Source organism: Anolis carolinensis, chromosome 2, assembly GCF_035594765.1.
Source record: "Anolis carolinensis isolate JA03-04 chromosome 2, rAnoCar3.1.pri, whole genome shotgun sequence".
Lineage (NCBI taxonomy): Eukaryota > Metazoa > Chordata > Lepidosauria > Squamata > Dactyloidae > Anolis > Anolis carolinensis.
Genome location: NC_085842.1, coordinates 290481740 through 290593946, shown reverse-complemented (window position 1 = coordinate 290593946; position 112207 = coordinate 290481740). Strand labels below are relative to the sequence as shown.

Below are 112207 nucleotides of genomic sequence, written 5' to 3'. Positions count from 1 at the left end.
GCTTGCTAACCAAAAGGTCGGCGGTTTGAATCCGGGGAGTGGGATGAGTTGCCACTATTAGCCCTAGCTTTTGCCAACCTAGCAGTTCAAAAACATGCAAATGTGTTAATAGGTAATGCTCTGGCGGAAAGGTAATGGCACTCCATGCAATCATACTAACCACATGACCTTGGAGGTGTCTACGGGCAATGCCGGCTCTTCAGCTTAGAAATTGAGATGAGCACCAACCCCACAACTAGACTTAATGTCAGGAAAAAAACATTTACCTTTACCTTACCCAGTTTTCTGTCATCTAAAGGTGCATTTAAACTGTAGAATGAATGCACTTTGACACCACTTTAACTGCCATGGTTCAATGCTATGGAATCCTGGGTGCTGTAATGTGGCAAGACACCAGCACTCTGGGAGTGAAGGCAAAAGACCTTACAAAACTACATATCCCATGGTCTGGTCCTATGGTACTGAGCCATGGCAGTTAAAGTGGTGTTAAACTGCATTAACTCAACAGTACAGATACACCCATAGTCATTTATGAAAATGTTCAAGGGCAAAGGCCCCAGGATCAAGCCCTGAAGCACTCCACTTTTGACCTTCCAGTTTTGAGCACAGTTCGCCAATCAGTTATGGATCCATCAGACAGTGTTCCCATCTAATTAATTTGTTAATCAATGCATAGGAGACCTTTGCTAAAATCCAGATACGGAGTATCCAAGTCATTCCCATAATGTACTAAACTTGTGACGTGATTGAAAAAAGATGTAAGATCAGTTTGTCAGGATTTGTTCCTGACAAATGGAACTGGTTCCTACTGATCCCTGCATTGTCACCAAGATACTTGCAGAACAGTCTCACGTATTATTCGTTCAAATATATTTTCCTGGTATTGAGGTTACGCTGACTTACTTTCCTGGTTATTTCTTTTTTGAAGAAAGGGATAATTTTCTTTAAACTTTCTCCCACAGCAGCTTTATCATTCTCATGAAGCTTAGTAGCATTGATTCAGTTGGTCCAGGGCTGCTTCCAGGTGAGGCCGAGCTCACAGCTATAATTAAGTCATCCCATAAATGGATTTGTAACCACGTCCACCAGATATATTGTGCTTCTGAGGGCAGTGGGCTCTCACCAGAAAAATCACAAACTGGAGGCAAGCACATCTTGGCAAATAAAGGACAGATAGCTTTTACACAGCATTTATATATTATAAATGTTTTATGTAACATTTAAAAGCACTCCATGTACATTATCTTGATGTTATCTATACAATAATTCCATGAGGTTTGTTTATAAAGCTGTATCCACAACAGTTGTCAAAGCAGCAAGAGATTTGATCAACTTATCGGGTGCATCTACAGTGTAGAATTAATGCAGTTTGTCAACAACTTAACTGCCATGGTTCAACATTACGGAACCGCAGGAGATGTAGTTTTAGAAGGCCTTTCACCTTCTCTGCCAAAGAGTGTTGGCATATGTAGGATAGACCAAAAGTCACAAAAAGATTTCAATATTTAATTTTGTATTTGTTTTTATTTTACAGTATCATAGCATCATATACGTGGCTATACCCCGTACACCTGAAGAAGTAGATTGTAGCCAATGTACTTAACAATCAATTAAAGTTACAACAGGACTCTTCATTGATTAAACGGAGAAAGCTGAGTTTGGACTCAAGCTTAACAAAAGTTTGGGGTGTGGGATATATCCCTATGATACCTAATTCAGGGACATGACATATTTTAAACTTTCCGTACACTGTGTGTATATACATATAAAGAAATAAATTTATGTAAATTGTGTTCAATGCCATAGCATCATATACAGTATACTCTCTGTGTGTGTATGTGTGTGTGTGTATAGTATGTAGGGAAATTTTAAAATATTCCATATCTCTAAATTAGGTATTCTAGGGATATATCATATACCCCAAACTTTAGTTAAGCTTGAGTGCAAACTCAGCTTTCTCCGTTTAATCAATGAAGAGTCCTGTTGTAATTTTAAGGTTAATTGATTATTAAGCACATTGTCTACAATCTACTTCAGGTGTATGGAGTATAATCATGGAAGTGGGCCATAGACCAACAGGTCATGCCAAAAGTAATTTACTCTTAAAGATGCCACAAAGCTCTTTAGCTGTAACAGATTATTTTGGCAAACCTCAGCTGGCTGAGTGAACACCCCAAAACTTAGCATTTATAATTACAATCTAACCCTTATTGGAAATACTTATTTTTGGAGCACACATTGCAGAATCCCCAATTGCAGTCCCCAAGGCCACTGAAACCCTGGGCAATTATTAGTCCCACACAACATAAAGCAAAGCAAAAAAAAAAACCATCTTGAGAAATATGATAAAAATTGCCTAATTTTTATAACTCGCATAAAACATTAACTTTTCCCCGTTTCCCTTCTAACATCTGTATAACAAGAAACAAATCAACAAATAACTGTTTTGAAAGAATAAATTTAACCTATTGAACTTCTGCCTGTCATACAGCCCTTAAAATTATAGGGCCAGAAGATACCTTTCTTGTGAGAAAGCTGATTTCTCCCTTTTTATTTTTGGGGGAGACAAAGATAACATTTATGTGTGAAAAGGAAACAAAGGATTTATTATAGCCTTCCCCTTTATAGTTCTTGCATACAAGCTGAAAAATCTGATTACATTCTGGACCTTTTCAGGTGTATCTACACTGTAGAATTAATCCAGTTTCACATTGCTTTAACTAAATACTATAGAATGTGTAGTTTGGCAAGTCTTCAGCCCTCTTCAGCAGCAGAGGAGAATGAAAGATGTGTTGTCCAAGGCTTTCATAGCCAGAATCACTGGGTTGCTGTGAGTTTTCTGTGCTGTATGGCCATGTTCCAGAAGCATTCTCTCCCGACATTTCGCCCACAACTATGGCAGGCATCCTCAGAGGTTATGAGGTCTGTTGGACACTAGTCAAGTGGGCTTTATATATCTGTGGAATGTCCAGAGTGGGAGAAAAAACTCTTGTCTCTTGGAGGCAAGTGTGAATGTTGCAATGGATCGCCTTGATTAGCATTGCAGCTTCAAGACCTGGCTGCTTCCTGCTTCAGAACCTCTGAGGATGTCTGCAATAGATGTTGGTGAAACGTCAGAAGGAAATGCTTCTGGAACATAATAATAATAATAATAATAATAATAATAATAATAATAATAATAATAATAATAATAAATAATAAAACTTTATTTATAACCCGCCTCCATCTCCCCAAGGGGACTTGGAGCGATTCACATGGGGACCAAGCCCAAGAATCAACAAATTAAATCAAAACATAATAACAGCATATATAGTTAAAACAATAAAAACATTCATAAAATACATCAGCGGGTGTCAGGACAAAAGATGGAACTATTAATAATTGCAAGGAATGGCAGGCAAGGTAATGAAATAAGGAATAGAATTAAAGTGCTGGAGATTAGGGCAGTAAACAATTAAGACTGGATGGTTATAAAAACTGACCTAAAAACATGTCCATACAGCCCAGAAAACTCACAGCAACCAAGGCAAATAGGGTTTATATATCTGTGAAATGTCCAGGGTGGGAGAAAAAACTCTTGTCTGTTGAAGGCAAGTGTGAATGCTGCAGTTGAGCACCTTGATTAGCATTGAATAGCCTCGCAACTTCAAGGCTTGGCTGCTTCCTGCCTGGGAACCTCTGAGGATGCCTGCCATAGATGTGGGTGAAACGTCAGAAGAGAATGCTTCTGGGACATGGCCATACAGCCTGGAAAACTCACAGCAACCCAAGGATGAAATACCTTGTAAAACTACAACTGCCGTGATTTTGACTGTAAAAGGAGTCACAATGGATTAACTCTACACTCTTGCTCCAAACAGACGGCCACGCCCACTTTCCCCTTATTATTTTAACAGCCTTCTCTGCTCCAGCTGAGTTCCTAATCTGGGAGGAAAAAAGGAGCCGTGAGATGTCACGTGACGCGGCGACAGCCAATCGCCTCCCTTTTTTTGAACGCTAGCAAGGAGGAAAAAAAGAGAAGGCCTACCGTAGCCGTAGAAACGCATTCAAGGGTAGCCAATCGGGAGCGATCGAACCCAGCCAGGCGGCCAATGAGAGCGGCGGGTGCGAATTTTAAACTGGCGGCGAGAGCCATCGGACACGCGTGCATCAAACGGAGGCAGGAAGGCCGGCGGGCGGTTGTGAAAAACTAGTGCTGCAGGAAGCCAAAGCCGGAGCCATGGCGTTGCGGGTGACTCGGGTAGGAAGAGCTACATTCAGAGTTAATTGGAGGGAGGGTTGCCTCTTCATCTCGCCTTGGTTAGGCTGCAAATGCATTATTATCATATTTATATTCCGCTTTTATCTTGAACGACACAACAATAGAATGAAACGAACCACTGCTTCCCCATGGTAGAATTAGTGCAGTTTGAACCGCTTTAATTAGCTCCAAGGTATGACATCATGGAGATAGTTTAAGGCGCTAGTCCTCTCCGGTAAAGATGGCTAGAGAGCTTGCAAAACTGCAACTCTAAAGGATTCTATAGCAGTTAAAGCAGTATCAAACTGCAATCATTCCACAGTGTGGACGCAACAGGAGTGCCATCTTTCGGATATGTTTATTATCACCTAACAGTCTCTCTTAAGCCATAAAGGAAGGGAAAAGAGCTTTATTTCTCAGCTGCACAAAGAGGAAGTCACATGGTGCTAAACACAAGCTTAGAATACCTATGGTGGGATTTTTAAGTACAGTACTTACATCTTCAAATTTCCATATCTTACCTGCTTCTAATTGGCCATCGTCCTGCATCCTGCTCCCCACCAGGTGTTTGCAATGTCCTTGGCTTGTGTACATTTTCTTAAAGGGCTAGTGTTTCACCAGATAGGAACCCTACTTGGCATGGACTAGAACAGGCATGGGCAAAGTTGGCTCCTCCAAGTGTTTTGGACTTCAACTCCCACCATTCCTAACAGCTTCAGGCCCCTTCCTTTTCCCCCTCAGCCGCTTAAGCGGCTGAGGGGGGAAAGGAAAGGGCCTGAGGCTGTTAGGAATGCTGGGAGTTGAAGTCCAGAACACCTGGAGGGCCCAATCTTGTCTACGCCTGGACTAGAGGGTATGTAAAAAATATATTTGTTCACCCAGTGTGACTAACTTCTTACTCTCCTACTTATTTATACAAATTACAAAGAAGTATTAATAATAAATGATATTCGTTATCAATGTGGGGCACAACACAGAAAGCATTGGCATAAAATACAAACAATGCATTGCATATATTCAAGCCCATTACTAAAAAAATGTATATTAAATAATAATGCTCTGGGTTGTTGTGAGTTTTCCGGGCTGTATGGCCATGGTCCAGAAGCATTCTCTCCTAATGTTTCGCCCACATCTATGGCAGGCATCCTCAGAGGTTGTTGAGGTCTGTTGGAGACTAGGCAAGTGGGGTTTATATATCTGGAAGGTCCAGGGTGGGAGAAAGAATGCTTGTCTGTAGGATGCAAGTGTGAATCACCTCAATTAGTATTGAAAAGCCTTGCAGTTTCAAAGCCTGGCTGTTTCCTGCCTGGGGGAATCCTTTGTTGGGAGTTGTTAGCTGGCCCTAATTGTTTCATGTCTAGAATTCCCAAGAACAACACTCTGAAAACAAGGGAATTCCAGACATGAAACAATCAGGGCCAGCTAACACGTCCCAACAAAGGATTCCCCCAGGCAGGAAGCAGCCAGGCTTTGAAACCACAAGGCTTTTCAATGCTAATCAAGGTGGCCAATTGCAACATTCACACTTGCCTCCAACAAACAAGAGTTCCTTCTCCCACCCTGGACCTTCCAGAGATATATAATCCCCGCTTGCCTAGTTTCCAACAGACCTCACAACCTCTGATGATGCCTGCCATAGATGTGGATGAAAGGTCAGGAGAGAATACTTCTGGAACATGGCCAGACAGCGCGGAAAGCTCACAGCAACCCAGTGATTCTGGCCATGAAAGCCTTCGACAGCACAATAATGTTCTGCCTTCTGCCAAAAAAAATCTTGTGTCCTACTCATCACTTATAACTGGGTATGTTGTTTGTGAACTCCCAATTCTTTCAACCTACCCAGTTTCCCAGACTGGTCTCCAGAAAACATTGTGGTATTGTGTTTTGAAGGTTTTGAAGTATTCTAGAGAACAGAGTTGCACCCTCACCTAGGTGACCTTGAGCAGATCACAGTCTCTCAGCCTCAGAAGAATAAAGACAACCACCCCTTTCAGAGAGCTCCATGATAACTCAGAAAGGACTTGGAGACACACAACAGCAACAACTCTGTAGAAGAGAGAAAGGACTAATGAGTGAGGGGGAGGTAGTGAGAAGAGCGTTGGCTGTAGCTTTACAAACACTACAGAATTAATTCAGTTTGACCCCACTTTAGCTGCTGTAGGTCAATGCTTTGGAATCCTGGGAACTGTCATTTGGAGAGGCACTAGTCCTCTTCGATAAAGATGGCTAAAGACCTTGTAAAATTCAACTCGCATGTTTCCATAGAATTGAGAAATCAAAGTGGTGTCAAACTGCAGTGTGGATGCACCCTCCCATTTTTCAGAATAATTCAAATCCTTAACCTTTACTTACCCAAAACTGAGTTACATAGCAGGAGTTTTAAAGCTCACTCCTTTCCTCCTCTGTCTCTGCTGTTATCCTTGTGTTCTGCAAACCCATCTCGAAAAGTGTGTTATCTATATGACCTGAATGGCCATCTCTTTCTTACAGAACACAAAAGTCAACATGGAGAACAAAACCAAGCCTGCATTGGCAGCCACCAAGTCAGTGGTCGGAGTTGCCAAGCCCATCTTGAGGTCTAGGACTGCCTTGGGAGACATTGGCAACAAGGCCTGCGAAGCAAAGCCCAAGGACGCTGCCAAAAAGGTAAAATGCCTCTCTTCTTTCCCTTCATCCATCAAAAGCTTCAAAGGGACAGGGTTGTTACATTCACTTCTTTCCTTTTCTCCATCACTAAAATAGGAAACACTAAATCCTGCAGTTGTGGAGAAAGTTACCATTCGAAAAACTACAAGACCAGTTGAAAAGACTATTGTGCCTGTAAAGGAAGAAAAGCCAGTCCCAGAACCTGTTCAGGTATAAATTGATTTTCATAGCAGTATGTGGCAGGGGATGGAAAATAGGTACAATGTGTGTGTGTAAATTGGCTTAGCTTCACAGACTGATCCAGTGAGTCTCCTGCATTGATGAGGATTAAAGTTTGGATTTACATCTCCCAAATCCCAATACAGGTTGAGCATCTGAAACTCCAAAATTCCTCAAAATCTGAAAATGTCCCTGTGGTTGGCTGAGATAGTGATAGCAAAATAATTCTAAACACTTACATCAAATTACCCAGCTTTGGGTAAATTATATCAAATGACCTTGTATTTGAAACATAATTGATTTTAAGGTTTAGTCTTGAGTCCTGTCTCCCATTGATTGATACGTGCATATATGCAGATACAAGTATTCCAAAATTTGAAAAACAAAACACTTCTGATCCCAAGCATTTTGGGATATTCAACCTGTACAATTTTTTAAATCATCTAATATCATTCCCTTTGAGGATAACTCTGCTACTTCTGGTGGTTAAAGGCAGGTTATATAATTGTAGTTTAGTTAATAGTTACTTCAATCCTTAAAAATTCTAAGTACTAAAGGCATTTGAGCAGTTCTAGGATAACCCAGAGATTTTTATGGAAAGCATAAAATTTATTTTTAATAGGTCTTTTTCTTAAGACATGATCAGGTAGATCCAACTGTTAAGGTCATGTTAGATTATGTATTTGGGTCTGTATTGCTTTCACTAGGAATCCTGAAAACTTGCATCTCAGAAAAAGAACTGTATGGAGGAAGTGGAAGCCAGCATCCTCTGGGAGCATAGCACACATATTTCAACCTTTTTTTTCTTTGTCATCTTTAGACCATTTTAGGTCCAAAATCCTTCTGCTTGCTTTCTGAATGACATTATTTTTCAACAGAATGTTATTCAGAAAACAACTGGGGGGGGGGGGGGGGGCTTTTCCTGCCTTGAAACATGCTAAAATTGCCTCCTGTACCCCCAAGGCATGTTGTAGGGAATATGGCAAGGGGAAGCTGCTGATTGCATTTGACGACAACTTTTAATTTTTATCGCAATAAGCATCTTCAGAATTGAGGTGCGTATTACAATCGATAGCGCATTATACTCGAATAAATTCGAACACTCCTTGGTGTATGTTTTCAGAGGGAAATGAGCAACTTGGGTGACAGTATCACATACTCATTGCTTGAAGAACATGAAAGTTTGGTGTGATAATCCTGAATGAAAGAATTACATATCTTGAGGCTTGCTTCTTCTGGTTGGGTTGTTAAGCACCGGTTTGCCCTTTAAGTGAGTGCTTGATGATAGCTGCATCCAATATTGCTGCCATTTTGAGAATATGCGCATCTCTCTCTGGCTGCCATTTTGAGATGGTGCTCACAAATTAAAATGGCAAAATTTGCCTTTGTGAGCACAAAATAGTGGAGATGCCTCTCCTGAATTTAAACTGGGTCCTTAACAAAGACCTGTGGTTTTAAATAACATTTAACACCTGTGTGGCGACAGATGCTGTGGCTTCTGGTGCAGCACTTTACTGGGATTGCAGGTAGCTTCTGCTTGCCACTTATGGCTGTTGTAGCTTGAGCAAGGAGCCCCGGTGGCACAGTGGATTAAGCCGCTGAGCTGCTGAACTTGGTGACTAAAAGGCTGGAAGTTCGAATCTGAGGAGCGGGGGGAGCTCCTGCTGTTAGTCCCAGCTTCTGCCAACCTAGCAGTTTGAAAATATGCAAATGTGAGTAGATCAAGAGGTACTGCTTCTGGGGGAAGGTAATGGTTCTCCATTCTCTCACGCCGGCCACATGATCTTGGAGGTGTCTATGGACAACACCAGCTCTTTGACTTAGACTTAATGTCAAGGGAAACCCTTTACCTTTACTTTAGCTTGAACAAAACGGAATATATTTCACACAGTACCTGGAAATCTTACATGTGCCATAGGATGGAAGAAAAGCATATACAATTTCCTAAGAGCAAGGTTTGCCTATAATAAACAAGTACTAAAGAAAGAGTATTTTACCCCCTACAGGTGAGGCCTCCCTCCCCTAGCCCCATGGAGACTTCTGTTTCTGAACCAGGGGAGGAGATCCTGTGCCAGGCTTTCTCCGATGTTCTTCTGGAAGTGAATGATGTTGATACGGAAGACGGTTGCGACCCATACCTCTGCAGTGAATATGTGAAGGATATCTACAACTATCTCAAAGATCTTGAGGTTGGTTCAAGGAGCTCTTGAGGCAGGAATGACATGTGCCCTTGAGTGAAAAGAAACCTAGCAAGCAGACCTGGAGTCAACATAGCAAACTGAAATTGCACTTAAGGCAATGGATACAATCGGCACTCCATACCTATATATTCTTTATTCACAGATTTAACTCTCCACTTCTTGAAAATACATTTTTAAATATCCTTGTTTTTCCCATTTTATATAAGTGGCACCATTTTACTATGCCAATATATATATAAAGGGACTTGAGCATCCAGAGGTTTTGGTATCCGCAGGGTTCGTAAACCAAATCCCAGTGGATATCAAGGATCCACAATATGGGCAGTTGACTATGGCACCATAAAATGCCTCTTTTGCATACCTGACTAGGCATCTGTAGCTTAGATGGCCAAATTGGCTGGACAGTAGCTTAGAAGTAGGTGGTTAAAAGTAGCACATGTCTGTGAGCTGGAAGGGGGCACGCTACGTTGTGAAGTTAAATATGCCACGCTATGTAGGACTGCCATTCAAGGCTGCTGGGTAGGAAAATCTTTTTCTCTTGTCCTGCCAGCAAGCAAAAACATTTTTATTTAGGCAGATGGAGGGGGGGGGTGGCTTTTAATGAGGCAGGGCTATACTTCCCTCTTTTATATGTTTTCGATAGTGAATTGAAGTACTTTTGAAAATAATCAGTTTGGCCACCAGTTTTTAAATAGGTTTTTTTTTTTTGCCATACTTGTTTTTCAAATCTACAAATAGTCTGGTTCTCATTTCTGGTAAATAGTAAAACAAGTTATATGTAATCATTTAGGGATTTCTTCTTTTTTATTTTATATAGAGTCAGCAGGCAGTGAGACCAAGCTACTTGGTAGGCCAGGAGGTCACTGGAAACATGAGGGCAATCCTAATTGACTGGCTTGTGCAAGTCCAAATGAAGTTCAAGCTCTTGCAAGAGACTTTGTACATGACTGTTGGAATAATTGATCGTTTTCTGCAGGTAAGTGATGCGGGCTAATAAAGAAGATTCTACCTTGTACAGGAAACAACTGGAGTAGAGTTCCTTGTAAAACTTTTCTTATGCTTAAGGTCAAGGCTGCTACTAAAATAAAAGCTTGAAAGCTTAACCAGGAGGTCACGGGGGAAAGGGGATGCTAGGGTTGGTTCATTTGCAGCCTTTTTTTTTCTCTTTTCCTGCCATCATTTTCCCACTCAGAGATCAATATGTCTTTTAGGTTGAGCTCTTGCATTTTGCCAGTCTACTCAGAGAAGATCGTGATTCCTTTTTTAAAAACAGTTTGTTGTAGTATTCATATAGACTCGGGTGTTTTGGGTTGCTTGTTGGACTAAAATTTCTAGACTTATACATGGGTATATAGGGTAATTGAGGTGTTCAAAAATGCAAATGTGAGTAGATCAACAGGTACTGCTCCGGCGGGGAAAAAGTGGCGCTCCATTCAGTCATGCTGGCCACAGGATCTTGAAGGTGTCCACTGACAACACCGGCTCTTTGGCTTAGAAATTGAGATGAGCACCACCCTCCAGAGTCAGACACAACTAGACTTAGTGTCAGGAGAAAACCTTTACTTTTTATAGGGTAAATGACTTGGCTAAGGTGTAATTAAACATGCTTATGGACTGTTTCATCTTGCAAAAAGTTAGAATGGAAGTGTTTTCTATTACAGGACAACAAAGTAGCTAAGAGGATGCTGCAGCTGGTTGGTGTAACAGCCATGTTTGTTGCCAGCAAATATGAAGAAATGTATCCTCCAGAGATTGGTGACTTTGCCTTTGTGACTGATCAGACTTACACCAAACTCCAGATCAGACAGATGGAGATGAAGATCCTACAATCTCTTGATTTCAACCTGGGTCGCCCTCTTCCCCTGCACTTTCTACGGAGGATCTCAAAAATTGCAGAGGTAATGCTACATTGAAGCTTCCCCACCTGTGGCTTGCACAGTGTTGCAGAAGGACACTCCTTAGTTGAATGTGCCCACAATGCCCTGCCTCATGCACGGAGGAGGAGTTGTTTAAAGCTACAGACAATGCGATTGCTGTTGCCCGCTTTTGGTCCAAAACTATTTAGCTGTTTGTGATTCCTTTATTTTATCACTTTTAAACTTATTTATTATGCAATGCTTTTGACACAAAATAAAAAGTTGAATGTGTGCTGGAAAATCAAATTAGAAATCTTAATGTTACTCCAGAACATCCCTTCTCTTGGGATGAAAGACAAAGCTGGAAAAATAGCCTTGTCTTGATTTGTCCTGCTACACACAGGTGTCAAAATACAGTCTGAAATACACTGATGTTTTCATAGTCAGAAGTGCCTATGAAGTAATCTGTATAGATTTGTGATGTGTGACCCAACTTTCTCTTCATTATTTTAGGCAGATATACAACAACACGTACTGGCAAAATATCTGATGGAACTCTCACTGGTGGATTATGAAATGGTACACTACCCTCCTTCTCAGATTGCTGCTGCAGCCTTTTGTTTATCCTCTAGAGTTCTTGAAGAAGGGGAGTGGGTAAGTAACACCCCGCTGGATGTTTTGCTTTTTTCAAAGGCTAAGTAAAAATGAAAAAGCTCAGCATTTCCCATGGTGTTTATCCTTATATTTGGGTTAAGGGTTACTGTCATAGTGTAGCTTCCAGAATCTACAGGGATCTAGTTGGATTATTCAGCTGATGGAAGTGAAATGGTGCCGTTTTCTCTGAAGCATCCCAGGAAGTCTTCTGGAGTGAAGGGCCAAAGAAGGGAAGATCATGAAGTCCCAATCTGCTATGAGTTAGCTGCTAGTGCAGTCTTTGATTTAATTCCATAATATGTGTTTGTAAGATCTTTCCTTTGCTATATAATCTCCTAGGAGCCAGAGATCCTAAAACTGTCTGTACCTGGTCCCTTATCTGATTTAGAGTCTATGTTAAGTTCTAAAGTTGAGCTGGTTTTTTGTTTCTAAAACTTTGAAAAGTTAATTGAAGATAGCAATATCTTTCCAAAACATGATAGAAGTTTCTCTGTAATACTTCTAACCCAAACCTTACTTCTTGATCTTAGACATCAACTCTGCAACACTACATGAATTATGCTGAGATTGATCTTGTTCCTGTTATGCAGCACATGGCCAGGAATGTAGTGCTGGTAAACAAAGGCCTTGCAAAGCACATGGTAAGCTAACTCCATATTAGTGTCTATCTGCCTCTTTAACGTATATAGTTGAGTATAAGCTGGTCCAAATATAAGCCGGCCAGGACCCTCACTCAAGTATATGCTTTGGGGGGGGGGCTTTTTCAGCCCTTAAAAAAGGGCTGAAAAAGTCAGCTTATACTCAAGTATATATGGTAGTTTAGAAATTAGGGTTAATAAAATAAGAAATAGGAAGATCTGTTTGATAATACACAGAAACAGTTCATCAGGAACTGTTTATCAGCATAGCCAAACACTTGCATTGAATTTCTGCTGCTGTTGCATGCTTCGCTACAGTATTATTTCAGCAGAATGACAGGTACGAATGGGGCTTCTTTTGTTAAAGCAAGAAATGATAGTGTTTAATTCAAAATGGTGTCTGATACTGAGATATCCTATAACCTTTCTTTCTCCAGACTGTCAAGAACAAGTACTCAAGCAGCAAGCATGCGAAGATTAGCGCCCTTCCTGCACTCAATTCTGGAGTCATACAGGATCTGGCTAAACCATTACTGAAATGAATCTGATTGAACTGTTGGGCAGAGTTGACACCATGTGTCGCTAATGTGTGTGTATATGTAAATGCTTTCGTTTAAAGCTTTTAATAAACCTTCCCTTTTACTTTTACAACTTTATAATGACTAAATGGGAGGGGGGGACTGTATAAATGAATATTTTGTGTATTAGGTTGCTATCTTAATAAATGAGTTAAAATAAATCCTGCATGAGAGTGAAGTACTGCTTGCCCAACAGTTATAAAAACATGCTGTGGGATTGTATTGTCTTAAATGTTTACTGTGCTAGCTGGGTAGATTTTAAGTTGTTTCTTTAACTACAAGGAAAGTTTCAAGAATGGTCATTCATCTTCCAATAGATCACTCAAGCTTTCCCTCTTTGCTTAAAATTTATTGCACTAACGTTTTGTGCTCCCTGTTTTAAAGTATAGTTGCATTTAGGTTGAGACAAAATATAAGTAACATGTAACATCAGATCAGATGTACTTAAATTTGCTTATTTAGATCTGTTGCTAGTGCCCAGAATATCAAAACTACTGTGTCCTTTTTCAGTTGTAAAACACTGTCCTTGAGCTAAACAAAAGAACTGAAATGGACAACTTTTGTGTCTGTCTGGGCCTTTCCACCATTGACTTGTTTAATAAATGTTCCCAATGTTCTGCAAATTGCCTTCTTTATGGAATTATAGGGTCATATATAGATATCAATGCTGCCATTTGAACAGAGTACAGGAATCTCCCCAAAACGGCAGAATGTATGTGAGCATGTATAGCAGTAACGTAATTTCAGGGTATCCTTGAAGTGACTGGCTTGACTCTGAAGGAGCTGGGGGTGGCCACGGCTGACAGAGAGCATGGGCTGGCCCATGAGGTCACGAAGAGTCAAAAACAACTGAACGAATAAACAACAATTTCAGAGCAAGGATCAGTGAGTGTGCAAACTTCCGAGTTGTTACTACAACCTGTTAAGGAATAATATTTTGAGTACATAGTTTAAAATGGAAAGTCAACAGTTTTAATATGGATCAGTATGCAAAGGCATCTTTTGGCACCTTTAAGGATGAAAGAATAATAATAAAAATATTATTTATACTCCGCCCCCTTCTCCCAGGGGGACTCACAGAGCACTCAAGGGTGCAACATGCAAAATACAAAAAGTGCAAAAACAAAACCATGAACAGTCAACATCACAATTTCACAATACTGCTGACTAAAAGCAGCAAAATACAGCAATTGCTGCAAGTAAAAACAATAATCTCAGTCTTGCAAAGTGCTTGATAAAGAATCTGAAGGTCCTTATATATATTCATAACTAATCTAAATACGGTCGAAGTCTTGTCTGAAAAGCCATGTCTTCATTGGTGTGTGGAAAGCTTGGAGGGTGGGGGCTAGCCTGATCTGATATTATTTTGCTATTACTATAGCTCCCTGATGCTATCTCTCTTATGGTAGCATAAGCTTTTGAGGATTTGAGTCTACTTCATCAGATGCATCCAATGAAGTAGACTTCATTCTAGAGAAGTTTATGCTACCAACTTCTTTCTCTCAGTCTCAAAAGTGTTACAACACACCCTTGCAAAGCTTAAAGTAATCTATGTTCAGAACTATAGACTTTGCAAAATTACCTAAGCTGGTTCTTGTTTCTGATGAGTAGTGACCTGATCACAAGGTTTTTATTTGGAACCTATTTTCTCTAGTAGAAACTGGCTGAAGGAAACCTAACATTTCACAAAAAATGTATTTACTATTTATTTACTATATTCTACATTGCTCTTCTCACCCTGAAGGGGACTCAGAGCTTGCATGTATGGAAAGATTCAATGCCGGATTACTAATATAAGTAACAATAAACACATAGTTATAAAACAGTTAAAATATATCAATACAATTAAAAGATTAATGTATGTGTAAACTGGAAATTACAGCACGTGGATGAGGTAAGTTGTATATGTATAAAATCGAAGTATGTGTGTTGTTGAAGGCTTTCATGGCTGGAATCAGGGTTGTGAGTTTTCCAGGCTGTATGGCCATGTTCCAGAAGCATTATCTCCTGACATTTCGGAGAAAGAACAAGCGTTCTTTCTCCCACACTGGACCTTTCCACAGATATATAAACCTTCCTTGTTTAGTTTTTCCAATAGACCTCACAACCTCTGAGGACGGAACATGGCCATACAGCCCGGAAAGCTCCTAACAAGTATGTGTGTGCCTGCCTGTTTGTACCAGAAAGATACAAACAGACGACACGAAAAGAAATCACACTGGAACATCAGTCCAAACCCATCACACCGTTTAGGAGCCTTTGTGGTACACATAGACAAAGCAACCCACAGATATACATAAAGACGTTGACCTTTTATGTATATAGGCAGATAAATGCATTTAATACCAGAATGCAAAGTACAGTAGAGTCTCACTTATCCAACATAAACGGGCCGGCAGAACCTTGGATAAGCGAATATCTTGGATAATAAGGAGGGATTAAGGAGAAGCCTATTAAACATCAAATTAGGTTATGATTTTACAAATTAAGCACCAAAACATGTTAAACAACAAATTTGACAGAAAAAGTAGTTCAATATGCAGTAATGCTATCATGATATATTGAAAACATTGACTCCAAAAATGCCTTGGATAATCCAGAACCTTGGATAAGCGAGTCTTGCATAAGCGAGACTATACTGCCAACTAATTTTAAGTGCTCCTCCTTAACCTCTTTCCATCCCTGTCAACGTTTCCCAATATTTGCCCTTCCAGGATCTAAAAGACTTCAGCTCCCAGAAGGCCCAGACAGCCTTTCGAGCGCGCAGGAATGCTGGGAGTTGAAGTCCACGACCCCTGGAGGATGAACGGCATTACGTTTTGGACGCCCTGACCAATGAGTGGCGTCTCCTTGTGTTGTGGGGCGTGGCTACGGCTACACGCATAACGAATCACGGAAGGCCCCGCCTCTCGCGGGCTACACGCAAGGCCTGAGCGTAGAGCGCTTCCTCTGTAGAGTTCAGGCAGGAGCAATCCATTGCAGTTGTGTTGGCGGGATTTTTGAAACGGCGACGGTTCCGCCACAAGGAGGCTTCGCAATAACCGGGGGACAGGAATGGCTGCCGCCTCCGAAGGAGAAGAAGACGATGTGGGCGAAGGAGCCCTCAAGCTGCTCGGCGAGGAAGGCGAGAGTACGCCGGACCTGCTCACTCTATTTCGGTGAGTCTCCTGAGAGAGTGCCGCGCCAAACTAAAACCCCCAGCATTCCAAATCTCAGCCGTGGCAGTAGAAGAGGTGTCAAACCGCGCTAATTTCACAGTGCAGGCCTTGTCAAATTACAACTCCCAGCATCCCATGGCATTCAGGCGGGCCTGTTAAAAGTGGTGTCCAACTGTATTATATTGACTATTGATTTATTTATTACAAAGGCAACAATTCATTGCTGCATGTGTACATACATCAATGAATAACCAAAACATTAAAACCAACCATTCAGTAACATCTGGGGACTCAAACTGGGTAAAAACTAAAGAGCAAACAATTACAGTTTGCTGTGGCGCAGGCTGGTTAGCAGCCAGCTGCAACAAATTACTCTGACCAAGAGGTCATGAGTTCGAGGCCAGCCCATGCCTGCGTCTGTTTATGTCTCTGTTCTATGTTATGGCATTTAATGTTTGCCTTATATGTGTGCAATGTGATCCGCCCTGAGTCCCCTTCAGGGTGAGAACGGCGGAATATAAATACTGTAAATAAATAATACAGTTGGCCCTCTGTTTCCACAATTCGCCTTCCGTGGATTCAATGGCCCTTTGAAGGCAGCCATAATTAAGGCTGATATGGCCCTCGATGAAAATGGGTTTGACACTCCTGATTTAAAACCTATCAACTGGACAACCCAGGGGAACAACAACACATAAGCACCTAGGGAAGCAGACAGGAACAGTGGAAAACAGGAAGGAGGCAGATGCGGCTATATCCTAATTCTGTCTTGGGTGGTGGATTTTCTTCCAGGTAGGGGTACGAGAATGGGCGATATCGGGCAAAGTGTCTCAGGGGACAAAAGTTGAAACCACTTGCTATAACTAAAAATAATGTCATGAGCATGAAATATATTTTTATATGGTGGTCATCATGAGTTAAACCCTTGTGCTAGCTGAACTGATGACCTGAAGGTTGGCATTTTGAATCCGCAAGACAGAGTGAGCTCCCATCTGTCAACGCTAGCTTCCCATGCGGGGACATGAGAGAACCCTCCCAGCAGAATGGTAACACATCTGGCGTCCCCTGGGCAACGTCTCTGTAAACAACTGATTCTTTCACACCAGAAGAACTTGCAGTGTGTTCATTTCTGACACGATAAAAAATGGTGGTCATCAACATATACCAATCTGTGATGTTGTGGTTAGAGTATAGGATAAGATTTGGGAGTTAAACTAACACTTGCAATCACCACAGATAGTGGTTTGGGTGGTCCACTAGATTAGGGCTTCTTAAACATTTCCACTTTCCACCAAATAAATTTTTATGTGACCCTGGGTATATAGGTATAAACCAAACAATTACTGACATAAAATCACCATTTACAAGGCTTGCTAAACAAGCTGATACTCCTTTTAATGAAGTACAGCCGAAGCATCTTTTGCAGAGTCTACTGTGAACATTGCACAACAGATTCGTGTAAATGTCTAAAACAGCCGCTGGGTGACGTTCAGAAAACTGTTGCCAATTTTTTCAGGACCCAACATTGAGCAAAAGGTCATTTGGGGTCAGGATCCACAATTTAAGAAACAGTGGATTAGAACAATGGGAGACAAGGGTTTGAATCCATGCTTAGCCATGGAAACCCACTGGAAGTTACACTTTAAATAAAGTAGCATATACATAATAAACTCTTAAGGGAAGAATATGTATTTATTGTAAACTGCTTTGCAGTCCTATCTTCTATGCTCATTAATGACTCTGTTTTGTTTTAAATTGTAGCATAAAGGAACAAATAAGCCAACAGCTTATGGAATATAATACGACAGTTAATGCAGGTAAGTGAACATTTGACTACCCTTATAAAACGAAAGCAAATGTGCAAATTTCAACATTTCTCATGTAAAAAAAAAGTAAAAACTTCAAATAGATGAACTTATGTCCTATTAGTGTCCTTGTTCCATTAGTAAGACATCACACTGAAATCTTTTGACAAGTTTCAACTACCAACATGCAAACTGTGGAAATTGTGTTCTGTAATGCAAGAGCTTCTTTTCTGTATGGCAGGCATTTTTTTGGTATTGAGGATTTTTTCAGCCTTCTACACTTTGTGTAACTTCTGCTTCGCAGGTGAAGAAGGCATTCCAGATCAAGCTATAGATGAAAAGATAATGGAGAGGTATGTTTTTGAAACTTGATAAAATATGTAGGACTATTCCTCTGTATTTGTTTTCCTGTCCTTCTACAAAGGAGGTGAATTAATTGATCTTAGCGTTCTGTTATACAGTTAAGAGGTACTAGAATGTGTTGGTAGTTTGCTTGTTGCGTATGTTGGTAGTTTGCTTGTTGCGCGTGCAAATATCAAGCTGCATTCATTCTTTCTTTCTTTCAATCTACACATACTGAAAGTAGGGCCCCATTTAAACTGCCATATTATACAGATTGAAACTGCAATATATGGTCAGTGTCAACTCACATAATGCAGTTCAGTGCAGATATGCTGCATTATCTGAGTCTATACTGACCATATGTTATTTTAAAATGCATATGGCAATGTTGATCCAGCCTTAGTTGCACTTCTTTCCAAGCAACTGTCATATACAAATTTGTACTGCCTATCTTGTTCCATTTTTGCGGGGGGTTTTGGCAGATGTACATCTACATATTATTTTTTTAAAGTATGTCTTCAGAGTATATTTGAAAAATGAACATCTGCATAAATCCAATGCTGGTCCTACCAAACGTACATCTGTTGAGAGGTTTGGTACATATTAGCTACAGTTAACTTAGGGTTCATCTGTAAAATTAAAGTAGTTGGACAACACTTTAACTCCCATGGCTCAATGCTATGGAGTCATGTGGTTTGTATTTTATAAGCTCTTTAGCCTGCTCTGCCAAAAAGTTCTTCACCAAACTACAACTCCCTATGATTCCATAACATTGAACCATGGCAACTAAGTGGTGTCAAACTGCATTAATTCTACAGTGTAGATGCACCCAAAGTCCGTCAGAGTTCTATTGGTCTTTTCTATATAGGGCTGTCTTTTTAGGGCTACAAATGTTGCTTTTGTTGTACTTTTCTGGAAAGTAATGTTTTAAATTAATGCTGGTTTCGAGACAATTGTTAGCTTAAAAATGAAAGTATGTTTTTATCAACTTCCAATTTTTAGGCCATATTTTCTTTTAGTCTAGGTTCTGAACTGTTTTTCGTCCGATTTTGGGGTGTAAAATCTGCTAATGGTTAGGAACCCAAAAGACTGACAAAAAAAACCTTGTCTATCTCATTAATATGCCATCTCGTTCATTTTTTTTATTTTGTGTCAAAAGCATTGCTTAACAAATACATTTTAAAATGATGATGAAGAAAAAGGAAACCACAAGCAACTAAATAGTTTTAGACCAAAAGCGGGCAACAGCAACCGCATTGTCTGTAGCATTAAACAACAATTCCTCTGTACATGAGGCAGGACATTGTGGGCAATCATACATATGCAGAGTTGTTTGTTCTGCTCCACAGTCACACAAGGTGGAGGATTCCTCCAGATAGTGCCACCTTGCCAAGTTGTCTTTTGATCTGCCCACTCCGCTTCTGAGTCTGTTCAGGGACTTCCAAGTTGCCCATTCTTGGTTTGCCCCTGGAGGAGGACCTTCATGGGGGGCCATCCAGTTAGAATTGCCAGGTTTAGGTGCCCAGAGGGACACCCTTGCTGCTGCTGGAGGAACATCAAGAGGAGTGATGATTCTCATGAAGCCCTTCTTTGATTGTAGTCTGGTGGGAGCAGGCTGATTGTCATGCAGTGGATGGCTTTTACAATGTTCGACCTTATTTCTCTCACAGTTAGCAGCAACTTCTCGTCGCACGTCAGGAGGGGCAATGCCAGCTAACTTGTAGAGTTTATCAACAGGTGTAGGTTTAAGGCATCCTGTGATTATTCTGCATGTTTCGTTTAGTGCTATGTCCACCTGCTTCGCATGTGCAGACATGTGCCAGACAGGACAGGGAGGACATCTCGTTTATATAGCCTTGCGATCTTAAAAATTGTTTCATTTTTAAAATAAGTTTGGAATAATAAATTTGCCATTACTAGTACCAAATTATGTATTTTCACAGTGTGGCCTAAACTGCCTACATTACTGTTAGATAGAGTGGGCTGAAAAGAGGGAGTTGATATCTGTGTAGATGTGCGGGTATGAAAAAGAATGTAATTCTTCCATAGTAATTTGGGGGGGGGGGGGGGCACAAAATAACCAAAGCTAATTACCAAGGTGAGCAATGTGTTTTCTCTAGAAATTCACAACTTAAAGAAACGTATTTATGTTTTATAGAAATAAACTAAAAAGTTTTGTGGTTTGGTTTGATGTAACTGATTTCTTTCTATGTTGTCCTTAGTTCCATTGAAGTCTTGGAAAGAGAAATGGACGAGATGGAGATATCTTACCGAAACAAAACTTTAGCATTACAAAGGTAAAGAACGTCTGGTTTGCTTTCATATGCAAGACTGAACTGTCCTTAGAAGCCAAGATGACTACACTGAGGCTGTTATACTGTGGACATATCATCAGATGACATGATCCACTGGAAACAACCTTGAACCACAGGGAGAGGCGGTAATAAATTTGTTGTTGTTATTATTGTTGTTATTATTATTATTTGATACGCAAAAAGATTAGTACACAGCAAAAAAGATCACTATGCTGGCTGTTGTATTGGATCTCATGTTGGACACTTCCCAAGTGTCTAGGACTATGTGATGTATTGGCAAATAATGCATGCAGATACGATTAGGGTGGCTTTTTGCAGCTGACCAATGGTAATTTTGTCAGCACCGGTTGTTTTTAAGTGCTAGCCAAGGTCTTTAAGCACTGTTCCCAGTATGCCAATCACCAATGGAACCACCTTTATTGGCTTGTGCCAGAGTCTTTGCAGTTCGATCTTTAAATCCTCGTATCGTCAGCTTTTCCAGTTGCTTCTCATCAATCCTGTCGCCTGGAGTTGCAATATTGACGATCCGTACTTTGTTTTTTCCACAATCGTGAGGTCAGGAGTATTGTGCTCCAAAACTCTGTTGTTGTTGTTGTTATTTATTAAAGTGGAATGCAATAAGAGTATGTATACATTACAGATAGATTGGATCCATGAAGAAAGCCACCTGAACTTGTGAGACCTTCGCAAGTGCTCTCAATGACTAGAACATTTATTATTATTAATTTTTTACTAAGACAGATTATAACAAAACCTACATACACATGTACAAAGACAGAAAATAAAACATCAGTGACAACCAAATATTTAAAATACCTTTTCTAGAATAATACTACTACATCCTAAACATCAAAGAAACAATAACTGCAAATAATCTACGTTATCTAATCCAAGATAATGGGGACTATATAACGGTGGTTATATTCTCCCAATTTTCTGCACCCATTTAGTGAAAAAGAACCATTGGTTCACCCTTTCCTGACATAATAACACTTCTTGTCCAAAAAACCAGTGATGGAGGTTTGGCCCCATCTTTACTGGAGCAACACAATAAATGGGCCCCAGTTTTTCTTAAGGTTAGTTAAAGATTTCTCCTTAATCAACATAGTAAATTGTCCATTTCCTCAAGCCACTTATTTTCATTAGTCAATCATCTGGGGACAGAATAATTGAGTCTCCATCTTTGAGGTGTTATCATGAATATCAGTAACCTTTCACATTTTCTATCATATTGTTTGTCTAATATCCCAAACAGATAGAGTTCGGATTTCATTTCAAATTTGACTTTAACCATTTATTTTAGAATCGTATGTATTTGTGCCCCGTATTTGTGAGCCTTCTTACATGGCAGCCACAATTGGACTTTTGAAGGCCTTTCATTCATAGCAACAACAAATTCAACGTAAACACATGTACCCAGGGCAGTATTTTCAAAGTAGTATTTTCAAAAAGGAATATTGAGCCCAAATACATTGAAGCATAATATGTGACCTATGTGGAAGGGGAATTAGATTTTAGCCTAAAATACTACCACAAACCTGTAATGGTGTTCAGCTACTAGCTTATGATGAGTTGTGTATGTGTGTGAAATATGAATTGTTCGTACCCAGTTTTTATATAGTTCAGTTCTTTCCTGTCACTTTTCTTTGTTGTATAGGATCCAAGTAGCTGATGCCCTCAGAAACAAACTGATGGATGAGGATGAAGATTCTAAGTAAGGAGGTTTGAAACTCCAAAGCAAAGTGTTCTTTAAAAGTTATTTATATATAATTACCAAGAGATTTTGTTTACTTTGGAGTTTACAATTACCTATGTAATCAGAACGATACATGAACCAGACTGTTGAGAATCATTGGGCTGCTTTTTTTAGCCTTTGTAAGATTAGAAAATCAGAAATAATTGAAATGAAAGTCCTGAAAACAGAACTATGCCACATGCCCTAAACTTTTCCCCAGTACAACTTTAATGTGATATAGCAGAGTCTCCTTCTTGGGGGCGGGGGGTAAACAAAGGCTAGATGTCCATCTGTTGGGAGTACTTTGATTGTGTATTCCTGCATGGCAGAAGGGTTGAACTGAATGGCTCTTGGGGTTTCTTCCAACCATGGGATTTTATGATTTTCTACTGGAGCTCCTGCAGCACAGGCTAGAACTGTCTGCTGTCAGACATACTTAAGACAGACAGGGTGACTAGACAGAAAGAGGGTCAGATCCAGAATGGGGAAGAGGAGAAGCATATGCTAGGTCTAGATTGTACAATTTTCTGGAATCTGTTCACTTAATCAAAGGTGTCAAACTTGTGCCCCTCCAGATGTCTGGTTCTCCAACTCCCAAAACCCCTTCCCAGTTTGTCCAATGACCAGGAATTCTGGGAGCTGAAGTCCAAAACACCCGGAGAGCCACAAGTTTGATACCACTTACTTACAGCAACTAGATATGTTTGTTGAAATAAACTTGAAATTTCCTGTTTCAATCTGTTCCCAGACTCATGCTGTAATCCCATTGTGTAACTACAAATTCTCTTATGTTCTCAATAGGTTTATCCGGGATACTACAAAACACATCATTATGCTTAGCACGGCAATACTTCAATCAGAGCAGGTAAGTCTCATTTGTTTTAAAATGTTGCATTTTTAGAGGGATGGATATTTGAAACCAAAATTGGCTGTGATGCAGCTTTCAATTTTATAAAGCTAATATATACAACAAGTATATATTTCTATAAAATATCTTGATTTACTACTTGTTTATATAGCAATCGCGTGAACTGGAAGAAAAACTGAATGAGGTGAAGCGGAGCAGAATAGGTAAGTTCACATAGTGAAATTGTAGTTACATAGCGCTGTTATTTTCTGTACTTTTGATCATGGTAACATCCCAAGTGAACTACATCTTGAAAATGACTATGCTGAAAATACTGCTATGTTTGTATGTGCCATGACTGTCCCTCTGTTATTCAGCTGGACATCTGCTCATTTGGTTGGGCTTCCTCATCTCTCTATAGTGCCCTAAGTTATTCTGTTTTGTGTCTCGATCTTCCGAAGCAGATTTGTAGGGTGAGTGGGAAACCATAGAGGGTAATGAAAATTGTCCCCTCTGTTATGACATTTCCTGCATACTCAGGGGTGTGGAACAAATTTTAATAATGAACGTTTGGTTTTAAAAGCTGAAGCTATTGTTTGATTTATTAAATGGGTGTGCCAGTGTATCATGGCATGCTCCTGCAATACATTTTTAGGAATCATAGCATTTATAGTTATATATTTCTCTTCTTTTCTCTCCTCCCCCTCATTAAATAGCACTAAAACGAGCTGGAGAATGCAAATTGGCACAAATACGTGATATAAAGAGAAAAAGAAAGGCAGAATTGGAAAATATGAAAGTAGGTGAAATATTGGAGAAAGTTCATGGAGATTTACAAAAGAAAATTAAAATTACCACGATTGTTCAAAACGTCTTTCAGGTACGGTGAATTTAAGAAAGTAGATAAACCTATCACAGCAATCACGATGAGCTCTGAAGGAAAATTTGATACTGTATTGTTAAAAAGAATCTTGCTGGGCGGGGGGGGGGGGGGGAGGCTTGCATTTGATTGCTGTGTGATTTCATGTGATTTTCCTTGAGAGATAGAACTATTGTACTTGGAAATTCTTCATAAGCCGAAAATGTATTTATTTATTTATTTACAGCATTTTTGCCCCACCTTTCTCACTCAAGGGGACTCCAGGCGGCTTACAATAAATAGGCAAAAATTCAATGTCCAAAAACAGTACAGTAAAACAACAGTTCATATAAAAGCAAATAACATTACATTAATAAAAACACATTGTACAAAATTTTAAAACATATGAGTTAAAATCCAAAAGTATGAAATATATAACTTCAATATATCCAGTATAATTCCAATAGTGTCAGTCTTTACATTTGAATCACAATTAAGTTCCTTTTGTATTTTTGAAGCTGCAAAATGAGTTTTCCAGAAATATATTAGTGTTGCTATTACTGACAAATCCTATTTGGATAGCTGCACAGTATCACTATAAAAATATTATGGACTTTCTTTTCCTTACTTTGAGATTTCTGCTGGAATTTATGTTTATCTGTGTTAAAACAAAAACCTCACTGGTAGAGGTGGGCTTTCTTGACCCATTTTGAAAATTAATCACATATTTCATTTCAGAATATTATTTTTGCAAGTAAAGTGAATTGGGAAGAAGATTCAGATTTGAAAGCGATTGTTCTGCAACTTGAGAAAAATGTGGCTGCGATCTGAAGAAGCAGCACTACTTTATTGTATTTTCCGTTTTCTAGTCTAGAGGACAAGCAGCAGCTTCAAATAGTGTTTCTATAAATGGGGATTTCTGTTACAGTAGAACCTTTATAAAGATGCATGAAACTGATGTAGATATGGACCTGGAAAGGAATCTCCTGTAATAAAATATGTTGGGCAATTCAATATGTAATTCCTAATTTCCTGTAGGCTGGGAATAAAAAATATATACCATTTACTTGGGTTTTTTCTCATTTCCTATAGAAAATATAGCAATGAATACAAGGGGAAATTATCTCATCACATATATCTATATACATATATACATGCCTGTAGAAAGCATATTTGCTTAAATGCTTACTTATAGTTATTTGTGGCTAATTTCACTTTCTGTCTGAAGTTATCAGTTCACAGGTTGGATAAGCGAGTGTTGGATATGTGAGACTCTACTGTAATTACAACATAGCATTACTGCGCATGGAACTACTTTTTCTGTCAAATTTGTTGTATAATATGATGTTTTGGTGCTTAATTTGTATAACGATTACCTAATTTGATGTTTAATTGGCTTTTCCTGAATCCCTTCTTATTATCCAACATATTCACTTATCCTGCCGGCCTGTTTACGTTGGATAAGTGAGACTCTACTGTATATTGATAATCTTATATTATCTGCTCAGAACTGGATTATATGAGGCTCCTTCTTCACAGCTGTATAAAATGCACACTGAAGTGGATTATATGGCAGTGTGGAGTCAAGATAACCCAGTGCAAAGCAGATAATATAAGATTATAAATGGGTTATATAGCTGTGTGGAAGGGCCTTGAGTCTACACTGCCATATATAATCCAGTGCAAATTAGATAATCTGTGGAAGAAGCCTAAGTGAGGCCTAAGGCTGCCTGTCCCCTAACTGAAGCCTGGCTGTCCCTTGGTTGCTAGGCAACCAAGTGGGCAGAGATTAGCCCTCTAAACTGGCAGCAATTGGATAAAAAAAATTATTGCTCTCCCTCTAATTAGGACTTTATTTTTCTTTTCTTTTTGTTGTATCAACCTTGAGGCGTGGATGATGGGTTGTGTTGTCAAATTTTGAGGTTGGGGGGCCTGTACTTTTGTTGTTTTGTGAATTGCCGTGATGCCATCACTCTTTTATATATATAGATGTTTTCTTGGGGCTCCACGAGAAACTTTTGCTTCAAAAAGGGCTCCGGGACTGAAAAAAGTTTGAGAACCCCAGACATAAATAACACAGGTCAACATAGATTTTGTTGCCTCAGATCTTAACCCTGTTACTGGTTATATTTGACCTGCTGATTCAAAAAATGGCACCAGTTTTCCCCTGTCAGCTCTAGTTTTTGAGGTACAGAACACATTCTGTATACCAGTCTTCAGCTGCTCCCCCATAGAAAACTGCAATAACCATATCTACAAAACAAGAGCTGATGCAGTCTATCCAATGCAATGTTCTGAATCTGCCCAAATAACAGGCCTAAAAACCAATATAGCAAGATTTTTTCCCACACCATCTCTGCTAATTTATGAGCAACATAAAATTGATCTGTACATATTTAGCTAAAAGTAGGCCACAGGACAGAGCCACTAAGGCAGACATGGACAAACTTCGGCCTTCCAGGTGTTTTGGACTTCAACTCCTACAATTCCTAAAAGTGGGCTGTTAGGAATTATAGGAGTTGAAGTCCAAACATCTGGACTTTAAGCTCTTGTCTGCACTAGGGTAAATCGCATTGCTAGAATCATTTTCCTTGATCAAAAGCAAACCTCCCTACAAGGTGTTGTTAAACATTTATCTAAACTGAGAAAGACCACTTTTATAAATGACTTATTATGTGGCTTTCAACCTAACTTGCAGGATTGTTTGAAAAATCATTTTAGAAATTACATGCCTTAAAAAAAAACCAGTGCTTTCCTGAACTTTCATAATCTTGTGTTGTCGAAGGCTTTCATGGTTGGAATCACAGGGTAGTTGTGCATGTTCCAGGCTGTATGGCCATGTTCCAGAAGCATTCTCTCCTGATGTTTCACCCAAATCTATGGCAGGCATCCTCAGAAGTTGTGAGGTACATCAATCTATCTGGTACAGATGATGCTTTTCTTATATGGAATTCCTAAATACTCTAAAATCTGGAATTGATGGTTGAAAGAGTGACACTTTTGCTTGCTGGTGGTTTACTGTACACAAACTTTGTGTTATGTACAAAACATTTACAAATGTATAAAATCACCTTCAGGGTATGGATATAAGAAGTACAGTGGGTCCTTGGTATCCACTGAGATTTGATTCCAGGACTCCCAAGAATACTAAAATGTGTCAAGTCCCATTACATACAATGGTGTAGAAAAATGATGTCCTTTATATAAACTGACAAACTCAAACTTTGTTTTTTGGAATTTTTAAAATATATTTTAAAGCCAAGGAATGTTGAATCCATGGATGCAGAATTAGTGAATACAGAGACCTGACTATCTGAAACATACATTAATTAGGCCCACCTTCAAGATTATGTACATGCATGCAAATATAGCCATTAAGACTGATATAAATAAGTGCATATTATATGAAATGGAAAAAAAATCAAGGTTTGCTTTTTGGAATTTTTAAAAAATGTTTTCAAACTCTGTATGGTTGAATCAGTGGATACTGTGGGCCAAATGAAACGTGAATGAATGAATGCTGACTTGGTCTCACTTTTATGCAAATACAGTTATTCCAAAACCCCAAACATTTCTGGTCCCAAGCATTTCAGATATGGGACACTCAACCTGTAATATATCACCTTCCAGGGTGCACTGACACTGTACAATTAATGCAGTTTTACACTACTGGAATTGCCATGGCCCAATACTAAGGAATCATGGGAATTGTAGTCTGGCAAAGCACCAGCACTCTCCACATAGATGGCTAAAGGTGTTGTGAAGCTATAATTCTCACGATTACCGTAGATAGCACTGAGCCACGGCTGTGAAAGTGGTGTCAAACTGCATTCATTCGGTTGTCAAAAACCTTCATGGCCGGAATCCCTGGGTTGCTGTGAGTTTTCCGGGCTTTATGGCCATGTTCCAGAAGCATTCTCTTCTGACATTTCACCCACATATATGGCAAGCATCCTCAGAGGCTGTGAGGGGAATTCCAGACAAGAAACAATCAGGGCCAGCTAATCACTTCCCAACAAAGGATCCTCCAGGCAAGAAGCAGCCAATATTTGAAGCTGCAAGGTTGCTCAATGCTAATCAAGGTGATCAATTGAAACATTCACACTTGCCTCCAACAGACAAGAGATATTTCTTCCACCCTGGACATTACACAATTATATAAACCCCACTTGACTAGTTTCCAACGAACCTCACAACCTCAGGATACATGCCATAGATGTGGACGAAACCTCAGGAGAGAATGCTTCTGGAACATGGCTATAGAGCCTTGAAAACTCACAGCAACCCTGAATTCATTTCAATGCACCCGAAACTATCTCCTCTTCTCTACCTGCTGAGCCAATGGGAGCAACTCACCATCCCCTGTCCCCGCCCCCTCTAGAGCAGAGCACAAAGCTCCGCCCTTTATGGGGCGGTGCTTCCTGTGGCCCCGCCCCTCTGTCGTTGCGAGGACACGCCTCCTTGCCTGCCCTGCCTGGGCGGGGGTGTCACCATGGGCAGCAAGATGGCGGCTGCCAGTAGGGTCGTTCAGGTAAGACCTTCAGCCGGGGTTTCCTCAGCGGGGAGCGCGGTGTGGCTTTAGGATGGGCCGAGAGCGGCGGGTATAGGCCCAGCTTGGGGTTTGGAACCTGAAAAGTGAACAGGCCCCTACATGGGGCTCGCGGAGGGCCAGTGCCCTTGGTGGGAAAGGGAAAAGAGCGGCATTCCTGGGGGACGAGGCCTTCTGGGGGGCGTCTCGGCCAAAAGGCGTCCTGGGCCTGTTTTTGCCTCTTTTGAGGTCTTATATTAAGAGTGATCAAAACTTCCGCAGTTGTCTTCCGGTCGTTTTAGTCCTTTACTTCAAAGTGTTGGATCTCAGTCACTTTTGGTGCATCTATATCAGGTATGGGCAAACTGTTAGGAATTGTAGACTGCTTCTCAGCTATTGTGGTATATTATATTTCATCAGGGAATATAACTAGTGACACAATAGGTACCTGGCAGCAGCTAACCAGTGGTTCTCAACCTGTAGGTGCCCAAATGTTTTAGCCTTCATCTCCCAGAAATCCTAAGAGCTGGCAAACCGGCTGGAATTTCTGGGAGTTGTAGGCCAAAACACCTGGGGACCCACAGGATGAGAGCCACTGAGCTAATCCATTAGGCCTTACTATTGAGAAAGTACGAGGATTTTGGAGGAATGGATTTTAATCATGTTTTATATCTTTATATTGTTTTAATTGTTTTATTGGATTTTCATTGCTGTTTTAATTATGTGTAGGCATCGAATTGTTCCCAATTTTGTACGCCACCCTGAGTCCCTTCGGGTGAGAAGGGCGGGATATAAATGTTGGAAATAAAATAAATAAATAAATGCAGCCACTCTGTCCTCTTAATTGGAGAGGAATTTCACCCGACTGCTCTGCTTACTGAACTGTTTCGGTTCATGCTGGTGCTTCTAACCACTTCATCAATTTAAGAAATCGCTGTTTTTCTTATCATTACTCATAGGCGCCGTGGTGGCACAATGGGTTAAACCCTTGTGCCGACTGAACTGCTGACCTGAAGGTTGGCGGCTCGAATCCACGATATGGGGTGCACTCCTGCCTGTCAGCTCTAGCTTCTCCCAGATAACACATCCTGCCGTCCCCTGGGCAACGTCTCTGTAGACAGCCAATTCTCTCACACCTGAAGCGACTTGCAATATGTTCTCAAATCGCTTCTGACACAATAATTTATCCTTACTCATCCCTTCTGTGTTACGACTTTTAAATTATCAAAGACCTGGACCTTTAGAAAAATATTTTATAAGAAAATCTGGGTAACGCTTTGGCAGAAGATCAGATTAAAAACACACATACAGCAGCTAAGGACTGTCACTTCTTAGACCAAGTAGTCAAACCTGCAGCACTTCTTAAGGAAAAGGCTAATTTCTGATTACACTATGTAACACAATTTTTCTTCCAGGGTTATAAACATCACTTCCTAATTGGTTCCATCATATAAACATGGAACAGTTAATTAAACTGCAAAAACTTTGTTTTTGCGGGACATCCTGCAGCACATTTTGCAATAGTTTTTCAATGAATATCTCATTGAATCTCAACCAATTCAATTTAGTTTGCGGCAGCCACAAAAAATAAATTTCTGGAGTATAACAACTACTTTAAAAATCAGTATTGTACTTGATAATTAAATAGGAAATAACACTTTCAAATCAGGTATAGATTTTTTTTTCAAGTTTTGCTACATAGTATTACTAGCAAAAAAAAATCCCCCTCAAACTTTTAAAACTATTTTAATTCATTCAGTATGAACATTGGACTTTGTACTAAGTATTTGTTAATAATTCACTCAGATAAATCTGCTTCATTTGGTAGTATAGGAGTTAACCTAGCAACTGTGGATGAGTTTGTGTTTGAATATTGCTAGTATGTGAATTAATAAATCATTAATACGCCTGGAGTTAGCATCTTTTTAGCAGTGGACCTCTTTCAAAACATGAGATTTAAGTCTTCAAATGTCTTTCCATTCTGTTTTCAAGACATTTTTAGAAATTCAGGTATATAGATGTATAGTATATAGATTTATGCTCCTAGAATCTCTTCTTTTTCTCTTCACTTGCCTGTTTTTCTTTAGGTTGTCAAACCACATGCACCATTAATTAAGTTTCCAGACAGAAAAAGTACTCCCAAACCTAAAAGTAAGTATCTCTTTCATAAACATTTATTTTAGACAGTTTTTTAAATAAAGTTTATAAAAGGTTATTTACAATCCAATCATAGATATGTATATTCAGAAATCAGTCATTGAATTCAATAGGATATACTGCTAGGAAAGTGTGAGTAGGATTTCAACCTTAGACTGTTTTACTGGAGGGATGCTTAGAACAGAAACATTTGTATTGCTTTACACAAGTGTTTCCAAAATTTACTGGACTGCCAGAATCTGTTATCTTTCTCCATGCTGTCAAGTACTGTTAATAATCCTCAACCTCTGGAAGCCCAAGTATGGGAGCCACTGCTTTAGAAAGAAGTCTAAAATTCCTCTTTTCTTCAAAAATAAGTGAATAAATACTTGGATAGCAAATCAGTGCAGCTCTTAGCACGTGGAATGAAAATGGAATGTATACTATTCTGTGACAAGTCACTCTGGATGTCAGAATAACAGTTCAGGTGTTTCATTTATGGAGAATTAGCTATTAGTCTTCCGTCAGTTGAAAGAAGCTGCTCTGGCAATCTTCTCAAGACAATCTGAGCCAGAGATTGTGCATAAGCTATGATTAATGCACTTTCATGGCCATGATATGTAGCATGAAAATCTCAAACGTCTTCCTGTATCTCTGCCACACTTCACTGCATGAATGTGTGTGCCTGTATAGACAGTTCACCTATCTTCGCAATCACATCTCCCCCTATGCCCCAGTGCTGACCCTTAGATCCTCCGGTGAGGAACTCCTCTCGAGAGGGCCTTTTTGGTAGTGCCCCCCCCCCCGGCCTTTGGAATACCCTACCCAAAGAGATAAGATTAGCTCCATCAATAACATCTTTTCGTAGATGGTGGTTTCAACAGGTTTTTGTAAATGACTAATCTGAAGCCCTAGACACCACTTTAGCCATTAAATGGAAACTTGGGGTCTAAATTGGCTTTTGGAAGCGATTATTCTGTAATCCCTAGATGCCACCCTGGCCACTACATGACTCCTGTCCTACACTTTCTCCTTTGATTTTGTTATGGTGTTTACTTTTATTAGTTCTACTTGATAGCTATACAGGAGGTTGAAGTGGTGTAATCCTGGCCTTGGTTCCTTGCTATTAGTCACACTTCACCTCTGGCTTATGCCTATTTTTACCACGTGAGTCCTACCCTGGCCCATATTGCCATCTTGTTCGATGTATATTTTATACCCATTGGCTGTAGAACCCAAGGGAGCGATTGCATTTGCTTTTATTAAGGTATTATATTGTTTTAAAATGTTGGAATTTTAAATATGTTTTGTTAATTGCTGTTATATTGGTTTCTTGTATTTTGTATTATGTATATGCATTGAATGTTTGTATTATGTGTAAACTGCTCTGACTCCCCATGGGAGATAGAGCGGTATATAAATAAAGTGTGTTGTTGTATATAGCCCCCATCCTACCACTATTGCTTGGGATTCTAGAGGAAAAATGTTTCTCAGGCTGATGTAGCATGTCCACAATATTTTGTCTAATTTCAATGGTTTTGAATTTTCCCTTCTTGCTGATGCAGTGCAAGATCCTCTGCAATCAAGAGTGCCACCACTTCATGCGTCATCCGCACAAATCTCTGCAGGAGGTGGACCGCCTTCCCATCAACATATTTCATTTAGTGGCAGAACACAAGGCACACCTGACACAGTAGAATTAGTAAGAACGTTGCCTCAAAAATACCGACGGAAACCATTGTCATCTGAAGAGATGGAATATATTCAAGTAAGTTCCATAATGTTTTCTACTTGTTTCTTGTATTTATTTTATTAAAATGTTTCTATGTTATATTTTACTGATAAATAGCACTGAGACTGGTCATTAAATGAAATGAAAGTATAAGCTATCATAAATTTAAAACCTTAGAATTAGATGAGAAAATAGCATTCAAACAGTTCCAGTAACCTATTAGCCAGAAAAAAATTGGGGAGCAGGATCTGAATTATGCATTTGCTAATGGTACTTGGCTTGTTTAAAAAATGAGGAATCAGACAATGGTAGACTTTTTAAGAGAAGGAATTATTCTTTATCTAAGGCTAACGGTTACCAGTGGAAGCACCAAGATAAAGACCACTTACAGTTTTGATTATCAGACAAATTCGTATGGCAACAGTTTAAATAGCCGGTAAGCAACAGCTGGTTATCAGGTTCTCCCTTGCCAAAAGAAAGGCAGGATATTAAAGAAAGAAACCTGACTTGAAATTCCTGAACAAGGATTCTAAATTTAATCTATACTGTAGCAGCAGCAAAGTGCCCCTCTATCATAATTGCACTGTTGAGAAAAATAAATGAATTGTTCCATTCTGTTACCAGAACAGATTTCTGTGTTCAGAACCTTCCAGAGTTGGATTCAGATCTTAATTCTAAGAGATGTGTGTTTTTTTCACCTAATCCCAGTTAACAGATTTCACAGATGAAGTAGAGCTCAAGTTATGCAAGCATGGGTGCAATGAGAGTTTGTATTGACTGTGGTTTCTTGTTTTGTCTCAATGAGACCATGGTCTAATAAAAATGAGAGCAAAAGCTTCAGAAGTCTTCCCTCAATACAGCACATGAACTAATATCAAACTTATTTTGTCTTGCAGAGGGGAGGTCCAGAATAACATAGAAGAATATGCATTTAGTTACTGCTGAACAACAAACTTGCTGTAAAGGCGTTCCTTACTATCTGAGTATTGTAAACTCATTATTAAAGGCCTTTTATGAGACACTTCGGAAAGTGGCTGTGTCCTGAATCAGAAGACAATTCTGATTCAAGTAACAATCTGACTCCACTTTATATAACACCACCATTAAAATATTTTTTTTTCATTATACTCCATCTTGATGTTTGTGTAATTTTTATTTGGCAGTAAGTAAGGCACAATTTGTTTCTTCTTTCTCGCATCATATTAAGAGTGTGAAAGTGTGAACTATATTAAATAGGTTTTCACCTACATCTAAATGTATAGGCTGAAAGTAGAGTATATTATGGATAGAAGTGTATCATAAAATGTACCGTATTTCTCAATAGCATTACTTTTAATTGTGATAGAAAGCATTTAATGGTGCAGTATGAATTTTACCATTCTAAACCAGGCATTAACATTTTATGTCCCCCAGTCCCTCCCATCCTTGTGAGGGACCTTTGTGAATGTCTTCTGGGCTTGACGTGAAGACAGAAATATTCTGACTTAAGGTTGTCAGAAGCAGTAAAATATTTTGCATAAAACTATCACTGTAAAAGGCTTCAAACTTATACTCGATTGTGCCCCCCTCTACACTGCCATATAAAATCCAGATTAACTGCTTTGAACTGGATTATATGGCAATGAAGACTCATATAATACAGTTGAAACCAGATAATGTGGATTATCTGATTTGATAATCTGGATTATATGGCAATGTAGAAGGGGCCTGTATGGCACAGCTACATGCAATCTCTCATTGGGCTCTACAGGCCAATGGATACTCCACCACAGACATCAGAAGAGCTGCAAGGCCAAGAACAAGCCATGAGAGTCAAGACAAAGATCCACCCAGAAGAAAGGTGTTCTTACCAGACATTAAGGGAACCACTGACCGCATAGGCAAACTGATGAAGAAGCACAACCTACAAACTATCTACAGACCCACAAAGAAAATCCAACAAATGCTACGGTTAGCGAAAGACAAGAGGGATCCTCTCTCCTCTGCAGGAGTCTACCGGATACCATGCAGCTGTGGACAAGTCTACATAGGGACCACCAAACGCAGCACCCAAACACGAGTCAAAGAACATGAAAGGCACTGCAGACTCACTCAACCAGAGAAATCAGCCATAGCAGAGCACTTGATGAACCAACCTGGACACAGTATATTATTTGAGAACACAGAAATGCTGGACCACTCCAACAACTATCATGTCAGACTACACAGAGAAGCCATTGAAATCCACAAGCATGTGGACAACTTCAACAGAAAGGAGGAAACCATAAAAATGAACAAAATCTGGCTACCAGTATTAAAAAAAACTCAAAAATCAGAACAGTAGATGAGAAGCAACACTCTGAGGGCAGAGGAGCCCCAAGGACGGCTAATGACTCTGAACAAAGGATGCCCCCCAGGCAAGAGACAAACCTTTCCAATGCTAATTAGGGTGATTAACGGAAACATTAATGCTGGCTTCCAACTGACAAAGGACTCTTCTCACACCCTGGACTCTCCACAGATATATATATTTTACCTTTCTTGCCTAGTTTATCCATGCCTCACAACCTCTGAGGATGCCTGCCATAGATGTGGGCGAAACGTCAGGAGAGAATACTTCTGGAACATGGCTACACAGCCCGAAAGACATACAACAACCCCGTGATCCTGGTCATGAAAGCCTTCGACAACACAATCTCTCAAGTCTTTTTTTCCAGCTGTGACTATTTCATACACCTATAACTGCCCTTTTTATGGGGGGAAAGGAGGCAATTCCCTCTCCTGGAAGTGGCAAGGAGTGGCCATCACCTTTTAGTGCTGCCTCCCACTTAGTGACCTTCTACATAGCCCTATATCCCAGAACATAAAGACAGAAAATCCAAAAATATCTGCTTTGAACTGGGTTATCAGAGTCCACACTCAGATAATGTGGGATTTTCTACATCGATATTTTGAGATATAGGGCTGTATGGAAAGGCCCTAAATCTCTTGTAAACTGTTGTTCTCTTAACTCTGAGCTCTTCCAGACAGGCCCTATATCTCAGGATCTGATCCCAGGTTTTCTGTTTTAAAGTGGATTATATAAATCTGCACTGCCAGATAATCTGGGGTAAACAGAAAATCTGGAATCAGATCCTGAAATATAGGACCTGTCTGGAAGGGCCTTCTGCTGCATGCTGCATATCTTGATGCAAAGCATGTGAGCACGGCAAAAAAACCCATACCTTAGCAATACAATATTATGTGTAAATAAAGGCATTATCCAATAAATGTGTTCAGTCATCTCGTTTACAAATATACAAGCAGTGATTTTCCTGCCACCAGAGAAATTCTGACATTTTGCCTGCATCATCCTCAGAGGTGGTGAGGTCTGTTGGAAACTAGGCAAGTGCAATTTATAGATCTGTGGAATATCCAGGCTGGGAGAAAGAACTTTTTTCTGCTTGGGGCAAGTGTGAATGTTGCAATTGGCCACGTTGATTAGAGTTGAATAGCCTTGCAGCTTCAAAGCTCGGCTGCTTCCTGCCTGGGGGAATCCTTTGTTGGGAGGTGTTGGCTGGCCCTGATTGTTTCATGCCTGGAATTCCCCTTGTTTTCAGAGTGTTGTTCTTGATTTGCTGTCCCAATTTTAGAGTTTTTAAAATACTGGTAGCCAGATTTTGTTCGTTTTCATGGTTTCTTCCTTTCTGTTGAAATTGTCCACATGCTTGTGGATTTCAGTGGCTTCTCAGTGTAGTCTGATATGGCTATTCAGTGCTAATCAAGCTGGCCATTGCAACATTTATTTATTTATTTATTTACATCACTTTTACCCCACCCTTCTCACCCGGAGGGACTCAGGGCGGCTACATTCACACTTGCCGTAGACAAGTGTTCTTTCTCCCACCCTGGACCTTCCACAGAAATATAAACGCCACTTGCCTAGTTTCCTACAGACCTCACAACCTCTGGGGATGTCTGCCATAGATGCAGGTAAAATGTCAGGAGAGAATGCTTCAGAAGCACGGCGATACAGCCCGTAGGCTGTTAGGAATTGTGGGAGTTGAAGTCCAAAACACCTGGAGGACCCAAGTTTGCCCATGCCTGGTCTACAAGTCCCACTCAGCTGCCTCCATTTGTAATGTCACTCTGGAGAGAGAATGAGGGACTCTAACCTATTTTGTCTCTACGTTGGAGGCTGTTGCTAAGGGGAGACGGAGGCTTCGCTCAGCAGCCAATCGCTGACGCGCACGGGGCGAGGGGCGGGGTCCTGCGTGGCGGAACCCGGAAGCAGAGGGATGCTGGGCCTGGGCCGGAGGGGGCGTGGCCTCTTTGCGCAGGGCTTCAACTGTCCTCCCGGCCTTCCTTCGGGATGGAGGCGCGGGCGCGGGCCAAGCGCTACGAGAAGCTCGACTTCCTGGGGGAAGGGCAGGTGAGTGGCCCTTGAATTGGAAGTAAAGGAAAAAGGGAAATGAGCTTAATGGGATCCAGCCGTTTCACCAGAGTATGGCGAAGCTACCCCTTTAAAAAGAAGGACAACTTTCAGAACCCACAGGCCGCAATGGTTGTAGGATTCTGGGATTTGTAGTTTTATTTATATATATCCCGCCTTATCTGTCCATACAGATACTCAAAGCGGCTCACAATTAAAAAAAAAATTACAACTTAAAATATACAATAATAAAATAGTATATCACTATATATTATATATTATCAGTAGTAATTATATTTAATATATTAGTATTATATTATTACTATATATTGTATTGTGTATTAGTATTATATTGTATTTGTATAGTTCAAAAAACATAACTTATATAGCATCTTGTGATAGTGCTCACAAGATGCTATATACAGTACTACTAAAATCAGGACAGTAAATAAAGAACAACACTGAAAACGGAAATTCCAAACAGGAAACAATCAGGGCCAGCTAACACCTTCCAACAAAGGGTTCCCCCAGGCAAGAATTAGCCAAGCATTGAAGATGCAAGGCAATTTAATGCTAATCAAGGTGGCCACTTGCGCCATTCACACTCTGGAGATTCCACAGATATGTAAACCTCACTTGCCTAGTTTTCAACAGACCTCACAACCTCTGAGGATGCCTGACATGGATGTTGACGAAACATCAGGACAGAATACTTCTGGAACATGGCCATACAGCATGGAAAACTCACAGCAACCCAGTGATTCTGGCCATGAAGGCCTTCAACAACATATAAGAAGCTGTCATCATTTAAAACAGAATCACATTATTGTTATTGTTAGGATATTTATACCCCACTTTTTCTCTCTTAAAAAAGTCTCATAGCAGGTAAAAAAACACTAAAAGCAAAACAATATACAATTTAAAACCGAAAACACATAAATCTTACAATGGTATTAACCATAGGAGAATTAAAAATAGTTAGCCATTAAAATAATTTTAAAAACTATTAAAATGCATAAACTCTACTCAGCACAGCCTAAAATACGTTATTTAAAAGCCTTAAATACTGATATCTGACGGTAGTCCTACCAGGGCCATATATCTGTGGACAGGGCCATTGCCAGAAAAAAAAATCGGGTGGGGGGGTTGATACTTTATTTTAGCGAATCATGAAGACTAGTTCCATAATGCAAAATAATTTAGAAATCAGGCTCCATCGATAAGCTTAAGTGGACACTAAAGACAGATAAACTTCAATGGACACTCATGGGATTTGGTTAACCAGTTAAAATTCATGAATAAACCAGTTAAAAAAGAACCTGAAAATTTTCAGCCCTGAGCCCTATCCAACCAGTTGTGATCTGTCAATTTTAAATAGCATTTTCTTGATATAAATGCTACATAGAGGTGCTTTCTTTCTGAATTCCTGCCTCCTGTTTTCTACTGATCAGTTGATGTAGTGTAGCTACTTGGGCAAAGATTGTAAGAGTCCTAATGAATTTGCTATATAGAAAGCCCTTGTGGATAGGAAAAGTGTAACATATGGGTGGCTTGTCATATGGGACATCCACAAATGATATTTTTCATGATTAAAGGCAATGGTTAAAACAACTTCATCTTAGCAATTTTTTTTCCTGTCAGGAGTGACTTGAGAAACTGCATGTCGCTTATGGTGTGAGAGAATTGGCCATCTGCAAGGGCGTTGCCCAGGGATTGCCTGGATGTTTTGATGTTTAGCAGTGATAGAACATAGCACTGCTATATAATTAGAAATATGTATTTCTCTCTCTTTCTTAGTTCGCTACTGTGTATAAAGCAAAAGACAAGAATACAAACCAAATTGTTGCTATTAAAAAGGTGAGTGTGTTGCTTTGCTTCTGTTCTGGCATTGCATAGAACTATGATTTGTGCTAATCGTAGTTTGAGTTAACCACAGTTTAAAAACCAAGCCATGGTCTGATTGTCCAAATAATTTTGAAAACTGAATTCAAACCTGCTTGTTTGCTTCTGTTTTTGCGACATCTGGCATCCTATCTCAGGGAAGTTGTTTTCCAGAGATGAACCAACAGTGATTTCAGCAATACTAGGCATGAACTGTGGCTTGAAAACCCACTTCAGAGCATTTTTTGATTGTGATTTGTTGACTGAATGCATGTTTGAAAGTAAATGCAAAGAATCACATCCTTTGTACATGCCATACTTTCCTCATAATGAGAAATAACAATTTAATCGAATTTTTCAGATAATTAAATTGTGATTCATGATTATATTGAATATTAGAATCATAGAATAGTAGAGTTGGAAGAGACCACATGGGCCATCTAGTCCAACCCCCTGCTAAGAAGCAGGAAATCGCATTCAAAGCACCCCCGACAGATGGCCGTCCAGCCTCTGCTTGTAAATATTGTAAATTTGTTTAAGATGAAAGGGATTTTTAAGCACCTGTGCAGTTCTAAACATTTTGTAGATAAAGCTGATTGACAAACTCTAAGTAACAATGCATATGACTAGGCTGTCTGTACTTATAACCTAATGACAAATAAACAACAACAACAACAACAACAATAATAATAATAATAATAATAATAATAATATCTTTTAGATCAAACTTGGCCATAGATCAGAAGCAAAAGATGGTAAGTATCTGGAATAACACAAAATATAAACAGACCACTTTGAACATTTCATATGGAAAATTTTCGAAGGGGAAAATGTAGCATCAAAATGTTTTTACTAGCAAAAAGCATTAATAACCTATTAATGATTGGGCTTAATAAGCTTTTGTTGTTTGAATTTGCTGGTTTATGGTTATGCAGGATTTGTAGTTATTTCCCATAATGTTTAACATCTGCACAAATGCACTGAATTGAATGAAATTTAGGAATGTGCTAAGTTGACAACTCATCAGCACCCTCCTAAATTTCATCTTTTCACCTTCCGCAAATGGATGATGGGTGTTCTGAACTGGTACCTGCCAATGATAATGGACTGAATGAGAGCTTATAACCTGTGGTTCAGCCCAGCTAGTTCTGGTCATAGCAGTATCATCCTTCCAGTATCACATGAATTTATATCTCTCCTCTCAGGAAATTGACAAGATGAGAATGGCCTTTTTTGTATTTTGGCCTTTGGTCAGTAATTAGCCATATAATTTGTTTTAGTTTTATATAATGTTATTTTTTTAACTTTTTGCATATTTCAGTGGTAAGATTTGTCTGTTTTTATATAATTGTCAAAATCATAATTGATATTATTAGTGCTAAAACACCGTTTTAGGGGAAAATATAAAATTACAGAATGTATCAGAGACACCCTACCCCTAACTCGGAACAAAAGGAATGGGAAGTACAGTGGCCTAGAATGCTCATGTTCCTTAACCTATTTGATTCTCTGTGGATGTGAATGGAAATCCGTATGGATATGACTGGAAATATTTATGAAAGTAAGCGTAAATAGAAAAAGAAAGAACTCCTTAGTCTTCATGAACATTGTAACGCTTATTTGCTATGATATCAGATCTTTGGGCAATGTCACTCAGTATTATATCCTCTTGACTCTTTTTAGACGCAGCCCTAGTTTTGTGTCTTTTTAAACTATAACTAAGTGCCAGAAATGAACTTGACAATGTTTAGAAGGACCGACAATTGAGCCCCTTAATCGTATTTCAAGGCGCTGAGTTGGAAGAATTTTCTAAGCTATAGACATCTGTTAAGAGACTTCAAGGTTTGAAGCCATTACCTCATGGATTTAAAGCTAGTATGGGAATGTGATAAATCACTGAGACAAAGACAACACCATCTGTTTCTTTTCATCTTGGATACCTTTGAGACCTTTAAGGTAGTTTAACATAATACAGAGGGTGATTTAACATTGTTTCCCTTGTTTCCCCCAAATCAGGTATAAACAGAACAGCCCTCAGAGAAATAAAACTGTTGCAGGAGCTTAGTCATCCAAATATTATTGGGGTAAGCATGAAATTCTGTTTAGAATACATTGTTTTTGTTCTTTGCTGTTCTGTGTACATTTATGGATGTAGTTGTTTATAAAGGAGCACAGTGTATCAACCTTTTTACAAGAATTGCAGTTGATCACTCTTAGCCTTGCAAGTACTATATAACATGAATGCTAGTTAAATAACCCCCCAAAATGTTTATATGACAGCTAGTGATGTGCAAAAAGTGAAAGGATAAGATGATACTCTGTTGGTGTAATAAGTGAATCTAGCCTCCATATTGTTTTGCTTCTGCTCATTTCTTGGGCCAGAATAGACTGAGGTTAGACTTCACATCACACCATGGATTGCATTAATAAATTTAGGAATTCAAATAATTACTTGTGCCTTTAAAGATACAAGAAAAAGGAATTTTTCCTTTTTTGATAGCATGTTTATTACGGTCACTATTTCTATTAGTACTTGATATCATTGGAAAACTGCCATGTTTTAGGGAGTAGAGAGTCCAGCAAAATCTGTACCTAGCATCAGTTGGAGGGCCCTTCCAGATAGGCCCTATATTCCAGAATCTGATCCCAGGTTTTCTGTTAATCCCAGATTATCTGGCAGTGGAGACTCATATAATCAGGTCTAAAGAAGAAAACCTGCGATCAGATCCTAGGATATAGGGCCTGTCTGAAAGGGCCCTGAGGCACTGGATGACATTTAAAAGATTATTACATCTAGTTTCTTACTATGGTTTGATTTGCTACCACTTTTACTTGCTAACCTTAGACGGGACCACAGAAAGAAGAGGGCATCTCCCACAGGACACTTAGTTTTGAGCCTCTTTAAACTTATAACCTTTCTCCATTAAGGCACACTTAAATAACCCCGAATGCACTTTTCTTCCAGCTTCTTGATGCATTTGGACACAAATCCAACATTAGTCTAGTGTTTGATTTTATGGAAACAGATTTAGAGGTAAGACTGATTATCCATTCTCTTAATTACACCCTTCCATCCAGTGCAATGAACTTGAAGCATATTAACCATTAATTTTATTGTCCAGTTCAGATGTCATAGGGGAAGAGTCACAAGGGTTGAAGAAGGGACATGGGGAAAAGTGGGTATGACTCTCAAAAAATCTTGTGTATCAGTAGCTCTCTCCAGAAGGACTTATGAGGACATTCCATATTTTCTTTGTTTTTGGAAAAACATATTATTTGCCATGGTAACTGAAGTAATTGAACATTTTCCTGCTAAGTTTATTGCCCCTCTTTAGATTGTAAGACCAGTTCAGTTGTTCATTCTTGTTGTGTCACCATACACATATGTGGAAACAACTGAGACAAGAATAAATCGCTTGCATATGAGTGTATCTGCAGGAAAAGGCTTCTGTAGAGCAAAAAATAAATAAATTGTTGAAGATATTAAGTTATTGCAGAAGTCATTACAGAAAGAATTCTGTCCACAAAGTAACTGCTTAAAAGCTGCAAATGTGGATAGCTGCAACCACGTAATAGTATTATTTAGTACACTAAGTAGTTCATAACTTTTTTCTTCTATTATTACAAAACCCTGTGGATTACACGGGCAGTTACCCAAGGCACCCTGGTGCACATTATCTGCATCCACTTCTGTTCATTTCAAGAGATACACATCTGTGTGATCTGTCTTAAATTCTGTGCTTTTGCAAATTATGAAATGTAACATTGCAAAATTTTGTGTTTTGTTACACAGGTTATAATAAAGGACACTAGCCTTGTGCTGACACCTTCACACATCAAAGCATACATGCTGATGACACTTCAGGGTTTAGAATATTTACATGCGCACTGGATTCTTCATAGGGTAAGTGAGCTGAGGCACAAAATGCCTTGCCTCTGAGCAAATAAAGTATTGCTCCAATTAAAATTCTAGGGGCCGAAACTTGATGACAACACCTATAAATGAAAGATCTTAAGAAAACGATTTAAGAATGCATGCTATCAGCTTTTACATTAGTGAAAAAAGAATCTTTGCAAATCTTGAGTAATTGTTATACTAAAAAATAGACTACAGTCCAGGCATTTAATTTTCAAATGTTACGTTGTCAATTTAAATTTCAGTATATTAAAACTTTAATCCACTTTTGTACATATTATGTGACCCTGTGACATTTGGGCCAAATTAAACCTCTCAGCATTCCTCATCCAGGCTGCACAGCTTTCCAGAAAGCTTCTACACTGTTTTCTTTCCTAGCCAAAGAAGGCTTTGTTGAAGTGAAGCCAATTAAACGATTAGGACAATACTGCAGTTGAACTATTGTAGTTCTTTTCTAGCTAACAGTTTGCTTTGTCTGGGCTTTCACTGGGAGAATAGGAATGGGGGAGACAGTCCCACTGTCCTTCAACCCCTTCTCAGTTTTCCATTTCTATTCTGGTGAGACATTAATTAAAGTTGAAGTTCCCTTCTGACAAGGTAGTCCAATGTATATGAATTTGTTTTTAAATACATTGATTTCAGTGGACCATACCTATGGTTTAAGGATTCATTTTGATCACGCCTGTTTCTTTTTATGCAAAGAGAAGTAATTATTCTCAGTGGAGCTATATCTGTATTTTTTTTTCCACCTAAGGATCTCAAGCCTAACAACTTGCTGCTGGATGAAAATGGAGTTTTGAAACTGGCTGACTTTGGTTTAGCAAAATCTTTTGGAAGTCCAAATAGAGTTTATACACATCAAGTGGTTACAAGGTAAGATAAAATTTCCTCATGGACCCCAAATGGCCTGTTGGCATCAATGGATAAGTTGACAGGGAATGGAGGATACTTACAGTCCAAAATATCTGGAGGGCAGCAAGTCGGAAGGTACTGCAACTTCGTCTGCTTGCCTAATCACAAATGATGTCAGGGAAAGGGACCTAAGATTCTGTATTGTGTAGTGAAGCAAACTTTTTTCGGTATTGTATCAGCCACCCGATACTAATAATCCCCTGTACTTGGATTCATTACTAGTCAATAATATTTTTTTATGTTCTGGTTCAGCCAATTCTCCCTTTCTCATTTTATTTACAGTTAGGCTGGCTTCCTGGAATCAATTACTGCTTATGCCTTTGATATTACAGAAACATTTCTGTGTTACACTTTAGAACCTTTAAAGGTTACAAAAACACTATTCAGTTTAAGGCCTAAAATATTATAAAATACAGCGTGCCTTCCATATACAGATAGCTTCACAGATACCAAAAGATATGGATATTCATGTCCCTTATACAGGGCCAAAGCAAGAAGAAAATTGCAGGGGGGGGGGGGGGGACTTTTTTTTTTTTTAGCAAATCATGAAGAGTATTTCCATAACGCAAAATAATTTAGAAATCAGGCTCCATTGATACATTTCAGTTGGACACTCAAGACAGATAAACTTCAGTGGACTCATGGGGATTTGGTTAACCAGTTAAAATTCATGAATAGACCAGGGAAAAATTTTGGGGGATGGGGTTGAACCCCTAAACCCCCCCCCCCCCCGGCTATAGCCCTGCCCTTATGTAAAGAGATACTATATAAAGCTTAAGTGCCAAATGCAGCATGTCTCTATTTTTCAGATGGTATCGAGCTCCTGAGCTACTCTTTGGTGCTAGGATGTATGGTGTGGGCGTGGATATGTGGGCAGTGGGCTGCATATTGGCTGAACTGCTTTTAAGGGTAAGGCCAAGGCATAGCTAAAAGATGAAAGCCTGCTCCACCACTTTCTTTGGATATGTAGCACATATTAGCATTTTCAGTTTTGAAATTTGTTCCATCCTTGAGGTCTAAGTCAGGAAGAATAGGATCTTTGTGAATGAGTGAGCATGCCCCTTTCCCTTTTTTCTGTCTTGGTCCTTCCCCTCCCATCAAGCTACTGAGGGAAGGACACATTGCTCTTACAATAATGTCAAGATAATTCCCCTGCTCCTACCCTCCTCATGCTCCTCCTCCTCCTCCTTCCTGCTGGATTCCCTCTACTTGCATGAAAAAGGCTAAGAGCTTAAGATTTCCCAGCCACTCACATGAACAAAGGCTTTAAATGTAGATAATGAGTTGTCGTAGGTTGATTAATAGAAAGAAAGAAATGTTCAAGGATTCTGAAGCCAAAACTTGTTTTAAAAAAATAATAATAAACTTCACTTTGATTAGTCTTGCATTAATCAGCACATGTTGTTTATCAGCACATAATTTTCATTGATTTTGTTGAAAGCTGCTGTATTCATCTTACTGTAGGCTCCATTTTTGCCAGGAGATTCTGATCTGGATCAGCTCACAAAGATATTTGAAACTCTGGGCACTCCCACAGAGGAACAGTGGCCTGTAAGTTACTGTCCTAGCTTTAATGTGTGTTTGCAAGAACTCTTGTCAACTTTTATGTGTGTACTTCTCATTCTTTAGCCTCTGACTTCCTCCTTCATTTGTTTTTTCTTCTTCTTCTGCCAACAGGGTATGACCAGTCTTCCAGATTATGTGACTTTTAAAAGTTTTCCTGGAATGCTGCTTCATCATATTTTCAGTGCTGCTAGTGATGATTTGCTTGAACTACTGCAAGGCTTATTTACATTTAATCCTTCTACCAGGTTGACTGCTACGCAGGTATTTCATTTCCTCATCATAAGGTTAAAACAAAAAGGGCTTAGTGGTAAAGCTATCTTACTTAATTAGCTGTGGAAAATGATATATGCATCTTCTTTCCTGTCCATGTTATATTCAGAGCAATTTTTCAAGCTTCACATTATTGCTGCTTGAGTCTCAGAATTATTTCAGATAAAAAATATAAGTGTCAAGGACTTACCCCCATAAAGCTCAAGCTAATCTGGGTTTCTGGCTAAATTGTACCACCAACCTGAACAAGAAGGATCACCTCAGCCAGCTGACCAGCTGAAAAGCATTGAACTACTCTTACTTTTTGTAGTGCAAAACCTATGCCTATTCTTTCCAAGTTATTTCTCCCTCTGGTACCAAATCTTCTGTTAACTGGGGTATATCTTTACTTGTTGGAGTTCCAGGAGAGCAAAGGCCACACACATACCACAATTATGCAGCTGCAACTAGATGATACTCTAATGTCACTTATCCTAAACCTCACCAGAGATTGGTCATGGGAACATATCCTGGCACCATCAGGCTGCAGTGACACAGCTAGCAAAAGGAGCCTAGAGCCCCGACTTAAGTACAGTTGGTGGAGATATCTATAGGACTTAGCCAGTATTTCCATAGTAGTCTTTATAGTGTCCTGGGAAAAATGCATCTGAGGAGTTAAAGTTAATCTACAAAAATTTATGCTACCAACTTCGTTCTCTCAGATAGTCTCTCAGGTGCCGCAAAATCCCTTTGTATATTGAAAAAATAATGTGATGCTTCACCAAATTGTATTAAGAAAAACTAAACTATTATATTTCAGTTAATTTGCACAATTCCTTATCATTCTCCAGTTTTAAAAAGCTTACTCTAGTCTATTAACCATGAAAGATCAAGAAGGATGTTCAGTCCTAAACCAGAGAAGTACTGTTCTGTCCACATGGATTCAAGTATATTCTTGAAGCCATAATAGCTAAAGAGATGCTGTTGTTTTTAAAAATTATAATATGGGTTCTAGTTACCTTCTCTGTTCTGAGTTCCTGAACAATACATACACTTTAACTGTGCTTTGTTCCACCTCAATCATCCCTGTAAGAAGATCACAATAAAAGTTCTTCACAAAGAATATACAGAATTAATCAATGATCACTTGCTTCTTATCCCTTCATAAGATAAAATGTTTAACTGCCAATGGGTTAGAGCCCGAGGGCTACAGGGGATTTTAAGTATAGCTGTTGTAAAATGGAGTCTGTGGTTTCAGTGCTATCTTTGTTCTTTTTAAGGCACTGAAGCATGATTATTTTAGTAATCGACCAGCACCAACACCTGGAAGCCAGTTACCAAGACCGAACTGTCCTGCAGAAGCCTTGAAAGAACAGCAAAATGTAGTTCCAAATTTGAAAAGGAAAAGAGTGGATGGAATAGATCAAGGTTAAAATATTATTTTAAAGTTGTCTGCAAGATGTTAAATGCAATGTCTTATATTTTGACAGCCATAATGCAACTTCGTAGTCCAGTTCTTATTGATGTGTATACACAACTGACTTGTAAGGATTTTTTTAAAAACAAAAGAGCTGATCTTGCTGAGCAATACTCATATTTCCTGAGGCTGTATTCATGTAATATTCAGAAAAAGAGGCCCTGTTGCTCCTCCGGAGCCATGGGCAGACAGAGTACTTGCTCAAGCAACTTACTTGAAACTTAGAAACATCTGAAATCCCTGCTCTTTAAATACTTACCATTTTCTTTGATATTTTGTTTATTCTAAGGCTCAGATGTTGTTTTTTATTTTGTCATCTGTAGTGTTTGCTATAAATGTTTACCAGAGATAATAGGCCATGATTTTTGCTGCCTTAACACATCTTCTTATAGTCACTTGAGCTCATGTAACTAAATACTTAAAAAGTCAGTTCATCAAATAGCCAAACGTTTTGGAGTCAAGGCACATGTATTGATCAGAATTGGACATTTCTTAATCATATGGCTTGTGCTAATTATAACTGCACATTTTATACATAGGGAAAAGGCAGGACTGATACAATACAATAATTGGATGGGTCTGTCATATGCATTTTATTACATTTTACCTTGCATTAAAAAATTTTATTTTTTATTTTTTAGGGTTATCGAAAAAACTGGTGTTTTGACACTTGTGAAAACAGGGATATCACATATTTCTGCTGCTGTGAAATCTGAAAAGGCCAAATGTGAGATCTGAAATATCAACTCAACACAAATGAAACTTACATTTGTAAATTTATGTAAAACACGTGTAGTATTTTCCTTCTAAAAACCATGTATTTTTATTACTGATTTTTTAAAGAAAAAAATGTTTACTGTAAAATGGCTTTGTGTTTAATGATAAATGGGATACATAAAATGTAGTGCACAGTTCGTCTGAATGAATTTTTATGTTAGAAATATCCAGCCAGGACTGGGAAATTGTAAATACACCATTCATTGTGGAGATTAGAAGACTTATGTACAAATACATATTTGATTTTCCAATTATCGGTGCTAGAGAAGCCAAAATGTGGAGAATTTGCATTCCAGTTTCATGTCAGTGAATCAGCCACGCATGCCTAGTAACTTCAGAAGTGTTAATGATGCTTCACTATGAAATACTAATTTTCAAGTTGTATATTAGTAACACATTAGAACACACTAGGTGATCAAATTCAGGAAACAAAAATGCTCCACGATCTGTTAAATATTAAAAGTTTTAGGAACAGTTTCCTGGCAACTCTTGTCTCCATGTAAAGCTAAGAAGACAACAGCGTAGAAGTGTTGAGAGTTGCTTCTTTGTTTATGAATAATACCTAGTTTGACCAATGATCACATTCACAAACTGTAAAGCACTTGTTTTTGAATTGCTGAAAATATCAGTGTTCTATTAGCTCTGGATATGCTTTTAGATGACATTTTGGAAGACCTTATAACTCTTGGAGAACTGGACATGCTTGACTGGAAGCTGTGACTGTATTTTTCATATATTCAAGTCACTTCTCAATTTTGCATGGCCTGAATTTTTTAATTGCCAGAATACTCTGTTTTGAAGTGTATGAGACTTTTTTTTTGGTCTGGCTGCCCAGCATAGAATGAATGACTGAATGAAGTTAGGAATTGTGCAACCCTCCAAAGTATGAGGCTATGACACAAAAAGTCCCTTTTGGTTGTGCTCTATTAATAGAAGAATGATAGCAAAGAGTGGGAAGGAGGAAGTTATTAGTTTAGACTGAAATGCTGTGTTTGTTTCTCTGTGTTTGGGCATGCATAAACACTTTCTAAAAAAAGAAATCCCAAACTATTTATGCAAAGGTTTAATCTCTCATTCCCAGTAGCAAATACAGAGAAATAGAATTGTTTGCATTTGAACTTTAACTCATTTGCCCTAGAGGATTCTTAATCAGCTTGATTAGAAATTGCCATTTCCGGTAATATTTTATCCCAATAATATTCATGAATCCATGCCCTGCAGAAATTACACAAGCCAACAAAATCAAACTTTTTGTAATCATTAGAAACGGAGTAGCACAGTTTAAATAAATTTTATGCTGATTTTAAATATGTCTTTTTTCCACCATGTCAACATTTAAAAATATGATGAATGGTACATTGCAGTGGACTACTGTAACGTCTGCACATTTCACATCATATCCGTGTTACACGAGCCAACAAGTATGTTTCATCAGATATAATTTTGGTCATTCTTAAAGGTTTTGCGCTGAGTTCAGATCTGTGTTTATTCAGATCTGTGTTTATTTTTTCTCTATCACGTGTAGTTTTTGCAATGAGGCTAATCAAATAATGTATTTATGCACTGGTATCAATAGAATCTAATTGATATCAATGCGTAAATGCATTAATTATTTAAACAGCATAATCGCTAAAACTGCATATGATAGTGAAAAAATAAACTTCAGATCTAAATTCAGCGCAAAAAACTCTGTAAGACTGACCTAAAATTATATCTGATGAAAAATACTTGTTGGCTTGTGTTATGGTCTTCATTTGGGAAGTGAAGGAGGAAAATTAAGAATGAGTTTTTACCAGCGAAAGGAACTGTGTAGTTAGACCTGGCATGGGCAAACTTTGGCTCTCCGGGTGTTTTGGACTTCAGCTCCCACAATTTCTAACAGGCTATCTGGAATGTTCGGGGTGGGAGAAAGAACTCTTGTTTGTTTGAGGCAAGTATGAATGTTGCCATTGGTCAGCTTAATTAACATTGAATAGCCTGGCAACATCAAAGCCTGGCTATTTCCTGCCTGGGGGGATCCTTTGTTGGAGGTGTTAGCAGGCCCTGATTATTTCTTGTCGAATTCCTGTTTTTAGAGAGGTCTTTATTTACTGTCCTGATTTTAGCGATTTTTAAATACTAGTAGCCAGATTTTGTTCATTTTCATGGTTTCCTCCTTTCTGCTGAAATTGTCCACTAGCTTGTGGATTTCAATGGCTTCTCTGTGTAGTCTGACATGGTGGTGGTTAGAGTGGGCCAGCATTTCAGTTCTCAAATAATATGCTGTGTCCACGTTGGCTCATCAGGTGCTCTGCTATGGCTGACTTCTTTAGCCGAGTTAGTCTGCAGTGCCTTTCGTGTTCCTTGATTCGTGTTTGGGCAACACTGCATTTGGTGGTCCAGGCAGGTTTCCAGAAAGGAAACAATCAGGGCCAGCTAACACCTCCCAACAAAAGATTTCCCCGAGCAGGATACAGCCAGGCTTTGAAGCTGCCAAGCTCTTCAGTGCTTGTTGTTATAATGTATTTTAATGATATATTTTTATAGTTTTAATTGATTATATGTACTGTTTTTGTTTTATTGTTATGTTCTTGGCATTAAATGTTGCCAACTGTTGTAAGCCGCCCTGAGCGCCCCCCCCCCCCCGGTGAGAAGGGCGGGGTATAAATGCTGGAAATAAATAAATAAATAAATAAATAAATGCTAATCAAGCTGGCCAATTGCAACGTTCACACTTGCCTCCAACAGACAAGAGTTCTTTCTCCCACCCTGGACCTTCCACAGATCTATAAACCCCACTTGCCTAGTTTCCAACAGACCTCCCAACCTCTGAGGATGCCTGCCATAGATGTGGGCTTAACGTCAGGAGAGAATGCTTCTGGAACATGGCCATACCGCCTGGAAAAGTCACAGCAACCCAGTTAGGAATTGTGTGAGTTGAAGTCCAAAATACCTGGAAGGCTAAAGTTTGCCCATGCCTGGGCTAGAGACAGCAGCTCTCCCTGGTCTAGGATCCTGTGATCCAGCAGAGCCCTTCTTTTCCAAGGAGCAAAATGCTTGGTTCTTGAAAAGCAAAGGTCAGGCCGAATTACAGGGGGAAAAGGAGAGGCGGGAGGCGAGCCCTGGAGAAGCCCCTTCACCCAGGATCCCCCCTCTCCGCCTCTTTCCTGCCACAACAAAGCCAAGCTGGTAAACAAACAGGCTGCAAACTCCTCCTCCTCTCCTCCTTCCCAGTCCTTCCTGGAGACAGGCAGAGCGTGGGAGAAACGGGGCGCAGGTGGCTTCACCTCCGCCTGGGGTTCCCCCGCCTCTGTCTCTGTCCCTCCTTCCTCCTCCTCGGAGGGCGGGCGGATTCCCAAACCCTCGCCCCGGAAAACAAAGGCATCTATCCCTATCCTCCTCCCGAGCCAAACTGACGACAGCGGAAGCTTTGCGCTCCAGCTGCTGCGCTTCCGACGAGAGAGAGAAAGGAGAGGAGCGCCCAAGGCAGGAGGAGGAGAGGCGCCTCTCTCGACTGTGGGCGTCCAGGGAAGAGGAGGAGGAGGAGGAGGAAGATCTTCGGCCGAAGGAGCACAAGGGCTGCGCTTGCTGCCTCTCCTGCTCCTGCTGCTGCCTTGAGCGCGGAGGCAGGTGCTGAAACGGAGAGGTTCAGGCGCAACCATGTCGGCGCCCTGCTGCGCGGGCCAGGTAAACGGAAGGAGGCTTGGGTGGGTGGGCGAACGGGCGACGAGGTGGCTGTCTTTCCTCTCTACTGCTTGCAAAAAGAAGGGAAGCTGCTCCCTTTCACCACCTCTGCTGCTTCTCCTCCTTCCTTCCCTTCCTTTCCCTCCTCCTTCTTTCCCACCCTGGCTGCGTGGCAATGGGTGCATCTTTCCACTGTGGAATGAGTGTAGTTGGACGCCCCTTTGCTGTGGAATCCTAGAAATTGTCGTGTTTACAAGGCCTTCCACTTCCTCCTGGGATCCCATAACATTGGGGACGTCCACACTGTAGAATTAATGCAGCCGAACACCACACATCTCCAAATACAGTAGAGTCTCACTTATCCAACGTAAACGGGCTGGCAGAACGTTGGATAAGCGAGTATGTTGGATAATAAGGAGAGATTAAGGAAAAGCCTATCAAACATTAAATTAAGTTATGATTTTACAAATTAAGCACCAAAACAACATGTTATACATTAAATTTGACGGAAAAAGTAGTTCAATACACACTAATGCTATGTAGTAATTACTGTATTTACGAATTTAGCACCAAAATATCACGATGTATTGAAAACATTGACTATTTATTTATTTATTTACAGCATTTATATTCCGCCCTTCTCACCCCGAAGGGGACTCAGGGCGGATCACATTGCACACATAAAGGCAAACATTCAATGCCATGACATAGAACAGAGACAAGATGCAGGCACTGGGCTGGCCTCGAACTCATGACCTCTTGGTCAGAGTGATTTGTTGATTTGTTGCAGCTGGCTTGCTTTCCAGCCTGCGCCACAGCCCGGTCCTACAAAAATGCGTTGGATAATCTAGAACGCTGGATAAGTGAGTGTTGGATAAGTGAGTCTCTACTGTACTAGGGAGGTGTAGTTTTACAAAGCCCATAACCTTGGGTGGCTGTGAGTTTTTCGGGCTGTATGGTCATGTTCCAGAAGCATTCTCTCCTGTCGCTTCGCCCACCTCTATGGCAGGCATCCTCAGATGTTGTAAGGTCTTTTGTAAACTAGACAAGTGGTTTTTCTAAATCTCGAATGTTCAGGGTGGTAGAATGTTCAGGTTTATCCATGCCTCACAGCCTCTGAGCATGCCTGCCATAGATGTGGGCGAAACGTCAGGAGAGAATACTTCTTGAACATGGCCACACAGCCCAAAAGACATACAACAACCCCGTAGAAAGAATTCTTGTCTGTTGGAAGAAGGTGTGAATGTTTCAATTGGCCACCTTGATTAGCATTGAATGAATAGCCATTCAGTTTCAAGGTCTGATTGTTTACTGCCCGAGGGAATCCTTTTGTTGGGAGGTGTTAGCTGGCCCTGATTGATTCATGTCTGGATTCCTCTGTCTTCTCAAAGTTGGACACAGCATATTATTTGAAATGCTGGACCACTCTAACAACCACCATGAGAGAGCCACTGAAATCCACAAGCATGTGGACAATTTCAACAGAAAGGAGGAAACCATGAAAATGAACAAAATCTGGCTACCAGTATAAGAAAACTCTAAAATCAGGACAGTAAATGAAGAACACACTCAGAAAATAAAGGAACTCCAGACATCAATCAGTCAGAGCCAGCTAACACCTCCCAACAAAGGACTGCACCACAATGCCTGCTTTCCCTTATTTGGACTTGGGCAAGGAGCCCCTCAGTGATTTCCTCTGGCCTTGGATGCATCTATACTGTGGAATTAATGTGGTCTGATGCCACTTCAACTGCTGTGCCTCTGTGTTATGGGATTATGGTGGTTGCAGTTTGGTGAGGCACCAGCACTATTGGGAAGAGAAGGCACAAGTCTTCTGGGAACTCAATTCCAAAACACCCAGAAGACTAGACTTTGGGAATCAGTGTTCTGTGTGTTGTCGGAGGCTTTCATGGCCGGGATCACAGGGTTGTTGTATGTTTTCCGGGCTGTATGGCCATGTTCCAGAAGTATTCTCTCCTGACGTTTCACCCACATCTATGGCAGCAACCTCTGAGGATGCCTGCCATAGATGTGGGCGAAACGTCAGGTGAGAATACTTCTGGAACATGGCCATACAGCCCGGAAAACATACAACAACCCTCCAATCAGTGTTCTGTAGCATTTGGTGTCCAACTGCATGAACTCTACAGCAGGCATGAGCAAACATGTTCCTAGCAGCGGCCCTCGGATTCCCCACCACTGGGCATGGCCTCAGCAGGCTCTCTTCCCTCAGCGTTTCCATGCACAGGGATTGGTCGGCGGCATTTGTTGTTGCCAGCCAGATATTAGAGCATTGGGTGATGCAAAGCTGATAACGGCAGGAAACATTGGTGTGCCACGTTGAAGCAGATTATATATTTTCATCATGATCTTTGAGGGGAGCCTCGACAAAGTAGCTTTCCTAATGGAAATTGGCTCTGGGAAGGGGAAGGGGAGGGTGTCCCTGCACGAAAGAGGACACCTCCAAGGACATGTGGCCGGCATGACTGCATGGAGCGCCGTTACCTTCCTGCCGGAGCGGTACCTATTGATCTACTCACATTTGCATGTTTTCGAACAGCTAGGTTGTCAGGAGCTGGACCTAACAGCGGGCGCTCACGCCACTCCCTGGGTTTGAACCTGGGACCTTTATTTACTGTACTGGTTTTAGAGGGTTTTTTAAATACTGGTAGCCAGATTTTGTCCATTTTCATGGTTTTCTCCTTTCTGTTGAAATTGTCCACATGTTTGTGGATGTCAGTGGCTTCTCTGCATAGTCTGACATGGTAGTTATTAGAGTGATCTAAGTTCTCAGATAATACACTGTGGGCCCCCAGTAGCATAAAGTGCTGAGCTGTTCAACTTGCAGACCAAAAGGTCACAGGTTCGAATACGGGGAGCGGAATGAGCACCCTGTTTGCCCCAGCTTCTGCCAGCCTAGCAGTTCGAAAACATGCAAATGTGAGTAGATTAATAGGCAACGCTCCAGCAGGAAGGTAACGGCGCTCCATGCATTCATGCTGGCCACATGACTTTGGAGGTGTCTATGGACAACACCGACTCTTCGGCTTAGAAGTGGAGATGAGCGCCAACCCCCAGAATCGGATACGACTGGACTTAATGTCAGGGAAAACCTTTACCTTACCTAGGTTGGTTCATCAAGTGCTCTGTTATGGCTGACATCTCTGGTTGAATTAGTCTGCAGTGCCTTTCGTGTTCCTTGATTCGTGTCAGGGCAATGTTGCATTTGATGGTCCCTATGCAGACTCGTCCACAGCTGCATGGTATACGGTAGACTCCTACAGAGGTGAGAGGATCCTTCTTGTCCTTTGCTGAATATATCATTTGTTGGACTTTCTTAGTGGTTTTGTATATAGTTTGTAGGTTATGTTTTTTTCATCAGCTTCTCTATGCGGTCAATGGTTCCCTTGATGTATGTTTGTTGCTTATGAGCTGCCCGCCTATGAAACCACCACGTATCTTCAATTTGGTTATGCACACTGCTCATAGAGCTTGCTTTGTTGTTCTTTTTTTAAAAAATCTCTTAAAATAAAACAGGCTCAGAAATCTGAAGGCCCCAGGCAGTAATGCTGTGGTCAGAGATATGTTGAAACTGATTTTGAATGCAAGATGAACATTGGGGTTATATATAGCAAGGAAAGGACAAGCAGGTCTTTTTTCCTCTGTGTCTGGGTATACTTCAGTTGGTGATAAACTAGAGAGTGTATTTATTGGATTTTGAGACTGCTGGTATGGGAAGAGGCAGGCATTCAGTTGCTTTCCCCTCCACTGTGGAGCGGAAGAAGAATCAGAATTCCCCAAAGGAAAGAGAAAGATAATACTAATGACAGTGTGTTTTGGCAGCTGAAAGTGTCAGTTTTATTACTATGTATTATTAAATCACACAGACCAGTAGCTTACTAACATAGGAGTTTGCTTGGAAGTGTGTCCCACAAGTTCACCAGGACCCACCTCCTGATACATATTTTTAGATTTCTATGAAATCTGTTCCCCAGTTCATCTTTCCTGTGTGAATGAGTTTCATTGTGAAGTAAGGATGTTTGGGCACTGTGTTGTAAATGTATTTTCCGCCCATGACTCTAAGTAAACAGTTGCCAACTAGTGGGAAGAAAACATTGAGACGTACACAGGGGGTGGGATAGAAATATTTCAATAATATTAGGACGTTACAACTTGCCACTATTTGTACTCCCTGGGCTTCCTGAGCCAAGCCAATAAGTTTTTATGAAAGACAACAAAACAGTCTTTGCTTCTCCCTTTTTGTTTGCAGCTGTGCAGGTGTTGCTAATGTAGGAGGAAAAGGAGAAGGGGAACATTTAAAATTTGAATTTATATTCTAGATACTGTATAGTAAGGGTATGCAAATCTGGCTCTCCAGATCCTGTCATCTCTTCCCATCCTAGCCACTAATGAGGTTTTATAGAAGCTGTTGACACATTTGGAGGGCCACCATTGTTGACTAGTGTTGCAAAACTTTAGAAGGAAAAAAGGAAAAAAATGTAATGTGAAAGCAGTCTAAAAAGAACCAGCCTTTTATTTAATTAAAAAGTTTGTGTATGTTTACATTCAGTAGAACATTGCATAGAGATACATTGTTTTTAAGTCGTCTTTTTGCGCTGTTAATAAGCTGAACACTGCCCATTGTACAAGGCTTAAACAAGAGAGCTGAAACTTTAAATTCTCTCTGAAAACAGGGCATGTAGTAATCTCTGATAAAATGTTTCCATTTCTGTACCATTTCCTGTTTTTCACTTATTAAAATGGAACTGTTTTGGATCTGCTCTTAAACTGTTCTGCATGTTTAATAATACAGACAGTCCTCAAGTTACGAATAAGATACGTTCTGTAAGTTTGTTCTTAAGTTGAATTTGTATGTAAGTCGGAATGGGAACATTTTATAAACTCCAGCTCTGTGTGTGTGTGTGTGTGTGTGTGTGTCTTTTGGATAGCACAGGGAACATAATTGATTAATAAATTTCTGTTCAAACTGTAAAAAAGCATGGAACACACAATTCTGTAATAGAAAAGCAGAAACAGCAAATGCAACAATGTGCATTTTACATTTTTATCATGCATTGCTCATCTTTTTAAAGCCATACTGGGTTAGATTAAGATTTAATCTCATACCACTAGGCTAGCAGGAGTGGATTTCTCCATAGCAGCCTTTTGAAAATACTACTCACAAGCTCAGGGGACCCCGATGAATTTAGTAAGCTATAATGTGATCGTGTGGTCAGAGGTTTTCATGACCGGAATCACTGGGTTTCTGTTCCAGAAACATTTTCTCCTGATGTTTTACCCACATCTGTGGGGTCTGTTGGAAACTAGACAAGTGGGGTTTCTAAATCTTGAATGTTCAGGGTGGGAGAAAGAACTCTTGTCTGTTTAAGGCAAGTGTGAATGTTGCCGTTGGTCTGCTTGATTAGCATTGAATGGCATTGCTGCTTCAAAGCCTGGCTGCTTCCTGCTTGGGGGGGAATCCTTTGTTGGTAGGTTTTAGCTTGCCTCAAACAGAGAAGAGTTCTTTCTCCCATGCTGGACACTCCACAGATGTATAAGCCTCACTTGCCTGCCACTGATGTGGGTGAAACATCAGGAGAGAATGATTCTGGAACATGACCATACAGCCCAGAAAACTCACAGCAACCCTATAATGTGATCTTTGGAAATCAGACAAATCTCAATTGAAATTCATGAGCTGGATCCCAGATGTGACCTGTGGATTCTAAGAAAGCAATATCTTGATCTTGCTGAAATCGGTATAATATGCGTATATTGCTGAACTCTCGTGTACAGCATTTGTTTATTTTATAATGTTCTGTCAGTTACAAACTTAGATAGTAGCTGGGGGAAAAAAATCATTGAGCCATATATCTATGAAATTTTTAAGAAGTATTTTTACTCCAGCTGTACTTCATACTGTGATCCTTTGAAGTATAGTAGTGGGCCATATGTGTTCTGGAATGGAGAAATAATGCTTGAAATAGAACAGAAGTAGAACAGAACTGTTTCATGTCTGTCTTGAAACAACTATTCTTGGTCATATTCTGCTTTTATCATACCCTGCCTACAGAATATCCCTAAGACACCATATCTGATCTTGGAAGCTAAACAAGTAGACTCTGGTCAATACTTGGGTGGGAAACTGCCAACAAATATCAAATGCTGTAGGCTATATTGCAGTGGAGAAATAGGAAAACCACTTCTGAGTAATCCCTATCTAAGAAAACTCAATGATATTCAAGGGGTCATCATAAGTTAACAGGTGACTTGAAGGCACAAACATACAGAGAAATAGACATTGGACCTCTTTCTGAGAAAGCATAGATATCCTGTAGTTTGGAAGGTCTGTGAACAGCCTTTTTTTTTGGGGGGGGGGGGGGAGGGTGTTATAAAACACTGATAGATAAAATATGTGACTGATAAGAAGATGCACTATTAATATGCCCTTCCTGAATCCCATGTTTTCTCATGTTAGTATCATGTGCTTGCAGGAGCTGAAAAAGATAGGGGAAGCAATTTTCACGTATTTCACCCTTGCCTAAGATACTTTTCTCTTTGTCTCTGCTACCATCTGGAGTAGATTTTATAGAGTTGCCAGAACTTCAAGGTTTGTAGGGAGATAAGGGAAGAATCGGATCCTTCCCCATTTTGTAAGTGGGATTTCTTCTATAGAAAGAAATACTTGCACTGAAGTCAAATTTTGGGTCCAGTCCATTGTATTTTAATAAATGATGGTAGTAGGAATAAAACTTGTTTATATTCTTTATTCAGATTGGTTCTGGTGACTTAGGGGAATTTTGGAAAGGCATTACTAGAAAGGAGAAAAGGAGAGTTGGACGAGTATAGAATAATAGTAGCTTTGCTTTTGAAAGCTCACCCAAGAATGTGGATCTTTGTTCAGTTTAAAAACATTTATGCAAAATTATTACTATCCTGAACATTGGCTTGGTTTTCAAGGACCAAGCCTTATAACGGCGCTCCATGCAGTCATGCCTGCCACATGACCTTGGATGTGTCTACGGACAACACCGGCTCTTCGGCTTAGAAATGGAGATGAGCACCAATCCCCAGAGTCAGACATGACTGGACTTAACATCAGGGGAAACCTTTACCTTTACCTTCAAGGAAAACTGATGGTAGTTGGCATATATTCCCCTCCCCCAACGCTTTGCGCCCTGAAAGTAAATCTTAATACAGGTTGAGTATCCCTTATCTGAAATGCTTGGGACCTAAAGCATTCCACAATTCAGATTTATTCAGCTTTTGGAATACTTGCATATACATAATGGGATACCTTTTAGATGAGACTCAAGTCAAAACACAAAAATCATGTATGTTTCGTATACCTCACCTCACATAGCTTGAAGGTAAATGTATACAGAAATGTGCATTAAACAATGTTTGTGTAAACCGAGTCATCTGAAAGTAAAAGAGTCTTATCTCACCCACCCATGTGCACAATTTTGGATTGTGGGGTATTTTGGATTTCAGAAGTCTGGATAAGGAATGCTCATCCTCTAAGTATGAACAAAGCTCACCATTTTAGATTTTTTTTTCATGGACAATTTTGGGAATACTCAGGTAGGTAATCCCGAATTATTTTTATATTAGGTATTAACCCCAGTGGTGCAGTGGGTTAAACCGCTGAGCTGCTGAACTTGCCGTCTGAAAACTCCTGCTGTTACCCCTAACTTCTACCAACCTAGCAGTTCGAAAACATGCAAATGTGAGTAGATCAATAGGTACTGCTTCATCGGGAAGATAACAGCACTCCATACAGTCATGACCTTAGAGGCATCTACGGACAACACCAGCTTGGAAATTGAGATGAGTACAAACCCGCAGAATCAGACACAACTAGGCTGAATGTCAGGGGAAAACCTTTATCTTTGTGTTGTCGAAGGCTTTCATGGCCAGGATCACAGGGTTGTTGTATGTCTTTCGGGCTGTGTGGCCCTCAGGCAAGAGACAAACCTTTCCAGTGCTAATTAGGGTGATAAACTGAAACATTAATGCTAGCTTCCAACTGACAAAAGACTCTTGTCACACCCTGGACTCTCCACAGATATATATATATTTTCCTCTCCTTGCCTAGTTTATCCATGCCTCACAACCTCTGAGGATACCTGCCATAGATGTGGGCGAAACGTCAGGAGAGAATACTTCTGGAACATGGCCACACAGCCCAAAAGACATACAACAAACATTTATCTTTACATTATAGAAATGCTATTTGGCAGTTAGTTGTAGGAAACAGCTGTTCCTATTGCATGGGGAACTGGTCAGTGTGTTAATCACAGAAATTTCATGCTGTTGTAATCTCTGTCTCTGTCTCTCTCTCTCTCTCTCACACACACACACACACACACATACACACACACATACAGACTGCTTAATATAGATATTGTTAATATACATAAACATTTCCTTTTAAAATCAGTGGCTTTGTTATCTCTTAAAAACAATCCAAGTTTGGGAGGAAGTAAATCTCCCCTGAGTATTAACTAGAAGCAAGCAGTATATTCTTCACCCACTCATTTAAACACGGTTGAAATAGATGTTTTACTTCTTTGGAAGAAGAATTTTTGCATTAAAAAAACACAGCCACACTTTCAGTTCTAAACAGTGCAGCCTGTAATCACCCTTTTATGCCAAATAGGTATATCTAATTATAATGAATGTGAGTATACCCACATGTATTGATAGTTAATCTTAAAGTTGTCATTTCCCCTTTCATTCTGTGCAAAATATTGTCTTGAGCCAAAGCAACTCTATAGCACTGATTGGCAATGCCTTTCTTTATGCATGCTTTTCTTCAAGCAGAATAAATAATCACTGCGTGCCCCAGGCCTGCATAATTGTTGTTTGCTTTTGCTTACATAAAAACATCTGCCACATTTCACAGGAAACTGCCTTTTACATGTGGTAGTTCTATAGCATCTCTCTCAGACTAGAAAGTTGACCTCTGCCTTAAATAAAGCAGCTGTAATGCAAAGCTTTAGTTACCATTGTTTCTTTTTCTGGCGGATTTTGTATATATAAATGAAATGCTGACACACTTTCAGGATTATGCCATGCCAAAGCTATTGGAAAGACTGTTCTTGTCACACCCATTATATATATATTACATTTAGTAATATTTACATTGTGTTCTGATTTATACATTTGGAAAAAGTAAACTTTGCCAATTTCTGAGTCCCGTTTCTATGTCATTGCTACTCTGTATGTAGAAATGGGGGCTGGAATATTTTGGGTATTCCCAACTAGAGTAAACCTAATTAATCAATTGTTTTTACATAGATAAATCCCACTTATTCAATAGGCCTGTTTAGGTGGGACAAGCAACAGAATATTTAAAGAGAAACAATATGACAAAGTTTATCCTTATTAATTGTAGTAGACTGTAGCCCTTCATTGCATATTTTTGGATTTCAACTCAGACAACCCCACATCATTAGCTATGTTCATTAGAAAGTTGTGAATTGTGTAGTATCACTGGGGAGAATCTAAACTCTTGTGAATTCATCACCAGTAATGCTTATTCTGCACTTCTACTGCGAAAAGAAAAACACTCCAGTAGTTCTTCTAAAGTAATAAAAAAGACTCGTTAATGTGTCAGACTATATGGCATTTTAAGAAACATCAGCAAAAATAGTTACCACTCTCTGTAGTTTTCTAAATCCTATGATTTTCAACTTTTAAAAATAGCCATGGGCAGAATGGTTCAACAGCCCGTACCTAACCCCAAACTCTCCAGATTTGAAGGACTGAAATCCCTAACATTTTTATCTGGTGTACTAATTCAGAATTATGGTACAGTAGAGTCTCACTTATCCAACATAAACGGGCCGGCAGAACGTTGGATAAGCGAATATGTTGGATAATGAGGAGAAATTAAGAAAAAGCCTATTAAACATCAAAATAGGTTATGATTTTAAAAATTAAGCACCAAAACATAACTTTTTACAACAAATTTGACAGAAAAAGTAGTTCAATACGCAGTAAAGCTATGTAGTAATTACTGTATTTACGAATTTAGCACCAAAATATCACGATTTATTGAAAACATGGACTACAAAAAGGCGTTGGATAACCCAGAACGTTGGATAAGCGAGTGTTGGATAAGTGAGACTCTACTGTAGTTACATTCCATTACATTTTATTACATCTGTAGGGCACCAGGTTAGAGAAGCTGTAGCTTAGTACTGGATCTGGCTTTAAAAATTTAAATGTATATGATTATTTTAATAGTATTATATTCATGGCTTATAATTATTATTCTATATTATTTAGTGTTAGTAATTGAATGCTTTACCTATGTTGGAAACTGCCCTGAGTCCCCTCAGGGAGATCAAGTAGGATACAAATAAAGTTTATTTATTATTTATTTATATAGCAAAGCCTAAAACTACTGTATTAATAAAGACAATCAGATATAAAGATCAGCCACATATTGTCACTTATGATGCAGTTATCTTGTCACAGTGAACTGTCGTTAAAGGATTTACGTCTTGCTATGTAAACTCTTTAACTACTGCAGTCTTTCTGTTGATTGCAAAATTTGGGCTTGCTAAATGTTTGTTCCTTGAATGGAAGTTGAGGGAGTAAAAATAAACAAAATGGGTTCAAATTCCATCTCAGGAGCTCTGTATATTTACTATTAACATTTAAAGGTTGTTTATAGAATTATATTCCACTGTGAAATTGGGGTTGTTTTTTTTCAAATGTGTGGGTTGACAAGGAATTACTTTAGAAACAAAATATGCTAGAAGGAGATCTGAGTTGGCTTGATAGCCTCATTAGAATCAATGACTTGCAAACTACAGTTCATGAAAGAGTTCTTCCTGATTTTCTGAACTTGAACCAAAAAGGAGCCTGAAGGTCACCTACTTTCAGGGACACCTGTTGCCTCATTCTCTGTTGACTGTACATTGCCTCCAGGTAACCAGACAGGCAGTATTTCTTAATCTGGATTTGGCTCTGAGTAATGTTTTAAATCCAGGCAAATCCATTTGTCACAGCGTAAAACAATTGGTCTCCTAAAGTTTTCTATTGGCTGGTAAAACATGTCAACTTTTGCAAGAGAATTGAATTCTTTTGGACAATCCTTATCCTATCATTTTAGTAGGTAATGTTGAAAAAAAAGTTAGATTTGTGCTTAGTTGCTCTGATTTTTACCAATCATTGAAATTATATTCACTCTAACCAAATAATCAATTGTATCTGTGATCTATTGTATTAATAGCAGTGACACTCTTCTGTATTACGTAGAAGGAGAGCCAACTAGGATATGTCATGAAACTGCCATTTTCTTGTATGGAATTACCCACATTCTTAAAGGGTTCACATTCACTTTGTTGAAATAATTTGACTAAGGGGACAAAAGCAGTGTCAAGGGTTGAGAAGAGAGCAATTGTATTCTCTGCAGATCACATCACACCATTTCATTTAACAAGAAAGGTTTAATGACATGCACAAAGAAAGTTCGAACTTCTAAAACTTCCCCTGGCCAATGTAATAGACAGCAAGTTGTGTATTATGCAGAAGAAAGCAAAAGGCTATTGTACTGAACAAGACACCAAATTCCCTTTCCATCTTCTGGTAGAAAATACCAAATCGGTATTTGATGAATGACTTGGCTGTGTATTTTAGAAACTTAGCTGTGAAATGTATACAAGGGCATAACTTTAGAAATGTTTTCCTAACTTATGCTCCAGGATAGAGCAAATATAATCTTGACCTGTTTATTGCATATTCAATGCAATTCATATTGACCTGTTTAATTGCAAACAAAAACCAGCATATGATAACTACTATATAAGACTTGGCCCCATACCACTGAAGACAGACTGATCAATTTAATTATACAGTGGGACCTCTGGATCCATTAATTAATCCAACTGTAGATCATAATAGTCCATACCATACCATTAAATGATGGCAACGTGAACATGCTGAAGTGTGCATGTTCATATCATCACCATTTAATAATATGGTCTGTGATTGTCCACATTTTTTTAGAATCCCAAAACAAAACCACTGTGTAGCCAAAGGGTCAACTGTAGAGTAATAAGGTAATATTTAATCTAACATGTTGCATTTCACTATTACTTAACAACTAATTTATTTTCCCTGCTTGCATTACGAAATGTTATTTTATATATCAGCCCTTTCAGAACTAAATTCACATTTCCGAAGTACATCGTGTTTAAAGCAAAGCTCTTGCACAGGGAAAATACATAATGTTTGCATTGCCTCAAGATAGTAAAGTCATACAATAAGAACCTGTGTCCATGGGAATACTCTCTTGGCAATTAAATGAAACTGCAAATAGAATTAACACCATCAAATTGCCTTACTTCCTATCCCAGAAAACCATATAGTTGCATTGATGGACCGAGAGATTCCTAGAGAGCTATCTGGGGAAAGTATACCATAGGATCATTTGAAGGACCTTGCAGATTCCTAGAGAGGTGAATTTCCCCCTAGGCAAAATGAATGTAACTGCAGATCTAGGTTCTGCGGTTATGGAGGGTTTACTGTTCTCTTGAAGAGGCAATCTTTCTGGAAAATAGAGGTAGTTCTGTCTGTTTCTAGAACTAATGACCACAATATATAAAATTCCATTTATGTTTTATTTTTTCAAAATGTCTCATTGTTCAACTTTGGTAGGTACCACTTACTTGGCTGCCGTTCCTGGGGCCAGTTTAATCCACATTGCCTCAATAAGCACCCTAATAAAAAGTATTGTTTGATTTCCAGAGTGCCTGAAATCGCTTACCAAATCATGTTCAGAGTTTAAAGCTGCATGTTTGAAGTTAGTGGGACTTTCTTGCAGGGAAATATGTTTAGGATTAGAGTGCAGTCATTTACTGTTACTGTTCAGTTGTCTGGCTTTCTCAGTATTTATGAAATGGTCTTTAAAAAGAATCAAAGTAAGGGAATAAAAAGCCACAAAATACTTCAAAATCATTAAGGCATTTTATCTTTAAATCTTTGTGCCCTTTACTTGATTATGTCAGCAATTTCAGTTGTGTGTGCAAATCTGTTTACCAGGTTTTTGCTATAATTCTGTATGATAGTTTCCTCTGGGACCTTTTTTAAAAAATCCAGAACTCAGTGTTTGGGATCTGTTATATTTGCACCCCACTTCATGTAACTCATTTGGTTTGCTTCTGATGTAACCCTAAGTTACCATATTTTTGGACATCTTGTAGTATTTAGGTTCATGGGACTGAGATACGTTCAGGATGCCTTGCTTTTTGACTTGCTAGCTATCTTCAGACATTAGTGCTGCCATTCACATTGCGCCTACATATCTTTCCCGCCCCAGGAAGTCTTCCTTTTATTTATGAAATCGACATATGCTAAAAGAAGCAAATCAGAAGGATTATCTTGGACTAGATAGAGAATTGTCCGTCTGCAAGGACATTGCCCAGGGGACACCCGGATGTTTGATGTTTTTACCATCCTTGTGGGAGGCTTCTCTCATGTCCCCACATGAAGCTGGAGCCGATAGAAGGAGCTCATCCACGCTCTCCCTGGGTTGAATTCGAACCGGCAACCTTCAGGTCAGCAACTCGACCTTCAAGTCATCAGTCCTGCCAGCACAAGGGTTTAATTCACTGCGCCACCGGGGGCTCCTATCAGAATAAATAATATAGTACTACACAGAACATTTTACTTGAAATGTGTGATCTCTTTTGCTGCATAAACATCTCGATAATTACATCTAACTGGTTCAGCTAGTTAAATGTGGGTGCTATTATTAGGCTGAATACAGGTGTGGCTCAGTTAAAGAAGCATATGCATTTTGAGTTTTACTTCTTTAATGGAAACTTTGGTACCAGAGGTAGTAATAAAATGGAAAGAATAGGGATAAGTTCCTACACCGCAAAAAAAGAAGAGCAGCTCCACCTATTTCAGCATTTTTTTTTTAAAAAAAAAAAAAGCTAACATGCACGTGTAGAATGAAGCAACCAGATAAGATGAGCTGCGCATAAGTAAACATGATTATATTGAATCTTCTACAGACTACTTGAAAGCTTATTCCAAAGTGCATACTGGGATTATTATTTTTTCTTTCAAGTTTTTTTTTAACGATTTCCGTGTTGGTGGTGAAACATATATCTATGGTTTTTCAACAATGCTGAGGTTGCTGGTGAGGCAGGTTAATCTACTTCCCTTTTTCCTTTCTGTTGATTCCTTGCCTGTTGTATGTAAGCACACAGCTACAGTAGGACCCCACTCTTTCTCAGGTCAACTTTTATTGTATTGTTTATTGGAGACATGCTGTTGAAATCCAGCACTGATAGTCTGCCTTTTCCCACCCGACGTCATTCTTCCAGTGCCAATGCTGCCACAAAACAAAACGGCCACAACAACAAACTTCACAACTTCACAGACAGGAGACAAGTGAAGGGAGAGCTGACAACTTTGTAAAGAGGAGCTTCTTTGTAAGAGACTTTGATAACGGGTTAAACTGTACCCTAAAGTAGCAGACTGGTTTCTTAGTTTTCCAGATGTGAGAAATGTTATTTATGGGTTACAGCACTTTGGGATTCTCGAATAATAATTATCTCCATTTTTTCTTTCATATCTTACAACCAAGATTACAATTACTAGTGTAAATCTGGAAAATGTCATCAGTTCTTCTGAAAAGATGTCCAGAATACTGTAGTACATATTCTCCTGTTCATTTGAACAAATGAAAGTTTTCTGCCTTGTCTTTTCATATATCTTGTGTTAAACAGCTCATTTTTTAAAGATTGCATATATAAAATGTTCCAAAAACATTTCCAGTTTCCCACTTAGTTACGACATTTTCTGGACTTAGCTTTTCTTAGCGACATTGAAAAAGTGAGCAAGGGGAGTCATACAACTATTAAGCAGCAAAACCTGTTTAATCTTTTATCACTTTTTTCTTGGGTGGGGTAGAGGCTGCCGCAGGTAAAAGTCAATTCCGCTTTTGAAAAGCTTGCAATGTCCTCTCACTGAGAAAGCTTGAGGCCAAATCTCAGTTTCTGTGTTCACTTGAGAAAGAGGTGAGATCACTAGGTGTGGCTTTCTTCTCATGTTGGAAAAACAAAATATTAGCTTCAGGTGCATTTTCTTTCATATTATATACTTAGAACAATCTTCAAAAGATACTGTGATATAATGTAAAGATTTCCATGTTACTAAATGTGTGAATTTGGTTCACTTGGGAGTAAGACCCATTGGTTTTAATTTATGTGTGGAGATATGTAATATTATATTGTGGATATGATAAGTTGATAACATAAATTAGACGAAGCCTCTGTTGAGCACTTATCGGGTGTAGAAAAATACGTTCACTGTAGGAATCGGTAATGTTTTACGTATCATTTAGGTAGAATAGCACTTTGTATAGATCAGTGGTTTTCAACTTGTGGGTCCCCAGATGTTTTGGCCTTCAACTCCCAGAGATCATAACAGCTTACGAGTTATGGGTGAAATCACCTGGGGACAGGCATGTAGCCCGGGGGGGGGGGGGGCTTGAGGACATTCTCAGGGTGGTGCACAAGAAGGCCTTACTGGTACGTGGTATGTTTATTCATATCATGATCTGATCACCATGCTCAATATATCCCATATGCATGGGGGTACTGGGATAACGATACAAAAGGTTTGTTAGGGTAGATCCTCTCTCACTCAGACTCAGCCCCCCCCTGAATCAAAATCCTGGCTACAGGCCTGCCTGGGGACCCACAGGTTGAGAACCACTGGTATAGACCTACTGTTCATACCTACTAAGAATGACTATGTGCAGAAATTATTACTACAGTTGCCATCAGACTTTGTTCATTTATCAAGTAAGCAAATCTTTGGGTGATGTTTAGGGTAATGAACTATGCATACCCACCCACCCTAATTATACAGACAGCATGATATCTAACTAACAGGTTCCCCATATGGATGCCAAGTGTGCAAGATGTCTTCTTCTAAAGTACTTGCTTTTTGTTTTGAGAGGGAAATCTGGAAATACAAGAAGCTTTCTGTGTTTCAACTGCTCCTCCAAGTATGTAGGAGGCATTCTTTTCCATGTTAAACTGCTAAATCTCTGAATGATGCCATTTCTGTTTTAAGACTTCGAAACATTTTTTAAACTCTTAAGATTTAAGTTAGATCACATCTTGGTTGACTTGGAGACATAAATACTAAGAGTTTATTGGACAGGTGTCCTTGACGCTATATACATATGTTAATTATGCCCATTCAATTAATGTCTGGTCTCCTGTGTCATGTAGTTTTACATACATATACACTCTCTCTTTTGTGGTTAAATATTCAGAAGCTTTGATTTAGTTCAATTCATGACTTAGTGGAAAACCTACATTTGTGCTGGACAATTATTTCTTTCCACTGCTTATCCAATTTACTGTAGTTAATGATAATATGGAGATGGAGGGCTATATTATATTTAATTTAAAAATGATTATAGTAGTGCATATTTATTCAATTAGACAGAGCATTAAATTTTTAAAACATGCATTTAATAAAAGTGGTCCCTCCCCTCAGAAACGGAACTTATCAATTGTAAGCAGTTAACTGTTCGTTTCTGAAATTGCGCTTACAAAAATTAAGTGCATATATCCTTTTAAAAACCACAATTTCTAATTAGGCTTTTGCATTATTTGTTTTATCCTCCATTAAATGAAACAGGGCCCTTTTATGGAGATAGTCCAACAACAGTTCCACACTTCATTCATCACAAAAGACTAACAGTGTGGTAGTGAATTAAGAATGGTTCAGTAGGACTATTCACTCAAAGGCTGCTTAGTTTTGGTGGCATGCGGGAGGGTCAAGCTTCCGGATTTCTGTTTACTCAGTGAAAACAATTAGAATTGATCTATGTTTTGTCTGGGCAAAGAATAAAAAAGAACTTTAACCTTAAACATGAAAGGCCTATGTTGTAAGCTTTGGCATTCAGCAGTGTCAGATGGGAGAGCAGGACAGTTGGTTCTATGGATAGCAGTTGTTCCATGCTATTTTTTCTTTCTGTGACATGGCAGCGGGTGGGAGAAAGTCCAATAGGTTTTTTTTCTTTTTTTCTCAAAAGCCTATCAGAAAGATAATGGTGTCTGTGAATGCCTGGAAAGAGCCTTTGATTAGTAATGAATCCCGATTTCTCTTGAGCACGGGAGTAGGTAACCAGGTATCTTTTATACTTTTGGAACTATAAATACCATAAATGTTAGCTCGCATTTATTATTATTTATTATTATTTAATTATTTTCAATATTGCTTATTACATCCAGTGATATATTAAAATGTGGCCAATAGTCATGGATTGTGGGAGTTCCAGGGCAGAAAAGTATATTGAAGGTACCAGGTTACATATTGCTGCTACACGGTTTGTGAAACATTTACAAATTGAGAATGGATAAAATAGGATGCCAGACACATATCTGAAACTCCTGCTGTTAGGTACCCTATTTTTCTTACTTTTTTCAAATTGTCAATTTGGTCTTTCCAGCCCAGAAAACTCCCAAGAGAACTAAACTTCAGACTTGGTCATGATCTACAACAGCAGTTGAAAAAAATTGGCACTGTGCAGTCATTGTTCTACAAAAAGGCTGAGAATCTGTTTTGGGCGAGAGACCTTGGCTGAGGATGAGCTGGTGCATAATTTGGCAGCCTAAGTGGGTTAGGCTGTCCACTGATTTACAGAATTAAATAAAAAGAGTTGAAGCATTTGTCTACATCTCATACCAATGTATGAAAACTCAACTGAGGATAAATTGGATCTAGCTAACACTGGTTGTCTTTGCATCTTCCCTTTTCTCTTCTGAAAACCTGGTGGGGATGAATTTGAGGGCTGGCTACATGGTTAGCTATCAATGAGTAAATTAATGTAGTGTTTAAGTAGCTGGGAAGGAAGAGATTAATAGGAAATTGCAATAACATCATATAACCTAATTATGCTTTACTTCAGTGACTTTCAACCTGTGGGTCCCCAGGTGTTTTGGCCTACAACTCCCAGAAATCCCAGCCAGTTCACCAGCTGTTAGGATTTCTGGAAGGCCAAAACATCTAGGGACCCACAGGTTGATAACCACCACTACTTGATTCACCATTCTCATTATGTATTCTTACTAGTTTATTTCTATGCAAATGCATACATTAGGTGCATTGGTCACTAGAAAGGTTTTGACATGGGAGGCGGAGGGTACAAAAGTATAGTAAATCTTACTTCTGCATTATGTCAATTACTGTACAACCTGATTTTGAGATAGAATGATGCTGACTTTAATGTTTTTTCTCCCCAGTTGGCCTGTTGTTGTGGCACTGCTGCCTGTTCGCTCTGCTGCCAGTGTTGCCCAAAGATAAAGCAATCAACCAGCACTCGCTTTATGTATGCCCTGTACTTCATCTTGGTGACTCTCATCTGTTGTGTCATGATGTCAGAGACAGTAGCAAAAGAAATGAAAGAACATGTAAGTAAGTGGGTTTTGATGGACAGAGAAGGGAGAGGCTAATATCAGTTTTAAAATGGAAAGAGGGTGGCGTGTATAACTTGAGGGCTACTCCCAGTATAAAATGCCATGTGTTAGGCTTGACTGGTAATGGAAAGTTTGGAAGGAGCGACTGTGGATACTAACTTACTGGACACCTGTTGTTTGCATGATGAATACGCTACTCTAACATGATATTATTTAATCCTCAGTGCCATTTTAAATTTCCACTAAAATATTCATATATAAATACATTACTGTAAACTGCTTCAGGAATTTCAAACAACCCAGAACAATACTTAGTTCAGTAATGCCAAATGTTTCATCCTGTGTTTTGTTTTGAAAATGAAAAGAAGGAAGAGCCAGTATAAAGTGTAATTGTGCAACAGCAAGAGATTATTACTCCCTGAAATTTTAGTATTTTAGCACCTCTGAGGAAAGTGTAAAAGACTTAAGCAATTCCTAGTTGGAGCTGTTACCTCCTTTCTATTCCTGCTATAACTTAGATTCCGGGGTAGTTAATATTCAGGAGACGGTTAGGTTTTGTCATTACGGTAAGTTCATTTAAAAGCAATTATCAGTCTTAAACAGAGGTGAAGTGAATTCAGACTTGTTTTCCCACTTCTTTTTCATCCCCCTCCTTATGTCGTTGCATCTGCTCTTCCTATTCATTCAGTTAGAAAATGAACACACTATTGTGTGTTTGCCAGTTGCAGACTTCTCTGACACATTCATTGCGGTTCTGAAGGGTTGATGTATCATGGGGAATAATCTCCAGTCTTTAGACAATACCATTACACAAATACTAGAGTGGCACTCCTTCTCTCCATTATCTGGAGAAAAGGCTCACAGATACGGTTGTTAACTGGTAAGACTAAATTACGCCATGCATAACAGTGGGGGATGAGGTGGCTCTTGCATAAAATGAATATCCAAAAGAATTTCGGAGATTCTGCTTTCTGGCATCTGTTAGTTACAGTAGAAACAAATATAGATCATCGGAGTTGTTTCGGGTCGTTGGGGAACTCCTTCAGCCACCTGTGGTGGAGGAGACTTTTGACGACCCAGCAACTCGGTGTCGCGATTTCGCACACAATTTTGCGGACAAAGTCGCTCAGATACGCCTTGAGCTTGTCTCCAATTCCACCACAGTGCTAGGGGAGGTGATTGAGGCATCTGCTTGTCCGATTTTGTGGGATTCTTTTAGGCTTGTTCTTCCTGAGACCGCGGTGGAGGTCCTTGGGGCTATGAGGTTCTGGATCCTTGCCCGTCTTGGCTAATTAAATTGGCCAGGGAGGGGCTGGTTGATTGGTTTGTGTTGATCATTAATGCATCGTTGGAGCAGGGTTTTTTTCCATCTTACCTGAAACAAGCTGTGGTTCGTCCACTCCTTAAAAAGGTTTCCCTTGACTCCACGGTGCTGAACAATTTCAGACCAATCTCCAACCTCCCTTTCTTGGGTAAGGTGCTGGAGCGGGTGGTTGCCTCCCAGCTCCAGGGCTTTCTAGATGACATCAACTACCTAGATCAGTCACAGTCTGGTTTCAGGCCTGGTCACGGCACCGAGACAGCCTTGGTCGCCTTGGTGAATGACCTCCGTAGAGAGCTGGACAGGGGGAGTGTGACCCTGTTGGTTCTCTTGGACATCTCAGCGGCTTTCGATACCATCGATCATGGTATCCTTCTGGGACGACTCTCTGGGATGGGTCTCGGGGGCACGGTCTTGTCGTGGCTCCGATCCTTCCTGGAGGGTCGATCCTAGATGGTGAAGCTGGGAGACGCCTGCTCGGACCCCTGGCCTTTGAGCTGTGGGGTCCCGCAAGGCTCTACTCTGTCTCCCATGCTCTTTAACATCTACATGAAACCGCTGGGAGAGGTCATCCGATATTTTGGAGTTGGGTGTCACCTCTATGCAGATGACGCACAACTCTACTACTCCTTTCCACCTAATTCCAAGGAGGCCTCTCGGGTGCTGGACGAGTGCCTGGCTGCTGTGTCTATCTGGATGAGGAGGAACAAGCTGAAGATCAATCCCAACAAGACAGAGGTCCTCCTGGTCTGTCAGGTCCCTGGCTGCTGGGCAGCAATAACCTTACACAGAGGCCAGTCTCTATCTAATATCTTTATTAAAGAAATATATAAAATCAATAAAAACAAGTGAAGAATATAGTTCAGAAGCAGACCTTTCAAATGAGGTCAAATATAGTCCAAAATTGTATTGTCCAATAAATGATATTAGAGTTCAAAGTTTTAATCCACTTGACCGAAACACACACTTTGCCAAGCAATAGTGTGGGGAAATAACAGAGTCTTAGAGTCCAATGAAGCTTGACAACAAGGCTGGAAATAAACTTGATTCTTGACTAGATCCATGACTGGAGACAAGGCAAAACATGAAGCAAGAAGCAGAGTCCGTGGTAAAACCGCGAGGCAGGGCAAGGCTTGAAGCTTGATCCGGGAAGCAAGAAACTGGGATTACGAAGTCCACACACGATCTCTCTCCTGAAGCTGATCAATTGACTCCGCAAAGAATCCCTCGCGCCAAACACCTATATTGGGTCTTGTTTTCCCGCCAACAGAACTCTTTCCCTAGAGAACGAGAAGCGAAACCCAACTCTGTCCAGATGCAAGACTCCTTAGAATTTCCCAAGGGAAGCAGACCTAATCAGCCATTTGTTTGGCAGCGATTCTTAGACTTCTCCGATTAGCTTCTCTGACTCCTCTGTCTTTAGAATAAAATTCCTTCCTGGGAAATGGAGGGGAGTACTGCCCAAGGCCTGGTTTACTGAATTCTTGAGGGCAAACATCAACATCCGGCAGGTGAAGAGACTCCAGTTCTTGTTGAACCGGCGAAAACCCCATGTTTTCATCTTCATCTGCCACAATAGTACTAGGAACAGGACTACAAGGCCCATGAGTCATCACATGGTCGATCGTAATCCTGACCGGGTTATAGGGTGGCTACCTGTTATGGACGGGGTTACACTCCCCCTGAAGCCACAGGTCCGCAGTCTGGGAGCCCTCTTGGATTCATCGCTTACGCTTGAGGCTCAGGCGTCGGCGGTGTCTGGGAGGGCCTTCGCACAACTGAGACTCGTGCGCCAACTGCGACCGTACCTCACAAAGGCTGATCTGGCCAGGGTGGTCCATGCCTTGGTCACCTCCAGACTGGACTACTGTAATGCGCTCTACGTGGGGCTGCCCTTGAAAATGGCTCGGAAGTTCCAACTAGTCCAACGAAGCTTTCAATCCACTTGGTCTTGCTTCATATCTGAAAATGCTTAAGTTCAGCAGTAGCCATTTCATACTTTTTCTTGATACTTGTTTTGGCAAAATTAATAAATGTTTTCCAGACATTATGAAAGCAAGCATGCAACAGTCTGCTTTCTTAACTTCCTTAGCTGCTAATATTGGCTGAGACATCTGAAAATTTGCTCTTCTGTGCCAATGAGAATTCTATTTGTCACCTTTCTATTCCTGTTTTCAAATTACTGCCAATAAGTCTCTAGCAGTATTTAAAGTTTGATTTTTAATTTTATACACAAAGGTCAAAATCCAGATTTTCTCCTTAAACGCATACATTGATCTTGTATAAGCTATGTGGAAGTTTTGGACACCTGCTGCTTGCACCTGGGCTGCCCTTCTTGCTATGTGTGAGATGGCTTTTGCAACTTTCTTCAGTTTCATAAATAATTTCCTATATCTGCTGGTAGAGGGGAAAAAATAGCTGCTTCAATATTCTCTAGCAAATTTCTGAGTTGAGTTGGAATTCCAGCGTGGCTATTTTTGGTCCTAATTAGACCGTGACCTTTCAGCCTAGTTACACGGCACTAGTTCTACACTCACAGACTTCTTTCTTTGTTCTTTGGGACATAGCCAAAGTTTGGATCTGCAGGACTAAGCAAAGTGAAGTATTTTCCATGCCTTGGCAAAGTTAAATTTTCTTCCTGTCAGACATAGTCAACAGCTTTCATGCTTCCTTTATCTGCAACCAGTCTAAGTAAAAAATTGGTTCTATTAGTATTTTTCTCTGATTTTCTGTGAACTGGGTTGAGCCTTGGAAAATGTTCTATTAAGTCTCAGAGTGTTTGCTCCACCCATAGACAAAAAAGGTGTCTTAATGTTCTGTTCAGTGGTTACCAAAATGCGGTTAGCCCATGTCTGTGGGGCTACAGAGAAGCCTTTATTTTATTGCTAATGCTTGTATTTGTATATGCAGTGTGTCTATTTACAGGCTGTCCTAGCTGTGAGTGGGTATGTGTCTGCCTTTACAGGCAGTACAGCCCAAGGATATAGGCTCAAGTCACATAAATCGCTTTGTGGGACATGTTTTCTGATCACAGCTGCACATTACTGTGTGGTTGAGCTTGTGGCCAGAATGTGTGGCTTGGCTGTTCTTTTTCCATGAGCTAAAGTGTGGCCTCAAAAACAAATATTTAGAAAGTGGGGAGGGGACTGAAATCTCCCCCACCTTTCAGGCATCTTGCTTTTGCAATAATTTTGTAAAAAGCAATAAGTATTTCATGCTGTTGGGAGTTGGAGAATGGATAAATATTTGTGTTCGTTCTCATTCCCTCTCTCTCCTCGGATGCATATGTTCTTGTTTTGTCTATTTTTAAACATACTGAAACAAAACACTACTTTATAGAAAGCAACAGATGAAAACCACCATTATATGTGTAACCACACAGAACACAGTCGTGCAGTCAGCCTTAAAGATACAATCAGAAGAAAACCTAGAGTAAGACCAAATCTTGAAAACTTTCAATCTTGTTTTTGATTGAAAGTGACTTGTCATTAGTACCTAGAAGGGTTTATTCAAGGACATAGGATTGTTCAGAGCTTTTTCTCCCAGGGCAAAAAAAGAAGAATCCATTCCCAGAGGGGACAATCTAATGCCACGCGCTACCTTTGGACTCTTTACAGTCCTTACCTCTCCGGTGTGAGCAGGAATTGGGCAGAAGCATGGTAGGAATATGCCAGTCAGTATACCAAGAGACCTGATCAGTCCGCAAGAGACATAGTTCAGTGTGTTGTCAAAAGCTTTCATGGTCGGAATCACTGGGTTATTCTAAGTCTTCTGGGCTATATATGACCATGTTCTAGAAGCATTCTTTCCTGACATTTTGCCCACATCTATGGTAGGCATCCTCGGGTTGTGAGGTGTGCCTGCCATAGATGTGGGCAAAACATCAGGAGAGAATGCTTCTAGAACATGGCCATACAGCCCAGAAGACTCACAACAACCCAGAGACATAGTTTCCTGCTCCTAGGCCTACCCCACTTTTTACCCTTGATTCTGATCTACACAGCTTCTGTAACTGTCATTCATCCTGATAACCTAAGAAACAACCCAGAAAATAGATATATTCTGCTCTACTCACACTTCCTAGGCTTTTAAACACTTTAGAGACCTCAGCACCAGAGCTCTCCACAGCACATGATAGGATTACTCTACAGTCAGTCCTTTACATTCACTGGGGTTAAAAACTGTGTAATAAAGTTAACTTAGTAAACAATGTAATAAGACATGATGAAGCAGCTAGTAAAGGTTAATGATTGCAGCTCTGATAATAAGCCTTCCTTATATTTTCTTAATAAATTTATTATACTATTGCTGTTTCAAAAGAAGGAAAGTGGTATAACTTAGCTTTTAATTAACGAATAGACATATTCTCGAAACATCCCTTCACTAATGCAAGAGTAGTAAGCCACAGGTTGGCTTTTTATTTAGATATTTGATCTGCTTGTCAAATTTCGACAGATGAATTTAATCAGAGCTATGTGGGTTGGCAAGTCTAGAAGCATGCCATAAAAAGTGCAAGTTGCTTAATTGTACAGTATCCTTATTCTACATATCCAACATGCTTAACTATGCATTTCAGATTCATTTCTTTGAAACAATATGCCAGCACATTCAAGCAGGTGACTCCTGTGAGAAGCTGGTGGGCTACTCTGCAGTGTATCGCGTGTGTTTTGGGATGGCCTGCTTCTTTTTCATCTTCTTCCTGCTCACAATCAAGATTCAAAGTAGCAAAAGTTGCCGTGCGTATATTCACAATGGGTAAGTTGAATTAATGTCTATGTGGTGGTCGTTGCTTTTGGACTCTCACTGTGCAATGCAGCTGTGTGTGTTAATGCTTTTAGAAGATGTAGTGGTTTTCTTTTTTTTATTCCAAATCTCCTTTATTCTAATTAGAGACTGAATATTTTTTTGGAGTTTTGCATGGAACATCCAGACAGATAATCCCAATTATTGTTCCTGTTCATTTCAGTTTTATTTTGGAGAACTATACATATTTTAAAGGGCCGTGGTGGCACAGCAGGTTAAAGCACTAAGCTGCAGAATTTGCTGACCAGAAGGTCAGTGGTTCAAATCCATAGGACAGGATGAGCTCCTGTTGTTAGCCCCAGCTTCTGCTAACTTAGCAGTTCGAACACATGCAAATGTGAGTAGATCAATAGGTACCGCTCTGGTGGGAAGGTAACGGCACTCCTTGCAGTCATGCCAGCCACATGACCTTGAAGGTGTCTACGGACAACTCCATTCTTCGGCTTAGAAATGGTGATGAGCACAAACCCCCAGAATTGGACTCAACTAGACTTAATGTCAAGTGGAAACCTTTATCTTTTTATATACACATTTTTAAAATTCCAGAATATTTTATTTCAGCTCCCAGTATGGTCAGAGACATTTTATACCAGTAAAAAACAGGAAAGAACAAGAACAAATTCTGAAACTTTTTCATCAGTCTGGATGGGTCCTCTGTGTATGTTCATAGCACTGGCCAAACAACAATAGCAATAACCATGAATGAGCTGTCTTGTTTCCAAGCAGTAGCTCCCTGCCTCTCTTTGCACATATTTCTGTGGGTATATATAAGATGCATTTCAAATGCAGTTCACTCAGGGGTGATCAGATATTCGTAGAAATGTTCACAGTGAAAGTGGCTCTTTCTCGATTTTAATTTGCCTTCCCACTTAGCAGTGTTCCACCTCCTTTAATGGGATAGCTGTGGTGCTTGATTTGGAAGAGTGCTTCTTATGACACATTGTTTCCTTGATTTGTATTGTAATGGATATTATTATTTATTGTATTGTTCACTGTGTTGTGATGTGTTGTTCTTTTATATGCTGTTTATATTGTATTGTTCTGGGCATGGCCCCATGTAAGCCGCCCCGAGTCCCCGTTGGGGAGATGGTGGTGGGGTATAAATAAAGTTGTATTATTATTATTATTATTATTATTATTATTATTATTATTATTATTATTATAGTTCCCGAGTTACAAATGTCACATGGTGAGACAACATGAAGTGAGAGAAATCTACCCCTCGGAAAGTAAATTAACTCCTGAAAGTTACAATGAGGAAAAGCTGTCTTTACTGAAACCTTCTCACCAATCCTTGTTTCAAAACAAGCCATTTTTTTCCAAAATCCAATTATCACAAGGACAGAAAGTGAGCTAAAACTTTTTGAACAGACAGCAATACAAACACCACAAGAATGTTAACCCTTTCTTGTGAGATCCAAAGCATTTAGCTACACTTAATAATGTACCTGTTCCAGCTTAAATAAAAATTCACCTTATGAACAAACCTACAGAACCTATCTTGTTCATAACTTGGATACTTGCCTGTAATCACAAAAGTCATGGGCAATACAGTGTTTATTTCACTTCTTTCTACAGGATCATTTTTTAGGAGGAGCAGGAGCTATGAGGAGTATTAGAGCACATAGTCTGCAAGCAAATATATTGTCCTAAGTTTTATTTCTAGCGTCACCTGACAGGACTGGACAAGTACTTGTCTGAAACTTTGGCCAGTTTCAACAGTATTGTTAGATGAAAAAAGAGTCTGACTCAGTATCAGGTGGTACTGTACATGTTTCTGTGTTAATGGGTCTTCTTTTTCCTTGTGTTGACAGATTAATTCTTTCATCAGGGAAGTGTGGTGGAATAGATTCAAGAGCAGAATAAATATCTGCATTTCGTAATATGATTGTGCATATATGAAAATACCTTTGGGAAAGATGATAGACAGTATTCGTCAGCATCCCCATCACTAAGGGCATATGAATTGTGTGTTCATATGTGTGTGTATCTAATGGTTGCATTCAAGTAAATCCAATTTTGTTTCTCTTTCCCCAGATTTTGGTTTATTAAACTTCTAATCTTGGCAGCCATGTGCTCAGGAGCCTTTTTCATTCCAGATCAGGATACATTTCTTAAAGGTACATATTTTTTTAAAAATTCTTTCTTCATCTTCTTCTTCATGGTCTACAATATGCAGGTACCAATTTAAAGCAGACACAAGAATTGGGACCAAAGCCCAAAGTGAGCCTGTGTCTATCTTCCAGCTATAGAAAAGGGAAGAGCAGTGTAATATATATGAAGGCAGGAAAGAGCAAATGAAACAAGACTCATTCAATATTATCATTTAAGCCACAGGCAAATGAACTTGGAAATTCCTCAGTGCCGTCAAATTGTTCTCTCTCTCTTCTTTCTAGAGTATGCGATTAATGGCAAAGTAAGCTTGAGCAGCAAATATTTTAGAAATGATATATATTATGTAGCCAGAGAATAGAAAATCTTGTTTCCAGCAACCAGGGAAAGCATAAAACTGTATTTAAAATCTGAAGGTTTGATTCAGCCCTATTCTTTTGGCATAGCTGTACAGATGAAACAGACATCTTTAAATCAACCATTTAGTGTGGTTAGTGGCCAGGGATGATGGCAAGTGGCACTCAAAATTTGGAGGGTCACATATTCACCATTTAATATAGTGAAAGGGACACTAGTCTCTAGCAATCTTATGCAAAGTTGTAATTATAGAAACACAACCCACCCTTTCCCTCGGACCCAAAAGCCCAAAGGGAGAAAAAGAAGAAGTGGTAAGTGCTTCAATGTTTGGCAATGCATGTGTCAGTGAAGGCCAACTCAGGCAAAATTATTACAGTCTTCCCCTTTAATTCCATAACTGCATTTTGCCCGAGCCAAGATGTCCCTAGTTTAAAACAGCTTTTCTTACAAAAGGATATCCCTCCTGCGTTTCAGGTTGTATTGCAGGAAACAGGCATGTAATCACCCCTCTGCCCTCCACAGTAAAAAGTCGAACCAGAAGGCCATAAAATGAAAGACTCAAGCTGCATAACTTGTTAAATGTATGGTTTGCATTTGTTTCTCGGGGAGTAAAACATGAGCTTTCTGGGTGGTAGTGAGAAACTGGTCAGATAAGAACCTGTTGGGAGAGGGCTAATTTTTTCCATCCATACTATCTCCTCAGCAAAATCCTTTCTTCACTAAGACCTCCAGAAAGCTGCTGTTTGGAGGGAACAATTTGTGCTATTTGGGATGTTCATTAGGATTCCATGAAAATAATAAAAGAATTCTCAATTATCCTGTTTGAAACCAACAAAAATGCTCCTTTAATACGACCAAGACCAATCGTTTGGCGCAAACACACTTGCATAAATCCTAACTCAGGACACTCCTTCCCTTCCTTTTCTAAATTTAAAGGACAATACACCAGAGGTATACAAATGCAACCTCTCTGCCCACCTTTTCCCAAAAGCTGTGTCTTGTTATATGAATCCTTGCTTATCTAAGATGTGAAACATAAAAGTTTCACCTGCCTTAATGTCGCATTAGAAATAGTGTGGAGTTTTCTTCTTCTATGCAAAATGTACATGTTTTCAAGCAATAAACCTGTAACATATGCGAGAGAAATGAGTCACTCTGGAATGTGTAAAAACTTTGTCGGCATGTCAAGCTTGACGAGATTAGCTCAGTCATTGTACAATTGGACTGTGCTGCTGGCAGGATTTAGTGAGGTTTTTTTCCTGTTCTTTATGGGGAACAATTAAACCAAACAGCACTTGATCTTGTGCTGCTGAAAGTCAGCAGCAATTGCTATTAAATGCTCCTGCAATTTTGTTACTTTCTAATTTGATGACAGTTAATAGTACAGAATTAGATTTCTTGCAGAGCTTCCATTTCATTACTGTAAGAACCTCGTATCTGCGGCCATATCAGAACAGTACTTTCCACAAAATAATTTGCTGCTGTCATAAATGTTAGCAGATGGCAGTGTCCTATGAAGAGGAAAATACACAGTTACATATAATTCTAAGGCTCATTTTATTATAAATATATGGTTAACGCTTGAACTGTAGTGCCATAAAATTCTTCTGATCTCACATACTTCCTATGTTAAATTTTTCAAAGAGTTTCAGGCTGTCAAATGAACTCCTAAGCAGGAGTGGGCAGTTAAAGTTTTCAAACTACTGATAGATGTTTATGGAGTTTTTAGAAGATTCATACGGAACCTTGAATTCCAGTCATTTGACAATAACAGCAGCAAAATTACCCCTCTCCCCTTGATTATATTGCTGAAAAAAGGAAATCCTCAGGGAACCAGGATTGAGGCAGCTTGGAGGATATTTATGGGGTAGAGTCCAAGTCTAATCATTTCTATTAGAGCAAAAACCTAAATGCTGGAGTTCTAAATCCGAAGTTCATATCCTTTATGCCGGGGTCAAGCCAGTGGCTCATGGGGGGGGGGGGGGTTACAATAAAAAGCCTGATCTCAGTCTACCACAGACTGACATAGAGTGAAATATTCCTTTAAATACATATTTACACATACACCAAAATCCAGAGCTGGCCTGGACCTGTTCAGATTCTTTGTTCCTGACCCACGGCGGAGTCCAGACTGTCCAGTTGGGTTTGAAACTGGTGTGGCTCCACCAAATGTCATTCTTACCTGTGGTTTCAGTCACTGATCCAGGCATGGGCAAACTTTGACCCTCCAGGTGTTTTGGACCAACTCCCAATATTCCTAGCAGTCTCAGTACGAGAAGTGATGCCTCATAATACATATTAACTGCATTGAGCTTTCTCTTGGGTTTCATGAGGTATCATCATGTAGCCTAGCTAAAGACAGCGTTAGAACTATTACTTTTGTTTGCAACTATAATTTAACCGGCACATTTATAACATTGTTTGTCACATTTGTACCCCAATTTTCCTCCAAGGAGGAAACAACAATCATAGGATGTTTAGACTAAAACATAGTGACGAGCCCAAGTTCACTGATGTTGCTCCTTGACAGGATGAAGTTGAGCCCAAGTGCCATGCATCCTAGATCAGCACAAACAACTATACCATACTTTTAAAATGTGAGCACACAAATCAGGGCCCTTCCACACAGCCATATAACCCAGAATATTAAGGCAGAATAACCCACAATATCTGTTTTGAACTGGAATATCTGAGTCCACACTGCCATATATCCCAGTTCAAAGCAGATAATGTGGGATTTTATTCAGTTGTGTGGAAGAGGCCTCAGAGTGGAAAGTAATTTCAAACTATTACTCTAAGGACAAAGTTGTGATATGTAACACTTTTGAGGATAAACGCTGAATGGGCGAAAATGAGAGTAGAAAAGCAGACAAAGGTGACCAAAATGCACCTTGGCTTTGGGAAACGGTGGTGGTATATACAAACGTCTGATGCAATTTGAAAGGAGCCAAAAATGTAATGTTGTCCCGCAGAAATAGTCTGGCCTGCTGATAATTTGACAAACTTGGCCCAGGAAAAGCATAGAGCACAGATCACATGTTTCTGTAATTTCTTTTCTGTAACAAACAATAACAACTAGGTATTAACATCTCTGTTTCTGTCTTGAATAAAAAATAGTTGTTTTTCTGGAGTTCCATAAAACAGCATGAATACAAATATGATGCTGTCTTTTGGGTGGAGAATGCTTGTATTGTACATTTGGACCTGGGAGAAACTCCCATTTCAACCACAAACTGTAGAGTGGGATGTGTTTCGGGGCTGTTAGACTACACTTTCCAAAGCTACAGTTCTAAGTATAGAAAATCTATAAATAACATTTCTTAAATATACAGATATGTTAGATGCTGTTAAACAGAACTGTGGTAAAAAAAATCCTGTAGATTCATCTGAATTTTTAGAAGTGCATATATATGTACCCTCTTCTATGTTATGTTGATTTTAATATTTTTGGCAGTCTGCTTTTCTATTATTAGTTATGTTATTTAATGCTAAGCTGTATTTAAACATGCCCACATTATTATTTATTTTTGGTTTTAGTATTTAATCTGGCATTGATGCACACATTTCTCAATGTAAGGCCGTGATTGCAATCACCTTGCAGCTTTTCATTTCTCTTACAGCATGGCGTTATGTAGGTGCTGTGGGAGGGTTCCTCTTCATTCTCATCCAACTTATGCTGCTTATAGAATTTGCACACAAATGGAATAAAAATTGGTATGTTATCTTTTCATGCACACACAGGCCCTTCATATACCTGCCAACAATAGTGTATCTTTATAAGCTGTATTATAATTAGATTTTTTAATAAGCCAGAAATCAGGCCCCCTAAATAGTCTTATCTATTTGGATGTGTTCTTTTTGGTTTTTGGAGTGGGTTTTTTTGTTGTTGCAGTATTCATTTTCATTCATATATTTTAAAATTCTTTCCTCGTTTTTGGGAATTCAACTTTTTTACTCTCTCTTTTTGTAGTTTTAATTTTCCACCTACTGGACATATCCCATTTATTTATTTATAAGTCGATAAACGTTAGTCAAAAAAATGACCCTGGGTCAGTTTACCTATGGGTCAGTGTAAGTACTCGTGTCAAAAAAGGAACCATCTCCTTCTGAGAGTAAAGTGGTGAACAGTGAAATCATAGTCTATCCTGGGGCAACCTGAAAGATGGGCCATATCAAAATTCATCATTTTGAGCACAAAATGTCTTCTTGGATTAGACTTTATGCCACCATATAGACAAGTATATATGGTAGCTACTTCCCATGGGACTATTTTCATTGCTGTTACAGTGCTTAGCAGTGCTTCAGACAGTATTTTTAGATGCATCTGCATCAGTAATACGTGAACTTAATAAAAGCAATACTAAGTATAAATGAGGCTGATGAGCAGGCTGGCTTTCTTCATAGCTTCTTGTCCCCAAAGATTCTTTGACCTTGAACTAGTGGTCATTCCTATAGTGAGGAAAAAAAAATATCCTGCATCTTGGTCTTCATTCTGAAAAATCAGGATGTGTTTCCATGGGTAAAAGTCATGTTCTTATTTAAAGGATTATCCTTCAAGTGAGTCTTGAAGGATCATCCTGCTCATTATCACTATTTAGTAGTCTGCAGTTCCTCTAGGTATGGATCCCATCACTTTATGAAATCAATACATGCCAAGCTATGCTCGCTTCAAGTAATAAAGATACAATTTGATTGCATTTCCCATACTGATATCAAAGTAACTAGGTTGTGGAAATAGGAAAATTGTGATGAACCCTGTGATCAAATGACTCCAGTAAGATTTCTTCTTAAGATGATCAGATTGTATTAGTCATTTGTCTTTTCTCCATCTTAATGAACTGATGTGCTTTTCTTTCCTAAACAGGACATCTGGTACAAGGCAAAATAAACTCTGGTACGGCTCCTTAGCTTTTGTGACGCTCACGTTGTATTCCATAGCTGTTGGAGCTCTGATTGTGATGGCTATCTTTTACACGCGTGCTGATGGCTGTACATTTAACAAGATCCTGCTTGGCGTCAATGGTGGCTTGTGCTTGCTTGTTTCAATGGTAGCCATCTCACCCTGTGTCCAGGACCGTAAGCAAGCTTTTCATTCTCCTTCTGATTTTGCTTTAGTTGATCACTTTGTGGATGTAATTTGAGTCTTCTGCCAGTAGAATTTTGTTTGTGTTTGTGATCAAGAGTCCATTCACATGTCACAATTATATTGCTGTTATTCCACTTTAACAGCCATGGCTCCATCCTATGAAATCATAAGGTTCATAGTTGAACCACTAGAGGCCTATTTCTAAATCATCAACGCAGAACTGCAGATCTCAGGTTTCAGTTTATGGAACCATAGCAATTAAAATGGAATCATAATGCTATCGTTGCATACTATGAATGGACGCCAGCTTGTTTGTCCCCATCTCTGACCCAGTTACTAAATTTTCTATTGGAGTCTTCTCCACCAATGCCCACTATCAGTTCTGATTATCCATCCACAAAAGGCTGCATTGTAGTCATCAAGTTACATTAGCAGGTGTTTTTATTCACCATATCTTATTTAGGGGAAGGGATCATAGCTCAATGAAAGGGCACATGACTTGACAGGTTCAATCCTGGCATCTCCACTTTAAGAAGGATCTGGTAGGAAAAAATTGAAAAGTCCTGTTCCAGAATGCCTAAAGAACTAGGGCCAATCCATAATAGTTTTGGTCAGGTAGAAAATTAACCTGACCTTTTAAAAGCGAACTATCTAAGGGAATTATTGCATTATGTTGCATTCCATTAGAGATGGGCAGTTGTGTATATAGGCAAAGAAAATCTCCCTTGGCCTGTAGCAATTTGTGTTACAGTCCTGGTTCCAGGAACCTTTCCTCTCGAGTACAAGAGCAGAGGTTTGACAGTCAATTCAAGGGCTGTAGAATGGTTAATATTCCAACCCATATTATAACTTCATTTCTTATGTTGCATTGGATTCAGATCTCGCAACACTTAGAGCTGACCAATTGGAATCAGTGGGACATGGCAAACTGAAGTCATATTTATTTCATTGAGTCTGCTCGAAGTGTGACTTAAACTGAGATTGAATCCTTCGTTCTTATGTGTCTATTTTTTGTCTTCTAATATTGTCATGTTAAGGGACTGAAATTACATATTTGGATCCCAAACTGTCAAACTTATAAGTATGATATGCTTGTTAACTGTTTATAGTACAAGATTTACCATTGTGCTTATGTGTGCTTAAGCACAGGACTCAATTGGGTCGGGGGGGGGCGGGGGCGGGGGCGGGGCGGCGAGGCCATCTTCTTGACAAAATTTGTTTTTTATGATGGATTTAACTTATGTGGTGCAATTCTAAATTTGAAGGCATTCTGTTTCAGAACGATTCTAGGCATAATGATAAAGTCGATAGTCTATGGGAGTGTGCCACAAAGCAGGCAGTGTAGGCCTACCGGTCCTACCTCCTCCATGGCCCAAGGAAGGGACCTCATAAGCTAACTAGCACAGGGCCTCATTGGTCCTAAATCTAGCACTGGCTGTTTACCTCCATTAATACTTGTTTATCCATTTGAACCTTTGATAAAGATCAATAATTCTGAGATGGAATTATGTTCAGATAATTTAAGCCCATTTTTCAAGTAACAGTGCACCAAGAATGTAAATTATACTGTTTTTACTTAAGGTTTTTATTTGCTATAAACTTTGGGGTTTTCATAAATAGTTGGTTGAATCCAAAGGTCCTTGTAGTCTGATTGAAAATATTATCTTGTAGGAGAACTAGACCAAGCCCTCCAGATTTGCAGAAATTAGGACTCAGTTGAAAGTGGATAAACTATCAATATTCCCATATTATATTTAAAACGCTACATTTAATGCTAGCTCTGCAGCTGCCCAAAGCAATTTTTAATAGGGACTTAGAAGCTTTACCTTGTGGCCCAGCCCATAGTGCCCCTAGCAGTTGCATGTCGTGGACATAGCCTTGAGGCATGAACCCATGTACACCATGCTTGCCCATCCTAGAAGTGGAGGCGTGTAGCAGGCAGAAGCGGCGGCAGTGGCATCATGGCTCCATCCACCTCAATTCCCTACTAAAATTGGTATAGGGCAACAGCAGAGGCAACTAAATTATCACATCTGAAAGTTTAATCCATGAATGTAGAGGGCCAATTATATTTCTTCTTGAAAGTAGGAATCTTACAATCGGGTTCACTGAATATTTTGTAAACAAAAAAAAAAAAAAACTCCCACGCAACCCTCCAAAAAACACCTTCCTGAGAACTCATTGTGATTAACTTTGTTTTCCTTTTAATATGTAGGTCAGCCACATTCTGGCTTACTGCAGTCGGGCATCATCAGCTGTTATGTCATGTATCTTACCTTCTCATCACTTTCAAGCAAACCTCCAGAAACTAGTAAGTTTAATCAGGGATTGCACAGAGCCATTAGGCATATGAGGCTGACACTTTCTTTGTCAGGAAAGGGAAAGCAATTGTTACTTGTTTTGTTATTGTCATATTTTTACTGCTAGAAATTCATACATGAGGGATTTTATGCCTCTGTCAAATAATTTACTTACTTTATTTCTTCCCTGCCTTTCTTCTCATAGAGACTCAAGCTTACAATTACATGATACAACCCAATAAATTTAAAAACAGCAAATACAAAAATTAAAAGCAGTTACCAAAATTAAATATTTCTGTCATGGATATACATTAAAATATAGTTGAAATATAATCAATACAATTAAAATTATGTTTAAAATTCATACACACACACCCCAGAATCGCACCCACAACTTCCCCAGCAGCGTGGGCCCCACCTTCCAAATTTGGCAAGGAGGTTCCTTTGTTATTCCAAGCTTGGGAGCAAAATATGTTAATGCTATTTGGGAATTAGGTATACACATACACTGATGGAATTGTAATAGTCAGTTGGAATCAGTGTTGTTCCTGAGGTCATTGTTTGTAAATATAGCAGTATTTCTTTAGAAAAACATAAACAGTAGCAGGAGAAATAGCACTTGCATAAATTCTTCTCTAGATCTTGATTTATCTGTCAATTTCATTGCACAGTAACCACTGGAATTGTTATTTGAACCAGTTTGCTACATGATTTCTTTTTTATTTAATATTTATTTACTGAAAAACATGGTAATAGATTGGCTATACAGGCTATGGCAGAGTAAGAAAAGCTGGAAGTAATATAATGAAAATACATACATAATGCAGAAACTTCAATAAAAGGCAACAGGATATCCAAATAGAGATCCTTACATCATGTGACATTTGTATGCCATGTACTCAGACGTGGAAAAGATTGTGAGTGCCTCAGTCCACTTTCTTGTGTCACAGTGTTAGTCTTAACCAACTGATGGATACATTTATGCTAAAAGTTGCTAATTTCCAAAAAAATCAGTAAATAGTTAGGTATGACATTCACCTTTGTAAAGTTTCAAAAATTGCCTCATTATAAAGTTGGCAAAATGGAGAACTTCCCTTTCAAAGGAAGCCACAACTGAACATAAACAGATCATATGCTTGAAAGAAGCATTAGGTGAATTATAACACCAACAAATAGCTGAACTATTTAGGCCTTAGCCTTTTTTAAAAAACCATAGTGGTGTCTGGTATACCCAGAACATATGCTTTTGCTGAATTTTGCATGAACACATCTCTCCACTTACACTTTCCAAATGTTAACCTTGGTATGGTTGAACTTGGCTGAATTACATGGGAAGTGTCTTGTATTTTTTGGAATCTACCTGTTTCTGTTTTTCAGTAGCTACTGCAATGCCTGCCCAGTAATGTTTGGAATTAGGTCTAATTCTTCATTCCAAAGAAAACTATTAAATAAAATTAAAAATCAAGTTTAAAAAAAATGGTGCTAATGCTGAAAGCTTAGTTCTAAAGAGAGAGAAATGTTTTTGTTTAGGTTTGATTTGTTCTTGGGATGTATCAATGATGCAAATCATTCAAAGAGGAAAAAAGTAAATTCAATTATGACTTCTATTATTTAAACAAAGTATGACACAGACTTGTTTTTTTGTTTTTTTAGTTTCAGTGTGATAAGACAGCCATGTAATACGCTGCTAGAAGTGCAGCTAGTGCATAAAAGGATTCCTTCCACTTACAGCTGTTTGGGTCTCATTGAAAACTATTTTGAAGCACGAGGGTGTTGAGGGGGCTACAGAAGGGAAGAATGGAGGGAATATTCCCCTTTCTCAAGCATAACTCTACTCATGAAATGTTGGATCACACTCCAAATCATAATTGAAATGTAAAATAGGCCATGGTGATTGTGTATTGATTTTTTGTTTTGTTTTTAAAAGTCCTAGATGAGAATCAGAACAACATCACAATCTGTGTACCGGAATTCAACCATGGACTGCAAACAGATGAAAACTTGGTGACTGGGCTGGGAACTACCATCCTTTTCCTGTGTATTTTATATTCTTGGTATGTCCCAAGTCGCATTCGTAATGTGGTCTGTAATTAGTTAAGTATAATACCAACAGTGACACCAGTCTTCTTTTAAAGGACAGTAATTTCAATACAATTCCATAGTAGCATAACTCTTGCTAAAATTTAAATATAGAGTCACATTCATCTTTAATGGTTTATGTGACTGGTTGCTATATGAAAAACCAGTAAAGGAAGGAGTTCCTACCTGAATTTTGGCATCAGTGCAGTGGTAGCACACCAAACTACTGGTGGTACACTATTAGTATGGTTTAATTTCAGTCAGGTAAGAGGAACTTACAAGTCATATTTTCACAGAGATAAGCACAACATTCCACATAATGGCTATTTGTAAGAGTGTTGTTTATTTTTCCTAATATTAATACAGCTTTTTTTTCAAAGAGAGAGAAAAATGGCTGGAAAGTGATACAAAGCCTATACAATTGTGGATGTCTATCAACAGAAGTGGAAAACCTGAAGCATTGAAACCCAAGACATCCCTCCTGGGGTCTCGGCTTCCCACGATGCCCATCCCCTTTTAACACAATGCCAAAGCTTAATTATTCCCACCAACATAACCCTGCAATATAGCTTAGTAAAGAAAGCAGCATTCCTTTATATAGTCATTACTTGACACATTTGTTTCAGCCACAGCATTCATACAAATTACCTACATGCACTGGAAAACATATTAGAATTTGACAATGTTTCTTTCCGGGTGATTTGGGTAATGCTGATTTAGCAGAAGCTTGATTATGTAAATATCTGAATTTATTTTAGAACTTTATGGTTGCCTCTGTTCTTCTTAATTCATTTGGGACCAATATCTTACAAAAATAAGACATATTCTAATGTTAGATAAATGTGTCTTGAACAAAAGAGCATCAAAGAATGATCCATTCCCACTGATGAATTTCCTGTTTGTTTCTAGCTTGACCTCAACGACACGCTCAAGCTCTGAAGCACTGCGGGGTATATATGCAACACCCGAAACTGAAGTAAGCCAACATTTCCCTTTGTACTTTAGCATTGGCTGCTTTAAAGATGTGTAGATTCTCTTTGGTGAAGTCCCCTCATCTGCATATCCACTTCTTTCTTTCTATTTATTTGTCAGTAAATCTATATATATAAAAGAGTGATGGCATCACAGCAATTCACAAAACAACAAAAGTACAGGCCCCCCAACCTCAAAATTTGACAACACAACCCATCATCCACGCCTCAAGGTTGATACAACAAAAAGAAAAGAAAAATAAAGTCCTAATTAGAGGGAGAGCAATAATTTTTTTTATCCAATTGCTGCCAGTTTAGAGGGCTAATCTCTGCCCACTTGGTTGCCTAGCAACCAAGGGACAGCCAGGTTTCAGTTAGGGGACAGGCAGATTTAGACCTCACTTAGACTTCTTCCACAGATTATCTAATTTGTACTGGATTATATGGCAGTGTAGACTCAAGGCCCTTCCAAACAGCTATATAACCCATTTAGAATCTTATATTATCTGCTTTGCACTGGATTATCTTGACTCCGCACTACCATATAATCCACTTCAGTGTGCATTTTATACAGCTGTGAAGAAGGGGCCTCAGATAATCCAGTTCTGAGCAGATAATATAAGATTAGAAATATACAGTAGAGTCTCACTTATCCAACGTAAACAGGCCGGCAGGATAAGTGAATATGTTGGATAATAAGAAGGGATTCAGGAAAAGCCAATTAAACATCAAATTAGGTAATCGTTATACAAATTAAGCACCAAAACATCATATTATACAACAAATTTGACAGAAAAAGTAGTTCCATGCGCAGTAATGCTATGTAGTATTTACAGTAGAGTCTCACTTATCCAACACTCGCTTATCCAACGTTCTGGATTATCCAACGCATTTTTGTAGTCAATGCTTTCAATATATCGTGATATTTTGGTGCTAAATTCATAAATACAGTAATTACTATATAGCATTACTGTGTACTGAACTACTTTTTCTGACAAATTTGTTGTCTAACATGATGTTTTGGTGCTTAATTTGTAAAATCATAACTTAATTTGATGTTTAATAGGGTTATCCTTAATTCCTCATTATCCAACATATTCGCTTATCCAACGTTCTGCCGGCCTGTTTATGTTGGATAAGTGAGACTCTACTGTACTGTATTTACAAATTTACCACTAAAATATCACAATGAATTTAAAACACTGACTACAAAAACATTGATTATGAAAAGGCAGACTGCGTTGGATAATCCAGAACATTGTATAAGCGAATGTTGGATAAGTGAGATTCTTCTTTAATATGAAATAATTACTGGGATAGAATAATGCAGAACAATATAATCTCTAAAACCAGGATAGTAAATAAACAGGGGAATTCCACACAGGAAACAATCAGGGCCAGCTAACACCTCCCAACAAAGTATTCCCATCATCAAAGTCTGGCAAATCCTGTTTTCTCAGGGCCACAGACAGTAGAAGCACATAAAATATCGCAAACAACATCACTCTGAAAACAAGGGTATTCCAGACAGGAAACAATCAGGGCCAGCTAACACCTCCCAACAAAGTATTCCCATCATCAAAGTCTGGAAAATCCTCTGTTTTCTCAGGGCCACAGACAGTAGAAGCACATAAAATATTGCAAACAACACCACTCTGAAAACAAGGGAATTCCAGACAGGAAACAATCAGGGCCAGCTAACACCTCCCAACAAAAAATTCACTCAGGGAGGAAACAGCAAGGCTTTAAAGCTGCAAGGCCATTACATCCTAATCATTTTTCCTAATTGCAGCATTCATACTTGCCTCCAACAAACAAAAAAAACCAATCAGAAATATTGTATATTCACAACCTTTAGGAAATAATATCCCCTGATGGCGCAGCGTGTTAAAGCGCTGAACTGCTGAACTTCTGGACTGAAAGGCCACAGGTTTGAATTGGGGGAGCGGAGAGAGCCCCCACTGTTAGCTCCAGCTTCTGCCAACCCAGAATTTCGAAAACATGCAAATGTGAGTGCATCAATAGGTACTGCTCAGGCAGGAAGGTAACGCCGCTCCATGTAGTCATCCCACATGACCTTGGAGGAGTCTACGGACAACGCCGGCTCTTCGGCTTAGAAGTGGAGATGAGCACCAACCTCCAGAGTAAGACACGACTGGACTTAATGTCTGGGGAAAACCTTTACCCTTGACCTTAACTACCACCAATTCCTCAATACTTTATTTCCCATACCACCATACTTCGCCACAGCAACGCGTGGCCGGGCACAGCTAGTTAACATATAAAAGAATTGTCATGTACCAATTATCTCAGTATGTCTTCAAAAACATGATCAAGTGTTAGCTTTCTGAGTGTCCTTTTTCTGTTTCAACCACTTTGAAGAACTTACAACTTATTCATCTTTTCCCTGCAAGATGTTGTCAGGTTTTAGGCTTCACTGCTTATACTTTTCACCTAATAAATCACTGATAATGAACTCTGGAAGCCTTACAAAAACTGTAGCCTGCATGCAGCTGTTATAACCAACTTTGGGCATTCTGTTATATGTCCAAACACTCCAGTCCTGGGGCACACTGTCAAACACATTGGGATAGCGCCAGGCTTAGTTATACACAGAAGGATAACTATTAAAACAAGCTACATTAGTTTCCAATACAGCAAATAAATCTTAAACACTGCTTACATGGTGTCTTTCGTTGTTTACATGGTGTCTCATAGGTTTCCATCGCAAGTCTAATATTTCTAGTACCTCCATAATTTTAAAAAATGCTAGTACAGGCAAAGGTTTTGTTTTTAGTATGTGTCTGGATGCCAAATTGGTTGCACTAATAGAAGATCTGAAATCATTGCAACTTAAGGGAGTTCCAGATGGCATCGTCTCCAGCTGCTATATAGCAAGTTGCCAGCCAAGGAAGTGCTTCAAAGAAGCAGCACTTCACAGTGTGGGGCTTTGGCACAAGTGTATCTGGCTCAGGGCTTGCCGTTGCTCGGCTGCCAGTTTTGACCTAGTTCATTTGGACTAGCGGCAGTCAATGCTACTGGGCATGTGATTTTGCATCCCTGTCTCTGAACAAACAGCAAGGTCAGGAAGGCCCCTTAGTTTGTTGATTCTCCTTTTGCTGTGAAAAAGACAACACAGATGGATTCTGTCTGAGGAGGCATTCCTTGTTGCACTAGAGAGCTCCAAACTCCTGCACTATAGTGTAGCATAATAGAATTACTTTTAGATCATTTGCTCTTAAAGAGCACTACAAGAAAAACTGCATGGGAACATAAAGAAAGGGCTAGCAGCAGGCAACTAATTGTGTGTCTCATTCTTTCCTGCAATAGAGGGCCTTTTGTCTTCTGATTAGAAATGTAAACATAATTCTCTAGCTGTATTTATTACGTAGGGAGACTTTCTTGCATCCAAACTAAAGACTGTTACCCATGTTAAGGAGGGCTGTTTACATGCCTGCCAGCATCGCTAATAGCTTATCTCAAGAATGTGCAAGATTTGAGGCTCTTGTAAGAGACATGTTTTAGGCTTTACTGTTTTAACGTTTATATAATTACAGCACAATCCCTTTTTATTTTGAAATTTTACAACGTAAAGGAATAGCTAAGCCAAACCATGCAAAGAACTGACTATTCTGAATCCATAAAAGGCATTGAAAATACTTTGCTTTTGACAGAATCTATGATCATGTTCAACTACATCTCTTAGAGATAGTAAAGGTAATTTTTCCCCTGACATTAAGTCTAGTCGCGTCTGACTCTGAGGGTTGGTGCTCATCTCCATTTCTAGGCCAAAGAGCTGGTGTTGTCTGTAGACACCTCCAAGGTCAAGTGGCCAGCATGACTGCATGGAGCGCCATTAACTTCCCACCGGAGCGGTTCCTAATGATCTACTCACATTTGCAGGTTTTTGAACTGCTAGGTTGGCAGAAGCTGGGGTTAACAGTGGGAGCCCACCTTGCTCCCCAGATTTGAACCACTAACCTTTCGGTCAGCAAGTTCAGCAGCTCAGTGGTTTAACCTGCTGCGCCACTGGAGGCTCCACCTTAGAGATCTTTTATATTAATATAGGCCAATGCAAATAAAAGAAAATCCATTTGTTGCCAACAAAAATTAATTGGTAATGAACATTTATAAAATGTCACCATGTTATTGTAATATCTTAACTAAAATTTCTAAATGCATTTGTAATTTACTGTTTACTGTTTATCGGGAAGAATCTAAAAATTTTGATCACTTTTAAGCGCAATATACTCTTGTGCTTTGAAAATCTGTATTCTGTCATTAGGTTGTGCTTATTATCTAGCAATGATTTCTGAAGTTTAGTTTAACCTCCAAAATATTCTAGTATTAGTCTCTTGGTATGTTGAAAATTAGGCAAAATTAACTTTAAAAATATCAATGTTATTGTGTCAATTTCTTACCTGGCAAATTAATCATTTTTGTTTATTTGTTCTTTAGATAGCTCGCTGCTGCTTTTGCTGTGCTCCAGATGAAGATGGTAAGGATCCATTCCCTTACGCAATTTAAATATCATGCAAATTCACAATATTTAGAAAACGTTGGGATTTTTTTTCCTGTTGACCATATGCTACATTTATGCGTACATGTTTTGATTTGAATGTTTGGTGTAATATTGAAAAGTCTTCTTTTTACTTCCTTAAATTTCATATTTGTAGTTCTCATTACTCATTGGCAGGCTGTTCATACCCCCATCTGCTGGGATGGATAGCCTCCATTTCTTCTCTTCACTGATGGAAAATGTTGAGAAGGAAGCAGCTGAGTTATTTCTACTGAGATTTACTTTGAGAATTTTCTGCAACAACTAAATCCCCATAGCTAGAAGTAGGGGTATCATTTGCCTTGTAAATCGTGTCTTTAATGCAAATCCAATAGTATATAGCAATACTGTCAGACTCCCTCAAAAACATGTAAACATTCTTAATACCAAAATTGCACAGATATTGTATAACAGTTTCTCTTGACTTCAGTTGCACTTTCTCAAAGCACAGCTGTAATGGTTTTCTATTTTAGGTTGCTGTGCTTTCTATGGAAAATATACAATCACACCAGGGACACGTAACCTAAAATAGAAATTATTACCACAGGCTTGATAATTATAGGTACAGCTAAAACAACATGTCTGTGGATGGAAAATGGCTCATGTCTAAGTTTTCCTGCCATCTATTTCTGTGGTATATTTTCCCCTAGAATTAATAGTAATTGAACTTTTGTTGGAACTTCCATTGTGTATATTGCTGTTTTGCTCGCCTGTTGTTGTTCTACTCTTAAGTTTTTTTATTTGCCCAGAGCTGATACTGAGTGGGTGAGCAGGGCGATTAGAGTGTGTCACTGCCATCTTAAACAGTTTTGTTGTAGATTTTTCTGCTGTTGAGAGAAATGAAGGCCTTTGCAAAGACGCTATACAGTTCAAGTCTCCTTTTTTCTGAAATGGGACCAGAAGTTTTTCAGATTTGGTGGGATGTTTTGAAATATTTTTTTTGAATACTTGCATCTGCATATCTTGGGGAAAAGGGAGCTAGATACACATCCAATGCTGAGTTTTTCTCAGGTTTTCCCCAGTTTTTCTCTCTCTCTCTGTCAGATATTTGATGGTGGGAAAGAAAGGGGAGAAGATTCTGGTTCCTGCAGCTTGACTTACACAAAAACCTTGTAAAAAAAACAGGTGTCAGGGCAGAAGAAAGTCCAAATCCATTCAGCTGCTGTGAGTTTAGGAACTGTTGGAAAGCTTCTTTATCCACAATAAATAGGCCATTTCACATGTTTATGTCTTTTTAAGAATGCATATATTAAGTCTAATTGATTTAGATTTCAGCAAGTCAGCATAGTGTAGTGGTTTGAGTTGACTAAGACCAGGGTTCGAATCCCTGCTTGGTCATTGAAACCAACAGGGTGAACTTGGGGGCAGGTCCCTCTCTCACCCTTAGAGGAAAGCAAGGACAAATTGTCTCTGAACAAATTCTGCCAAGAAAACCCATTGACGGGAATGTGTTAGTGTCACCATAAGTCAGGAATGACTTGAACGTATACAACAAAGTACTTCTCAAAAGCAGTCATCTCAGTACTATCTTAAAGAGAAATGTTGCTTCTTGATCTGACATTCTGATGGTTAACATTATGAAAGTGAGCGTGTGGTGGTACTAATTAAGACACTGAGGCAAATCCTAATCTTTGTCTTTGTGTATTTCTTTACACAGCTGAAGCTGAAGAGCCTGCTATCAGAAAGGGAGGCCAGAAAGTGGTTTACGACGAAAAGAAGAGCACTGTCTACAGCTACTCATTTTTCCACTTTGTGTTCTTCCTAGCTTCTCTTTATGTGATGATGACTGTTACCCACTGGTTCCAGTAAGTCTTCTTCTCAAAAATGAAAGGCTTCTGAAATTGAGCTGATGAAGCACAATGGCTTTTTATTGAAAGACAGGATGTTTGCAGTTAACTGTTTCTTTCTGACATACAAACCCAAGAGGCAGCCTTAAACAGTTTGTGACTTTTTCAGTCTCTGCTTGCTTCACTGTAGTGTGAGACTAATAGTACATCTACACATTAGAATTAGTGAAGTTTGACACCATTTTAATTGCTATGACTCGATGCTATGGAAACATGGGAGTTGTAGTTTTCAAAGGTTTTTAGCCTTCTCTACCAAAGAGTGTTGGTCTCACCAAATGACAAATTACCTTAGTTGCATTGCTAAGATATACGACCCTTTGTACTCCCAGAAAAATCAGAATATGTACTAACCTATCTCATTTTGAAAGCTAGTTGGCATTGGGCCTGCATGGGAAGCACCAGGGAACACTAGGGATGATAGCATTAAGAAAGGATCCTGTCCAAAACCCCTGAAAGCCACTGCCAATTAGAATTAATAATACTGAACTAGTTGGATTAAAGGTCTGACTCAGTACCAGGCTGCTTCCGGTTTTCCTCTTAGAGATCTTGAAAGAAGTCATGTGACACTACTGAATATCTAATACAAACACTTGACATTATTAAACAAATTTACTTTGTAGAGGACTGAAGGGTAGCCAGTATAATTACTTTTTCCAATGTAAGGTTCCAGGGAAGAGCCTGATTGAAAGGTCTCCAATAATATCCTGTGTATTTACCTGAGATCAAACCCCAATGAACATACTTTTGAGAAAATTAAAAATTGAATGTTTTAGCTAGAATGATGACGCATATGGTGGTGTAAAGAAATTGGTAGAAGCCTTAGACTAAATCAATATGTTTTCTACAAAGCTAAATCCTGCTTCACTATCCTTTTAAAATTCTTTGAGGGTGTAACAAGAACAAAGATTGCATGGACATCTTTCCAGAGTGCTTTAGTTCTATACACCTGCATGGCAGGCAGATAAACTAAATAGCCCTTGTGGTCTCTTCCATCTTTAGGAGTTTATGATTCTATACAATCTATTAACATCTACTTGTTTTCACCATTCTAGTTATGAAAGTGCTGCAATCGAAAAATTCTTCGCTGGAACCTGGTCCATATTCTGGATTAAAGTGGCTTCCTGTTGGGTGTGTGTCCTTCTCTACCTGTGGACTCTTCTAGCTCCTTTCTGCTGCCCAACCAAAGAATACTCCGTGTGAACCTCCTTCTCTTACAAGTCCAGCAGTTTAGGGAATGGAGAAAACAAGTGTAGTAACCACCCTAACATTGATGGTTAGGCTGTTGCTTCCTCTTTTATATGAAATGTGTATGTTTATATGTTTTGGGATTATTTTATAAACCTTTATTTGTATTACCTGATTTAAGAGATCCTAAAGTAAAAAGAGTCACCTCAGTATGGAACTCAATTATTTGAATACTGTTAAATATCCCATAATAGTTAAAATATTTTTAAAATTACGGACAACTATTTTGTGTTCTTCCTGTGAGAGAATCTATTCTATTTTCTTCATTTGGCTCTTGCTGATGCTATAATTTAATAGTCCTCGTTGGCATTGATATCTTGCTTTTCCAGATTTTCCTGACAAACCAAACACTTGTGTAGAATTATAAAATGAATCTTAAAACTGGAAGGAAAACAACATCATAGGTAGGCATAGCGTCAGTTCAAGGGTATTTTTTCTGTATTAGATGCTCATAGTAAATTATTGCAGATGGATTATGGAAGAAAAGTTTATGGTGTAGAGCTATTTATTTATGGTAATAATGAAAGGCACCTTTATGTATCAATGGGTGACATGATGTGGAACCTGAAAATATGACTGGGAAGTAAAACACTGTAAAGATTGGTGCAATTAATGAAGAGCTATTATGAGCGTCTCTGGGACTAAAATGTATTTAGTAGAACTGATAATCAACAAAGCATGAATTCTGCCCGGAAAACTCACAGCAACTCAATTCTTCCTATATTAGTAAGTCTGTCTTAGTAAATTTGAGAAGCTTCTTTTTTGGAAGGGTTGTTAAATAAGTCTGGGACCTACTTGAAATTGTGATCTAACAAATTACCTAAAAGCAGGGTCCAACTATGGCTACTGGAAGACTACATTGCAGTACCATCAGGAGGAAGTCAATGCCTTTTTGAAACCAGCTGTCTGGGAAAATCCTCTGGAATTGGTTTTCCAGAAACGTAAGAGTGGATGGGACAGGTTTCTCTACCACAATGTTGGATCTATCATTAATAAAAGAAGTGAATATTTATATTGCAAAGTAACCTTACTGTTAAAAGAATATTTTGGAATATTCATCTTTTTTCCTGGTTCGGGGTTGGTCGTTGAGTCATTTGGCCCATCACTTCTTAGATTCCAGATTTTGTGCATGAGCATGTTGTGGGATAATTCTTTTAAAGTGCAATTGTAGATAGATTATATGAAAAAACCCCTGTAATTTTAATGCCTAGGTGGCGGGAATTTCAACTTTGCCATTCTTACTCCCAGTTAGATCTTGCCTCTCCTGTGCCTACTAAAGTCATCATAAGAACTCAATCATCATAAGAACTAAAGCAGAACTTTGGAAAGGTTTAACCTCTAGAGTCATAATCCAGATAGAATGAGTAATTTCTTTTTACAAAACCTTTGATTAAAACTAATGTTTGAAAAACAGCCTTCTATATTTGAATATAGAATAGAATACACATAAATATTGAAGTCATGGTAAGGCTGCAGTTCTAGGCATACTCACCTGAAAGTAAGGCCCTTACTCAATGCTTTCGAGACAGGACTGAATTGTAGACAATGTTAATTGTTGATTTGGAGGAAAGCATGCTTCGGATATTAGCATTCAGCTTATTAGCTAGGTCAGTGCTCTCATTTTGGTGCAATATTTACTGCATGGCATTCTTTCAGCTCAGAAGAAGTGGCTGGCAATCATTCAGCGTAAATGTTCTACTGAGAGCAAAGTTAGCTGTGGTGTCTAGAGTCCCATTTTTCATTAAAAGTAGTGTGATAGTTTAAAGGTGTGTTACTAGGAGTGGTGTTCCCTACCTATATGATGGTGCTCTCATGCCTGGGTTGTTATGTATTGTGCTAATCACAGCAGGAGCTTTCATTTAGTCTTTCCTGCTAATTAGAAAGGGCAGCCATCTGTTGGTGTGAGCAGAAGTCCAGCATCAAATAAAGGAAGAATGTTTTTGTGTTCTCCTCTAACAATGCTAGAACTGACAGATAATATTCTCTTTGCTGCTTTATCTTACTCTGTTTATTTATTTACTTAATATATATTTTCCCCCTCCACAATGATTTCGACAGTTTGATGGAGTTGTACTTATTAATGCTAATAGACTAAAAGGAGTAGTGCTACCTTAAGCAGCTTAGTATAAGAAACTGAACAATTTGAGTTAATCAGGGTGTTAGGCAGAAACCCGGGTCTGTGTTGCTTTTTTACAACAGAGCTCGTGACACTTGGTTAAAATGTTATGTTTCATTAATTTGTTTAAGTGGAAAAAAAACATGTGAACACTCCTGAAAATCTATTGGAAAACTACACTTCATTTTTTCTTCACGTTGGCTTGGAATTTGAATACCTCTAACCGCATATTTATCAATATATGCTGCACCATGCAAGCCTTTTCTGTTTCATGCTGCCTAAATTAACTTTTGGGTGTTGGACTACTAGGTTCCTATGAAATTCTAGCTCTCCTTAGTTCCTTAATATTAAATGTTCTTGAAAACTTTAATCTCTGAAACACTTGGAAGTATATACTCCTCAGAAGAACTTGAAGGCTTTTTGAATAGGGCAGTGTCTTGCCTTTTTGAGTGTGCTTACAAAGAAAGCCGGCATAAGCTCAGGAAGGGGAGTGGTGCTACTGTTTAAAAGTGACCTTTATCATTTCTAGTTCTTGCTAGAATTGTTCCCTGGAGACTTCTCTTGCCTTTGTATTCTGCTGTTTTTGGAGAGAAAGAAGTAATTTTTTTTTTCATGTCGGGAGCGACTTGAGAAAACTGCAAGTCGTTTCTGGTGTGATAGAATTGGCTGTCTGCAAAGACGTTGCCTAGGAGATGCCCAGATGTTTTACCATCCTGTGGGAGGCTTATTTCATGTCCCTGCAGGAGAAGCTGGAGCTGACAGACGGGATCTCACTCTGCTCCCTGGATCCAAACCACCAATCTTTCGGTGGTGCAATGGGTTTAACCCATTACACCACCGGGGGCACAATGAATCCTCGATTGCAGTGGATTGTAACTGGAAATGTCGGAGAGAGAGAGAGAGATCAAATGCTGGTGCTGAGTTATGACCCTGCCAAAGGGAATCCCAGGGAATCTTTTAAAGTGTTTCTTAAACTACTGATCCCTTTCCTTTCTTAGTAATATATGTTAGATTTTTTAAAATCTAAACATCAGAATTCTTAAATATAAATGCCTTCTGCATATAGTGTGCATAGATATTTTTATTGTGTGATAAGGAAGGATCAGTATGTTCACTTATTCATGTAGCCACATGGCTTTTAAAAGTTGTAAATTCCACTGTCTTTACTGACAGATGTGGCTCATAATGTGGTACACTCTCTCCTACATCTGGCTAGTTAAGTACACTGTCAAACACCTGGACATTTATAATAGTCTCATAACTGCTTTTCCTGCCCCCTAAAGTCAGCTGAAGTGTGTGTTAACGGCTGTCGTTCATAAATCATTTAAAGAAGACATGCCAAACTTGTGCATTGTTATGTTTTAGACCTTTACAGCATTAGAATGCCTACTTTAGAACAATTGTTTAGCTGAGGATTTGGAGTGTAGCAACATAAGTGCTGCCTCTTTTGCCAAAGAATTCTCTAACAAAGCAAGAACATCATGGAAATATATGAGATATCTGTGTACGATCGCAATTAAACCTTATTTTTATTCTACTCCACATAATGTAAACTACAAAACGTTTCTTGGCAATGTCTGAGACAATAATGTAAACAAAGTGTGGAGCCCAGCTTTTTGGGATGTTCCCCTGCTCATACTCTATTGAATTGATTGTCAATTGTCCAAGAGCCCAGAGCTCATTCCATTCCCATTCATTTCAGTTGGGTTCCCATCAATCCTTCTGATAGATGTGCAGCCATGGTCTCCCAAAAAGCAGCCCTTTTCTCTCTTCAGATACTGTATCAATCTTTAATACTTTAATAGTATGAATAATACTTCCTTTTCTATTTTATTTACAGTGTTTTTCACATCAGTTTTAGAACATTAATACACAATAGAATGGTCTACATAAATGTTTTTTTAACGTTTGTTCGTTTTTTTAAAAAAGACAAAACTTTTGATACACAATGTGGTATTTTATAAGCTTATGGGTGGATTTTTTTCTGAATTGTAGCTGAAACAGGTTTCAGTTTTAAGTCTTACAGCTAGTAGTGAATTTAAAGCTCTATATGTATTGTGCGTATGTGTGTTTTCAGTTGAGATTTTGAGAGAAATCTGCATTAACAAGCAGTGTATGTTTTTAAAGCATTCTTTTCTAGGAGTAATTGCATATTGAGAAAGTATTATAGATGTCATTGTTTAACCAACCAATAAATTCCTGTTTGTTTGAAACTTCACCTGTTCATTTGTTATGCATTTATGTCGCCATTTAAATAACATGGGAATGCAATGATCCATTGCAGACATAGCCAGTGGGGAGGAATGGTGGAAGTCATAGTCCAACCTGCATTATTCCCACACCTCATCTATACATTTAATCAAATCGTTAATTTACAAAATCCATATCATTTGGCTTTTATTGGAGACCAACATTTTCATTGCTGCAAGGAGCAAGAATCACAACAAACAAGGCAGGGAGGTGTCATTCAGTGGGAAATAATTTTCGTAAAGGACTAGAAAACAGTAACAGGCTGTCCAAGATACTGCTGCTAAGATTTCTAAAAGATGAAATGTAGAAAAACAAGAGGCACAGACATTAGTAGACTGCCTCTCTGATAATGCAGCTCCGAATCCTGAAAATTTTTTTAATTTCTTCTTGACTGAAAACTGCAACAACTTTTCTGAGGTCCTCCGAGACGTCTTCTGATCATTGTGTGTTTTCATTCAATTGTATGTTGCAGCCAAGCCCTGACCCTTTTCTACAACGGGGCCTCCCAAATTCACCCATCTAATTATTCAAGTGCCTGATTCTAATTATTCCCTTTAACTGAAGTCATGCAACCAAGGGTTCAATTAGCTTTGCACCCACCTTGACCCCTATATACTCATTGTTTGCTAATTTATACATTGTTTTATTTCAGAATTGGTTAATATAAACCTTATTGGATATTCAGAAAAGGTCTGGTTTTTATTCATGGAGGTTGTCGTGGTAAAACTGAAATTTCTGGCATTACAATTAGGATTCGCAAACTTTTCCTTCCCGTAGTAGTTGTTCCATATTGTGCATTTGTATATGGGATGCATTTATTTGTACACATGGTTTCTCCTCCTCCTCTTCCTTTTTATCACCTTTATTTATATCCTACCCTTTCCCTTGGTCTTGGGGCATGTCTACGTGGGCAAGAAAACCCAGACTTACCTCAAAGTAACTTCTGGCTATTTCCACACATTTTCTGTAGCACGGATTTAACAGAGCTGTACCAGCTTTGCCCAGCTGTGACTCACCCTACCAGACACAGATGGCCTTGATAAGCCGGAGGCTTGCCGTACCCTCCCCTGCTTCATTGGCGTCAGCACAAGCCTTGTACATGGTGGGTTTGAGACAAAGGGTTCCTGCTGATATGAACTAGATAAAAGTAGGCTACAGGGCAGACGATACAGACCATAATGTGAAATTGCCTGATTGTCTTGTAACCAATTGAGCCTGACAATGATTGATGCCCCAAAAGGGTGCCACGCACTGTGAAACTATAGAAGCAAGTTTACTGTCGTTGCTTGGGGTTCCTCTATTTTGGGGACACCACTGGAGCTCCAGTTCTCTATTTTACTAGTTCGTTTTAGTTTTTCAAAATAAATGCCTGGTTAGTTTGCTGGCCGTGTCTCAAAATGCTATACCTTTGAAGAGATTGGGGTGACAGGAGGATACTCCAGAGTTAGCTTTGGGGTTAAAATGGACAATGGGATTACATCAGTTCAGATCAGTCCATTGTCCAGATAAGATAATGGTGCCTTCATCCTTTCCCTGTGCTCAGTGGCACACGGAAAGCCTGTGGACAATGTTGCAAATATTCCCAATAGTCTGGCCAGACAGTATCACTTCCCAGTTCTGATGAACGGGACTGTGACACTGGGAAGATTTTAGTTCCTCAAAAGTTGTTATGCACCCTGGAGTTAGGCTATGTTAAAATAAATCTGCTGGGAAATAATCTGAACTTTTGACTTTGACCCCCCCCCCCCCACCTCCCTTCTTTGTGGCTTTGTCCTATACAAGCCTGTTCCAAAGATTGATATTCAGCACACCTGTTTGGAGGCGCCCCTGAGCCCAGTATTTGTGAGCTTTTTGCTCTGCAGTAAAAATAGCATTTGACCAATCTGTGAGGATTTGAGACTTTTCCTGCTTGTCTGTACTTGAAGAAGCCCTGGTGCAAAAAGGAAGGATTTTTGTATCCACCAATGGAGCGCTACCCAAGATAAGCCAAGTACACAGGCCCGTGTACTGACATCAACAGAGGCATCCACATGACCAGAAGAAAGGACTGTGTGGATGCCAACACAGCACTGCAGTGAGGTCAGCCAGGTGCTTCTGGCCACCTCTGTTGCCAAGTGGAACACTAGTGTAGACCTATCCTGAGATGCCAGATGGCTTGCATATACAAAAATTACCATTAAAATATACAAAAAGCCACATTAAACATGAATTAAACTAAATACTGCATGAATATGCTCTAAAAGATTTTTAAAACTATTGACAATAGAATTTAAAACAATATAGCACTTACAGTCCTTTATCATCTCTAAAAGTCTGTCTGAATGATCTTGCCAACAGAAAGACAGTAAGGAGAAGAAGAGGCTAAAAAGCCTGCACAAAGGGCCCCTTATTGTGGGCTCATGAACTGTGAAGGTGGTGGGATTAAGAGAAGGAACTTCACTGTGAATCTCAGGATCTGTGCATTTTTATATCTGGAGATTATAATCCATCACCTTGGACCTAAGCCATACAGTACTTCCATTTGGCTTCTGAAGGCTGTGCTATAAAGTGTATTATTCTGTTGTATGAATTTATGCATTTCTATTTTTGATTCGCAAAAATGTAAGAGCCATGCTGGACCAGATGAGAGGCCTACCTAGTCCATCATCCTATGTCATGCAGTGCCCAAGAGGTACCTTTTTGAAATTGACCAGCAGGATATGAGGGCAATAATCTCTTTCTGCCCTTATTCCCCAGCACCTGATATTTATCTAGTTACATTTTTATCTTGCCTTTCTTCTAATATGAGACCAGAAATGACAAACAAAACTAAAGATGATTAGAACTGTAGCTAACATAATGGTTTCTTTTAATAACCCAGTCACATTAAAGATATAAACAATAATAACTCCAAATCCAATACAACCCAGATGAAAAGACCTTCTATTGCCTGAACCTACAGATGCTGTTTTTATCCCAGTGGTGGTAACAAATGCCATTTGCATTTGTTAGCCATTGGTCTCACTGTCCCTCTATGCATTAGTCTAATCCTCTTTTAATGGCGTCAATGACTATGTAGTAATAAAGCTTCCTTCTCACTTTTTCCTGAGTTGCTTTTAATTGAAGAGTCCCACTGGTCAAAAAGCTGAAGCAGCAATATATCTACAAAAGCCAGTTAAGCTAAATTCGATTTGGGAAATAATTAAAGCTGAAGTTTTGTTCAAGTAGTGATTTAACATGGATTGTATTTGTAGGCTATCATTACTATGGTCTTTGATAAGCCAAGCGAGAGCAACTAAAAGACAGAGAGACTAATCCTAAACATATTTATTCTGGAGTAAATCCCACAGAACTCAACTGGGTTTGCTCCCTTGTAAGCGTACATGTTGCTGCTTAACTGTGGTAAGCCATCTCATGCGTCCTTTAATTGCCAGACGAAATTTTTGGTCCTTGTAATTTAGCAAAAGAAATTTGCTAAATTGCTTGTTTCAAAGCGACTAGGTAAAAGACTGTCCTTTGTTCTATTTCTAGTGTGTAATGTGGCACATAGATCTTAGGAAAAACCCAGCATTAAAAAGCATGTAAATTACAGGCTTACAAAAATAAAACTGTTCACTTTGCTGTTGAAATAGAGGTTAACCAGGAACCGTGCATAAATGTGGTGTCCAAAATAGCACAGAAATCTCCTACCTCTTTTTAATCACTTGTCACGAAATTTTCAGAACAGTGCTCACAATGTTCTGCTGTGGTATATAGAGTATGAAAAACCCAGAATAAACAGGTCTGAATGTTATATTGACTAATGAATGGTCACACACACACACACACACACACACACATATATATACATATACGGATGGATGCATGTGTGTCGCACACATGCACACTTGCTTACTTAGACGATCCCTCGTCCTAGTATGATGGCATTCCAAGTGCGGTGGAGCCCTATTCTTGATCCGCATGTTTTTCCACAGTGAGGACATCAATTTCCAGGTGGAAGGCTGTCCTGGTCAGGGTTGGCTTGATGCGTCTCACTCTTGGTACATTTCTCCCTTTCATCTTCCATTCATGCTCTTCAAATTTCACAGCACTAATGTCACTGCTGACCTCCAGTTAGAGCGCTCAAGGGCCAGGGCTTCCCAGTTCTCAGTGTCTATGCCACAGTTTTAAAGGTTGGTTTTAAGCCCATCTTTAAATCTCTTTTCCTGTCCACCAACATTCCCTTTTCCATTCTTGAGTTGGGAATATAGTAACTGCTTTGGGAGATGGTAATTGGGTGCTCGGACAACATGTCCAATCCAGCGGAGTTGAAAGCATAGGAGCATTGCTTCTATGTGCACACACAACTCTATCCATTAAGCATAATGATGCAGATGCTCCTGTTAAAGGACAGAAGTGTGTATCATGAGACCTGTCTTGCTCTGCCTAAAGAAACCTGCTGATCTCAGCCATGCTGAGATCAGCAAGTGAGGCTGGTGGGAACAAGGGCCCTCAGTGGTGGCCCCTTGGCTGTGGAACACCCTCCCTAGTAACATTTGGCAGACCCCAACTCTTCTGGGCTTCAGAAAAGCTCTAAAGACATGGCTATGTGCGCAAGCATTTAATGAATAAGCATTATGATCCGACATGGTCTGAACTAAGGTTTACGTATGAGGCTCCGGATGAATGGATTTAAATATATATATGCTTTTAAGTTTTATAAAGTGTTTTAATAATATCGTTAATTGATTTGTATGTGTTGTTTTTATTTCAGTGATTGAATTTTGCCAACTTCAGTAAGCCTCCTTGAGTCCCCTCAGGTGAGAAAGGCAGGGTAGAAATGTTGGCAAAGATAAAAATTAACGAGTTAAAAGCATTTTGAATTTTCTAATGGAAGGGGACAACTGAATTAAATTTATTTTCAACCAAAGCGATTAACTTAATTTCAGACTTGTGTTATTCATGATGCATTCATTCATTAATGTATGCATTCATACATTCATTCATTAAAAGATAGAGAGTGTGGAAGAGTTAAGAAATTTTATATCTTCCACTTTGTTTTTTACCCAAAGGCTACATGTCTTGTATTTTTGCGAAATAACATGCTGGTTTTTGTTAGTCTAGGGATTGGGAAATTACAATGTTTAGATAACGAGCTCTAGGACATTTTTTAAACTTCATGATTACAGCATAAGCATGTAGTTAATTTCAAGGTTCTAATATTTTAGACCAACAAATTGTAAGGACAACTCAGAAAGTGGTGATCTTCTTTGCAACCAGAGGTCTTCTTGTGTTTTATGCTGGACATGGAAGAGAAGAGTTTTGGATACTCTGGATCAGAGATGGCCTTTAAAAAAATGTGGCTGTTTCCTTCTCTCTCAAATGCAAAATAGGGACTGGGAGCAAAGAAAGAATGAAATAATTTTTGAGTTCCCTTGTGATAAGGTTTTTAGTGTGGATTCTTTGTTGTCTGCCTTCAAGTGTTTCTGACCCAAGGTGAACTTATCTGAGGGTTTCCTTGGCAAGATTTGTTCTGACAGGGTTTGAGAGCACATGACATCCAGTGTTTCATGGCTAAGTGAAGATTTGGACCCTGATCTCCAGAGTCATGCTGTAGTCTAATATCCAAATTAATTACTACACTATATGGGCTCTCCTACATTTGAACTGAGCTAGTCAGTGAAATAGCCAATGTGATGTAGTGATTTAAGTATTGGACTAGGCCTCTGAAAGTCCAATGGTTAAATACCCACTCAACCGTAGAGACCCACATCCATGGTTATGTCACACTTACTCTAGAAGAAATAAATGGCAAACCTCTTCTGACTCAACTAATTTCTTTATTTATTTGCCATACAGTAGAGTCTCACTTATCCAAACTAAACAGGCCAGCAGAACCTTGGATAAGCGAATATTTTGGATAATAAGGAGGGATTAAGGAAAAGCCTATTAAACATCAAATTAGGTTATGGTTTTACAAATTAAGCACCAAAACATCATGTTATACAACAAATTTGACAGAAAAAGTAGTTCAATACGCAGTAATGTTATGTTGTAATTACTATATTTACGAATTTCACACCAAAATATCATGATATATTGAAAACATTGACTACAAAAATGCCTTGGATAATCCAGAACCTTGGATAAGCGAGTCTTGGATAAGTGAGACTCTACTGTATTTGTACTCAGAGCAGCTTCACATGTCGGCAACTTGAAGGCCTGTACCAACTCAACTTGAAGGCCTGAACCAACCACCAAGTTTTCCTCAAGCCGATTAGGAGTGGATAGATAAAGATACTCAAGCTTTAATGCAACCTTATACAAAAATTCAGACTTTCTTCTCCTCTGATGCCATTCATCCTCAGATTCGTCTCCTTGCCTTGTGATGCATAGAAAAACCAGAGCAATCCCCGAAGACCTCAGTCAGCATCTAAGACTTGGCAATTCTATTGCTTTGGCGGCCCTCTTTCAGCCAAAAATCACAGGATTTAGGTTTTGTGGGTAATATGGATAGAAGCTGAAAGCTGAACATGTCCACAGAGGTAGGCTAAAAATGATGATGGGCAAAGTGGAAATATCAGGGGTGGATAGTTTGTTTGAGAGGCATCTTGGCATTTATGTTGTCTTATGAAAGCAAAGTCCTCCCAATTGAGTGTCTGCAAACAAAAGCATTTTTAAAAAATCTAGGGAAGTGGTATTTTTTAAAAGTGTGTTGACATATGTTAAAATCATCTGCGGACTCGTCTTACCAACTTGACATGGAAAGCACAGGCTTACTGTGGCCACCTAGTGGATAGCTGCGCTTCCTATAGACTCAGAAATTAGGTCCCTTAAAACACTACAGAATTGAATCTTGAGGAAGCATTACATCTTGTATGAAAATTGAACTCTTTTTGGAGAAGGTAAGAGTACTGCAGAAGTGGGAAAAGTGACCCCAGGAACTTGTTTATAATTCGGAACCATTTTCTGTATCTCTAGAAGAAAAAACCTCTAAGAACTCGTCCACCCCCTTTTAGTAAAAAGGCAAATAATTGCTTCCATTGCTAAAATCACCCCAAAACACATTGAAAAGCACAAGCTGGGCTTTGCTTCCTTGTGAATGTCTACATTCCCCCTTCAAAAAACCCTACCCACCTTAAAATCAGAAGTTTTACTTCTTCTTTGTTTTAGGGTTTAAACACTCTTCGAAAGGGGTGAGGGTGCAGTGGTAAAATTGGTCCCCATTCTAGGTGCAATGGCCCATTGCTAGTATATAGGAAGTAATCCAATGAAAATCTTGATCCAGAATTATTTTAATAAAGAATAACTCTGAAAGAGGAAGGTAGATTGGAGGAATCTGGCTGTTTTACTTTAGCATGTGGAATTGGATGTCTGTATGTAGTGCCCACAATTATTTTTTTTTTTGCACCTAATAGGTTCAGCACCTTGGGTACCTTCCTTAAAATTCAAACTAAAGTTCAGAGCAGAATCTCTACCTCACTTAATACAGAAGCCACCAAACCACCACACCTTATATAACCAAATGGGGAATCTTTGCTCCTTGGACTCTGATGAATTGTGAAACTATGATGCTTGATGTGAGAAGTGAAGCATGATGCACTTTCTTGCATAATTGAGACTCACAAGAAAAAGGGAATGAGCATATATCTTTTCAAGCTGCCGCACTAACTTGGTAGCTCAAGGCACATGTCAAAGATCTTCAGGCAGAAAGCCTTGTGTGTCTAGTCACATATGGTGCCAGGGCTGAGAGTGTGGAGGCCTCTGGCCCTGGGTCCAAAGTCTGTGCTCAGCAGCTGTTTCAGTGCTCAGCAAGTTGGCTGATTTCATGTGAAAGTAATGTTGGCTGCTTCTCGTGGCTTTGAAGCTAGTGGGGACTAGACGACTCTCAGCATGGAAGTTGGGACAGAGTACAATAAGGCAGTAGTAAAAGAAGAGTAACCATTTAGAGATCAGACCCAAGATAGTCCATTAGCAGTGGATGGCTTGCATGATTGTCTGCCAATCCAAGAGTTGTCTGCCAATACAAGAGTATGTGACAGCCACAAGTCCAGCTCAAACAAAAGCTATTTCACAAAGTTGCTTGAAAGACAAGGGTTAGGATCCAACTTGCTTCTAAGAGGAAGAATCCCTGCTGATGAATTTGGCTTGGAGATTGTATACACAGAATGTATTTTGAATGTGAGTTGCCTAGCCAGCTTGGGAAATGATCATGGATACATGTTCCTGCTTTTGTCATAACTTGGCCGCAATGTAACCTCTCCAACACACACACACACACACACACACACACACACACACACTTCTCCCTGAGCATGCAACAAAAGCTCACAAACCTTAGCAGCTCTGAAACATGCTAAGTGTATCTATCTGTTGCAAGCCAGTGTGGAGTAGTGGTTTGAGTTTGGGAACTGGGACTTCAAAAACCCATTCTCTTATCTCAGTTCACTGCATGACCACAGGGAGTCATTGTCTTCAGCCTTGGCCTACCACATCATGTAAGTTATGTGGACGAAGAAAGCCTTGAACTCATCAGAGGATAAAATGATTTAGCATAAGGCCTAACTGCATGTATAAAGTAGTTGCTCTGCCATTCTAACAAGGAAGATAAAGGTGATGTCATGAATGGGGAGGGGGTGTAGTAAGGAGAAGGGGAATAGAAATGAAAGACAGGATCACCTGTTTTTCTACTTTGAATTGATTCCCTCCACGGGGCTTCATTCTGCTGCAGTATTTGTGTATGAGAGAGAAAGAATGCCAAAAGTAGGGTTTTTAAAAATAGAAACAGAGCACCCACAATATTATTTTCCTCTTCTTTATGTTTCAATTCTCCATTTGTTTTTTAAGTAACATAAGAGGACTCTCTTGTAGACAGGAGCTTTAGTAGAAAGGGGGTGAAAGGAAACTCTATTCCGTATTTTTAGAGAAGCCCCAGGACACCTGTCAACTACACAGCAAGAGCAATGCATATATGGCAAGTACAAGTGAATACAATTTGCCAGCATACCTCAGACCAGATGGCAGAAGTGGGACAAGTGCATGCAGGTCTCTACATTTGGTGCTGTAGTTGTGGGATATGTAGAACTCACAGTTGGTGGGACTGATAGATGACCCACATGCTCAGCACAGTAGATTGTGTGAAAAGTGTGACTTAAACCGAGGGGATCCTCAGCACTGCCAGCTGAACAGACAGAAGTCTGAAAGGGAAAGCAGTCCAGCATCAGCTGGATATCTGCTTAATTCCCACCCCTATTCTATGACCAAGATCCAATGTTAGTCCCAAACTAGGAGTCAGTAGAATTTTAAAAAAGTGTTGATTTACCAAGTTCCTGTTGATTCAATGAGTCTACTCCATTGGACTTAGGGCTGTGAGTCTACAGGGGACTACAGTGACACAAACAGACACACTTAATATGTTTCTGTCTTGAACTGTCTCCCCATTTCTCACAGACTGCCTTTTCATCCTTCTTATTTAGTCCCATCTCCAACCTAACAGGAAATTGAAAGTTACCTGGGCTTGAACATTGTTTCCATCCAAAATATCTTGGTGTCACCTAAGATCAAACACTAACATATAGGAAACATTGTATGAATACCAAACACAAAGTAGCTGCACACAATAACATCCTGCAGAAACTTACTGGCAGTGCATGGGGTGCAGACCCAAAATTAATAAGGACATCAGACCTGGCCTTGTCTTACTCAAGTATGCCTGCACTGTTTGGCACAAGTCTGTCCATGCGAAGCAAATGAATATAGCATTGAATGAAACATGCAGAATAATCACAGGATGTCTTAAACCTACACCTGTTGATAAACTCTACAAGCTAGTTGGCATTGCCCCCCTGATGTGTGACGGGAAGTTGCTGCTAACTGCGAGAGAAATAAGGTTGAACACTGTGAAAGCCATCTACTGCATGACTATCAGCCTCCTCCCAGTAGACTTAAATCAAGGAAGGGCTTCATGAGAACCACCACTCCTCTTAACGTTCCACCAGCAACAGTAAGAATATCCCTCTGGGCAGCTAAACAAGGAAATCCCAACAGAATGGCCCCCCACAAGGGTCTGCCTCCAGGGGCAAGCTATGAATGGGCAAATTGGAAGTCCCTGAACAGACTCAGAAGTGGAGTGGGCAGATCAAAAGACAACCTGGCAAAATGGCACTTCCTAAAAGAATCCTCCACCTCATGTGACTGTGGAGCAGAACAGACAACTCCACATCTGTATGCTTGTCCACAATGTCCTGTCTCATGTATAGAGGAAGAATTGTTTGAGGCTACAGACAATGCAGTTGCTGTTACCTGTTTTTGGTCAAAAGATATTTAGCCACTTGTGCTCCTTCTATTTTTATTAGTTTTAATCTAACTTATGCAATGCTTTTGATACGAAATAAATAAATCTCCAATCTCTCCCTTTTTTTCTCACGTTTTTAACTTGAGTTTCTACAGTAAAATCAATTCTTTTCCCCCAAACGTCTACTTAATGAAACTGCCTTTGTTCCACACATTTTTAAAATGTTAAATAGTCAACTCAACGAAGTGGAAAAAGAAGGGGGAAATATAGCAGCTTCTAAACAGGTCTTATCACTAGGGTTAAGAAGTTGGACTCTGACCGTTCGGGGTCACATAACTAGTTAGCATGCCAAGTCTCGTTCATTATCGGAATTAACCAGCCAAATCGCTCTACCAACTAAGAATGGCCATGCACCACCACCCACAGAATCGAGAAAGAGCTATTGATCTGTCAATCCTTTCAGTGTCCAGGTCGGTTGAGGTTTCCGGTGTCGAGTAACATTAAGCAGCAGGCTCCACTCCTGGTGGTGCCCTTCTGTCAATTCCTTTAAGTTTCAGCTATGCAACCATACTCCCTCCCGGAACTCAAAGACTTTGGTTTCCCAGAAGGTTCCCGGCAGGTCATGGGAGTAATGCTGCCGGATCGCTACTTGGCATCATTTATGGTATCTGATTGTCTTCAAACCTCCGACTTTCATTCTTGATGAATGAAAACATTTGTGGCAAATACTTGTGCTCTAGTTTGTATCATCCCCCAGTGGCACTATGAGCTAACCGACTGCTGACCAATAGGTCAGCTGTTCGAATCCCAGAGAGAGCAGGTGAGCTCCCTCTGTCAGCTCCAGATTCCCCATGTGGGGACATGAGAGAAACCTCCCACAAGGATGGTGAAACATCAAACATCCAGGCATCTCCTGGGTAATGTCCTTGCAGACAGCCAATTCTCTCACACCAGAAGCGACTTACAGTTTCTCAAGTCACTCCTGACACACACAAAAAAACTAGGGTTAAGATGGCTTAGACAGAGAATGTTCAAAGATATTCATATATTTACTTCTCCAATACACATTATTTCTAAAAACTTTGTAGCAGGTAGACATCATAATAATTCCTAGTCTTAGTTA

General features: G+C 39.4%; 4 protein-coding genes across 7 annotated transcripts; all 4 read left to right on the top strand.

Moving 5' to 3' along the window:
* The first annotated feature begins 3968 nt into the window (after positions 1-3968).
* ccnb1 (cyclin B1) lies at positions 3969-13655 on the top strand. Its single transcript, XM_003216345.4, has 9 exons — positions 3969-4240; positions 6731-6886; positions 6983-7096; positions 9112-9294; positions 10124-10282; positions 10968-11204; positions 11676-11816; positions 12347-12457; positions 12892-13655. Exons 1-9 carry the CDS (start codon positions 4220-4222, stop codon positions 12994-12996), a joined length of 1227 nt encoding a protein of 408 aa, XP_003216393.2. The 5' UTR covers positions 3969-4219; the 3' UTR covers positions 12997-13655.
* A 2290-nt stretch (positions 13656-15945) lies between these two features.
* LOC100557476 (centromere protein H) lies at positions 15946-33621 on the top strand. Of its 3 annotated transcripts, none has more exons than XM_062972359.1 (11): positions 15956-16190; positions 17952-18007; positions 18300-18348; positions 20560-20634; positions 22310-22366; positions 23189-23252; positions 23407-23458; positions 23951-24114; positions 30709-30772; positions 32323-32525; positions 33386-33621. In XM_062972359.1, exons 1-11 carry the CDS (start codon positions 16087-16089, stop codon positions 33401-33403), a joined length of 906 nt encoding a protein of 301 aa, XP_062828429.1. In that variant the 5' UTR covers positions 15956-16086; the 3' UTR covers positions 33404-33621. The 3 variants fall into 3 exon arrangements, with proteins under 3 accessions (XP_003216394.1, XP_062828429.1, XP_062828430.1); XM_062972360.1 differs by having other exon boundaries at positions 15962-16156; XM_003216346.4 differs by lacking the exons at positions 30709-30772; positions 32323-32525; positions 33386-33621 and adding an exon at positions 24832-25159 and having other exon boundaries at positions 15946-16190.
* Positions 33622-36722: 3101 nt separating this feature from the next.
* cdk7 (cyclin dependent kinase 7) lies at positions 36723-47794 on the top strand. Of its 2 annotated transcripts, XM_003216348.4 has the most exons (12): positions 36723-36879; positions 38677-38736; positions 39482-39515; positions 40777-40844; positions 41726-41794; positions 42554-42664; positions 43431-43549; positions 44398-44497; positions 45053-45139; positions 45266-45415; positions 46684-46831; positions 47522-47794. In XM_003216348.4, the coding sequence occupies exons 1-12, from the start codon at positions 36820-36822 to the stop codon at positions 47545-47547; spliced, it is 1032 nt and encodes a 343-aa protein (XP_003216396.3). In that variant the 5' UTR covers positions 36723-36819; the 3' UTR covers positions 47548-47794. The 2 variants fall into 2 exon arrangements, with proteins under 2 accessions (XP_003216396.3, XP_062828428.1); XM_062972358.1 differs by lacking the exon at positions 39482-39515 and having other exon boundaries at positions 36825-36879.
* A 3093-nt stretch (positions 47795-50887) lies between these two features.
* serinc5 (serine incorporator 5) lies at positions 50888-100800 on the top strand. The gene is made up of 12 exons (XM_003216295.4): positions 50888-51323; positions 69614-69781; positions 75685-75863; positions 77949-78031; positions 82001-82094; positions 83245-83456; positions 85682-85777; positions 87694-87820; positions 88755-88821; positions 93275-93314; positions 95032-95179; positions 96274-100800. The coding sequence occupies exons 1-12, from the start codon at positions 51297-51299 to the stop codon at positions 96419-96421; spliced, it is 1389 nt and encodes a 462-aa protein (XP_003216343.2). The 5' UTR covers positions 50888-51296; the 3' UTR covers positions 96422-100800.
* Positions 100801-112207: the final 11407 nt, after the last annotated feature.

Excerpts from the sequence above, each read along its gene's own strand:
- LOC100557476 (XM_062972359.1), top strand. The coding sequence starts at position 16,087 with ATGGCTGCCGCCTCCGAAGGAGAAGAAGACGATGTGGGCGAAGGAGCC. Across the intron at positions 23,253-23,406 it reads CAATACTTCAATCAGAGCAG|CAATCGCGTGAACTGGAAGA; the intron begins GTAAGTCTCATT and ends TTGTTTATATAG. Across the intron at positions 24,115-30,708 it reads TTGTTCAAAACGTCTTTCAG|GTTGTCAAACCACATGCACC; the intron begins GTACGGTGAATT and ends GTTTTTCTTTAG.
- serinc5 (XM_003216295.4), top strand. The coding sequence starts at position 51,297 with ATGTCGGCGCCCTGCTGCGCGGGCCAG. Across the intron at positions 78,032-82,000 it reads TCAGGATACATTTCTTAAAG|CATGGCGTTATGTAGGTGCT; the intron begins GTACATATTTTT and ends TTTCTCTTACAG. Across the intron at positions 87,821-88,754 it reads CTGTGTATTTTATATTCTTG|CTTGACCTCAACGACACGCT; the intron begins GTATGTCCCAAG and ends GTTTGTTTCTAG.
- ccnb1 (XM_003216345.4), top strand. The coding sequence starts at position 4,220 with ATGGCGTTGCGGGTGACTCGG. Across the intron at positions 6,887-6,982 it reads CCAAGGACGCTGCCAAAAAG|GAAACACTAAATCCTGCAGT; the intron begins GTAAAATGCCTC and ends TCACTAAAATAG. Across the intron at positions 11,817-12,346 it reads TTCTTGAAGAAGGGGAGTGG|ACATCAACTCTGCAACACTA; the intron begins GTAAGTAACACC and ends TCTTGATCTTAG.
- cdk7 (XM_003216348.4), top strand. The coding sequence starts at position 36,820 with ATGGAGGCGCGGGCGCGGGCCAAGCGCTACGAGAAGCTCGACTTCCTG. Across the intron at positions 42,665-43,430 it reads CGCACTGGATTCTTCATAGG|GATCTCAAGCCTAACAACTT; the intron begins GTAAGTGAGCTG and ends TTTCCACCTAAG. Across the intron at positions 43,550-44,397 it reads ACACATCAAGTGGTTACAAG|ATGGTATCGAGCTCCTGAGC; the intron begins GTAAGATAAAAT and ends TCTATTTTTCAG.